The sequence below is a fragment of the Maylandia zebra genome, linkage group LG3, assembly GCF_041146795.1.
Source record: "Maylandia zebra isolate NMK-2024a linkage group LG3, Mzebra_GT3a, whole genome shotgun sequence".
Lineage (NCBI taxonomy): Eukaryota > Metazoa > Chordata > Actinopteri > Cichliformes > Cichlidae > Maylandia > Maylandia zebra.
The window spans coordinates 37,402,688-37,546,866 of record NC_135169.1 but is presented as its reverse complement, the minus strand read 5'-3'; the positions used below and the strand labels follow the sequence as shown (position 1 = coordinate 37,546,866).

The 144,179-nt window shown below is 43.6% G+C and overlaps 4 protein-coding genes, 5 long non-coding RNA genes and 1 other non-coding gene across 10 annotated transcripts; 4 read left to right on the top strand and 6 right to left on the bottom strand.

The window, feature by feature from the left end:
• Positions 1-218: 218 nt before the first annotated feature.
• On the bottom strand, positions 219-1,099 carry LOC101475033 (uncharacterized). Its single transcript, XR_191757.3, has 2 exons — positions 532-1,099; positions 219-453 (listed from the first exon to the last, which is right to left on the bottom strand). It is a non-coding gene; the product is annotated as an uncharacterized LOC101475033 (long non-coding RNA).
• Positions 1,100-61,938: 60,839 nt separating this feature from the next.
• Positions 61,939-64,674, bottom strand: LOC101474437 (placenta-specific gene 8 protein). The gene is made up of 4 exons (XM_004562746.4): positions 64,584-64,674; positions 63,018-63,125; positions 62,791-62,936; positions 61,939-62,462 (listed from the first exon to the last, which is right to left on the bottom strand). Exons 2-4 carry the CDS (start codon positions 63,121-63,123, stop codon positions 62,322-62,324), a joined length of 393 nt encoding a protein of 130 aa, XP_004562803.1. The 5' UTR covers positions 63,124-63,125; positions 64,584-64,674; the 3' UTR covers positions 61,939-62,321.
• A 3,889-nt stretch (positions 64,675-68,563) lies between these two features.
• Positions 68,564-71,793, bottom strand: LOC143417089 (placenta-specific gene 8 protein-like). Its single transcript, XM_076882724.1, has 4 exons — positions 71,751-71,793; positions 69,745-69,861; positions 69,407-69,552; positions 68,564-68,929 (listed from the first exon to the last, which is right to left on the bottom strand). Exons 2-4 carry the CDS (start codon positions 69,857-69,859, stop codon positions 68,789-68,791), a joined length of 402 nt encoding a protein of 133 aa, XP_076738839.1. The 5' UTR covers positions 69,860-69,861; positions 71,751-71,793; the 3' UTR covers positions 68,564-68,788.
• An 11,993-nt stretch (positions 71,794-83,786) lies between these two features.
• LOC101474157 (uncharacterized) lies at positions 83,787-90,807 on the bottom strand. Its single transcript, XR_013097309.1, has 4 exons — positions 90,663-90,807; positions 87,351-87,464; positions 87,013-87,158; positions 83,787-84,360 (listed from the first exon to the last, which is right to left on the bottom strand). It is a non-coding gene; the product is annotated as an uncharacterized LOC101474157 (transcript).
• Positions 90,808-92,138: 1,331 nt separating this feature from the next.
• Positions 92,139-99,838, bottom strand: LOC101473859 (cornifelin homolog B). Its single transcript, XM_004562744.3, has 4 exons — positions 99,729-99,838; positions 95,327-95,434; positions 94,676-94,821; positions 92,139-93,129 (listed from the first exon to the last, which is right to left on the bottom strand). Exons 2-4 carry the CDS (start codon positions 95,430-95,432, stop codon positions 92,992-92,994), a joined length of 390 nt encoding a protein of 129 aa, XP_004562801.1. The 5' UTR covers positions 95,433-95,434; positions 99,729-99,838; the 3' UTR covers positions 92,139-92,991.
• Positions 96,012-97,880, top strand: LOC143417088 (uncharacterized). The gene is made up of 2 exons (XR_013097308.1): positions 96,012-96,060; positions 96,232-97,880. It is a non-coding gene; the product is annotated as an uncharacterized LOC143417088 (long non-coding RNA).
• Positions 99,839-102,150: 2,312 nt separating the features above from the next.
• On the top strand, positions 102,151-106,558 carry LOC111500486 (placenta-specific gene 8 protein-like). The gene is made up of 4 exons (XM_023152448.2): positions 102,151-102,154; positions 103,292-103,351; positions 103,471-103,616; positions 106,118-106,558. The coding sequence occupies exons 1-4, from the start codon at positions 102,151-102,153 to the stop codon at positions 106,256-106,258; spliced, it is 351 nt and encodes a 116-aa protein (XP_023008216.1). The 3' UTR covers positions 106,259-106,558.
• Positions 106,559-107,752: 1,194 nt separating this feature from the next.
• LOC101479275 (uncharacterized) lies at positions 107,753-111,207 on the bottom strand. The gene is made up of 4 exons (XR_013097307.1): positions 110,953-111,207; positions 108,779-108,892; positions 108,475-108,620; positions 107,753-108,254 (listed from the first exon to the last, which is right to left on the bottom strand). It is a non-coding gene; the product is annotated as an uncharacterized LOC101479275 (long non-coding RNA).
• A 5,692-nt stretch (positions 111,208-116,899) lies between these two features.
• On the top strand, positions 116,900-120,365 carry LOC143416523 (uncharacterized). The gene is made up of 2 exons (XR_013096909.1): positions 116,900-117,874; positions 117,979-120,365. It is a non-coding gene; the product is annotated as an uncharacterized LOC143416523 (long non-coding RNA).
• Positions 120,366-122,605: 2,240 nt separating this feature from the next.
• Positions 122,606-124,400, top strand: LOC143416522 (uncharacterized). Its single transcript, XR_013096908.1, has 2 exons — positions 122,606-123,863; positions 124,223-124,400. It is a non-coding gene; the product is annotated as an uncharacterized LOC143416522 (long non-coding RNA).
• Positions 124,401-144,179: the final 19,779 nt, after the last annotated feature.

Below are 144,179 nucleotides of genomic sequence, written 5' to 3'. Positions count from 1 at the left end.
GACAAAACAAATTTCCCACGTGTGGGACTAATAAAGGTTATTTTATCTTAAGATCACTTGGTGCCAAGCTCGCCTTACACTGAAAATACCACTCATGCTGATATAAAGGTCTCCAGCCATCACACTACAGATGAGTCACGGGTGTAAGCTTAGAAAGGAACCCCTACTATAACGGGGAGAGCAGCAAGGGGTGATCACGGAAACAGAAGACGTACCGGTTAAAATAGTCAATAAAAATTAAATACGCTTTATTTACAACACTAAAAATACCCTGATCAGGGGAGAGAGAAAAAACATAAAACTCAGCACAATAAAAAAATAATGGTGCTCAGTCCCAAAGTTCCGAGTCAGGCTCCGCCACACTTCAGCCATGAAGAATCCGCCGATTCCACCAGTGGGAACCAGGCCAACCGCGTCCTCTGTTGTCGCCTCGCTGCTCCGCTTGAGGTTCCACTAGGCACAGGGAAGCAGCGAAAGTCACTCTTCTTAATTCCCCAGGGTATTATATACATCTTAGAAGTCGGTACTCACCCGGGAGGGCAGAGCTCTGAACTCCGCCCGCCGCTGTTCCGTGCCTTAACCATTCACTGACGTCTCGCTGCCACCGTGGAAGGGGCTGCCGTCCACTGACTGAAGGCCCGCTCTCCTTCTACTGCTGCCGCGCCTTGCCGCCAGTTGCCGCTCCGTTGCTCGCGCTACCTTTGGCGGCGTCCTCCCGCACAGCCACGCTACTCCGGCTCTCCTGCTGCCCTGCGTACACACGTCCTTCTCTCACCTGCCAGAGGCTCTTATTGCCCGCTGCCAACAAGGGAGGCCCGATTGATTCCTGTCCCCTGTGCCCTCCAGGTGTATCTCATTGGGGAAGCAGAGGGGGGGGGGGAGTCTCTCCGGGAGAAGTCCAAATAAATACAATAAAAGCATGCAACACTAAAATACACTCAACATTAAAACACAAGCATGCAACCACTCGATTATAAAAATCCTTCTTCCCTGGATGATAGATGCAAGTAGATGAGGCAATGAAGACATAAAAATACAAAGCAGCTGAGTGAACATGCATTTCCAAAATGAGACATGTTCACTTCAAAGCTGCAACTTTTTGGCATAGCATATCAATCTGTTCATTATACTATTGCTGCTGTTACTGCAACTGTATTGTATGGCTGCAGATGTCAAAGGACCATAAGACCATAATCTAATCAAGTCCATAATGCTGATTGTTACAAATTGATAGTTTTTGAATGCTATACCCAGTAGCCACCTTTTCTCACATTTATAAGAATAAACTGCTCAAGGGCTCCTACAGCCCAACACTGCCCTCTACAGTAAAACTGATGTTAGCACAGCCTCAAATTCTTTACTTCTTCATGATTAGTGGCTCATGTTTAAACTTTAGTAGTTGTTCAGAAATATTTTGCTTAATTTCCAATTTCATTATGTTCTCTGAGGTTGAGGTGATGAACGTTTAGCACAGAGGACCTCAGATATTTCCTTCTGCATTTTGTGGTTAAAGTCTACAACAGTAACACTGTTGCAGAACACACTGGACACGCACACAAACTGTCAACAGATAATGCATACACTTGACACTGGTTTATATTTCTAATACTTTGTTTCATAAATTGTGTTACCACCTATGATGACTAGAGCAAAGGTCTTAGACCTGCAGCTCGAGAGCTCCTTTGCCCATTTCCAGTGGTTTTCCAAAGTTTTGATGAATGTTTAAAGAGCGATAAACATGTTTTAAAATTTTATTTCAACATTTCCTTTTTTATTTACTGACGTGCATCGTCACTTGGTACCTTACTCCTTACATTTTGCTAATTGTCAATTATAAGAAAAGACAAATTGATAGTTGTGATGGATCCCATATCCAAGGCAGTAAAAGTTGGTAGTAAAAAGAGAGATTTTAAAAATGCAAGAATAGATTTCTTTCCTTTCACTGCTGCTGTGGGCTTACTGGTGTGTTTGGTCTGCAGCAGGATTTCTTGCTGTCCTTAGAGGTATAAGAATTACAACACAAGTGAAAACTCTCTAAGGCTGTTTTTAGCAATCAACGTCCACTCCATGAATTAGTGTCAAACACCAGCAACCACGTCAAGAGCAGTTGTGGAATACAGCACAAGTGTCATGGTCTGGGTGAGTGCTGGGGTCTTCATCTGAGTTGCTGTCTCCACCTGTGGGCGGAGTGGCTGCACTCTGGCGCGTCTCCACAACTGCAAGCAATTATGCTGCCGGCTTTTAAGACTCACCACCGCTCACGTCACCACTAGTCCTTGCCAAGTGTTCTGCTAGCCACAGTTAGTGCTGACCACCACACTTTTGTTGAGAAGAGTTTCCCACAGAAAGCAACTGACCTTTTGTTTGTTTCTACAGCCTTTCAGCTAACTCCAACCGTGACAATACTCACCTTCATCTTGTTGCTTCATAGGCTCCAGTTCACTCTACTCACCCACCTGCCCTCCGGCCACAGTCATGGCAGTCCACCGATTCCCTGCTCTGGAGTCTGGCTGCCTCACCTGGACTGCTCGACCTCCCTCAAACACCAGTACTCTACCTGCAAAGTGTAAGCCTGAAAGACTCTGCTTTGATTTTTCTTCTCTGGATAGCATGAAGCATGGGCTTCCTCCCACGGTCCAAAGACATGCAGTTTGTGGGGATAGGTTAATTGGATAATCCAAATTGCCACTAGGTGTGAATGTGAGTGTGAATGGTTGTCTGTCCCTATGTGTTTAGCCCTGCGACAGACTGGCGACCTGTCCAGGGTGTACCCCGCCTTTCGCCCTATGACAGCTGGGATAGGCTCCAGCGCCCCCCGCGACCCTGAAAAGGATAAGCGGAAGCGAATGGATGGATGGATGGATAGCATGTCTTTAACCACTGAATCTATTCTCCTCTCTTTGCAGTGTACTGAGACTCCCGGTTGCATCTCCTGATGCCCATGCCCTTCCTCCTTGCCCTGAACCAAAGCTTACAAAATGAATTTAGTTTTCTCTCATGTTCTATGTTCTTGTACCAGGTTCTATATCACAGATTATATAACAGATCTGGGGAGTCATAGTTCATGGTCTTGCCTTTGCAATTTCATGTTTTTGTGCAATAAAATCTGGTAATCAACACCTACCAGTGCCTTTGAGGTCTGCTACTGAGTCTGTTTTGTGGAGCCTTGACCGTGAGACCAAGTCCCCTACTCGTGGGTCTTCTGCGTCACACACCCATGGGGAGACACTTTTAACAGATTTCTGAACACATATAGTTAAAGTTTCTTTTAATCCCAATCGTGAAGGGTAATGGGGTTTATATTTGTCAAGCACGGTCCCAAGTCACCCAGATGGTTCTGTTTCCTCCTCATTCTCAAAATCCAATGGCTGAAATGTCATGGACAAGTGAACTTGTTGAATTTGAGGAAATTGGTAAAGATTTGCACCACCGACTTTTACGTCCAAACTGCCTGCATTTGCCATGAGCTCCTGGACAGTGTGTGGGTTTAAGATCATCACACAATGGACTGTGGATTGCCGTCTACTTTGATTGCTGTACACACACACACACATACAGAGAGTTGCAGTTTATCCTTTGATGCGTGGGGCTTTAACACTCGCTCCGCCACTGCTCGCGCTGAGACCTTCCAGCCTTGTGTCCCTTTAGTCCGCATCTGGATTACACAGTTGTGCACTAAAGGGAACACACATGTTCGTGTTCCTGGCTACTCGCTCGTTTGTATTTTCACACGCGGGTTTTGAAGCCGGCCGTGCACGCTGTTCTCTGATGTGCTGGCGCCCACTCTCTCAGTGCTCTCGTAGCTCCATAGTTTCCCAATGAATTCGGCAAAAGTCATTGCAAATTCACTTTGTGTGACATGATCCTGGCACTTCTTGCGAACCAGTGCTACACATTGCCCCTCGCTCAATGGCTCACCAGCATTTCTCAGGGCAGCGGTGGCGCCCTAGGTGGCAAAACACTTCACTTTCTCTAGGCAGTCTTAGCTACTCTGCGCCCATAACCTGTTAGCAGAGGTGAAAATACGCAGGAATTCTGGCGCGAATATCTAGACTGCTCCGAGGACAACTGTGGAGGAAATAAACACACAATAGCCACAATCCATTTTCTCACTTGAACTCATTCGCAAGAGAGAGAAGCTTTATTGACGATCACCAGCATATACATGAGCATCACATGTCAATCACAATTCATCTTATCCGCTATTTCCACCTCGCGTTATATACTCTCTGCAATAACGCACACGTTTTCTGCGTGTGTGCTATAATAAATAAAGATGTCCTTCTTACAGTTGAGAGTATATTTTTAATCTGTGTCATCACTTTATGAAAACTCTGAAACTTAACAGACAAATTCTCGTGGGTAACTCTTCTTTTAAACCGAGCACACGGATAATGCTTGGACGTCCAACTCCATGCGTCTTTGCGTTCATCCTTCACACAGGGGGCAGGTCGACGGTGATCCTTCGAACTTGGCCATCTCTCTGTAACGTGAAAGTGATCCCAGGCAGCTGAATGGTCAGAGTCAGAGGTGGAAGCCTGGTCGTGACCGCATACAGAATTTGCCCGCAGGTGCAGAAAACTCTGCTGCTCAGCCAGTGGAGGAAATTCTTCATGTCAATGAGAGCGCGCACCGCGCTGTCACTGAATCGATTCAGCCACGCGTTTGGGTATGACATCGTGGTTTCACACCAGTGAGGCTGTGCTGCCAGCAGTTTGTCCGATGGTGTAATGCTTGCAGGAGCTGAGTGGATTTGTTTTCAAGCCGGCTCTGACACTTCTTCCTCACAGGACTTCTGTCTAGTGAATAATGAAGGATGTTAATACGCTCTTTAGTTGAAGTACAGTACTGGGTTGCTGTGAGCTTTAAGACTTTCTCCTCGCAGGTCTTCTATCTCGTGGAGTTTGTCCGAGGGTGTAATGCTTGTAGCAGCCGAGTAGGTCTGAGACTTCCTCCTTGCACGTCTTCTATCTGATGAAGTTTGAAGTATGTTAATATTGGGCTTTTGTCGAGCGCCGTCCAGGCTGGCCTGTTTCCACCTCGTTCTATGGCTCCACACTGCTATTCCTGTGCGTTATGTGTCGTTTTGTGCTTTGAGCCTCACTCTTTACGGGTATGTTAATACTGTCTTTTCATGAAGTGAAGTGAAGTTCCCCGCTGCTAAGCACGACCGAGTTGAGAGGCTGTTACGGCCGTGTCTTCGTTGTATGTTCGGCGAGCAGGGTCGCTTTTTGCTGCATTTCCTCCGACTTGCTGTAATGCAAGTCAAATACATGATGATTTGTCCATTTGTCTTTTCATGAAGTGAAGTGAAGTTCCCCGCTGCTGAGCGCTCCAGTACGATGGAGTTGAGAGGCTGTTGCGGCTGTGTCTTCGTTGTATGTTCGGCGAGCAGGGTCGCTTTTTGCTGTATTTCCTCCGACTTGCTGAAATGCAAGTCAAATACACGAGGATTTGTCCATTTGCTCCACACGCAGCAACAAGTCAAGCAGTCAAAACTTTGTTGTGGGAAGGCGAGGCCTCGAACTCGCGACGTTCACCTCGATGCACTACTTGCCAGCGTACTATCGCAGTGAGCTAAACTGGCAGAGGTGAGTGTAGCTCGCTGTGTGTGTTTAAGAACCTCTGAGCGGAGCGTGATTTGGCGTATACTTTGATTCCTCTATACACACGGATGCGCACGGACACTTTTAAAACATTCTTCCTCAACACACACCTTAAAAATACATTCACATTTCTTTCCTGTCTTCCTGCGCTCACACATAGCCACAAAGTATCAGCGCCAGCAGTGGCTTTAACACTCGCTCCGCCACCTTCTAGCCTTGTGTCCCTTTAGTCCGCATCTGGATTACACAGTTGTGCACTAAAGGGAACACACATGTTCGTGTTCCTGGATACTCGCTCGTTTGTATTTTCACACGCGGGTTTTGAAGCCGGTCGTGCACGCTGTTCTCTGATGTGCTGGCGCCCACTCTCTCAGTGCTCTCGTAGCTCCATAGTTTCCCAATGAATTCGGCAAAAGTCATTGCAAATTCACTTTGTGTGACATGATCCTGGCACTTCTTGCGAACCAGTGCTACACATTGCCCCTCGCTCAATGGCTCACCAGCATTTCTCAGGGCAGCGGTGGCGCCCTAGGTGGCAAAACACTTCACTTTCTCTAGGCAGTCTTAGCTACTCTGCGCCCATAACCTGTTAGCAGAGGTGAAAATACGCAGGAATTCTGGCGCGAATATCTAGACTGCTCCGAGGACAACTGTGGAGGAAATAAACACACAATAGCCACAATCCATTTTCTCACTTGAACTCATTCGCAAGAGAGAGAAGCTTTATTGACGATCACCAGCATATACATGAGCATCACATGTCAATCACAATGCATCTTATCTGCTATTTCCACCTCGCGTTATATACTCTCTGCAATAACGCACACGTTTTCTGCGTGTGTGCTATAATAAATAAAGATGTCCTTCTTACAGTTGAGAGTATATTTTTAATCTGTGTCATCACTTTATGAAAACTCTGAAACTTAACAGACAAATTCTCGTGGGTAACTCTTCTTTTAAACCGAGCACACGGATAATGCTTGGACGTCCAACTCCATGCGTCTTTGCGTTCATCCTTCACACAGGGGGCAGGTCGACGGTGATCCTTCGAACTTGGCCATCTCTCTGTAACGTGAAAGTGATCCCAGGCAGCTGAATGGTCAGAGTCAGAGGTGGAAGCCTGGTCGTGACCGCATACAGAATTTGCCCGCAGGTGCAGAAAACTCTGCTGCTCAGCCAGTGGAGGAAATTCTTCATGTCAATGAGAGCGCGCACCGCGCTGTCACTGAATCGATTCAGCCACGCGTTTGGGTATGACATCGTGGTTTCACACCAGTGAGGCTGTGCTGCCAGCAGTTTGTCCGAGGGTGTAATGCTTGCAGGAGCTGAGTGGATTTGTTTTCAAGCCGGCTCTGACACTTCTTCCTCACGGGACTTCTGTCTAGTGAATAATGAAGGATGTTAATACGCTCTTTAGTTGAAGTACAGTACTGGGTTGCTGTGAGCTTTAAGACTTTCTCCTCGCAGGTCTTCTATCTCGTGGAGTTTGTCCGAGGGTGTAATGCTTGTAGCAGCCGAGTAGGTCTGAGACTTCCTCCTTGCACGTCTTCTATCTGGTGAAGTTTGAAGTATGTTAATATTGGGCTTTTGTCGAGCGCCGTCCAGGCTGGCCTGTTTCCACCTCGTTCTATGGCTCCACACTGCTGTTCCTCTGCGTTATGTGTCGTTTTGTGCTTTGAGCCTCACTCTTTACGGGTATGTTAATACTGTCTTTTCATGAAGTGAAGTGAAGTTCCCCGCTGCTAAGCACGACCGAGTTGAGAGGCTGTTACGGCCGTGTCTTCGTTGTATGTTCGGCGAGCAGGGTCGCTTTTTGCTGCATTTCCTCCGACTTGCTGTAATGCAAGTCAAATACATGATGATTTGTCCATTTGTCTTTTCATGAAGTGAAGTGAAGTTCCCCGCTGCTGAGCGCTCCAGTACGATGGAGTTGAGAGGCTGTTGCGGCTGTGTCTTCGTTGTATGTTCGGCGAGCAGGGTCGCTTTTTGCTGTATTTCCTCCGAGGACTTGTCCATTTGCTCCACACGCAGCAACAAGTCAAGCAGTCAAAACTTTGTTGGGGGAAGGCGAGGCCTCGAACTCGCGACGTTCACTTCGATGCACTACTTGCCAGCGTACTATCGCAGTGAGCTAAACTGGCAGAGGTGAGTGTGGCTCGCTGTGTGTGTTTAAGAACCTCTGAGCGGAGCGTGATTTGGCGTATACTTTGATTCCTCTATACACACGGATGCGCACGGACACTTTTAAAACATTCTTCCTCAACACACACCTTAAAAATACATTCACATTTCTTTCCTGTCTTCCTGCGCTCACACATAGCCACAAAGTATCAGCGCCAGCAGTGGCTTTAACACTCGCTCCGCCACCTTCTAGCCTTGTGTCCCTTTAGTCCGCATCTGGATTACACAGTTGTGCACTAAAGGGAACACACATGTTCGTGTTCCTGGCTACTCGCTCGTTTGTATTTTCACACGCGGGTTTTGAAGCCGGCCGTGCACGCTGTTCTCTGATGTGCTGGCGCCCACTCTCTCAGTGCTCTCGTAGCTCCATAGTTTCCCAATGAATTCGGCAAAAGTCATTGCAAATTCACTTTGTGTGACATGATCCTGGCACTTCTTGCGAACCAGTGCTACACATTGCCCCTCGCTCAATGGCTCACCAGCATTTCTCAGGGCAGCGGTGGCGCCCTAGGTGGCAAAACACTTCACTTTCTCTAGGCAGTCTTAGCTACTCTGCGCCCATAACCTGTTAGCAGAGGTGAAAATACGCAGGAATTCTGGCGCGAATATCTAGACTGCTCCGAGGACAACTGTGGAGGAAATAAACACACAATAGCCACAATCCATTTTCTCACTTGAACTCATTCGCAAGAGAGAGAAGCTTTATTGACGATCACCAGCATATACATGAGCATCACATGTCAATCACAATTCATCTTATCCGCTATTTCCACCTCGCGTTATATACTCTCTGCAATAACGCACACGTTTTCTGCGTGTGTGCTATAATAAATAAAGATGTCCTTCTTACAGTTGAGAGTATATTTTTAATCTGTGTCATCACTTTATGAAAACTCTGAAACTTAACAGACAAATTCTCGTGGGTAACTCTTCTTTTAAACCGAGCACACGGATAATGCTTGGACGTCCAACTCCATGCGTCTTTGCGTTCATCCTTCACACAGGGGGCAGGTCGACGGTGATCCTTCGAACTTGGCCATCTCTCTGTAACGTGAAAGTGATCCCAGGCAGCTGAATGGTCAGAGTCAGAGGTGGAAGCCTGGTCGTGACCGCATACAGAATTTGCCCGCAGGTGCAGAAAACTCTGCTGCTCAGCCAGTGGAGGAAATTCTTCATGTCAATGAGAGCGCGCACCGCGCTGTCACTGAATCGATTCAGCCACGCGTTTGGGTATGACATCGTGGTTTCACACCAGTGAGGCTGTGCTGCCAGCAGTTTGTCCGATGGTGTAATGCTTGCAGGAGCTGAGTGGATTTGTTTTCAAGCCGGCTCTGACACTTCTTCCTCACAGGACTTCTGTCTAGTGAATAATGAAGGATGTTAATACGCTCTTTAGTTGAAGTACAGTACTGGGTTGCTGTGAGCTTTAAGACTTTCTCCTCGCAGGTCTTCTATCTCGTGGAGTTTGTCCGAGGGTGTAATGCTTGTAGCAGCCGAGTAGGTCTGAGACTTCCTCCTTGCACGTCTTCTATCTGATGAAGTTTGAAGTATGTTAATATTGGGCTTTTGTCGAGCGCCGTCCAGGCTGGCCTGTTTCCACCTCGTTCTATGGCTCCACACTGCTATTCCTGTGCGTTATGTGTCGTTTTGTGCTTTGAGCCTCACTCTTTACGGGTATGTTAATACTGTCTTTTCATGAAGTGAAGTGAAGTTCCCCGCTGCTAAGCACGACCGAGTTGAGAGGCTGTTACGGCCGTGTCTTCGTTGTATGTTCGGCGAGCAGGGTCGCTTTTTGCTGCATTTCCTCCGACTTGCTGTAATGCAAGTCAAATACATGATGATTTGTCCATTTGTCTTTTCATGAAGTGAAGTGAAGTTCCCCGCTGCTGAGCGCTCCAGTACGATGGAGTTGAGAGGCTGTTGCGGCTGTGTCTTCGTTGTATGTTCGGCGAGCAGGGTCGCTTTTTGCTGTATTTCCTCCGACTTGCTGAAATGCAAGTCAAATACACGAGGATTTGTCCATTTGCTCCACACGCAGCAACAAGTCAAGCAGTCAAAACTTTGTTGTGGGAAGGCGAGGCCTCGAACTCGCGACGTTCACCTCGATGCACTACTTGCCAGCGTACTATCGCAGTGAGCTAAACTGGCAGAGGTGAGTGTAGCTCGCTGTGTGTGTTTAAGAACCTCTGAGCGGAGCGTGATTTGGCGTATACTTTGATTCCTCTATACACACGGATGCGCACGGACACTTTTAAAACATTCTTCCTCAACACACACCTTAAAAATACATTCACATTTCTTTCCTGTCTTCCTGCGCTCACACATAGCCACAAAGTATCAGCGCCAGCAGTGGCTTTAACACTCGCTCCGCCACCTTCTAGCCTTGTGTCCCTTTAGTCCGCATCTGGATTACACAGTTGTGCACTAAAGGGAACACACATGTTCGTGTTCCTGGCTACTCGCTCGTTTGTATTTTCACACGCGGGTTTTGAAGCCGGTCGTGCACGCTGTTCTCTGATGTGCTGGCGCCCACTCTCTCAGTGCTCTCGTAGCTCCATAGTTTCCCAATGAATTCGGCAAAAGTCATTGCAAATTCACTTTGTGTGACATGATCCTGGCACTTCTTGCGAACCAGTGCTACACATTGCCCCTCGCTCAATGGCTCACCAGCATTTCTCAGGGCAGCGGTGGCGCCCTAGGTGGCAAAACACTTCACTTTCTCTAGGCAGTCTTAGCTACTCTGCGCCCATAACCTGTTAGCAGAGGTGAAAATACGCAGGAATTCTGGCGCGAATATCTAGACTGCTCCGAGGACAACTGTGGAGGAAATAAACACACAATAGCCACAATCCATTTTCTCACTTGAACTCATTCGCAAGAGAGAGAAGCTTTATTGACGATCACCAGCATATACATGAGCATCACATGTCAATCACAATGCATCTTATCTGCTATTTCCACCTCGCGTTATATACTCTCTGCAATAACGCACACGTTTTCTGCGTGTGTGCTATAATAAATAAAGATGTCCTTCTTACAGTTGAGAGTATATTTTTAATCTGTGTCATCACTTTATGAAAACTCTGAAACTTAACAGACAAATTCTCGTGGGTAACTCTTCTTTTAAACCGAGCACACGGATAATGCTTGGACGTCCAACTCCATGCGTCTTTGCGTTCATCCTTCACACAGGGGGCAGGTCGACGGTGATCCTTCGAACTTGGCCATCTCTCTGTAACGTGAAAGTGATCCCAGGCAGCTGAATGGTCAGAGTCAGAGGTGGAAGCCTGGTCGTGACCGCATACAGAATTTGCCCGCAGGTGCAGAAAACTCTGCTGCTCAGCCAGTGGAGGAAATTCTTCATGTCAATGAGAGCGCGCACCGCGCTGTCACTGAATCGATTCAGCCACGCGTTTGGGTATGACATCGTGGTTTCACACCAGTGAGGCTGTGCTGCCAGCAGTTTGTCCGAGGGTGTAATGCTTGCAGGAGCTGAGTGGATTTGTTTTCAAGCCGGCTCTGACACTTCTTCCTCACGGGACTTCTGTCTAGTGAATAATGAAGGATGTTAATACGCTCTTTAGTTGAAGTACAGTACTGGGTTGCTGTGAGCTTTAAGACTTTCTCCTCGCAGGTCTTCTATCTCGTGGAGTTTGTCCGAGGGTGTAATGCTTGTAGCAGCCGAGTAGGTCTGAGACTTCCTCCTTGCACGTCTTCTATCTGGTGAAGTTTGAAGTATGTTAATATTGGGCTTTTGTCGAGCGCCGTCCAGGCTGGCCTGTTTCCACCTCGTTCTATGGCTCCACACTGCTGTTCCTCTGCGTTATGTGTCGTTTTGTGCTTTGAGCCTCACTCTTTACGGGTATGTTAATACTGTCTTTTCATGAAGTGAAGTGAAGTTCCCCGCTGCTAAGCACGACCGAGTTGAGAGGCTGTTACGGCCGTGTCTTCGTTGTATGTTCGGCGAGCAGGGTCGCTTTTTGCTGCATTTCCTCCGACTTGCTGTAATGCAAGTCAAATACATGATGATTTGTCCATTTGTCTTTTCATGAAGTGAAGTGAAGTTCCCCGCTGCTGAGCGCTCCAGTACGATGGAGTTGAGAGGCTGTTGCGGCTGTGTCTTCGTTGTATGTTCGGCGAGCAGGGTCGCTTTTTGCTGTATTTCCTCCGAGGACTTGTCCATTTGCTCCACACGCAGCAACAAGTCAAGCAGTCAAAACTTTGTTGTGGGAAGGCGAGGCCTCGAACTCGCGACGTTCACCTCGATGCACTACTTGCCAGCGTACTATCGCAGTGAGCTAAACTGGCAGAGGTGAGTGTGGCTCGCTGTGTGTGTTTAAGAACCTCTGAGCGGAGCGTGATTTGGCGTATACTTTGATTCCTCTATACACACGGATGCGCACGGACACTTTTAAAACATTCTTCCTCAACACACACCTTAAAAATACATTCACATTTCTTTCCTGTCTTCCTGCGCTCACACATAGCCACAAAGTATCAGCGCCAGCAGTGGCTTTAACACTCGCTCCGCCACCTTCTAGCCTTGTGTCCCTTTAGTCCGCATCTGGATTACACAGTTGTGCACTAAAGGGAACACACATGTTCGTGTTCCTGGATACTCGCTCGTTTGTATTTTCACACGCGGGTTTTGAAGCCGGCCGTGCACGCTGTTCTCTGATGTGCTGGCGCCCACTCTCTCAGTGCTCTCGTAGCTCCATAGTTTCCCAATGAATTCGGCAAAAGTCATTGCAAATTCACTTTGTGTGACATGATCCTGGCACTTCTTGCGAACCAGTGCTACACATTGCCCCTCGCTCAATGGCTCACCAGCATTTCTCAGGGCAGCGGTGGCGCCCTAGGTGGCAAAACACTTCACTTTCTCTAGGCAGTCTTAGCTACTCTGCGCCCATAACCTGTTAGCAGAGGTGAAAATACGCAGGAATTCTGGCGCGAATATCTAGACTGCTCCGAGGACAACTGTGGAGGAAATAAACACACAATAGCCACAATCCATTTTCTCACTTGAACTCATTCGCAAGAGAGAGAAGCTTTATTGACGATCACCAGCATATACATGAGCATCACATGTCAATCACAATTCATCTTATCCGCTATTTCCACCTCGCGTTATATACTCTCTGCAATAACGCACACGTTTTCTGCGTGTGTGCTATAATAAATAAAGATGTCCTTCTTACAGTTGAGAGTATATTTTTAATCTGTGTCATCACTTTATGAAAACTCTGAAACTTAACAGACAAATTCTCGTGGGTAACTCTTCTTTTAAACCGAGCACACGGATAATGCTTGGACGTCCAACTCCATGCGTCTTTGCGTTCATCCTTCACACAGGGGGCAGGTCGACGGTGATCCTTCGAACTTGGCCATCTCTCTGTAACGTGAAAGTGATCCCAGGCAGCTGAATGGTCAGAGTCAGAGGTGGAAGCCTGGTCGTGACCGAATACAGAATTTGCCCGCAGGTGCAGAAAACTCTGCTGCTCAGCCAGTGGAGGAAATTCTTCATGTCAATGAGAGCGCGCACCGCGCTGTCACTGAATCGATTCAGCCACGCGTTTGGGTATGACATCGTGGTTTCACACCAGTGAGGCTGTGCTGCCAGCAGTTTGTCCGAGGGTGTAATGCTTGCAGGAGCTGAGTGGATTTGTTTTCAAGCCGGCTCTGACACTTCTTCCTCACAGGACTTCTGTCTAGTGAATAATGAAGGATGTTAATACGCTCTTTAGTTGAAGTACAGTACTGGGTTGCTGTGAGCTTTAAGACTTTCTCCTCGCAGGTCTTCTATCTCGTGGAGTTTGTCCGAGGGTGTAATGCTTGTAGCAGCCGAGTAGGTCTGAGACTTCCTCCTTGCACGTCTTCTATCTGGTGAAGTTTGAAGTATGTTAATATTGGGCTTCTGTCGAGCGCCGTCCAGGCTGGCCTGTTTCCACCTCGTTCTATGGCTCCACACTGCTGTTCCTCTGCGTTATGTGTCGTTTTGTGCTTTGAGCCTCACTCTTTACGGGTATGTTAATACTGTCTTTTCATGAAGTGAAGTGAAGTTCCCCGCTGCTAAGCACGACCGAGTTGAGAGGCTGTTACGGCCGTGTCTTCGTTGTATGTTCGGCGAGCAGGGTCGCTTTTTGCTGCATTTCCTCCGACTTGCTGTAATGCAAGTCAAATACATGATGATTTGTCCATTTGTCTTTTCATGAAGTGAAGTGAAGTTCCCCGCTGCTGAGCGCTCCAGTACGATGGAGTTGAGAGGCTGTTGCGGCTGTGTCTTCGTTGTATGTTCGGCGAGCAGGGTCGCTTTTTGCTGTATTTCCTCCGAGGACTTGTCCATTTGCTCCACACGCAGCAACAAGTCAAGCAGTCAAAACTTTGTTGTGGGAAGGCGAGGCCTCGAACTCGCGACGTTCACCTCCATGCACTACTTGCCAGCGTACTATCGCAGTGAGCTAAACTGGCAGAGGTGAGTGTGGCTCGCTGTGTGTGTTTAAGAACCTCTGAGCGGAGCGTGATTTGGCGTATACTTTGATTCCTCTATACACACGGATGCGCACGGACACTTTTAAAACATTCTTCCTCAACACACACCTTAAAAATACATTCACATTTCTTTCCTGTCTTCCTGCGCTCACACATAGCCACAAAGTATCAGCGCCAGCAGTGGCTTTAACACTCGCTCCGCCACCTTCTAGCCTTGTGTCCCTTTAGTCCGCATCTGGATTACACAGTTGTGCACTAAAGGGAACACACATGTTCGTGTTCCTGGATACTCGCTCGTTTGTATTTTCACACGCGGGTTTTGAAGCCGGCCGTGCACGCTGTTCTCTGATGTGCTGGCGCCCACTCTCTCAGTGCTCTCGTAGCTCCATAGTTTCCCAATGAATTCGGCAAAAGTCATTGCAAATTCACTTTGTGTGACATGATCCTGGCACTTCTTGCGAACCAGTGCTACACATTGCCCCTCGCTCAATGGCTCACCAGCATTTCTCAGGGCAGCGGTGGCGCCCTAGGTGGCAAAACACTTCACTTTCTCTAGGCAGTCTTAGCTACTCTGCGCCCATAACCTGTTAGCAGAGGTGAAAATACGCAGGAATTCTGGCGCGAATATCTAGACTGCTCCGAGGACAACTGTGGAGGAAATAAACACACAATAGCCACAATCCATTTTCTCACTTGAACTCATTCGCAAGAGAGAGAAGCTTTATTGACGATCACCAGCATATACATGAGCATCACATGTCAATCACAATTCATCTTATCCGCTATTTCCACCTCGCGTTATATACTCTCTGCAATAACGCACACGTTTTCTGCGTGTGTGCTATAATAAATAAAGATGTCCTTCTTACAGTTGAGAGTATATTTTTAATCTGTGTCATCACTTTATGAAAACTCTGAAACTTAACAGACAAATTCTCGTGGGTAACTCTTCTTTTAAACCGAGCACACGGATAATGCTTGGACGTCCAACTCCATGCGTCTTTGCGTTCATCCTTCACACAGGGGGCAGGTCGACGGTGATCCTTCGAACTTGGCCATCTCTCTGTAACGTGAAAGTGATCCCAGGCAGCTGAATGGTCAGAGTCAGAGGTGGAAGCCTGGTCGTGACCGAATACAGAATTTGCCCGCAGGTGCAGAAAACTCTGCTGCTCAGCCAGTGGAGGAAATTCTTCATGTCAATGAGAGCGCGCACCGCGCTGTCACTGAATCGATTCAGCCACGCGTTTGGGTATGACATCGTGGTTTCACACCAGTGAGGCTGTGCTGCCAGCAGTTTGTCCGAGGGTGTAATGCTTGCAGGAGCTGAGTGGATTTGTTTTCAAGCCGGCTCTGACACTTCTTCCTCACAGGACTTCTGTCTAGTGAATAATGAAGGATGTTAATACGCTCTTTAGTTGAAGTACAGTACTGGGTTGCTGTGAGCTTTAAGACTTTCTCCTCGCAGGTCTTCTATCTCGTGGAGTTTGTCCGAGGGTGTAATGCTTGTAGCAGCCGAGTAGGTCTGAGACTTCCTCCTTGCACGTCTTCTATCTGGTGAAGTTTGAAGTATGTTAATATTGGGCTTCTGTCGAGCGCCGTCCAGGCTGGCCTGTTTCCACCTCGTTCTATGGCTCCACACTGCTGTTCCTCTGCGTTATGTGTCGTTTTGTGCTTTGAGCCTCACTCTTTACGGGTATGTTAATACTGTCTTTTCATGAAGTGAAGTGAAGTTCCCCGCTGCTAAGCACGACCGAGTTGAGAGGCTGTTACGGCCGTGTCTTCGTTGTATGTTCGGCGAGCAGGGTCGCTTTTTGCTGCATTTCCTCCGACTTGCTGTAATGCAAGTCAAATACATGATGATTTGTCCATTTGTCTTTTCATGAAGTGAAGTGAAGTTCCCCGCTGCTGAGCGCTCCAGTACGATGGAGTTGAGAGGCTGTTGTGGCTGTGTCTTCGTTGTATGTTCGGCGAGCAGGGTCGCTTTTTGCTGTATTTCCTCCGAGGATTTGTCCATTTGCTCCACACGCAGCAACAAGTCAAGCAGTCAAAACTTTGTTGTGGGAAGGCGAGGCCTCGAACTCGCGACGTTCACCTCCATGCACTACTTGCCAGCGTACTATCGCAGTGAGCTAAACTGGCAGAGGTGAGTGTAGCTCGCTGTGTGTGTTTAAGAACCTCTGAGCGGAGCGTGATTTGGCGTATACTTTGATTCCTCTATACACACGGATGCGCACGGACACTTTTAAAACATTCTTCCTCAACACACACCTTAAAAATACATTCACATTTCTTTCCTGTCTTCCTGCGCTCACACATAGCCACAAAGTATCAGCGCCAGCAGTGGCTTTAACACTCGCTCCGCCACCTTCTAGCCTTGTGTCCCTTTAGTCCGCATCTGGATTACACAGTTGTGCACTAAAGGGAACACACATGTTCGTGTTCCTGGCTACTCGCTCGTTTGTATTTTCACACGCGGGTTTTGAAGCCGGCCGTGCACGCTGTTCTCTGATGTGCTGGCGCCCACTCTCTCAGTGCTCTCGTAGCTCCATAGTTTCCCAATGAATTCGGCAAAAGTCATTGCAAATTCACTTTGTGTGACATGATCCTGGCACTTCTTGCGAACCAGTGCTACACATTGCCCCTCGCTCAATGGCTCACCAGCATTTCTCAGGGCAGCGGTGGCGCCCTAGGTGGCAAAACACTTCACTTTCTCTAGGCAGTCTTAGCTACTCTGCGCCCATAACCTGTTAGCAGAGGTGAAAATACGCAGGAATTCTGGCGCGAATATCTAGACTGCTCCGAGGACAACTGTGGAGGAAATAAACACACAATAGCCACAATCCATTTTCTCACTTGAACTCATTCGCAAGAGAGAGAAGCTTTATTGACGATCACCAGCATATACATGAGCATCACATGTCAATCACAATGCATCTTATCCGCTATTTCCACCTCGCGTTATATACTCTCTGCAATAACGCACACGTTTTCTGCGTGTGTGCTATAATAAATAAAGATGTCCTTCTTACAGTTGAGAGTATATTTTTAATCTGTGTCATCACTTTATGAAAACTCTGAAACTTAACAGACAAATTCTCGTGGGTAACTCTTCTTTTAAACCGAGCACACGGATAATGCTTGGACGTCCAACTCCATGCGTCTTTGCGTTCATCCTTCACACAGGGGGCAGGTCGACGGTGATCCTTCGAACTTGGCCATCTCTCTGTAACGTGAAAGTGATCCCAGGCAACTGAATGGTCAGAGTCAGAGGTGGAAGCCTGGTCGTGACCGCATACAGAATTTGCCCGCAGGTGCAGAAAACTCTGCTGCTCAGCCAGTGGAGGAAATTCTTCATGTCAATGAGAGCGCGCACCGCGCTGTCACTGAATCGATTCAGCCACGCGTTTGGGTATGACATCGTGGTTTCACACCAGTGAGGCTGTGCTGCCAGCAGTTTGTCCGATGGTGTAATGCTTGCAGGAGCTGAGTGGATTTGTTTTCAAGCCGGCTCTGACACTTCTTCCTCACAGGACTTCTGTCTAGTGAATAATGAAGGATGTTAATACGCTCTTTAGTTGAAGTACAGTACTGGGTTGCTGTGAGCTTTAAGACTTTCTCCTCGCAGGTCTTCTATCTCGTGGAGTTTGTCCGAGGGTGTAATGCTTGTAGCAGCCGAGTAGGTCTGAGACTTCCTCCTTGCACGTCTTCTATCTGGTGAAGTTTGAAGTATGTTAATATTGGGCTTTTGTCGAGCGCTGTCCAGGCTGGCCTGTTTCCACCTCGTTCTATGGCTCCACACTGCTATTCCTGTGCGTTATGTGTCGTTTTGTGCTTTGAGCCTCACTCTTTACGGGTATGTTAATACTGTCTTTTCATGAAGTGAAGTGAAGTTCCCCGCTGCTAAGCACGACCGAGTTGAGAGGCTGTTACGGCCGTGTCTTCGTTGTATGTTCGGCGAGCAGGGTCGCTTTTTGCTGCATTTCCTCCGACTTGCTGTAATGCAAGTCAAATACATGATGATTTGTCCATTTGTCTTTTCATGAAGTGAAGTGAAGTTCCCCGCTGCTGAGCGCTCCAGTACGATGGAGTTGAGAGGCTGTTGCGGCTGTGTCTTCGTTGTATGTTCGGCGAGCAGGGTCGCTTTTTGCTGTATTTCCTCCGAGGACTTGTCCATTTGCTCCACACGCAGCAACAAGTCAAGCAGTCAAAACTTTGTTGGGGGAAGGCGAGGCCTCGAACTCGCGACGTTCACTTCGATGCACTACTTGCCAGCGTACTATCGCAGTGAGCTAAACTGGCAGAGGTGAGTGTGGCTCGCTGTGTGTGTTTAAGAACCTCTGAGCGGAGCGTGATTTGGCGTATACTTTGATTCCTCTATACACACGGATGCGCACGGACACTTTTAAAACATTCTTCCTCAACACACACCTTAAAAATACATTCACATTTCTTTCCTGTCTTCCTGCGCTCACACATAGCCACAAAGTATCAGCGCCAGCAGTGGCTTTAACACTCGCTCCGCCACCTTCTAGCCTTGTGTCCCTTTAGTCCGCATCTGGATTACACAGTTGTGCACTAAAGGGAACACACATGTTCGTGTTCCTGGCTACTCGCTCGTTTGTATTTTCACACGCGGGTTTTGAAGCCGGCCGTGCACGCTGTTCTCTGATGTGCTGGCGCCCACTCTCTCAGTGCTCTCGTAGCTCCATAGTTTCCCAATGAATTCGGCAAAAGTCATTGCAAATTCACTTTGTGTGACATGATCCTGGCACTTCTTGCGAACCAGTGCTACACATTGCCCCTCGCTCAATGGCTCACCAGCATTTCTCAGGGCAGCGGTGGCGCCCTAGGTGGCAAAACACTTCACTTTCTCTAGGCAGTCTTAGCTACTCTGCGCCCATAACCTGTTAGCAGAGGTGAAAATACGCAGGAATTCTGGCGCGAATATCTAGACTGCTCCGAGGACAACTGTGGAGGAAATAAACACACAATAGCCACAATCCATTTTCTCACTTGAACTCATTCGCAAGAGAGAGAAGCTTTATTGACGATCACCAGCATATACATGAGCATCACATGTCAATCACAATTCATCTTATCCGCTATTTCCACCTCGCGTTATATACTCTCTGCAATAACGCACACGTTTTCTGCGTGTGTGCTATAATAAATAAAGATGTCCTTCTTACAGTTGAGAGTATATTTTTAATCTGTGTCATCACTTTATGAAAACTCTGAAACTTAACAGACAAATTCTCGTGGGTAACTCTTCTTTTAAACCGAGCACACGGATAATGCTTGGACGTCCAACTCCATGCGTCTTTGCGTTCATCCTTCACACAGGGGGCAGGTCGACGGTGATCCTTCGAACTTGGCCATCTCTCTGTAACGTGAAAGTGATCCCAGGCAGCTGAATGGTCAGAGTCAGAGGTGGAAGCCTGGTCGTGACCGAATACAGAATTTGCCCGCAGGTGCAGAAAACTCTGCTGCTCAGCCAGTGGAGGAAATTCTTCATGTCAATGAGAGCGCGCACCGCGCTGTCACTGAATCGATTCAGCCACGCGTTTGGGTATGACATCGTGGTTTCACACCAGTGAGGCTGTGCTGCCAGCAGTTTGTCCGATGGTGTAATGCTTGCAGGAGCTGAGTGGATTTGTTTTCAAGCCGGCTCTGACACTTCTTCCTCACAGGACTTCTGTCTAGTGAATAATGAAGGATGTTAATACGCTCTTTAGTTGAAGTACAGTACTGGGTTGCTGTGAGCTTTAAGACTTTCTCCTCGCAGGTCTTCTATCTCGTGGAGTTTGTCCGAGGGTGTAATGCTTGTAGCAGCCGAGTAGGTCTGAGACTTCCTCCTTGCACGTCTTCTATCTGGTGAAGTTTGAAGTATGTTAATATTGGGCTTTTGTCGAGCGCTGTCCAGGCTGGCCTGTTTCCACCTCGTTCTATGGCTCCACACTGCTATTCCTGTGCGTTATGTGTCGTTTTGTGCTTTGAGCCTCACTCTTTACGGGTATGTTAATACTGTCTTTTCATGAAGTGAAGTGAAGTTCCCCGCTGCTAAGCACGACCGAGTTGAGAGGCTGTTACGGCCGTGTCTTCGTTGTATGTTCGGCGAGCAGGGTCGCTTTTTGCTGCATTTCCTCCGACTTGCTGTAATGCAAGTCAAATACATGATGATTTGTCCATTTGTCTTTTCATGAAGTGAAGTGAAGTTCCCCGCTGCTGAGCGCTCCAGTACGATGGAGTTGAGAGGCTGTTGCGGCTGTGTCTTCGTTGTATGTTCGGCGAGCAGGGTCGCTTTTTGCTGTATTTCCTCCGAGGATTTGTCCATTTGCTCCACACGCAGCAACAAGTCAAGCAGTCAAAACTTTGTTGTGGGAAGGCGAGGCCTCGAACTCGCGACATTCACCTCGATGCACTACTTGCCAGCGTACTATCGCAGTGAGCTAAACTGGCAGAGATGAGTGCAGCTCGCTGTGTGTGTTTAAGAACCTCTGAGCGGAGCGTGATTTGGCGTATACTTTGATTCCTCTATACACACGGATGCGCACGGACACTTTTAAAACATTCTTCCTCAACACACACCTTAAAAATACATTCACATTTCTTTCCTGTCTTCCTGCGCTCACACATAGCCACAAAGTATCAGCGCCAGCAGTGGCTTTAACACTCGCTCCGCCACCTTCTAGCCTTGTGTCCCTTTAGTCCGCATCTGGATTACACAGTTGTGCACTAAAGGGAACACACATGTTCGTGTTCCTGGCTACTCGCTCGTTTGTATTTTCACACGCGGGTTTTGAAGCCGGTCGTGCACGCTGTTCTCTGATGTGCTGGCGCCCACTCTCTCAGTGCTCTCGTAGCTCCATAGTTTCCCAATGAATTCGGCAAAAGTCATTGCAAATTCACTTTGTGTGACATGATCCTGGCACTTCTTGCGAACCAGTGCTACACATTGCCCCTCGCTCAATGGCTCACCAGCATTTCTCAGGGCAGCGGTGGCGCCCTAGGTGGCAAAACACTTCACTTTCTCTAGGCAGTCTTAGCTACTCTGCGCCCATAACCTGTTAGCAGAGGTGAAAATACGCAGGAATTCTGGCGCGAATATCTAGACTGCTCCGAGGACAACTGTGGAGGAAATAAACACACAATAGCCACAATCCATTTTCTCACTTGAACTCATTCGCAAGAGAGAGAAGCTTTATTGACGATCACCAGCATATACATGAGCATCACATGTCAATCACAATGCATCTTATCTGCTATTTCCACCTCGCGTTATATACTCTGCAATAACGCACACGTTTTCTGCGTGTGTGCTATAATAAATAAAGATGTCCTTCTTACAGTTGAGAGTATATTTTTAATCTGTGTCATCACTTTATGAAAACTCTGAAACTTAACAGACAAATTCTCGTGGGTAACTCTTCTTTTAAACCGAGCACACGGATAATGCTTGGACGTCCAACTCCATGCGTCTTTGCGTTCATCCTTCACACAGGGGGCAGGTCGACGGTGATCCTTCGAACTTGGCCATCTCTCTGTAACGTGAAAGTGATCCCAGGCAGCTGAATGGTCAGAGTCAGAGGTGGAAGCCTGGTCGTGACCGCATACAGAATTTGCCCGCAGGTGCAGAAAACTCTGCTGCTCAGCCAGTGGAGGAAATTCTTCATGTCAATGAGAGCGCGCACCGCGCTGTCACTGAATCGATTCAGCCACGCGTTTGGGTATGACATCGTGGTTTCACACCAGTGAGGCTGTGCTGCCAGCAGTTTGTCCGAGGGTGTAATGCTTGCAGGAGCTGAGTGGATTTGTTTTCAAGCCGGCTCTGACACTTCTTCCTCACAGGACTTCTGTCTAGTGAATAATGAAGGATGTTAATACGCTCTTTAGTTGAAGTACAGTACTGGGTTGCTGTGAGCTTTAAGACTTTCTCCTCGCAGGTCTTCTATCTCGTGGAGTTTGTCCGAGGGTGTAATGCTTGTAGCAGCCGAGTAGGTCTGAGACTTCCTCCTTGCACGTCTTCTATCTGGTGAAGTTTGAAGTATGTTAATATTGGGCTTTTGTCGAGCGCCGTCCAGGCTGGCCTGTTTCCACCTCGTTCTATGGCTCCACACTGCTATTCCTCTGCGTTATGTGTCGTTTTGTGCTTTGAGCCTCACTCTTTACGGGTATGTTAATACTGTCTTTTCATGAAGTGAAGTGAAGTTCCCCGCTGCTAAGCACGACCGAGTTGAGAGGCTGTTACGGCCGTGTCTTCGTTGTATGTTCGGCGAGCAGGGTCGCTTTTTGCTGCATTTCCTCCGACTTGCTGTAATGCAAGTCAAATACATGATGATTTGTCCATTTGTCTTTTCATGAAGTGAAGTGAAGTGCCCCGCTGCTGAGCGCTCCAGTACGACGGAGTTGAGAGGCTGTTACGGCTGTGTCTTCGTTGTATGTTCGGCGAGCAGGGTCGCTTTTTGCTGCATTTCCTCCGAGGACTTGTCCATTTGCTCCACACGCAGCAACAAGTCAAGCAGTCAAAACTTTGTTGTGGGAAGGCGAGGCCTCGAACTCGCGACGTTCACCTCCATGCACTACTTGCCAGCGTACTATCGCAGTGAGCTAAACTGGCAGAGGTGAGTGCAGCTCGCTGTGTGTGTTTAAGAACCTCTGAGCGGAGCGTGATTTGGCGTATACTTTGATTCCTCTATACACACGGATGCGCACGGACACTTTTAAAACATTCTTCCTCAACACACACCTTAAAAATACATTCACATTTCTTTCCTGTCTTCCTGCGCTCACACATAGCCACAAAGTATCAGCGCCAGCAGTGGCTTTAACACTCGCTCCGCCACCTTCTAGCCTTGTGTCCCTTTAGTCCGCATCTGGATTACACAGTTGTGCACTAAAGGGAACACACATGTTCGTGTTCCTGGATACTCGCTCGTTTGTATTTTCACACGCGGGTTTTGAAGCCGGCCGTGCACGCTGTTCTCTGATGTGCTGGCGCCCACTCTCTCAGTGCTCTCGTAGCTCCATAGTTTCCCAATGAATTCGGCAAAAGTCATTGCAAATTCACTTTGTGTGACATGATCCTGGCACTTCTTGCGAACCAGTGCTACACATTGCCCCTCGCTCAATGGCTCACCAGCATTTCTCAGGGCAGCGGTGGCGCCCTAGGTGGCAAAACACTTCACTTTCTCTAGGCAGTCTTAGCTACTCTGCGCCCATAACCTGTTAGCAGAGGTGAAAATACGCAGGAATTCTGGCGCGAATATCTAGACTGCTCCGAGGACAACTGTGGAGGAAATAAACACACAATAGCCACAATCCATTTTCTCACTTGAACTCATTCGCAAGAGAGAGAAGCTTTATTGACGATCACCAGCATATACATGAGCATCACATGTCAATCACAATGCATCTTATCCGCTATTTCCACCTCGCGTTATATACTCTCTGCAATAACGCACACGTTTTCTGCGTGTGTGCTATAATAAATAAAGATGTCCTTCTTACAGTTGAGAGTATATTTTTAATCTGTGTCATCACTTTATGAAAACTCTGAAACTTAACAGACAAATTCTCGTGGGTAACTCTTCTTTTAAACCGAGCACACGGATAATGCTTGGACGTCCAACTCCATGCGTCTTTGCGTTCATCCTTCACACAGGGGGCAGGTCGACGGTGATCCTTCGAACTTGGCCATCTCTCTGTAACGTGAAAGTGATCCCAGGCAGCTGAATGGTCAGAGTCAGAGGTGGAAGCCTGGTCGTGACCGCATACAGAATTTGCCCGCAGGTGCAGAAAACTCTGCTGCTCAGCCAGTGGAGGAAATTCTTCATGTCAATGAGAGCGCGCAGCGCGCTGTCACTGAATCGATTCAGCCACGCGTTTGGGTATGACATCGTGGTTTCACACCAGTGAGGCTGTGCTGCCAGCAGTTTGTCCGAGGGTGTAATGCTTGCAGGAGCTGAGTGGATTTGTTTTCAAGCCGGCTCTGACACTTCTTCCTCACAGGACTTCTGTCTAGTGAATAATGAAGGATGTTAATACGCTCTTTAGTTGAAGTACAGTACTGGGTTGCTGTGAGCTTTAAGACTTTCTCCTCGCAGGTCTTCTATCTCGTGGAGTTTGTCCGAGGGTGTAATGCTTGTAGCAGCCGAGTAGGTCTGAGACTTCCTCCTTGCACGTCTTCTATCTGGTGAAGTTTGAAGTATGTTAATATTGGGCTTTTGTCGAGCGCTGTCCAGGCTGGCCTGTTTCCACCTCGTTCTATGGCTCCACACTGCTATTCCTGTGCGTTATGTGTCGTTTTGTGCTTTGAGCCTCACTCTTTACGGGTATGTTAATACTGTCTTTTCATGAAGTGAAGTGAAGTTCCCCGCTGCTAAGCACGACCGAGTTGAGAGGCTGTTACGGCCGTGTCTTCGTTGTATGTTCGGCGAGCAGGGTCGCTTTTTGCTGCATTTCCTCCGACTTGCTGTAATGCAAGTCAAATACATGATGATTTGTCCATTTGTCTTTTCATGAAGTGAAGTGAAGTTCCCCGCTGCTGAGCGCTCCAGTACGATGGAGTTGAGAGGCTGTTGCGGCTGTGTCTTCGTTGTATGTTCGGCGAGCAGGGTCGCTTTTTGCTGTATTTCCTCCGAGGACTTGTCCATTTGCTCCACACGCAGCAACAAGTCAAGCAGTCAAAACTTTGTTGGGGGAAGGCGAGGCCTCGAACTCGCGACGTTCACTTCGATGCACTACTTGCCAGCGTACTATCGCAGTGAGCTAAACTGGCAGAGGTGAGTGTGGCTCGCTGTGTGTGTTTAAGAACCTCTGAGCGGAGCGTGATTTGGCGTATACTTTGATTCCTCTATACACACGGATGCGCACGGACACTTTTAAAACATTCTTCCTCAACACACACCTTAAAAATACATTCACATTTCTTTCCTGTCTTCCTGCGCTCACACATAGCCACAAAGTATCAGCGCCAGCAGTGGCTTTAACACTCGCTCCGCCACCTTCTAGCCTTGTGTCCCTTTAGTCCGCATCTGGATTACACAGTTGTGCACTAAAGGGAACACACATGTTCGTGTTCCTGGCTACTCGCTCGTTTGTATTTTCACACGCGGGTTTTGAAGCCGGCCGTGCACGCTGTTCTCTGATGTGCTGGCGCCCACTCTCTCAGTGCTCTCGTAGCTCCATAGTTTCCCAATGAATTCGGCAAAAGTCATTGCAAATTCACTTTGTGTGACATGATCCTGGCACTTCTTGCGAACCAGTGCTACACATTGCCCCTCGCTCAATGGCTCACCAGCATTTCTCAGGGCAGCGGTGGCGCCCTAGGTGGCAAAACACTTCACTTTCTCTAGGCAGTCTTAGCTACTCTGCGCCCATAACCTGTTAGCAGAGGTGAAAATACGCAGGAATTCTGGCGCGAATATCTAGACTGCTCCGAGGACAACTGTGGAGGAAATAAACACACAATAGCCACAATCCATTTTCTCACTTGAACTCATTCGCAAGAGAGAGAAGCTTTATTGACGATCACCAGCATATACATGAGCATCACATGTCAATCACAATTCATCTTATCCGCTATTTCCACCTCGCGTTATATACTCTCTGCAATAACGCACACGTTTTCTGCGTGTGTGCTATAATAAATAAAGATGTCCTTCTTACAGTTGAGAGTATATTTTTAATCTGTGTCATCACTTTATGAAAACTCTGAAACTTAACAGACAAATTCTCGTGGGTAACTCTTCTTTTAAACCGAGCACACGGATAATGCTTGGACGTCCAACTCCATGCGTCTTTGCGTTCATCCTTCACACAGGGGGCAGGTCGACGGTGATCCTTCGAACTTGGCCATCTCTCTGTAACGTGAAAGTGATCCCAGGCAGCTGAATGGTCAGAGTCAGAGGTGGAAGCCTGGTCGTGACCGAATACAGAATTTGCCCGCAGGTGCAGAAAACTCTGCTGCTCAGCCAGTGGAGGAAATTCTTCATGTCAATGAGAGCGCGCACCGCGCTGTCACTGAATCGATTCAGCCACGCGTTTGGGTATGACATCGTGGTTTCACACCAGTGAGGCTGTGCTGCCAGCAGTTTGTCCGATGGTGTAATGCTTGCAGGAGCTGAGTGGATTTGTTTTCAAGCCGGCTCTGACACTTCTTCCTCACAGGACTTCTGTCTAGTGAATAATGAAGGATGTTAATACGCTCTTTAGTTGAAGTACAGTACTGGGTTGCTGTGAGCTTTAAGACTTTCTCCTCGCAGGTCTTCTATCTCGTGGAGTTTGTCCGAGGGTGTAATGCTTGTAGCAGCCGAGTAGGTCTGAGACTTCCTCCTTGCACGTCTTCTATCTGGTGAAGTTTGAAGTATGTTAATATTGGGCTTTTGTCGAGCGCTGTCCAGGCTGGCCTGTTTCCACCTCGTTCTATGGCTCCACACTGCTATTCCTGTGCGTTATGTGTCGTTTTGTGCTTTGAGCCTCACTCTTTACGGGTATGTTAATACTGTCTTTTCATGAAGTGAAGTGAAGTTCCCCGCTGCTAAGCACGACCGAGTTGAGAGGCTGTTACGGCCGTGTCTTCGTTGTATGTTCGGCGAGCAGGGTCGCTTTTTGCTGCATTTCCTCCGACTTGCTGTAATGCAAGTCAAATACATGATGATTTGTCCATTTGTCTTTTCATGAAGTGAAGTGAAGTTCCCCGCTGCTGAGCGCTCCAGTACGATGGAGTTGAGAGGCTGTTGCGGCTGTGTCTTCGTTGTATGTTCGGCGAGCAGGGTCGCTTTTTGCTGTATTTCCTCCGAGGATTTGTCCATTTGCTCCACACGCAGCAACAAGTCAAGCAGTCAAAACTTTGTTGTGGGAAGGCGAGGCCTCGAACTCGCGACATTCACCTCGATGCACTACTTGCCAGCGTACTATCGCAGTGAGCTAAACTGGCAGAGATGAGTGCAGCTCGCTGTGTGTGTTTAAGAACCTCTGAGCGGAGCGTGATTTGGCGTATACTTTGATTCCTCTATACACACGGATGCGCACGGACACTTTTAAAACATTCTTCCTCAACACACACCTTAAAAATACATTCACATTTCTTTCCTGTCTTCCTGCGCTCACACATAGCCACAAAGTATCAGCGCCAGCAGTGGCTTTAACACTCGCTCCGCCACCTTCTAGCCTTGTGTCCCTTTAGTCCGCATCTGGATTACACAGTTGTGCACTAAAGGGAACACACATGTTCGTGTTCCTGGCTACTCGCTCGTTTGTATTTTCACACGCGGGTTTTGAAGCCGGTCGTGCACGCTGTTCTCTGATGTGCTGGCGCCCACTCTCTCAGTGCTCTCGTAGCTCCATAGTTTCCCAATGAATTCGGCAAAAGTCATTGCAAATTCACTTTGTGTGACATGATCCTGGCACTTCTTGCGAACCAGTGCTACACATTGCCCCTCGCTCAATGGCTCACCAGCATTTCTCAGGGCAGCGGTGGCGCCCTAGGTGGCAAAACACTTCACTTTCTCTAGGCAGTCTTAGCTACTCTGCGCCCATAACCTGTTAGCAGAGGTGAAAATACGCAGGAATTCTGGCGCGAATATCTAGACTGCTCCGAGGACAACTGTGGAGGAAATAAACACACAATAGCCACAATCCATTTTCTCACTTGAACTCATTCGCAAGAGAGAGAAGCTTTATTGACGATCACCAGCATATACATGAGCATCACATGTCAATCACAATGCATCTTATCTGCTATTTCCACCTCGCGTTATATACTCTGCAATAACGCACACGTTTTCTGCGTGTGTGCTATAATAAATAAAGATGTCCTTCTTACAGTTGAGAGTATATTTTTAATCTGTGTCATCACTTTATGAAAACTCTGAAACTTAACAGACAAATTCTCGTGGGTAACTCTTCTTTTAAACCGAGCACACGGATAATGCTTGGACGTCCAACTCCATGCGTCTTTGCGTTCATCCTTCACACAGGGGGCAGGTCGACGGTGATCCTTCGAACTTGGCCATCTCTCTGTAACGTGAAAGTGATCCCAGGCAGCTGAATGGTCAGAGTCAGAGGTGGAAGCCTGGTCGTGACCGCATACAGAATTTGCCCGCAGGTGCAGAAAACTCTGCTGCTCAGCCAGTGGAGGAAATTCTTCATGTCAATGAGAGCGCGCACCGCGCTGTCACTGAATCGATTCAGCCACGCGTTTGGGTATGACATCGTGGTTTCACACCAGTGAGGCTGTGCTGCCAGCAGTTTGTCCGAGGGTGTAATGCTTGCAGGAGCTGAGTGGATTTGTTTTCAAGCCGGCTCTGACACTTCTTCCTCACAGGACTTCTGTCTAGTGAATAATGAAGGATGTTAATACGCTCTTTAGTTGAAGTACAGTACTGGGTTGCTGTGAGCTTTAAGACTTTCTCCTCGCAGGTCTTCTATCTCGTGGAGTTTGTCCGAGGGTGTAATGCTTGTAGCAGCCGAGTAGGTCTGAGACTTCCTCCTTGCACGTCTTCTATCTGGTGAAGTTTGAAGTATGTTAATATTGGGCTTTTGTCGAGCGCCGTCCAGGCTGGCCTGTTTCCACCTCGTTCTATGGCTCCACACTGCTATTCCTCTGCGTTATGTGTCGTTTTGTGCTTTGAGCCTCACTCTTTACGGGTATGTTAATACTGTCTTTTCATGAAGTGAAGTGAAGTTCCCCGCTGCTAAGCACGACCGAGTTGAGAGGCTGTTACGGCCGTGTCTTCGTTGTATGTTCGGCGAGCAGGGTCGCTTTTTGCTGCATTTCCTCCGACTTGCTGTAATGCAAGTCAAATACATGATGATTTGTCCATTTGTCTTTTCATGAAGTGAAGTGAAGTGCCCCGCTGCTGAGCGCTCCAGTACGACGGAGTTGAGAGGCTGTTACGGCTGTGTCTTCGTTGTATGTTCGGCGAGCAGGGTCGCTTTTTGCTGCATTTCCTCCGAGGACTTGTCCATTTGCTCCACACGCAGCAACAAGTCAAGCAGTCAAAACTTTGTTGTGGGAAGGCGAGGCCTCGAACTCGCGACGTTCACCTCCATGCACTACTTGCCAGCGTACTATCGCAGTGAGCTAAACTGGCAGAGGTGAGTGCAGCTCGCTGTGTGTGTTTAAGAACCTCTGAGCGGAGCGTGATTTGGCGTATACTTTGATTCCTCTATACACACGGATGCGCACGGACACTTTTAAAACATTCTTCCTCAACACACACCTTAAAAATACATTCACATTTCTTTCCTGTCTTCCTGCGCTCACACATAGCCACAAAGTATCAGCGCCAGCAGTGGCTTTAACACTCGCTCCGCCACCTTCTAGCCTTGTGTCCCTTTAGTCCGCATCTGGATTACACAGTTGTGCACTAAAGGGAACACACATGTTCGTGTTCCTGGCTACTCGCTCGTTTGTATTTTCACACGCGGGTTTTGAAGCCGGCCGTGCACGCTGTTCTCTGATGTGCTGGCGCCCACTCTCTCAGTGCTCTCGTAGCTCCATAGTTTCCCAATGAATTCGGCAAAAGTCATTGCAAATTCACTTTGTGTGACATGATCCTGGCACTTCTTGCGAACCAGTGCTACACATTGCCCCTCGCTCAATGGCTCACCAGCATTTCTCAGGGCAGCGGTGGCGCCCTAGGTGGCAAAACACTTCACTTTCTCTAGGCAGTCTTAGCTACTCTGCGCCCATAACCTGTTAGCAGAGGTGAAAATACGCAGGAATTCTGGCGCGAATATCTAGACTGCTCCGAGGACAACTGTGGAGGAAATAAACACACAATAGCCACAATCCATTTTCTCACTTGAACTCATTCGCAAGAGAGAGAAGCTTTATTGACGATCACCAGCATATACATGAGCATCACATGTCAATCACAATGCATCTTATCCGCTATTTCCACCTCGCGTTATATACTCTCTGCAATAACGCACACGTTTTCTGCGTGTGTGCTATAATAAATAAAGATGTCCTTCTTACAGTTGAGAGTATATTTTTAATCTGTGTCATCACTTTATGAAAACTCTGAAACTTAACAGACAAATTCTCGTGGGTAACTCTTCTTTTAAACCGAGCACACGGATAATGCTTGGACGTCCAACTCCATGCGTCTTTGCGTTCATCCTTCACACAGGGGGCAGGTCGACGGTGATCCTTCGAACTTGGCCATCTCTCTGTAACGTGAAAGTGATCCCAGGCAGCTGAATGGTCAGAGTCAGAGGTGGAAGCCTGGTCGTGACCGCATACAGAATTTGCCCGCAGGTGCAGAAAACTCTGCTGCTCAGCCAGTGGAGGAAATTCTTCATGTCAATGAGAGCGCGCAGCGCGCTGTCACTGAATCGATTCAGCCACGCGTTTGGGTATGACATCGTGGTTTCACACCAGTGAGGCTGTGCTGCCAGCAGTTTGTCCGAGGGTGTAATGCTTGCAGGAGCTGAGTGGATTTGTTTTCAAGCCGGCTCTGACACTTCTTCCTCACAGGACTTCTGTCTAGTGAATAATGAAGGATGTTAATACGCTCTTTAGTTGAAGTACAGTACTGGGTTGCTGTGAGCTTTAAGACTTTCTCCTCGCAGGTCTTCTATCTCGTGGAGTTTGTCCGAGGGTGTAATGCTTGTAGCAGCCGAGTAGGTCTGAGACTTCCTCCTTGCACGTCTTCTATCTGGTGAAGTTTGAAGTATGTTAATATTGGGCTTTTGTCGAGCGCCGTCCAGGCTGGCCTGTTTCCACCTCGTTCTATGGCTCCACACTGCTATTCCTGTGCGTTATGTGTCGTTTTGTGCTTTGAGCCTCACTCTTTACGGGTATGTTAATACTGTCTTTTCATGAAGTGAAGTGAAGTTCCCCGCTGCTAAGCACGACGGAGTTGAGAGGCTGTTACGGCCGTGTCTTCGTTGTATGTTCGGCGAGCAGGGTCGCTTTTTGCTGCATTTCCTCCGACTTGCTGTAATGCAAGTCAAATACATGATGATTTGTCCATTTGTCTTTTCATGAAGTGAAGTTCCCCGCTGCTGAGCGCTCCAGTACGATGGAGTTGAGAGGCTGTTACGGCTGTGTCTTCGTTGTATGTTCGGCGAGCAGGGTCGCTTTTTGCTGTATTTCCTCCGAGGACTTGTCCATTTGCTCCACACGCAGCAACAAGTCAAGCAGTCAAAACTTTGCTGTGGGAAGGCGAGGCCTCGAACTCGCGACGTTCACCTCCATGCACTACTTGCCAGCGTACTATCGCAGTGAGCTAAACTGGCAGAGGTGAGTGTAGCTCGCTGTGTGTGTTTAAGAACCTCTGAGCGGAGCGTGATTTGGCGTATACTTTGATTCCTCTATACACACGGATGCGCACGGACACTTTTAAAACATTCTTCCTCAACACACACCTTAAAAATACATTCACATTTCTTTCCTGTCTTCCTGCGCTCACACATAGCCACAAAGTATCAGCGCCAGCAGTGGCTTTAACACTCGCTCCGCCACCTTCTAGCCTTGTGTCCCTTTAGTCCGCATCTGGATTACACAGTTGTGCACTAAAGGGAACACACATGTTCGTGTTCCTGGATACTCGCTCGTTTGTATTTTCACACGCGGGTTTTGAAGCCGGCCGTGCACGCTGTTCTCTGATGTGCTGGCGCCCACTCTCTCAGTGCTCTCGTAGCTCCATAGTTTCCCAATGAATTCGGCAAAAGTCATTGCAAATTCACTTTGTGTGACATGATCCTGGCACTTCTTGCGAACCAGTGCTACACATTGCCCCTCGCTCAATGGCTCACCAGCATTTCTCAGGGCAGCGGTGGCGCCCTAGGTGGCAAAACACTTCACTTTCTCTAGGCAGTCTTAGCTACTCTGCGCCCATAACCTGTTAGCAGAGGTGAAAATACGCAGGAATTCTGGCGCGAATATCTAGACTGCTCCGAGGACAACTGTGGAGGAAATAAACACACAATAGCCACAATCCATTTTCTCACTTGAACTCATTCGCAAGAGAGAGAAGCTTTATTGACGATCACCAGCATATACATGAGCATCACATGTCAATCACAATGCATCTTATCCGCTATTTCCACCTCGCGTTATATACTCTCTGCAATAACGCACACGTTTTCTGCGTGTGTGCTATAATAAATAAAGATGTCCTTCTTACAGTTGAGAGTATATTTTTAATCTGTGTCATCACTTTATGAAAACTCTGAAACTTAACAGACAAATTCTCGTGGGTAACTCTTCTTTTAAACCGAGCACACGGATAATGCTTGGACGTCCAACTCCATGCGTCTTTGCGTTCATCCTTCACACAGGGGGCAGGTCGACGGTGATCCTTCGAACTTGGCCATCTCTCTGTAACGTGAAAGTGATCCCAGGCAGCTGAATGGTCAGAGTCAGAGGTGGAAGCCTGGTCGTGACCGCATACAGAATTTGCCCGCAGGTGCAGAAAACTCTGCTGCTCAGCCAGTGGAGGAAATTCTTCATGTCAATGAGAGCGCGCAGCGCGCTGTCACTGAATCGATTCAGCCACGCGTTTGGGTATGACATCGTGGTTTCACACCAGTGAGGCTGTGCTGCCAGCAGTTTGTCCGAGGGTGTAATGCTTGCAGGAGCTGAGTGGATTTGTTTTCAAGCCGGCTCTGACACTTCTTCCTCACAGGACTTCTGTCTAGTGAATAATGAAGGATGTTAATACGCTCTTTAGTTGAAGTACAGTACTGGGTTGCTGTGAGCTTTAAGACTTTCTCCTCGCAGGTCTTCTATCTCGTGGAGTTTGTCCGAGGGTGTAATGCTTGTAGCAGCCGAGTAGGTCTGAGACTTCCTCCTTGCACGTCTTCTATCTGGTGAAGTTTGAAGTATGTTAATATTGGGCTTTTGTCGAGCGCCGTCCAGGCTGGCCTGTTTCCACCTCGTTCTATGGCTCCACACTGCTATTCCTGTGCGTTATGTGTCGTTTTGTGCTTTGAGCCTCACTCTTTACGGGTATGTTAATACTGTCTTTTCATGAAGTGAAGTGAAGTTCCCCGCTGCTAAGCACGACCGAGTTGAGAGGCTGTTACGGCCGTGTCTTCGTTGTATGTTCGGCGAGCAGGGTCGCTTTTTGCTGCATTTCCTCCGACTTGCTGTAATGCAAGTCAAATACATGATGATTTGTCCATTTGTCTTTTCATGAAGTGAAGTGCCCCGCTGCTGAGCGCTCCAGTACGACGGAGTTGAGAGGCTGTTACGGCCGTGTCTTCGTTGTATGTTCGGCGAGCAGGGTCGCTTTTTGCTGTATTTCCTCCGACTTGCTGTAATGCAAGTCAAATACATGATGATTTGTCCATTTGTCTTTTCATGAAGTGAAGTGAAGTGCCCCGCTGCTGAGCGCTCCAGTACGACGGAGTTGAGAGGCTGTTACGGCTGTGTCTTCGTTGTATGTTCGGCGAGCAGGGTCGCTTTTTGCTGCATTTCCTCCGAGGACTTGTCCATTTGCTCCACACGCAGCAACAAGTCAAGCAGTCAAAACTTTGTTGTGGGAAGGCGAGGCCTCGAACTCGCGACGTTCACCTCCATGCACTACTTGCCAGCGTACTATCGCAGTGAGCTAAACTGGCAGAGGTGAGTGTAGCTCGCTGTGTGTGTTTAAGAACCTCTGAGCGGAGCGTGATTTGGCGTATACTTTGATTCCTCTATACACACGGATGCGCACGGACACTTTTAAAACATTCTTCCTCAACACACACCTTAAAAATACATTCACATTTCTTTCCTGTCTTCCTGCGCTCACACATAGCCACAAAGTATCAGCGCCAGCAGTGGCTTTAACACTCGCTCCGCCACCTTCTAGCCTTGTGTCCCTTTAGTCCGCATCTGGATTACACAGTTGTGCACTAAAGGGAACACACATGTTCGTGTTCCTGGATACTCGCTCGTTTGTATTTTCACACGCGGGTTTTGAAGCCGGCCGTGCACGCTGTTCTCTGATGTGCTGGCGCCCACTCTCTCAGTGCTCTCGTAGCTCCATAGTTTCCCAATGAATTCGGCAAAAGTCATTGCAAATTCACTTTGTGTGACATGATCCTGGCACTTCTTGCGAACCAGTGCTACACATTGCCCCTCGCTCAATGGCTCACCAGCATTTCTCAGGGCAGCGGTGGCGCCCTAGGTGGCAAAACACTTCACTTTCTCTAGGCAGTCTTAGCTACTCTGCGCCCATAACCTGTTAGCAGAGGTGAAAATACGCAGGAATTCTGGCGCGAATATCTAGACTGCTCCGAGGACAACTGTGGAGGAAATAAACACACAATAGCCACAATCCATTTTCTCACTTGAACTCATTCGCAAGAGAGAGAAGCTTTATTGACGATCACCAGCATATACATGAGCATCACATGTCAATCACAATGCATCTTATCCGCTATTTCCACCTCGCGTTATATACTCTCTGCAATAACGCACACGTTTTCTGCGTGTGTGCTATAATAAATAAAGATGTCCTTCTTACAGTTGAGAGTATATTTTTAATCTGTGTCATCACTTTATGAAAACTCTGAAACTTAACAGACAAATTCTCGTGGGTAACTCTTCTTTTAAACCGAGCACACGGATAATGCTTGGACGTCCAACTCCATGCGTCTTTGCGTTCATCCTTCACACAGGGGGCAGGTCGACGGTGATCCTTCGAACTTGGCCATCTCTCTGTAACGTGAAAGTGATCCCAGGCAGCTGAATGGTCAGAGTCAGAGGTGGAAGCCTGGTCGTGACCGCATACAGAATTTGCCCGCAGGTGCAGAAAACTCTGCTGCTCAGCCAGTGGAGGAAATTCTTCATGTCAATGAGAGCGCGCAGCGCGCTGTCACTGAATCGATTCAGCCACGCGTTTGGGTATGACATCGTGGTTTCACACCAGTGAGGCTGTGCTGCCAGCAGTTTGTCCGAGGGTGTAATGCTTGCAGGAGCTGAGTGGATTTGTTTTCAAGCCGGCTCTGACACTTCTTCCTCACAGGACTTCTGTCTAGTGAATAATGAAGGATGTTAATACGCTCTTTAGTTGAAGTACAGTACTGGGTTGCTGTGAGCTTTAAGACTTTCTCCTCGCAGGTCTTCTATCTCGTGGAGTTTGTCCGAGGGTGTAATGCTTGTAGCAGCCGAGTAGGTCTGAGACTTCCTCCTTGCACGTCTTCTATCTGGTGAAGTTTGAAGTATGTTAATATTGGGCTTTTGTCGAGCGCCGTCCAGGCTGGCCTGTTTCCACCTCGTTCTATGGCTCCACACTGCTATTCCTGTGCGTTATGTGTCGTTTTGTGCTTTGAGCCTCACTCTTTACGGGTATGTTAATACTGTCTTTTCATGAAGTGAAGTGAAGTTCCCCGCTGCTAAGCACGACGGAGTTGAGAGGCTGTTACGGCCGTGTCTTCGTTGTATGTTCGGCGAGCAGGGTCGCTTTTTGCTGCATTTCCTCCGACTTGCTGTAATGCAAGTCAAATACATGATGATTTGTCCATTTGTCTTTTCATGAAGTGAAGTGAAGTGCCCCGCTGCTGAGCGCTCCAGTACGACGGAGTTGAGAGGCTGTTACGGCTGTGTCTTCGTTGTATGTTCGGCGAGCAGGGTCGCTTTTTGCTGCATTTCCTCCGAGGACTTGTCCATTTGCTCCACACGCAGCAACAAGTCAAGCAGTCAAAACTTTGTTGTGGGAAGGCGAGGCCTCGAACTCGCGACGTTCACCTCCATGCACTACTTGCCAGCGTACTATCGCAGTGAGCTAAACTGGCAGAGGTGAGTGTAGCTCGCTGTGTGTGTTTAAGAACCTCTGAGCGGAGCGTGATTTGGCGTATACTTTGATTCCTCTATACACACGGATGCGCACGGACACTTTTAAAACATTCTTCCTCAACACACACCTTAAAAATACATTCACATTTCTTTCCTGTCTTCCTGCGCTCACACATAGCCACAAAGTATCAGCGCCAGCAGTGGCTTTAACACTCGCTCCGCCACCTTCTAGCCTTGTGTCCCTTTAGTCCGCATCTGGATTACACAGTTGTGCACTAAAGGGAACACACATGTTCGTGTTCCTGGATACTCGCTCGTTTGTATTTTCACACGCGGGTTTTGAAGCCGGCCGTGCACGCTGTTCTCTGATGTGCTGGCGCCCACTCTCTCAGTGCTCTCGTAGCTCCATAGTTTCCCAATGAATTCGGCAAAAGTCATTGCAAATTCACTTTGTGTGACATGATCCTGGCACTTCTTGCGAACCAGTGCTACACATTGCCCCTCGCTCAATGGCTCACCAGCATTTCTCAGGGCAGCGGTGGCGCCCTAGGTGGCAAAACACTTCACTTTCTCTAGGCAGTCTTAGCTACTCTGCGCCCATAACCTGTTAGCAGAGGTGAAAATACGCAGGAATTCTGGCGCGAATATCTAGACTGCTCCGAGGACAACTGTGGAGGAAATAAACACACAATAGCCACAATCCATTTTCTCACTTGAACTCATTCGCAAGAGAGAGAAGCTTTATTGACGATCACCAGCATATACATGAGCATCACATGTCAATCACAATGCATCTTATCCACTATTTCCACCTCGCGTTATATACTCTCTGCAATAACGCACACGTTTTCTGCGTGTGTGCTATAATAAATAAAGATGTCCTTCTTACAGTTGAGAGTATATTTTTAATCTGTGTCATCACTTTATGAAAACTCTGAAACTTAACAGACAAATTCTCGTGGGTAACTCTTCTTTTAAACCGAGCACACGGATAATGCTTGGACGTCCAACTCCATGCGTCTTTGCGTTCATCCTTCACACAGGGGGCAGGTCGACGGTGATCCTTCGAACTTGGCCATCTCTCTGTAACGTGAAAGTGATCCCAGGCAGCTGAATGGTCAGAGTCAGAGGTGGAAGCCTGGTCGTGACCGCATACAGAATTTGCCCGCAGGTGCAGAAAACTCTGCTGCTCAGCCAGTGGAGGAAATTCTTCATGTCAATGAGAGCGCGCAGCGCGCTGTCACTGAATCGATTCAGCCACGCGTTTGGGTATGACATCGTGGTTTCACACCAGTGAGGCTGTGCTGCCAGCAGTTTGTCCGAGGGTGTAATGCTTGCAGGAGCTGAGTGGATTTGTTTTCAAGCCGGCTCTGACACTTCTTCCTCACAGGACTTCTGTCTAGTGAATAATGAAGGATGTTAATACGCTCTTTAGTTGAAGTACAGTACTGGGTTGCTGTGAGCTTTAAGACTTTCTCCTCGCAGGTCTTCTATCTCGTGGAGTTTGTCCGAGGGTGTAATGCTTGTAGCAGCCGAGTAGGTCTGAGACTTCCTCCTTGCACGTCTTCTATCTGGTGAAGTTTGAAGTATGTTAATATTGGGCTTTTGTCGAGCGCCGTCCAGGCTGGCCTGTTTCCACCTCGTTCTATGGCTCCACACTGCTATTCCTGTGCGTTATGTGTCGTTTTGTGCTTTGAGCCTCACTCTTTACGGGTATGTTAATACTGTCTTTTCATGAAGTGAAGTGAAGTTCCCCGCTGCTAAGCACGACCGAGTTGAGAGGCTGTTACGGCCGTGTCTTCGTTGTATGTTCGGCGAGCAGGGTCGCTTTTTGCTGCATTTCCTCCGACTTGCTGTAATGCAAGTCAAATACATGATGATTTGTCCATTTGTCTTTTCATGAAGTGAAGTGAAGTGCCCCGCTGCTGAGCGCTCCAGTACGACGGAGTTGAGAGGCTGTTACGGCCGTGTCTTCGTTGTATGTTCGGCGAGCAGGGTCGCTTTTTGCTGCATTTCCTCCGACTTGCTGTAATGCAAGTCAAATACATGATGATTTGTCCATTTGTCTTTTCATGAAGTGAAGTGAAGTGCCCCGCTGCTGAGCGCTCCAGTACGACGGAGTTGAGAGGCTGTTACGGCTGTGTCTTCGTTGTATGTTCGGCGAGCAGGGTCGCTTTTTGCTGCATTTCCTCCGAGGACTTGTCCATTTGCTCCACACGCAGCAACAAGTCAAGCAGTCAAAACTTTGTTGTGGGAAGGCGAGGCCTCGAACTCGCGACGTTCACCTCCATGCACTACTTGCCAGCGTACTATCGCAGTGAGCTAAACTGGCAGAGGTGAGTGTAGCTCGCTGTGTGTGTTTAAGAACCTCTGAGCGGAGCGTGATTTGGCGTATACTTTGATTCCTCTATACACACGGATGCGCACGGACACTTTTAAAACATTCTTCCTCAACACACACCTTAAAAATACATTCACATTTCTTTCCTGTCTTCCTGCGCTCACACATAGCCACAAAGTATCAGCGCCAGCAGTGGCTTTAACACTCGCTCCGCCACCTTCTAGCCTTGTGTCCCTTTAGTCCGCATCTGGATTACACAGTTGTGCACTAAAGGGAACACACATGTTCGTGTTCCTGGATACTCGCTCGTTTGTATTTTCACACGCGGGTTTTGAAGCCGGCCGTGCACGCTGTTCTCTGATGTGCTGGCGCCCACTCTCTCAGTGCTCTCGTAGCTCCATAGTTTCCCAATGAATTCGGCAAAAGTCATTGCAAATTCACTTTGTGTGACATGATCCTGGCACTTCTTGCGAACCAGTGCTACACATTGCCCCTCGCTCAATGGCTCACCAGCATTTCTCAGGGCAGCGGTGGCGCCCTAGGTGGCAAAACACTTCACTTTCTCTAGGCAGTCTTAGCTACTCTGCGCCCATAACCTGTTAGCAGAGGTGAAAATACGCAGGAATTCTGGCGCGAATATCTAGACTGCTCCGAGGACAACTGTGGAGGAAATAAACACACAATAGCCACAATCCATTTTCTCACTTGAACTCATTCGCAAGAGAGAGAAGCTTTATTGACGATCACCAGCATATACATGAGCATCACATGTCAATCACAATGCATCTTATCCGCTATTTCCACCTCGCGTTATATACTCTCTGCAATAACGCACACGTTTTCTGCGTGTGTGCTATAATAAATAAAGATGTCCTTCTTACAGTTGAGAGTATATTTTTAATCTGTGTCATCACTTTATGAAAACTCTGAAACTTAACAGACAAATTCTCGTGGGTAACTCTTCTTTTAAACCGAGCACACGGATAATGCTTGGACGTCCAACTCCATGCGTCTTTGCGTTCATCCTTCACACAGGGGGCAGGTCGACGGTGATCCTTCGAACTTGGCCATCTCTCTGTAACGTGAAAGTGATCCCAGGCAGCTGAATGGTCAGAGTCAGAGGTGGAAGCCTGGTCGTGACCGCATACAGAATTTGCCCGCAGGTGCAGAAAACTCTGCTGCTCAGCCAGTGGAGGAAATTCTTCATGTCAATGAGAGCGCGCAGCGCGCTGTCACTGAATCGATTCAGCCACGCGTTTGGGTATGACATCGTGGTTTCACACCAGTGAGGCTGTGCTGCCAGCAGTTTGTCCGAGGGTGTAATGCTTGCAGGAGCTGAGTGGATTTGTTTTCAAGCCGGCTCTGACACTTCTTCCTCACAGGACTTCTGTCTAGTGAATAATGAAGGATGTTAATACGCTCTTTAGTTGAAGTACAGTACTGGGTTGCTGTGAGCTTTAAGACTTTCTCCTCGCAGGTCTTCTATCTCGTGGAGTTTGTCCGAGGGTGTAATGCTTGTAGCAGCCGAGTAGGTCTGAGACTTCCTCCTTGCACGTCTTCTATCTGGTGAAGTTTGAAGTATGTTAATATTGGGCTTTTGTCGAGCGCCGTCCAGGCTGGCCTGTTTCCACCTCGTTCTATGGCTCCACACTGCTATTCCTGTGCGTTATGTGTCGTTTTGTGCTTTGAGCCTCACTCTTTACGGGTATGTTAATACTGTCTTTTCATGAAGTGAAGTGAAGTTCCCCGCTGCTAAGCACGACGGAGTTGAGAGGCTGTTACGGCCGTGTCTTCGTTGTATGTTCGGCGAGCAGGGTCGCTTTTTGCTGCATTTCCTCCGACTTGCTGTAATGCAAGTCAAATACATGATGATTTGTCCATTTGTCTTTTCATGAAGTGAAGTGAAGTGCCCCGCTGCTGAGCGCTCCAGTACGACGGAGTTGAGAGGCTGTTACGGCTGTGTCTTCGTTGTATGTTCGGCGAGCAGGGTCGCTTTTTGCTGCATTTCCTCCGAGGACTTGTCCATTTGCTCCACACGCAGCAACAAGTCAAGCAGTCAAAACTTTGTTGTGGGAAGGCGAGGCCTCGAACTCGCGACGTTCACCTCCATGCACTACTTGCCAGCGTACTATCGCAGTGAGCTAAACTGGCAGAGGTGAGTGTAGCTCGCTGTGTGTGTTTAAGAACCTCTGAGCGGAGCGTGATTTGGCGTATACTTTGATTCCTCTATACACACGGATGCGCACGGACACTTTTAAAACATTATTCCTCAACACACACCTTAAAAATACATTCACATTTCTTTCCTGTCTTCCTGCGCTCACACATAGCCACAAAGTATCAGCGCCAGCAGTGGCTTTAACACTCGCTCCGCCACCTTCTAGCCTTGTGTCCCTTTAGTCCGCATCTGGATTACACAGTTGTGCACTAAAGGGAACACACATGTTCGTGTTCCTGGATACTCGCTCGTTTGTATTTTCACACGCGGGTTTTGAAGCCGGCCGTGCACGCTGTTCTCTGATGTGCTGGCGCCCACTCTCTCAGTGCTCTCGTAGCTCCATAGTTTCCCAATGAATTCGGCAAAAGTCATTGCAAATTCACTTTGTGTGACATGATCCTGGCACTTCTTGCGAACCAGTGCTACACATTGCCCCTCGCTCAATGGCTCACCAGCATTTCTCAGGGCAGCGGTGGCGCCCTAGGTGGCAAAACACTTCACTTTCTCTAGGCAGTCTTAGCTACTCTGCGCCCATAACCTGTTAGCAGAGGTGAAAATACGCAGGAATTCTGGCGCGAATATCTAGACTGCTCCGAGGACAACTGTGGAGGAAATAAACACACAATAGCCACAATCCATTTTCTCACTTGAACTCATTCGCAAGAGAGAGAAGCTTTATTGACGATCACCAGCATATACATGAGCATCACATGTCAATCACAATGCATCTTATCCACTATTTCCACCTCGCGTTATATACTCTCTGCAATAACGCACACGTTTTCTGCGTGTGTGCTATAATAAATAAAGATGTCCTTCTTACAGTTGAGAGTATATTTTTAATCTGTGTCATCACTTTATGAAAACTCTGAAACTTAACAGACAAATTCTCGTGGGTAACTCTTCTTTTAAACCGAGCACACGGATAATGCTTGGACGTCCAACTCCATGCGTCTTTGCGTTCATCCTTCACACAGGGGGCAGGTCGACGGTGATCCTTCGAACTTGGCCATCTCTCTGTAACGTGAAAGTGATCCCAGGCAGCTGAATGGTCAGAGTCAGAGGTGGAAGCCTGGTCGTGACCGCATACAGAATTTGCCCGCAGGTGCAGAAAACTCTGCTGCTCAGCCAGTGGAGGAAATTCTTCATGTCAATGAGAGCGCGCAGCGCGCTGTCACTGAATCGATTCAGCCACGCGTTTGGGTATGACATCGTGGTTTCACACCAGTGAGGCTGTGCTGCCAGCAGTTTGTCCGAGGGTGTAATGCTTGCAGGAGCTGAGTGGATTTGTTTTCAAGCCGGCTCTGACACTTCTTCCTCACAGGACTTCTGTCTAGTGAATAATGAAGGATGTTAATACGCTCTTTAGTTGAAGTACAGTACTGGGTTGCTGTGAGCTTTAAGACTTTCTCCTCGCAGGTCTTCTATCTCGTGGAGTTTGTCCGAGGGTGTAATGCTTGTAGCAGCCGAGTAGGTCTGAGACTTCCTCCTTGCACGTCTTCTATCTGGTGAAGTTTGAAGTATGTTAATATTGGGCTTTTGTCGAGCGCCGTCCAGGCTGGCCTGTTTCCACCTCGTTCTATGGCTCCACACTGCTATTCCTGTGCGTTATGTGTCGTTTTGTGCTTTGAGCCTCACTCTTTACGGGTATGTTAATACTGTCTTTTCATGAAGTGAAGTGAAGTTCCCCGCTGCTAAGCACGACCGAGTTGAGAGGCTGTTACGGCCGTGTCTTCGTTGTATGTTCGGCGAGCAGGGTCGCTTTTTGCTGCATTTCCTCCGACTTGCTGTAATGCAAGTCAAATACATGATGATTTGTCCATTTGTCTTTTCATGAAGTGAAGTGAAGTGCCCCGCTGCTGAGCGCTCCAGTACGACGGAGTTGAGAGGCTGTTACGGCTGTGTCTTCGTTGTATGTTCGGCGAGCAGGGTCGCTTTTTGCTGCATTTCCTCCGAGGACTTGTCCATTTGCTCCACACGCAGCAACAAGTCAAGCAGTCAAAACTTTGTTGTGGGAAGGCGAGGCCTCGAACTCGCGACGTTCACCTCCATGCACTACTTGCCAGCGTACTATCGCAGTGAGCTAAACTGGCAGAGGTGAGTGTAGCTCGCTGTGTGTGTTTAAGAACCTCTGAGCGGAGCGTGATTTGGCGTATACTTTGATTCCTCTATACACACGGATGCGCACGGACACTTTTAAAACATTCTTCCTCAACACACACCTTAAAAATACATTCACATTTCTTTCCTGTCTTCCTGCGCTCACACATAGCCACAAAGTATCAGCGCCAGCAGTGGCTTTAACACTCGCTCCGCCACCTTCTAGCCTTGTGTCCCTTTAGTCCGCATCTGGATTACACAGTTGTGCACTAAAGGGAACACACATGTTCGTGTTCCTGGATACTCGCTCGTTTGTATTTTCACACGCGGGTTTTGAAGCCGGCCGTGCACGCTGTTCTCTGATGTGCTGGCGCCCACTCTCTCAGTGCTCTCGTAGCTCCATAGTTTCCCAATGAATTCGGCAAAAGTCATTGCAAATTCACTTTGTGTGACATGATCCTGGCACTTCTTGCGAACCAGTGCTACACATTGCCCCTCGCTCAATGGCTCACCAGCATTTCTCAGGGCAGCGGTGGCGCCCTAGGTGGCAAAACACTTCACTTTCTCTAGGCAGTCTTAGCTACTCTGCGCCCATAACCTGTTAGCAGAGGTGAAAATACGCAGGAATTCTGGCGCGAATATCTAGACTGCTCCGAGGACAACTGTGGAGGAAATAAACACACAATAGCCACAATCCATTTTCTCACTTGAACTCATTCGCAAGAGAGAGAAGCTTTATTGACGATCACCAGCATATACATGAGCATCACATGTCAATCACAATGCATCTTATCCGCTATTTCCACCTCGCGTTATATACTCTCTGCAATAACGCACACGTTTTCTGCGTGTGTGCTATAATAAATAAAGATGTCCTTCTTACAGTTGAGAGTATATTTTTAATCTGTGTCATCACTTTATGAAAACTCTGAAACTTAACAGACAAATTCTCGTGGGTAACTCTTCTTTTAAACCGAGCACACGGATAATGCTTGGACGTCCAACTCCATGCGTCTTTGCGTTCATCCTTCACACAGGGGGCAGGTCGACGGTGATCCTTCGAACTTGGCCATCTCTCTGTAACGTGAAAGTGATCCCAGGCAGCTGAATGGTCAGAGTCAGAGGTGGAAGCCTGGTCGTGACCGCATACAGAATTTGCCCGCAGGTGCAGAAAACTCTGCTGCTCAGCCAGTGGAGGAAATTCTTCATGTCAATGAGAGCGCGCAGCGCGCTGTCACTGAATCGATTCAGCCACGCGTTTGGGTATGACATCGTGGTTTCACACCAGTGAGGCTGTGCTGCCAGCAGTTTGTCCGAGGGTGTAATGCTTGCAGGAGCTGAGTGGATTTGTTTTCAAGCCGGCTCTGACACTTCTTCCTCACAGGACTTCTGTCTAGTGAATAATGAAGGATGTTAATACGCTCTTTAGTTGAAGTACAGTACTGGGTTGCTGTGAGCTTTAAGACTTTCTCCTCGCAGGTCTTCTATCTCGTGGAGTTTGTCCGAGGGTGTAATGCTTGTAGCAGCCGAGTAGGTCTGAGACTTCCTCCTTGCACGTCTTCTATCTGGTGAAGTTTGAAGTATGTTAATATTGGGCTTTTGTCGAGCGCCGTCCAGGCTGGCCTGTTTCCACCTCGTTCTATGGCTCCACACTGCTATTCCTGTGCGTTATGTGTCGTTTTGTGCTTTGAGCCTCACTCTTTACGGGTATGTTAATACTGTCTTTTCATGAAGTGAAGTGAAGTTCCCCGCTGCTAAGCACGACGGAGTTGAGAGGCTGTTACGGCCGTGTCTTCGTTGTATGTTCGGCGAGCAGGGTCGCTTTTTGCTGCATTTCCTCCGACTTGCTGTAATGCAAGTCAAATACATGATGATTTGTCCATTTGTCTTTTCATGAAGTGAAGTGAAGTGCCCCGCTGCTGAGCGCTCCAGTACGACGGAGTTGAGAGGCTGTTACGGCTGTGTCTTCGTTGTATGTTCGGCGAGCAGGGTCGCTTTTTGCTGCATTTCCTCCGAGGACTTGTCCATTTGCTCCACACGCAGCAACAAGTCAAGCAGTCAAAACTTTGTTGTGGGAAGGCGAGGCCTCGAACTCGCGACGTTCACCTCCATGCACTACTTGCCAGCGTACTATCGCAGTGAGCTAAACTGGCAGAGGTGAGTGTAGCTCGCTGTGTGTGTTTAAGAACCTCTGAGCGGAGCGTGATTTGGCGTATACTTTGATTCCTCTATACACACGGATGCGCACGGACACTTTTAAAACATTCTTCCTCAACACACACCTTAAAAATACATTCACATTTCTTTCCTGTCTTCCTGCGCTCACACATAGCCACAAAGTATCAGCGCCAGCAGTGGCTTTAACACTCGCTCCGCCACCTTCTAGCCTTGTGTCCCTTTAGTCCGCATCTGGATTACACAGTTGTGCACTAAAGGGAACACACATGTTCGTGTTCCTGGATACTCGCTCGTTTGTATTTTCACACGCGGGTTTTGAAGCCGGCCGTGCACGCTGTTCTCTGATGTGCTGGCGCCCACTCTCTCAGTGCTCTCGTAGCTCCATAGTTTCCCAATGAATTCGGCAAAAGTCATTGCAAATTCACTTTGTGTGACATGATCCTGGCACTTCTTGCGAACCAGTGCTACACATTGCCCCTCGCTCAATGGCTCACCAGCATTTCTCAGGGCAGCGGTGGCGCCCTAGGTGGCAAAACACTTCACTTTCTCTAGGCAGTCTTAGCTACTCTGCGCCCATAACCTGTTAGCAGAGGTGAAAATACGCAGGAATTCTGGCGCGAATATCTAGACTGCTCCGAGGACAACTGTGGAGGAAATAAACACACAATAGCCACAATCCATTTTCTCACTTGAACTCATTCGCAAGAGAGAGAAGCTTTATTGACGATCACCAGCATATACATGAGCATCACATGTCAATCACAATGCATCTTATCCACTATTTCCACCTCGCGTTATATACTCTCTGCAATAACGCACACGTTTTCTGCGTGTGTGCTATAATAAATAAAGATGTCCTTCTTACAGTTGAGAGTATATTTTTAATCTGTGTCATCACTTTATGAAAACTCTGAAACTTAACAGACAAATTCTCGTGGGTAACTCTTCTTTTAAACCGAGCACACGGATAATGCTTGGACGTCCAACTCCATGCGTCTTTGCGTTCATCCTTCACACAGGGGGCAGGTCGACGGTGATCCTTCGAACTTGGCCATCTCTCTGTAACGTGAAAGTGATCCCAGGCAGCTGAATGGTCAGAGTCAGAGGTGGAAGCCTGGTCGTGACCGCATACAGAATTTGCCCGCAGGTGCAGAAAACTCTGCTGCTCAGCCAGTGGAGGAAATTCTTCATGTCAATGAGAGCGCGCAGCGCGCTGTCACTGAATCGATTCAGCCACGCGTTTGGGTATGACATCGTGGTTTCACACCAGTGAGGCTGTGCTGCCAGCAGTTTGTCCGAGGGTGTAATGCTTGCAGGAGCTGAGTGGATTTGTTTTCAAGCCGGCTCTGACACTTCTTCCTCACAGGACTTCTGTCTAGTGAATAATGAAGGATGTTAATACGCTCTTTAGTTGAAGTACAGTACTGGGTTGCTGTGAGCTTTAAGACTTTCTCCTCGCAGGTCTTCTATCTCGTGGAGTTTGTCCGAGGGTGTAATGCTTGTAGCAGCCGAGTAGGTCTGAGACTTCCTCCTTGCACGTCTTCTATCTGGTGAAGTTTGAAGTATGTTAATATTGGGCTTTTGTCGAGCGCCGTCCAGGCTGGCCTGTTTCCACCTCGTTCTATGGCTCCACACTGCTATTCCTGTGCGTTATGTGTCGTTTTGTGCTTTGAGCCTCACTCTTTACGGGTATGTTAATACTGTCTTTTCATGAAGTGAAGTGAAGTTCCCCGCTGCTAAGCACGACCGAGTTGAGAGGCTGTTACGGCCGTGTCTTCGTTGTATGTTCGGCGAGCAGGGTCGCTTTTTGCTGCATTTCCTCCGACTTGCTGTAATGCAAGTCAAATACATGATGATTTGTCCATTTGTCTTTTCATGAAGTGAAGTGAAGTGCCCCGCTGCTGAGCGCTCCAGTACGACGGAGTTGAGAGGCTGTTACGGCCGTGTCTTCGTTGTATGTTCGGCGAGCAGGGTCGCTTTTTGCTGCATTTCCTCCGACTTGCTGTAATGCAAGTCAAATACATGATGATTTGTCCATTTGTCTTTTCATGAAGTGAAGTGAAGTGCCCCGCTGCTGAGCGCTCCAGTACGACGGAGTTGAGAGGCTGTTACGGCTGTGTCTTCGTTGTATGTTCGGCGAGCAGGGTCGCTTTTTGCTGCATTTCCTCCGAGGACTTGTCCATTTGCTCCACACGCAGCAACAAGTCAAGCAGTCAAAACTTTGTTGTGGGAAGGCGAGGCCTCGAACTCGCGACGTTCACCTCCATGCACTACTTGCCAGCGTACTATCGCAGTGAGCTAAACTGGCAGAGGTGAGTGTAGCTCGCTGTGTGTGTTTAAGAACCTCTGAGCGGAGCGTGATTTGGCGTATACTTTGATTCCTCTATACACACGGATGCGCACGGACACTTTTAAAACATTCTTCCTCAACACACACCTTAAAAATACATTCACATTTCTTTCCTGTCTTCCTGCGCTCACACATAGCCACAAAGTATCAGCGCCAGCAGTGGCTTTAACACTCGCTCCGCCACCTTCTAGCCTTGTGTCCCTTTAGTCCGCATCTGGATTACACAGTTGTGCACTAAAGGGAACACACATGTTCGTGTTCCTGGATACTCGCTCGTTTGTATTTTCACACGCGGGTTTTGAAGCCGGCCGTGCACGCTGTTCTCTGATGTGCTGGCGCCCACTCTCTCAGTGCTCTCGTAGCTCCATAGTTTCCCAATGAATTCGGCAAAAGTCATTGCAAATTCACTTTGTGTGACATGATCCTGGCACTTCTTGCGAACCAGTGCTACACATTGCCCCTCGCTCAATGGCTCACCAGCATTTCTCAGGGCAGCGGTGGCGCCCTAGGTGGCAAAACACTTCACTTTCTCTAGGCAGTCTTAGCTACTCTGCGCCCATAACCTGTTAGCAGAGGTGAAAATACGCAGGAATTCTGGCGCGAATATCTAGACTGCTCCGAGGACAACTGTGGAGGAAATAAACACACAATAGCCACAATCCATTTTCTCACTTGAACTCATTCGCAAGAGAGAGAAGCTTTATTGACGATCACCAGCATATACATGAGCATCACATGTCAATCACAATGCATCTTATCCGCTATTTCCACCTCGCGTTATATACTCTCTGCAATAACGCACACGTTTTCTGCGTGTGTGCTATAATAAATAAAGATGTCCTTCTTACAGTTGAGAGTATATTTTTAATCTGTGTCATCACTTTATGAAAACTCTGAAACTTAACAGACAAATTCTCGTGGGTAACTCTTCTTTTAAACCGAGCACACGGATAATGCTTGGACGTCCAACTCCATGCGTCTTTGCGTTCATCCTTCACACAGGGGGCAGGTCGACGGTGATCCTTCGAACTTGGCCATCTCTCTGTAACGTGAAAGTGATCCCAGGCAGCTGAATGGTCAGAGTCAGAGGTGGAAGCCTGGTCGTGACCGCATACAGAATTTGCCCGCAGGTGCAGAAAACTCTGCTGCTCAGCCAGTGGAGGAAATTCTTCATGTCAATGAGAGCGCGCAGCGCGCTGTCACTGAATCGATTCAGCCACGCGTTTGGGTATGACATCGTGGTTTCACACCAGTGAGGCTGTGCTGCCAGCAGTTTGTCCGAGGGTGTAATGCTTGCAGGAGCTGAGTGGATTTGTTTTCAAGCCGGCTCTGACACTTCTTCCTCACAGGACTTCTGTCTAGTGAATAATGAAGGATGTTAATACGCTCTTTAGTTGAAGTACAGTACTGGGTTGCTGTGAGCTTTAAGACTTTCTCCTCGCAGGTCTTCTATCTCGTGGAGTTTGTCCGAGGGTGTAATGCTTGTAGCAGCCGAGTAGGTCTGAGACTTCCTCCTTGCACGTCTTCTATCTGGTGAAGTTTGAAGTATGTTAATATTGGGCTTTTGTCGAGCGCCGTCCAGGCTGGCCTGTTTCCACCTCGTTCTATGGCTCCACACTGCTATTCCTGTGCGTTATGTGTCGTTTTGTGCTTTGAGCCTCACTCTTTACGGGTATGTTAATACTGTCTTTTCATGAAGTGAAGTGAAGTTCCCCGCTGCTAAGCACGACCGAGTTGAGAGGCTGTTACGGCCGTGTCTTCGTTGTATGTTCGGCGAGCAGGGTCGCTTTTTGCTGCATTTCCTCCGACTTGCTGTAATGCAAGTCAAATACATGATGATTTGTCCATTTGTCTTTTCATGAAGTGAAGTGAAGTGCCCCGCTGCTGAGCGCTCCAGTACGACGGAGTTGAGAGGCTGTTACGGCCGTGTCTTCGTTGTATGTTCGGCGAGCAGGGTCGCTTTTTGCTGCATTTCCTCCGACTTGCTGTAATGCAAGTCAAATACATGATGATTTGTCCATTTGTCTTTTCATGAAGTGAAGTGAAGTGCCCCGCTGCTGAGCGCTCCAGTACGACGGAGTTGAGAGGCTGTTACGGCTGTGTCTTCGTTGTATGTTCGGCGAGCAGGGTCGCTTTTTGCTGCATTTCCTCCGAGGACTTGTCCATTTGCTCCACACGCAGCAACAAGTCAAGCAGTCAAAACTTTGTTGTGGGAAGGCGAGGCCTCGAACTCGCGACGTTCACCTCCATGCACTACTTGCCAGCGTACTATCGCAGTGAGCTAAACTGGCAGAGGTGAGTGTAGCTCGCTGTGTGTGTTTAAGAACCTCTGAGCGGAGCGTGATTTGGCGTATACTTTGATTCCTCTATACACACGGATGCGCACGGACACTTTTAAAACATTCTTCCTCAACACACACCTTAAAAATACATTCACATTTCTTTCCTGTCTTCCTGCGCTCACACATAGCCACAAAGTATCAGCGCCAGCAGTGGCTTTAACACTCGCTCCGCCACCTTCTAGCCTTGTGTCCCTTTAGTCCGCATCTGGATTACACAGTTGTGCACTAAAGGGAACACACATGTTCGTGTTCCTGGATACTCGCTCGTTTGTATTTTCACACGCGGGTTTTGAAGCCGGCCGTGCACGCTGTTCTCTGATGTGCTGGCGCCCACTCTCTCAGTGCTCTCGTAGCTCCATAGTTTCCCAATGAATTCGGCAAAAGTCATTGCAAATTCACTTTGTGTGACATGATCCTGGCACTTCTTGCGAACCAGTGCTACACATTGCCCCTCGCTCAATGGCTCACCAGCATTTCTCAGGGCAGCGGTGGCGCCCTAGGTGGCAAAACACTTCACTTTCTCTAGGCAGTCTTAGCTACTCTGCGCCCATAACCTGTTAGCAGAGGTGAAAATACGCAGGAATTCTGGCGCGAATATCTAGACTGCTCCGAGGACAACTGTGGAGGAAATAAACACACAATAGCCACAATCCATTTTCTCACTTGAACTCATTCGCAAGAGAGAGAAGCTTTATTGACGATCACCAGCATATACATGAGCATCACATGTCAATCACAATGCATCTTATCCACTATTTCCACCTCGCGTTATATACTCTCTGCAATAACGCACACGTTTTCTGCGTGTGTGCTATAATAAATAAAGATGTCCTTCTTACAGTTGAGAGTATATTTTTAATCTGTGTCATCACTTTATGAAAACTCTGAAACTTAACAGACAAATTCTCGTGGGTAACTCTTCTTTTAAACCGAGCACACGGATAATGCTTGGACGTCCAACTCCATGCGTCTTTGCGTTCATCCTTCACACAGGGGGCAGGTCGACGGTGATCCTTCGAACTTGGCCATCTCTCTGTAACGTGAAAGTGATCCCAGGCAGCTGAATGGTCAGAGTCAGAGGTGGAAGCCTGGTCGTGACCGCATACAGAATTTGCCCGCAGGTGCAGAAAACTCTGCTGCTCAGCCAGTGGAGGAAATTCTTCATGTCAATGAGAGCGTGCACCGCGCTGTCACTGAATCGATTCAGCCACGCGTTTGGGTATGACATCGTGGTTTCACACCAGTGAGGCTGTGCTGCCAGCAGTTTGTCCGATGGTGTAATGCTTGCAGGAGCTGAGTGGATTTGTTTTCAAGCCGGCTCTGACACTTCTTCCTCACAGGACTTCTGTCTAGTGAATAATGAAGGATGTTAATACGCTCTTTAGTTGAAGTACAGTACTGGGTTGCTGTGAGCTTTAAGACTTTCTCCTCGCAGGTCTTCTATCTCGTGGAGTTTGTCCGAGGGTGTAATGCTTGTAGCAGCCGAGTAGGTCTGAGACTTCCTCCTTGCACGTCTTCTATCTGGTGAAGTTTGAAGTATGTTAATATTGGGCTTTTGTCGAGCGCCGTCCAGGCTGGCCTGTTTCCACCTCGTTCTATGGCTCCACACTGCTATTCCTGTGCGTTATGTGTCGTTTTGTGCTTTGAGCCTCACTCTTTACGGGTATGTTAATACTGTCTTTTCATGAAGTGAAGTGAAGTTCCCCGCTGCTAAGCACGACCGAGTTGAGAGGCTGTTACGGCCGTGTCTTCGTTGTATGTTCGGCGAGCAGGGTCGCTTTTTGCTGCATTTCCTCCGACTTGCTGTAATGCAAGTCAAATACATGATGATTTGTCCATTTGTCTTTTCATGAAGTGAAGTGAAGTGCCCCGCTGCTGAGCGCTCCAGTACGACGGAGTTGAGAGGCTGTTGCGGCCGTGTCTTCGTTGTATGTTCGGCGAGCAGGGTCGCTTTTTGCTGCATTTCCTCCGACTTGCTGAAATGCAAGTCAAATACACGAGGATTTGTCCATTTGCTCCACACGCAGCAACAAGTCAAGCAGTCAAAACTTTGTTGTGGGAAGGCGAGGCCTCGAACTCGCGACGTTCACCTCCATGCACTACTTGCCAGCGTACTATCGCAGTGAGCTAAACTGGCAGAGGTGAGTGTAGCTCGCTGTGTGTGTTTAAGAACCTCTGAGCGGAGCGTGATTTGGCGTATACTTTGATTCCTCTATACACACGGATGCGCACGGACACTTTTAAAACATTCTTCCTCAACACACACCTTAAAAATACATTCACATTTCTTTCCTGTCTTCCTGCGCTCACACATAGCCACAAAGTATCAGCGCCAGCAGTGGCTTTAACACTCGCTCCGCCACTGCTCGCGCCAAATGTAAATGTTATCAGGAAATGATCAGACAGGAGAGGGTTTTCAGGAAACACCGTTAAATATTCAGTTTCTATGCCATATGTTAAAACAAGATCTACGCGGAGTGTGATTAAAGTGGTGGGTGGGTTCTTTTACATTTTGAGAGAAGCCAATTGAGTCTAATAACAGATTAAATGCCTTGTTAAAACTGTCATTTTTAGCATCTACATGGATGCTAAAATCACCCACAATAATTATTTTATCTGAGCTGAGCACACCGCCCCCCTCCGCCTGTGCTTTGAGATTTCTGGTAGTTAGAATGACTCGGGGGTGTTGATTCATTTAAAGTAACATAATCATGCGGATTCAACCAGGTTTCTGTAAGGCAGAGTAAATCGATTTGTTGATCAATTATTAAGTCATGTACTAACAGAGACTTGGAGGAGAGAGACCTAATATTTAATGATCCACATTTCACTGTTTTACTCTTTGGTTCAGATGTGGATACTGTATTGTTCTTTCTTTGTGATTTTTTATGTTTAACCCTTGTGTGGTGTTCGTATTTTTGTCACTCAGCCAGTGTTCATGGGTCTGGTGGACCCGCTAGAGTTTTGGCTTTCCAAATTAACACTATCAAACAATTTTATGTTAAATTACTCAACAGATGTTTACTTCATCCCAATTACAAGACATATGAACAGCAAACATGGTTAATTTTTTCCCTTTACCTTTGTTAGATCACATTTATGAATTAATGTGCTTCTCGTTTTTCTTTTATATAAAATGTTATAAATAAATCAGTTATAATCAAGTGGAGTGAGTGGAAAGACACAACACATTTACACGTGAAAAAATAATTAATTGTTTAATTTTTCTTTTGAAAAAAACTGAACACGGGTCTCACAGACCCGAACACCATACAAGGGTTAAGTTTTTTGTTGCTGGTTTTTAGTTTGTTCTTTGTCTGTTTGGGAGATGACACAGTCTCTATGGAGACGGGTTTTTCGGGCGGGGGTAGGAGGAGGAGAGAAGCTGCAGAGAGGCGTGTAAGACTGCAACTCTGCTTCTTGGTCCCAACTCTGGATAGTCATATTTTGGGGGGTTTACAGTTTTTTCTGATTGCTTAAGCACATTTTTTGTAACTATTGGCTAATTTTGCAAAACTCTTCACACAAATAAGAAAACCTGTCACCCAATAATCAAAACATTGTAGTTCTCTTGCAAAAGCAAACACAGCTAGATTAACTCTTCACACCTTCGTAAAAATGGTGTTTCCGTATCAAACAGTACACACAAGCCATCATCTACTAAGCACACAATGCGCCAACTGCACACTGATGGTATGAATACAAAACACATCTGGCTTTTGCTTTCTCTGTGCACAAGGTAGGCTATGTCAGTTTGAGCTCATACTTCTGTCATAGATCCATAAGCATAGAGGGATCCAAACTTCAAGCACTGGTGTTTATTCAAACACATCAAAACAAACACAAGTGTTTATTTCCAAGTATAGGATTATTTGCAATCGCCATAATGACTATATGGGTTACTTGGTCTGCAGTGAACATGCTTCCTCTGCCCCCAGCATCTGGTCATCTAGCAATTCTGTAAAGTAACAATTTCAGTATTTTTACATCAATGGTATTGGTGTGTTTCTCATTGGCATATGGCAGTGCTACAAATCTTTGTGCGGAGTGACTGTACTCACCGATTCTCATTTCAAGATGTCCTTATGATGCTTGCTACAGTGTAGCGGCTCGAGTTAGGCTGGACCCGTTGGCCAGCTACCCTCAGGGTCATTCCACGGTTGATTACATGGTCCACTATTGTAGCTCTGATGTCATCAGCAATTCTATTTCTTACTCTTCCTACCCTTCCTCTCCCCCCTCCTCATCTTCCTCTCCCCCCTCCTCGTCTTCCTCTTGCTCCTCCTTGTCCTTGTCATCCTCTTCATCCTACTTCTTCACCTCCACGTCCTCTTCCTCGGCCTCCTCTACTTCTCACTCTTTCTGCTCCCTCCATTGTACTCCGCACACACAGCTCACCTGTATTGTAGTGCTTAGGCTGATTGCAAAGTGAACTAATTATCTAAAAAAGTTTTCACATGTGAAAGTGTGCCAGACAGTTGGCAAATTAGTGTTAATGATAGCCATACATGTGTATACTTTTGCTAGGAGTGTGTTGGAAATTTGGTAATTGAGTGTTGTGCAGTGAATTGTGCCTACAGTTTTGCAAAGTGTGTGTTGCAAAATTGCAAACTGAGTGCAAAGCAGTTTTTGTGCTTTTAGTTTTGCAAACTCAGTGAGTGGTTTTGCTATAAGTCTGAATAGTTTTAGAGATTGTGCTACAGGAATCACAGTTAGGGTTTAAGCATTCAGAAAAAACTGTAAAGAAAAGAGCAGTGACATGGGTGCAGGTCTCCACGACTCCGGCATTACAGGTGCAGTGGGCGGCTTCAACCTTCCCTGTGACGCTCACAAGACACATGGCTGCAATGCTGGTTCATTCTGTCTTTGAGAGTGTGTTGTGTCCTGTAATGATCGTACCATATTGCACCACTAGAGGGTGGTGTCGTGAAATGAGAGTAAAGTGGAGTTGGTAAAGTTTTAGAGTTAGTGTCACGGCGGGGTGCGCCGATGTGTGTGGAAACAGGACCCAGAAGCAGATGATGACGAGGAATTGTAATGATTAACAGAAAGGTGAACCTTTAATGCGATGACGGCAGGGAAATGAACCAAGAGACCAAAAACAAACAGGCAAAACACTAAGAAACAAAATACTAAATGGTACTGAGACCAAAACCTAAACTATGACTGTGGTGGAAAAATAATAAACAAAGACCATGACTAAGACTGTGACCCTGGTGCGATAAACAGACGAACCGACAATGGCATGAAGAAAACAAAAGGCTTAAATACAGACATGAGGTGATCAGGGAAGTGGGGACACATGGGGGAACAGCTGACAGACATAAACCTAATGACAGGACCAGGAGAGAAAGCTAAATACAATGAACAAAGAACACATGACATTGTCAAAATAAAACAGGAAATACTAAAACATGACAACACAACTTAACAGACCTAATACGTGATGAATAATTACAAAACCCCAAAACATAGAAAACCAAGAACAATAACTGCCTAAACTAAAGAAAAATAGGAAATAACACAAAACTGATCACATAACAAAATGAGACAAATACAAAGAAAACTCAGAATGCTGGGTCGGAGACCCAGCCTGTGACAGTTAGAGTATGGTTAGATGGCTAACTGATAACTTGTTGTGTCTCCCTGTTACTTCTACGATGTAAAGTCTGTGCTGAATTCATTAAAGAGCACTGTTCCTTTATGAGGACTGGTTTATTACCAGACAAAGTTAATTTAAAGACAAGGTTTTTAATGAGCCAAGGCCGACATAAATGTGTTTTATCTACTTTTTAATCCATTTATCATAAATGTAACAAAGTGTTTAGAAAGTTAGCACATACATGTAATTTTTCATTTTTTTTATGTATCCAACTATCGAACGCTGCATGTTATATTCCAAATCTGCCTGTTCTCTTTCAGAAACCTGCCTGCAGAGAATGAACCTAAAGTATGTAATGCAAGGATGCCATCACTTTCAAGATGGAGAAAGCATAAAGTTTGACTTTACAGTTTTTTCTGAATGCTTAAACCCTAACTGTGATTCCTGTAGCACAATCTCTAAAACTATTCAGACTTATAGCAAAACCACTCACTGAGTTTGCAAAACTAAAAGCACAAAAACTGCTTTGCACTCAGTTTGCAATTTTGTAACACACACTTTGCAAAACTGTAGGCACAATTCACTGCACAACACTCAATTACCAAATTTCCAACACACTCCTAGCAAAAGTATACACATGTATGGCTATCATTAACACTAACTTGCCAACTGTCTGGCACACTTTCACATGTGAAAACTTTTTTAGATAATTAGTTCACTTTGCAATCAGCCTAAGCACTATAATACAGGTAAGCTGTGTGTGCGGAGTACAATGGAGGGAGCAGAAAGAGTGAGAAGTAGAGGAGGCCGAGGAAGAGGACGTGGAGGTGAAGAAGTAGGATGAAGAGGACGACAAGGACAAGGAGGAGCAAGAGGAAGACGAGGAGGAGGGAGAGGAAGATGAGGAGGGGGGAGAGGAAGGTTAGGAAGAGTAAGAAATAGAATTGCTGATGACATCAGAGCTACAATAGTGGACCATGTAATCAACCGTGGAATGACCCTGAGGGTAGCTGGCCAACGGGTCCAGCCTAACTCGAGCCGCTACACTGTAGCAAGTACCATAGGGACATCTTGAAATGAGAATCGGTTAGTACAGTCACTTCGCACAAAGATTTGTAGCACTGCCATATGCCAATGAGAAACACACCAATACCATTGATGTAAAAATACTGAAATTGTTACTTTACAGAATTGCTAGATGACCAGATGCTGGGGCAGAGGAAGCATGTTCACTGCAGACCAAGTAACCCATATAGTCATTATGGCGATTGCAAATAATCCTATACTTGGAAATAAACACTTGTGTTTGTTTTGATGTACTTGAAGTTTGGATCCCTCTATGCTTATGGATCTATGACAGAAGTATGAGCTCAAACTGACATAGCCTACCTTGTGCACAGAGAAAGCAAAAGCCAGATGTGTTTTGTATTCATACCATCAGTGTGCAGTTGGCGCATTGTGTGCTTAGTAGATGATGGCTTGTGTGTACTGTTTGATACGGAAACACCATTTTTACGAAGGTGTGAAGAGTTAATCTAGCTGTGTTTGCTTTTGCAAGAGAACTACAATGTTTTGATTATTGGGTGACAGGTTTTCTTATTTGTGTGAAGAGTTTTACAAAATTAGCCAATAGTTACAAAAAATGTGCTTAAGCAATCAGAAAAAACTGTAATCAATGTATAAAAATAAAATAAAATGTATTTTTAGTGACACAGGACACAAACACGGAAACAAGATATATAATTAGGATTGTTTATAATAAACAATAAATCATTGCAATTTCTTTAACCATATAGAATAACTAAATCCTTCAGGACAATATAACATCAATGCACTGAACTCACTATGTTATCCCTCTAACAGAGCCTCCACGTGTTCTCACTGTAATTTCCCCCTCATGAATGAATATATGCTTGCACTAATTTGAATGTTCGGGGGGAAAATCAAACGCATTTTACTCGCAGTACTCAAGCTGACTTACCTCATTACCTCACACTTAGCTGACTCACAAATTATGTACCCAATATTTAGTGAATTGGATGTGTCCCTCCAGAAATGTATAATTGTAAAACTGGTTCACCTTCTACGCACTGACTCCACTGACAAGGTATGAAAATATATCAGGCTACGTCAATATCGGTAGGTCTTCAGGGTTTCTACTCCACGGCCGTATTTCATACAGTCCACATTTCCAATGCATGCTATTTGCTGCAAGTAACGTCTCTTTGCATCCGGACGCAATCTTTCTCTGTACTGTACTGAGAGTTGTGCTCCAATTCAAGAGAATTGTGTTCTAGGTTGGAAAAATTGTGCTTATAGGTTGGGAGAATTGTGCTCTAGGTATGGAAAATTGTGCTCCAGGTTGGGGGAACTTGTGTTTTAGGTTGGGCCAATTGTGCTCTGGGTTGGGAGAATTATGCTCCAGGTCGGGGGAATTGTCTCCTAGGTTGGGAGAATTGTGTTTTAGGTTGGGCCAATTGTGCTCTGGGTTGGGAGAATTATGCTCCAGGTCGGGGGAATTGTCTCCTAGGTTGGGAGAATTGTGTTCTAGGTCGGGAAAACTTGTGCTCTGGGTTGGGAGAATTATGCTCCAGGTCGGGGGAATTGTCTCCTAGGTTGGGAGAATTGTGTTCTAGGTCGGGACAACTTGTGCTCTAGGGTTGGGAGAATTATGCTCCAGGTCGGGGGAATTGTCTCCTAGGTTGGGAGAATTGTGTTCTAGGTCGGGACAACTTGTGCTCTGGGTTGGGAGAATTATGCTCCAGGTCGGGGGATTTGTCTCCTAGGTTGGGAGAATTGTGTTCTAGGTCGGGACAACTTGTGCTCTGGGCTGGGAGAATTATGCTTCTAGGTTGGGAGAATTATGGTTCTTGGTTGGGAGAATTTTGCTCCAGGTCGGGGGATTTGTCTCCTAGGTTGGGAGAATTGTGTTCTAGGTCGGGATAACTTGTGCTCTAGGGTTGGGAGAATTATGCTTCTAGGTTGGGAGAATTATGGTTCTTGGTTGGGAGAATTTTGCTCCAGGTCGGAGCACTCATAGTAGAGCCGCTGCTCCTCCACATCGAAAGGAGCCAGCTGAGGTGGTTCGGGCATCTGTCAAGGATGCCTCCTGGGCGCCTCCTGGGTGAGGTGTTCCGGGCATGTCCCACCGGGAGGAGGCCCTGGGGCGGACCCAGGACACGCTGGAGAGATTATATCTCTCGGCTGGCCTGGGAACGCCTTGGAGGAGGTGGCTGGGGAGAGGGAGGTCTGGGCTTCTCTGCTTAGGCTGCTGCCCCCGCGACCCGGCCCCAGATAAAGCGGATGAAGATGGATGGATGGAAAAAGTATTTGCAGCTCCCAGTTTTTTCTTTTGCGTGGAAACCGGGTCCAAATGGCTCTTTGGGTGTTAAAGGTTGCTGACCCCTGCCCTAACCCAAAGCCCACCAAAACAGCCCTAAACGAAACGAGGGAAACATGCTCACATCTGCTTTCCACCGCCAAGCCTAGGGAAGCCGAGCCCCTCGACCCAAACGAAACCACCGAAGCGTGCTCACATCTGCTTTCCACCGCAAAGCCTAGGGAAGCGGAAATTCTCGACCCAAACGAAACGAACGAAGCGAGCTCACAGCTACCTTTTAACTCTGAGCCCTGGCCTAATGTGTCTGTGAACATACACTACATGAGAAAGATGTGTGCCATTACTATAAAGGACACAGGTGATCAGCCCGCAGAACAACCTCGAGATGAGGTACCCGAATACCAAAGCCACAGCTGTTCGCCGCGCCATAGTCCTTACGACGAACCAAAAATGGCAAGGAAACAAATGAAAATGTCATGTTACGTTCTTAGTGTAGGCGTGCATTGAACGCAACAAGAAATTGCCCCCATTCACACACTACCCAAGAAAGAACACGAACAGTTGTTTCTTTTAAAGTGCTAAGCATCCATTTATTTGCTTCAGCAGTGAGCAGTGCCAAAAATAACAAACAAAACTCCCTAATGGTCCCTATGCTTTCCTACACAAATAAAAACCAACCAAAAGAAAATTCACTTACCTAACTTTCTAAACGAAAAACAGGAGAAAACTGGATCAACAAAAATGGCTTCTCACACCTACTAGGCTGCTGCAGTGAACAATATATACACAAGGTGAACAAAATACACAATTGCTACTTTACAAATCAATTTATAGCCATTTACAAGATTAAGGTCCAGTCCTCTGGAGAACATCAAGACATGTTGAGGAGGTAATTTAGCCATTTAAATCAGCTGTGTTGGATCAAAAACACATCTAAAGCCTCCAGGACACCGGCCCTTGAGGCCTGGAGTTCGACACCTGTGCTCTAAAGGATTCAAAGTATTCATCCAGGTAGTCCGGTAGCTTGTTTGACTTGTTTTCCTCAACATATATGATGACGTTGGTCGCTAGATGGATCACGGGTCCATCTCCCGTAAGACGCTCTTCAGTTCACTCAACACAGTGCCATTGCCGGCCCTATGGCCGTCATCACCATCACAATGAGATCCACAGCCACCGCCTATCAGCGTAATCTTAAATTCGTCGGTGACGTACAGACACTGCAATACACTGTTTACACCACAGTGAGTCCCAACAACGTTGATCAGTCCTCTCATGCTGTTATCCTGTGATACTGTGTATGTGGCTAAAACTGTTCAGTAGTCCGTTGTGTAGGGCTGCTCAATTAATCGAATTTTAATCACGATTACGATCTGGGCTTTCAACGATCATTAAAAATGACTGAGCCGATTATTAGCCCCTCCCTCATTTATCCGCGACACCTTAAAGGCCGGTCCGTGAAAATATTGTCGGGCATAAACCGGTCTGTGGCGCAAAAAAGGTTGGAGACCGCTGATTAAGAGGACCCGAGGGAAGCTGGGAAAGCTAAGCAGAAATTATTTGGAGAGTGACTGCCGTTGGTTGAAAAGAGAGTTTAAAAAAAAAAAAAACTTCAGTGGTGTTGCGCACCATTTTATATTATTTTTTTAAAGTCATTGTTAACCCTTTAAAGCCGGTCAGAGCAGCAAGCTCCGTTTTGCGTAACTATTTTTAAATACCTGTAGAACCTGAACCGTGTAAGCTAGCGCAATAATTTTTTTTGCATATGAAACCGGAGGAGTTGTACTTACATCTTATGCCATCAGCTTGTCCTCGGTCACGGTTTCCTTCCACATATAGCTTTGCAAAAATTGCATAAAAAGCGCTTGCAGGAACAAAAACATAATATTCCAGAAACACGCTTTGCCGTTCCTATCAGCTGTTCGTAACACTTCCCACAGTGAAATGATGCACATGCTGTTTTCTTTGCAAATTTGCATCATAGGATTGTTTTTTGTTTTTCCTGCAGTATATAAAAATTGCTGTATCTCCAAAATAAAACTATGAAGACACTCAAAATAAATTTCCTGTTGTTGTAAACTATTTTTTGCAACTTTATTGTATTTAAAGTTTTGAGGGATAAACCTCTTAAATTTCTCCAAGTAGAAATATATGTAAACAAAACAAAAGCGATTTTCAATTTTTTTTGTAGTTTATTGCACTTTTTTGCAATTTATGTAATTACTATGGACTTAATGCATACATATTATTAAAATATGGGCTATAACAGTTGTATTGATGTATAGCAACTTGAAATGCTCCCACAAATGGCACTACAGCATGTAAAAAAAATAAAATAATATAAGCTCTGGTGGACTTGGTTCTATAGTAGGTCTTAAAGGGTTAAATAAATATCGTCAAATAATCGTGATCTCAATTTCAGTGAAAATAATCGTGATTATCATTTTTGCCATAATCGAGCAGCCCTACCGTTGTGTACAGGCGTAGTTGGTCGAGGGGCTTGAACACATGTCACTTTAGCTCATCCACACTTGGAATTCCTAAAAGCGCGCTAGCTTTTAGTGTGATCCTAGTCAGACCCAGAGTGCAGTCTAGAGTGGTAACCACAACCGCCGAACCCCATAACACCTTCGCCTTGCACGACAATATTTCGCACAAGATCTTTGATGAGTCCGCTGTGGTTGGGTGTCACATCAGCTGTATTTTTTTTCTTGTCTTTTTTTGCTGGTAGTTGGTAACCCTATTAGTTAGGTATATGTAATTATAAATTATGTTGATTTATATTTTTGCTAAGTACTGTTTATAATACTAGAATATCGAAGATGGTGTAGGTTTAAATTTCTAATAAGGCTTTATGACTTTTCCTATAATACCATGGTGGGCCGGTCACTAGTCAAAATGCACTGTCAAAGAAGACAGTACAGAAATATGAATGTATTTTAAACGTATGTGTTCAAGAACAATCTTTGGGCTAAAAACCCAAGTGAGAAAATACAATTGATTCAGGAGCAGGGAACACAGACATGTGTATTCCCCTTAGTCCACATGTGTGCACTGCAGATGTGGACAAAAGGGACACAAAGCCAGAACGTGTCCGTTCAAGCAGTGGTGGAGTGAGTGTTAAATCCCCAAACATCGAAACGTTAACTGCAGACTGAAACAACAACGGGACAATGCGTGAAACATTTACTAGTCAAGTGTCAAGGAGTACGCATTCCGGATGAGCCACAAGGACACAGAGATCCAATCAGGTGTAAAAAAGAAATGCCTGATGATGGTGGACTTGGGAGCAATGTCGCGTATGATTACCAATATAACAAATTTCAAGAATTTCGACGACAGTTTCCAGGAGTGTGGGCTATTTTATTTGAAATTTGTTAAATGAGTTTTGTCTTTGAAGTGTTCAGAAATGGTGGAAGATTTCAAGGAATGTAGTACAACAATCCTTCATATAGTGGGTGGATATGAATAGTCTTTATTTTAGCACAAGTTAAACTCAACTTAGACACAATTGGTATAAGAGTAAGCATGTTAAATGATATCGTTTGTATTGGACAAGGTTAAAAAAAATACATATATATTTCCTGATGATATACATCAGTATGCTAACAAAACTCAAAACATCTGATGTTAAAAATGTAATCTAAAGTTTAAAAAAAAAAACAGACTTTATTCTATAAATCAATTACATATTGCAGAGCATGAACCGCACAAGACAAAATTTTCTATTTTCACCTCGTGCTGCAGAAACAGAAGTAATATTTTCCTATGCGTTTCATCATTGTAAAATTGTAATTAATAACTTTGTCATATTCACAGCTCAAATGGCTGCATCTTATTCACGGAACACCTGCGTGGTGACCACCGTCGAGGTGGCAGGGTGCTGGTTTTCCCTGATCTTCAGCTCACGATTCATCTGGCACCAAACACACGGGTAACACCAAAGTATCTTGCAGCAGTCATCACAGCACGAGCCCTGCAGGACAGAGAACAGGAAGAGGAAGAAGAGGAGAGAGTAACGGGATCGATCAGCAGAGTTAATGTTGTAACTCGTGTAATTAAATGGAATTTAGATTGTTTTTATTTATATGACACTGTAATTATATTTACATACAAATACTTAAAGTATAGGTGCACTAGAGAAAGAAGAGGGTAACAAGTTGGGTTTTTACAGGAATACAAAAAAATATGATACTAAGTAATTTACTGAAGTCAAATAAAATAGTTTTCACTCTTCATTTTAGTTTTTAGTTTAATTTTAGCTAGCTACAATAACTTTATCCATCCTCCACTCTCACACTTACAGGAATGTTGTAGCGCGCTCTGACGGACTTGCGAAGTAAGCAGGACACCACGCAGAAAACGTCCAGCAGTGGCATGCCACAGCACCATCCATGTTTACTGGCTGTCTGACACTGCATGCAGGGGAAACACCAATATGCACAGCAACCTCGAAGAAAAATATATACAAGTGAAATATCTGTGTTCATATACATCACTGCTGTTCATAGAGTTTGCTGGGTTAACTTACAGGTGCCCACATCAGCACAGCAATCACAGAGGCCGGTGCTCCAGTTCCCCAGGTGTTGATTACCGCCCATGACTGTCATCACCTGTGTGGGCTGCTGGTAGGCCATTCCTGAAGAAAATAGACAGAAAAAACAAGAGCCACGTAGAGAAAGGTTAAAGGGGTCATAGCTCATCTGTAAGGAGAAACCCAATCCAGACTATGAACTAATTTGAAGATAATCAGCTGCAAACACCCTTCTGTTGCAGACATCTATACATCCCGATCACAAGAGACTCCCCCCATCCTGCATCTCACCTTTTCGACCTGCTTCAGAGAAAGACTGGTTTGAACATAACTATCTGCAGTGTTGCTTCTGTAACATGTTCAGCGGAGTATTACTCCTGCGTTTAAGGCCCTACAGCGGTCTTTTTGGCACAGAAATTGCACGTGACCGTTTAAAAACCACAGAACTGTTTTTTCAAACTGCATTTCCAAAACATCTTAAACGTTTTTTCCTTTCTTGAAAAAACACACAGTTTGCTTTTGTAGTGGAAAATTTGTGTTTCCACTCATTTAACCTCTGTGTACTATTGGTATGTAGTTGTTTCTTTCCTATAGAAAGACTCAGTGGGCATAGATGGGAAAACAGCCACTTTTGAGTCCCTACTGTCAGCCTGGTGCCTACGTAGCTGTGGGAAGAAAACCAGCGGAAGAAAACTACCAAGCAAAGATTGTATTCATGCAGCAGGTATAAAGGAGCTGTAATTGTTTGTTTCATCATTAACACTGGTCTAAAAAAAACCCAAGTTCAGTCTACGTTTACCAGGGCAAAAAAAAATCAAGCTTTAACATGAACCTACCTATCCCGGCTGAAACGAGAGTTCCAGAGAAGCTGATTTTTTTTTTTTTACTTAATTTGGTTTTCCCAAAACATTTGTCGCACTGAAGTTGGGATTCCCCCCCACACCATTTTCATGCTTATACAAAAAAAACCTGCAGGTTTTCTTGTGTTCGAGCAAATGACTGAAAAGAGTGTCCAACATATGAGAGCAGTCATCGCTGAAAGCTCAGCTGATAAAGAACCCCAAGTAAAAGGTTTTGTTTTGTTTTTTTAAACAGAGAATGAAGATGGGGGTAGACTGATCACAAAGACAGAAAGTATGCGCTGGTTAATGCAGAAGGAAAAAGTGGCAGGAGGACATCATAATCCACAGAATCCTCATAACCTCATGAGGCAGTTCCTGTTTTGATCCCTCACTGGTACCTCGGACACCAGTATCACGATTAAAACAGTCCACAACACAACACTCAACTGGGCCAAGTTACACAAGGTGTACTAAGTAAATACCGCCAGACAGAAATACGAAGCACGGTTAAAAAGCACACAAAAGCACTTCAAAGAGCAGAGTTACAGATTAACTCGTGTTACAGATTAACTCACCGACAACTTGCTATTCAGGAGCCGCCACAGACAAACTGGAAATAAACGAGTGAATATTTGGTCTTTAGAGATGTATTTCTTTTGCGTTTTATGTGTCTGCTGACACTTTGTTTTAGACAAAAAAAAAAAAAAGACCTGAAGTTTACCTGGTGACGGTACGACGCAGAGGAACGATCCAGGTGTCTGCGCTGATCCGTGTTCGTAATTCCGCAGACGTTGAACTGTTGGGTGGTGAGGGCCGGCTTGAAACACGTGATCAATGACGCTTGATTCAACACGTTACTGCTCCATGCCTGATTCAAGGGTTTCTAAGGGATTGAGTTTTGGTGGGATTTGTGCTTTTGGTGGGGATTTTGTGCGAGAGATGAGTCTCAGTATTTGCGACTTAATGAGAGACATGGAGAGTTGTGCTCCAATTCGAGAGAATTGTGTTCTAGGTTGGAAAAATTGTGCTTATAGGTTGGGAGAATTGTGCTCTAGGTTGGGAGAATTATGCTCCAGGTCGGGGGAATTGTCTCCTAGGTTGGGAGAATTGTGCTCTAGGTCGGGACAACTTGTGCTCTGGGTTGGGAGAATTATGCTCCAGGTCGGGGGATTTGTCTCCTCAGTGAATGGTTTTGCTATAAGTCTGAATAGTTTTAGAGATTGTGCTACAGGAATCACAGTTAGGGTTTAAGCATTCAGAAAAAACTGTAACATCCTTCATTATTCACTAGACAGAAGTCCTGTGAGGAAGAAGTGTCAGAGCCGGCTTGAAAACAAATCCACTCAGCTCCTGCAAGCATTACACCCTCGGACAAACTGCTGGCAGCACAGCCTCACTGGTGTGAAACCACGATGTCATACCCAAACGCGTGGCTGAATCGATTCAGTGACAGCGCGGTGCGCGCTCTCATTGACATGAAGAATTTCCTCCACTGGCTGAGCAGCAGAGTTTTCTGCACCTGCGGGCAAATTCTGTATGCGGTCACGACCAGGCTTCCACCTCTGACTCTGACCATTCAGCTGCCTGGGATCACTTTCACGTTACAGAGAGATGGCCAAGTTCGAAGGATCACCGTTGACCTGCCCCCTGTGTGAAGGATGAACGCAAAGATGCATGGAGTTGGACGTCCAAGCATTATCCGTGTGCTCGGTTTAAAAGAAGAGTTACCCACGAGAATTTGTCTGTTAAGTTTCAGAGTTTTCATAAAGTGATGACACAGATTAAAAATATACTCTCAACTGTAAGAAGGACATCTTTATTTATTATAGCACACACGCAGAAAACGTGTGCGTTATTGCAGAGTATATAACGCGAGGTGGAAATAGCGGATAAGATGCATTGTGATTGACATGTGATGCTCATGTATATGCTGGTGATCGTCAATAAAGCTTCTCTCTCTTGCGAATGAGTTCAAGTGAGAAAATGGATTGTGGCTATTGTGTGTTTATTTCCTCCACAGTTGTCCTCGGAGCAGTCTAGATATTCGCGCCAGAATTCCTGCGTATTTTCACCTCTGCTAACAGGTTATGGGCGCAGAGTAGCTAAGACTGCCTAGAGAAAGTGAAGTGTTTTGCCACCTAGGGCGCCACCGCTGCCCTGAGAAATGCTGGTGAGCCATTGAGCGAGGGGCAATGTGTAGCACTGGTTCGCAAGAAGTGCCAGGATCATGTCACACAAAGTGAATTTGCAATGACTTTTGCCGAATTCATTGGGAAACTATGGAGCTACGAGAGCACTGAGAGAGTGGGCGCCAGCACATCAGAGAACAGCGTGCACGGCCGGCTTCAAAACCCGCGTGTGAAAATACAAACGAGCGAGTAGCCAGGAACACGAACATGTGTGTTCCCTTTAGTGCACAACTGTGTAGTCCAGATGCGGACTAAAGGGACACAAGGCTAGAAGGTGTCAGCGCGAGCAGTGGCGGAGCGAGTGTTAAAGCCACTGCTGGCGCTGATACTTTGTGGCTATGTGTGAGCGCACGAAGGTCTCCTAGGTTGGGAGAATTGTGTTCTAGGTCGGGACAACTTGTGCTCTAGGGTTGGGAGAATTATGCTCAGTATTTGCGACTTAATGAGAGGCATGGAGCCAAAGAGGAAGAGAGGACGTGCTAATGTTCCTAAATAAACACCAGGTCATCAGCGATTCTTCCTCCGGGTCTAAAATGTGCATAAGAAATACACTGTTCATATAGTTACAGTTGTAATTGTGTAAGTTGCAGTGTATTATATATAAACGTACCTGTCCACTGGTTAAATACACAATTACTAGGAGGCAGGGACCTCTCAGCACAAGCATACTCCCAGCCAGACATGGGCAGCAACGCGTTACTTGTAACCCGTTACTTGTAACGCGTTACTATATTCTGATTATTTTTTTCAAGTAAGGAGTAAAGTAAGGGATTACTATTGCAAAATCGGTAATTAGATTGCCATTACTTTCCTGTAGTAACCCTGCGTTACTGCGTTACTAAAACCGTGATTTTTTTGCAAGAATGTCTCATGACAGTGACGTAAGCGAGTGCGCCGTTGGTGACAACAGCTGTGTGCAGATCAACAATGGATCACAGATCGATTGTGGGAGAGAGTATGAGCGTGCAGCGTTTAAAGCGTGGAAGTACTGACCTTACTTTGAGTTTGATTCCATAAAAAGTGACAAAAACATTAGCGTCCATTGTGTGTGGGAAGAAAACTTCTTTTTACAGCGAAAAAAACCCCTAAACTTCCAAGCAAGCACCGAGTGCACAATGACGTAACGGGAAACTCACAGAGAAACTCGCGGATTCTTCAACTGACCGCGGCACACCTGCACCAGGGTAAACCTCCGCCTACCGCAGTCCTGCTTTACAGGTGAAAATAGAGCAACAGGACCGCTGAGTCTTTGACTTTATTTATTTTCTGCTGTGTTTTACTGGCATCTATTTGAAAGAGTGAGTGTAAACACAAAAAATATTTTATTTTATGTGCTGGAATGTGCAGAAAATAGGTTTAAATGTTAAACTAATTTATTCAAGTCAGAGAATGTTGCATATAATTAAATTTTTGCTTGATGTATAAAGTTAAAAGATTAAAACTGATAAAACAAGTTTAAAAAAAGAGACTTTTCCATTTGATTACATTTTGTATTATGGATTATGCAGAAAAAGTCGAATTGGGCTGAAAGATCTATCGCTTTATCACCTCTTCAGGTTGTAAATCGTGTTTTTTAAAAGTAACTAAGTAACTAAGTAATTAATTACTTTTGAAAATAAGTAATCAGTAAAGTAACGGGATTACTTTTTTGGGGAAGTAATCAGTAATTAGTTACTGATTACTTTTTTCAAGTAACTTGACCAACACTGCTCCCAGCGCATTATAAGATTGTATTGTACATTATTATTTAGAGTGTTTTTTTGATTTTTTTTAGTTATTAATAAAAAAAAACATCAAGTAACAAGCAAACTGAGAACACGCCATGGTGCAGGTTTAAATATTAATCAGACATAACATAATTTCTTCAACCCCCGAAAAAAAAATACATGTTCAAAACTCAGACAGAAGCTGTCACATGATAGCAAACAAAAACTGTCAATTCAATTCAGTTCGAAAACTATTATATCAATGGAGTCTTAGTTTCGGGGGATGATTTGTAGCGAGGAGTACAGTTACTCGGACGGTTGTCAAGCAGCACATATATGTCACAGCGATCCCAACACCCATCCTGTTTCTGTGAAAAACTGTAAGTATGATTCAATCAGCTCTGCTCTGTGTTACAAGTCAGGTTCGAGCAGAAAACAAATAATCCAGTTCATTGCAAATAAAGATGCTGTTAATAATAAAACTGATAGTGTGATAACCATCATTTGTCATGTAGCCTTGACATGTAGCCGGAAAGTAAAACAGTACTCACTGACGAGCAGGTTAATTATTAATTTGTAGCACGTCACTTATGTATCATTTGTAGGGAGTGGAGCCTGCTGGGGCCAAACATTGCCCAAGTGCTGCTTCTGTGCATGATCTGACACGACTCTGTGTTTTAAGGATCTGTGAATGTGAATCAGTTGGTTTTTGCATATGCACCAAGTCTTTATATAATTTATTTTCATACAGGTTAAATTGAACTTGAAAAGTTTAGAATAACAACAAGCATGTTAAATGACACAGATTTTATTGGACAGAGTTAAAAGGTTTTCCAGATGATAAATAACCAGTATGCTAACGGAACTCAGATTTTCTCATTTTGAAATATAATCTAGAACTATAAAATCCAAGCTTAAATTAAAATAAAAGACAAATTGCTGAGGACAAAACTGTGTGGTGCTGAAAAATTAATACTGTTTGAAAAGGTAACTGTCATATTCACTCAACACACAACAAAAACGGTTGCATCTTATCCACGGACGACCTGCGTGGTGACCACCGTCGAGGCAGCAGGGTGCTGGTTTTCCCTGATCTTCAGCTCACGATTCATCTGGCACCAGACACAGTGATAACACCAAAATATTTTGCAGCAGTCATCACAGCACGAGCCCTGCAGGACAGGAAAATTGAAGGGGGGGAAGAGAGGTTCTCATGTATTTAGAATTTTTAACAGCAGTCTTCTAGACGCACAGCTGAATGGTGAAGGTCAAGCAGCTTGATAAAGTCTGCTTCCTATTCAGTTGTCACCTTGTCTCTAAATCAAGATCAGAGCCGTAATGGAAATTTTACATCGACCATAGAGATCCTAAATGAGGAGGAGGAAAGGAGTTGCACTCAGCAGGACAATATAAGAATATAGGATTTAATTCATGTTATGTGGCTAAAAAATGCATAAAACAGAAGTTTAAAAACATGTTGGGGTGAAGTAATAATGAATTGCACTCCATAGATTGTATGACAATACAACCAACTGACCTGTCCCTCTCTGTCATGTTTGCACCTTTTGTTTTTGTTGGCTTTGTACATACAGGTAGTCAGCTTAATTTAAGCTAAATACAATAACCTTATCCTCCACTCGCATACTTACAGGGATGTTGTAGTGCTCTCTGACAGACTTGCGAAGTAAGCAGGACACCACACAGCAACAGTCCAGGAGTGGCATACCGCAGCACCATCCATGTTTACTGGCTGTCTGACACTGCATGCAGGGGAAACACCAATATCCAAAGCAACCTTGAAGAAAATGTGCCATATCTGTATGAATTTACCCCAGTTTTTAATAAATTCTACTTTAACAATCTCTTGCATAACCTCTGTTTTATATCCTGGCTTCAGACACTCTGATACCTAACTGCAACCAAAGTCTGAGGAGGTGGTTGATGCAGAAATCCCTGCTGTTTGTAGCTGTTTGCTGGGTTCACTTACAGGTGTTCATATCAGAGCAGCAGTCACAGATGCCCGTGCTCCACTCCCCAGCCTTTTGACTCATTGCAGTGGTGGTGACCACCACCTGGGGGTTGGACTGGTTGTAGAAATTCATGCCTGAAGAAACAAGTGAAAAAAGGACATATAAGCCAAAGACACAACATGAAAAAAATTGACAGCACTGGGTTAGATTAAATGATAATGGGTTTAAGTGTTAGGATCTTTGACACAACACTTGTGTGTACACTTTTCGAAAGTTATATATTTTATATTTTTTAAGAAGACATTTCTTAAAAATGTTTTATGTAATGAAACTGTTTCCATACATAAAACAGTTTTATCATAGCATGTTTTCAGATCGCACACACAGCCTGTAAATATAAAATTACTGAGTATTGATGATTCAATATGTATTTATTATATTAATGTGTATACATAAAAAATGAAAAACAACATTTACAGCATGAAGGTCAAAGAAATTCTGTTTAGTCCGTGCCCATCTTGCAATTATACATAAATGACAAATATATGTATCATAGATTAAGTATTTTATCTTTACTCATGAAAACTCGTGACACATTTTCCATTTTTCTTTTTGAAAAATGCAGAACAGAAACACAACATAAACACTGTCCACTGGCTGGAGGCTTGAGTACTACATTTGAGTCAGACTCCTGCCTGTCACACAGCCAAACCAGACAGCCTGTAATCTAGAACATTTATAAGCACCTCTATAAAAGCAAAGGTTCTTAGTTTGTTGTCTGGAGTATCTGGGTGTGCACGTGTGTGTTACAGGTTTTATCTTTCACTTTTGATCCAGTTCTCACGTCAGGAACATCACTGTCAGCACTCTTAAAGCAGTTTTATAAACAGATAAAGCATTTCTCATAACACAGGCTCATCTGGGTCAAAGCTATTTTCCCCCACCTTTTCTTTTCCTTCCTGAATTTTCTATGTGTGACTGACCAAAGTGCTTCGACCACATATACAGTGCTTTTAATGCTACAGTCCTGAAAACACTATATCTTTCTGGGACTATTGTGCAGAGTTGTGTTTGTACCGATACTCAGACCACTGCTTCATCTATAATCTGTGTTTTGCTTTCAGCCTGTATTTTCATATTTTCTAAAGTCATAGTTTCCTTTTTTGTCTGTAAATAGATCGCAAGTAGATCCATCCATGTTTGGGGTCAGCCATATGCTTCCAATGCCAATTCTTTCATGTGAACGTGCTTGTTCCTGGATGGATAAACCGTAAATTAATTTATTGAGTTGATAACCTACTTTGTCTGTCTATCTTAGCCTAATTGCACATGTTGTGAGAACTGAAGCTGTAAATAAAGGATATTCCGGTCGACCTTTGTCCATAGTAAACAGTCTTGGCAAGATGGCTTTATTGCACCTATATAATGCAGTACAGCGACATTACGGGAGCTCTTGCAATAAAATAAAATGTAAAAAAAAGCAAACAAAAACACATTACATACACTCAAACACACAATCAATTTTACCTATATTTTACCCGAATTACACTATAATATTTAGCTACACATACTTAGCAGTACATATACTTTTATTTCAGATAAAATGTATGGAAATTTCATCTATTTCTAAAGATATTACACTCTTAATTGTGGGCCATATTATAAAATTATAAAAGACTTCTGTTTTAAATATATTAGCAATAATAATTCCATAACATATTAAACCTAAACTTCCCTAGCTAACATTAATCTACTTGCAGTCTAATGCAAGTCTAATCGAGTCTAACAGTCCTTAAAATTCATTAATTTCAAAGAATAACCTGCTAAACTCCCGTCTTATAACCTCCCTGTGCTGACAGTGATTATAATAATTAGATATCCAGATTTTTGTGCTATTTTTCTTAAGGCAGTATGAAGTACACGTAGACCCCATGTGCTGCAAATATTCCTTTGACTAGCTTACATGTCACAAAGACTGCTTAAATGCTTTAAGATGTTCATTAGTATCGAAAGTTTTCCTTACCTTTTCTCTGTTTCTGTGAGCTCTGAATAAAGTAGGAGCAAGTCCGACCTATTAATGTACATTGCAATGGGAGTGGTCAAGTGTGGGTTGAATGCTCTTCACAGTTCTGCAGTTCCGGTTTTCAAGGAATGAAAACCATTCCTGCAGAGGGTGACACATGTTTACTGCCCACATGCTTCCAGTCCAGTGTAAATGTACACTAATAAAACACTCATGGCCAAAGACGTTCACTTCCAATAAAACGAGAGTTAGAAGTTAGAGATATGAGCCATGCCAAGTTTAATGCAGTTCATAGTGTATGCTTATTATTACTTTATGAAAATCTTCTTGTTTTAAATTATTTGACTTGTACGCCAAATAGTTTGTGGTCTTCTAGTTCAAGTTCAAGTTTATTTATATATAATACTTTTAAAACAACAACTGTTGACCAAAGTACTGTACAATAAAAATAGTCAAGGCAGAAGACATAAAAAATAGGATAAAGTTAGAAGGGAATAGAATCATAGAATGATAAGATAGTAAAAACTATAGTAACAGACTCATAGTGATATAAAAGCCAAAGAATAAAAATGGGTCTTTAGACAGGTTTTAAAAGTATCCAGTGTTGGGGAGGCCCTGATATGGAGAGGCAAAGTGTTCCACAATTTAGGAGCAGTCACCGCAACTGCCCGGTCTTCTCTGTGTTTTAATCTGGACCTTGGGACAACTAGGAGCATTTTGTCCGCAGACCTCAAAGATCTTGCAGGAGTATACCAGGTTAGGAGATCAGAAAGATGTGCAGGAGCTGGTCCATGCTGCGTCTTAAAAACAAGTATTAAAATCTTAAAATCAATTCGAAAACTGACTGGCAGCCAATGTAATGATGCAAATATGGCAGATATTTGATCTCGCTTGCATGTGTCAGTTAGGTTGAACATTATTCTTGTAAAACAAAGGGGGGGCCCAGCAAAAGAAGTTTGGGAACCGCTGCCCTGGGCCATTTCACCTCAGTGAATCACATGATAATTTGGGGCTAGGCTTCACAATGGGTTCACCCAAAACCCTGGCTGATTGTGACCCACACCCATTTTCACACTTTGTGATTAGGGTCAATAGGGGGTCTTGGAGACACTTAATATCTGGGCTTAATATCTGGAACTCTTCAATGGAGATTGACAGACCACGTGACTTGCGCGCGTTGCATTGTGGGCACGAATGGCAGCAAAATCAAAACACTGCATGAAGCGCTAGCATTTCCAGCACCTGTAACCATCAATTCTGCAATTTTAATCCCTACTTGCATTTTATTTGCCCCAAAAACAGTTATGTACAAAACCCTGGTATATAAATGGAGCCCAGTCTCTATCGCATTGCAAATATTAGCCCACAAAGCCACACTAAACAAAGCAGCATAGTGCAACGATTTCAATTCAAATCAATATAGGACTTATTTGTAACCTACATCAACAATTATGATATGATAAATTACTTATTAACTACAACAAAAAATCTACCTTTGTGGAAATGCTTGGAGCAGACTAATATGTGAGCTGGAGTGTTCTGGAACATTATATTTAGTCTTCGAATAGCTGCAATCCAGGCCACCGTCACCTCTTTGCAACTTCAGAAACATGACTTGAACAATTTTTCTTCCACGAAGGAATCTGATAAAAAAAAACTATTTCTTTACCCGTCGGCTTCCCGTGGCTGTCATGCTACTCGCTATGGCAGTTAATAATACAACAGCCTTGCCATTGCCATTCTTTATGTCTCTGTTTATCTCTGTGTGACTGTTGTCTTTTAATAGCCCATGTGGGCTAGTACCACTTGCCACTTATACATACAATCGTTTGCGGTTTTACCCCGGAAATGACGTCACATTTTCAAACTCTATTGTTTTTAGAACTGAAGAAGCTTCACAGATTACAGATGAAAGGTCTCCAAGTTTCCTTGAAGACCTTTCATCTTTTCCAACAATTCTCAGATTAATTTGTGTTCTACAAATTAATCTGAGAATTGTTACAATGTTCCATTCTAAATCTGTTGTGTTCTACAACAGATTTAGAACTAGAGATGGACCGATCCGATATTACGTATCGGTATCAGTCCGATACTGACCTAAATTACTGGATCGGATATCGGAGAAAAATAAAAAATGTAATCCGATCCATTAAATATCACGAAAGCACCTCACAAAACTTGCAACACTCCGTAACTCGCCTCAGAACGTTAGCACGTTGGAGCAGTATGCATCACGTGATAGAGCGGCTGTGGCATGCGGGACCTGTCGGTGGTCTGGATAGCATGTGGAGCTTCGCTAGCAACCCGGCATTTCATCTCCGACAAAGTTATCCCCGAGAGAAGTAAAGCAAGTGTGTAAGTCCATCTCTGAATGTTTGTAAAGCATTCCTGCGTTAAGCTTAACAAACGATATATGGAGCAACTGCCTCTTCTTGCTGCTACTTCAATCATGAAACTGCTTAATGATCAGCTGATCGGCTTTTCTGTCGCGAGTCCTTCTCTCTTGTTTGTTTTTGGCCCACTTTGCACCAGAAAGAGGAAACCAGCGGCTGAACAACAGCAGCACGTTTAAGCTTGATAAGCTGTTGTTAGAATTTATTTAATATTACTTTCTACTCCAGGATCTTTTTTCTACGTAGCTGACGCTGGTAACTGTGCAGGGGCGGATCTAGCAAAGTTTAGCCAGGGGGGCCGATAGGGCATGAACAGGGAAAAGGGGGCACAAAGACATACTTTTCTTTCTTATTCTCATTTAAAATGTCTAGCTTTTAATAAATAATTATCTGACACCCAAAGTTTTAATCTGATGTAAAATGAATAGAAGTCAATTACTGTATATAGTAACTATTAAGTCTAATATATATACCCTAGTAAGCTATAATACTTTTTCCTTTGGGAAGGTACCATCTGTGCAGTCTGCAATTTTGTTGAAGAAAGATGTTGAATCTATTTAATATTTCTTGAAAAATAATTGATTTCTGTGCATTTTTTTTCACACTGCATCAAATTAAGGTTGATTACGTTGATTAAGCATCATGAGGTGGAGCGTGAGGGGTGGTTCCCTATTTTTTATTTATTTATTTTTGTTGTTGCTGGGAGTTGGAACCCTATTAGTTAGGCTGCTTAATATTTATGCTAAGTACTCTTTAAAATACCAGAATAGGGAGGATGGTGTAGGTTTAAGTTTATTAGATTGATCAGTATTGCTGAACTATGAAATATTTTTTTTTGCATACAGGTATAACAGAATAGCTTTAGTGTAGTTGTTGTTTTAAACTTGAGTATGAACTTATACAAAATGCCGCAAGATATTAAAAAAAAACAGTTTTGTTGATTAAAAAACACTATATCGGATTCATATCGGTATCGGCAGATATCCAAATTTATGATATCGGTATCGGTATCGGACATAAAAAAGTGGTATCGTGCCATCTCTATTTAGAATGGAACATTGTAACTTTTTTCTTCTTTTTTTGTCTTGTTTTAAGCTTGTTTGTTTTGTTAGGAACTGAACTCTCTGAACTACCTCCACTCCCGTTTCTCCTCAATCCACTCCTTTTTCCCTTTCCAAGAAGTCCATAACAGATTAATTCACATTATCTGTTCTCCTTCTCATGGGCCAAGATAACTTTCTTTTGCAAAAGATAATGAGAAATAAGAGATAACTCTTTATTTTCATTGCACAGTCACACCTAGTACAATAGTACAACGAAATTGGAAACTGTCCTGCGTCAGCACTATGCACAACACAACACAGTAATTTATCTTAATAAATAAAAATAATTAGTGTATGTTTATATTGCACATTATTATTAGAACTATACACAGATGCACTCAGCACACTTTCAAAAACGCAACGTCTCGTCTCCCCCAGAGATAAGCCCCACCACGGTGGTATCATCTGCTCACAGAAGTAAACGTGTCTCTACCAGACTGAAAGGGTGAGAAGATTGATGGACTAGTCCTCCAGTGACTGTACAAATATAGATGTATTTTTTAGTTGTTGATCATTTCATGATTTTGACGACAGAGATTTGCTGCTTCATTTTCCTCTGCCCTATCTACCGAGAAACCTGACGCCAAGTTATTTGCATACTAACTGTGATTGGATGTTTAGCTGGGGGGGGTTTCTCTGCCAAGTGCTTTTGTTAAATCTTGTCCATATTCCGTTTGTGGGTAATGTATTATTTTCTTTCACAACTTCTAAAAGTTTGACTTAATGGGGCAGGATGTTTGTTTAAGTGGGCATTGGCCACTCTTGCCCCAGAGGGGGCAGGACTAAAATGGAGCTTTAAGAAAGTAAAGTTTTAAAAATAAAAACAAACATACTTAAAACAACAAATAATGACTGAAGGGCTCATTTGAACAGTCCAATACTGCTCACTATAGTAAAACAGCTGTTAGAGCAATCTCACATCTTAACTTCGTGATCATTTTACAGCTGTCTTCTAATACTGTCTTGACAGTATACAGTATATGCTATTTGTGCTATAAAGTTGATATGAAGTTGGATTTCAGTGAATGAATCTAAGCATCATCAACTAAACGATTAATCTCTGCTACGCTTTAAGTAACATAACTCTGACCATGAGCACCACAGCCACTGTGCATGAGTTACGCACTGTTTACTCAGCAGTGTTTACTGTTACTGTTTACTTTATATCCTTTACAGTACTGGAAAGTGCGTTCATGCAACCTTTACATAACACAATGTTTGCTTACCAAGTTTGTTTTGCAGGACGTTTTACATATACAGAGCCAATATCCTTACCTTCCTCTCCTGTCTTTCTTATCTTTCTCTGTCTCTGAGTGAAGTTAGCTCTCTTTCCTTTTTTTTCACCATAACAACACCAGCTCACCAATAATAAATTATATGGTTTTGCCTTTTTCATCATTTTGTATACACAATTAGGACTGTCTTCCATGTGTTACAGTTTAGGCTCAAATCGGTTTGACGTTTGATGCCGTGCAATAACTCTCCTCAAATGACTTAAAATTTTTATACATTTAGAAGCATGAAACCGTCATTAATGGGCATAGTTGCTTCATCCAGTCTTCTTTAATTGAAAGACTCCTTTGTGCAGCCAAACACTGCCCTCTACAGTTAAACACATGTCAGCACAGCCTCACATTCTTTATTTTACAATCAGAATACTTTATTAGTCCCTAAGAAAAGTATGTAATGTGTTCTAATCAATTATTTCTTGATTATTGGTAACTTGTTTTTAACCTCCAGGAGCTGTTCAGAAAATAGGTGGTTAATATCAAATCTTCTTATGTTCTCTGAGCAGGCTGGGGGGTGAATATCGGCTGCTGCTCAAGAGTTGCATGCTGGGGTTTTTTCTCCATCTCCTGTCTCTTTGACAAAAAAGAAAAAAAGAAAATGGAAATTAGCATCTGTATTTTTCTTTATTGACATGTCTCTTTTAATCCTTTAATTGATGCTTGCATCTTGCACGAGACTTATAAGTACAGTGTATGTAAAATGAAATGAAATGAAATTTAAAATAAAAAAAGCAGTTACATTTCTGATCATTCTGAAAATGTCCTCACTATAGGACATCTTATTGGGTATTTTGTTATTCAAATATATGTCATTGTGAGCTGCATGTCTTGTGTCTTTAATTTTTAGTCAAAGAACAGAGAGATAACTCCCAGGCCTGAAAACATGATTTAAGATCCAATAAACTCAGAGAAAACTTGAACACAGCAGTAACTTTGTCAGACTGGTGATCCTCCACTGCCAGGAAACAAATGACAACTATTTAATACAGCTTCTGTAGCACAATATGTGTTCATCATAGGATTTCTAAAGGAAAGGTACTTATCAGTCTGGCATTGGTATTTTATATGAGATGTTAGTCTCATAAGACATACAGCATATCCTTGATATACCATGATTAATGAATGAGAATTCAGTAAACTCAGTAAACAGATCTTGCCACTTTCACTGTATGCCATACTGCCTATGAATCCTAATAAAATGGTCATGCATATTTTATTGTCTAGTGTCTCATTAAAAAAAGAAAACAGCCCTCATCTCAGTTTTGTACAATTGAACAGCAAATGTAATGTGTAATTATAATGGATGATGATGCTTTTAGTTTTTGTGTATATGAGCAGAAGCATGATTGCATTATTAAAGTTCAGGGGATTGTGAATAAACTCAAAAACAGGTGATCCTAGCTGTTGTGTACAACAGTCACGCTGTCAGATTTTCATTACAACTTAGTCAGTTGTCACAACCAAAATAATTGTTATTCGCTGCGATATCTGTAGCGCTTGTGAGGGGCGAAAAGAAAGAAAAAGGTGAAATCTTATTAGTAATTACATTATAATAAATGGTCACCATCTCATCCTGCTCAGAGAACATGACAAGATTTAACATTAACTATGAACTGCATTAACTACTACAGGTTACACACCTAAAATCATCAAGAAAAAGAACATGGGGCTGTAATAACATCTGCTTTGCTGCAGAGGGCAGTTTTGGTCTGTAAAATAGAGTCCTTCAAAGATTTATATGCCATATACATGTTTTCTCTTTAATTGGAAAAATATACATTATATAATTTTCCCAATATTCCAGTGTAATTTTATTCATCTACCTTCATTAACCTGGAAAACACCAAGTTGACGAAGGGGAGGGTGCTGCTGTAGGTGTTCCACATACATTTCCAGTTCTGACAGGAGCAATATATCAATAAAATGTGGGGGGGAAAAAAAACGCGTCAGGGAAATTTTCCATCATTTCATCACAGGATGACAGCAAAGGGAATGTGTAATCAAAGCTGTATCAGCTGCTCTGGCATTGACGTAACACCTAATAAACTAGTTGGTATCTGTTTCCACGCAAATGAACAAATTCAGAAAATGTGTAGTAACGGTCAGAGATGGCAACATAAAACATCTGTGACTGTGACATCAAGACTTCTGGAAAAATGTAGCTCAAACCTGTGGTGTTTTGTATGGTTGAGTGCAGTCAAAACTGTTGTGTCGCAGTTGTTGCTGTTGTCAGTGTAACACTGAAATTACCTGAAATAAATTTTGTTGTTATTTGGAATGGAAGGTGGAAAGAAGTCCCAGTTTAGGGGGATGATCTGTGGAGTAAATTAATACAGCAGAAAATATAGATATAATTCCCAAATGTAGACGTTCAAAACTCAGATAACTGTCAAACAACACATTATATGTCACATTGACCTTACCACCCATCCTGCTTGAACGAGTACTGCAGCATTCAAAACTTTAATTTGCGTAAAATGTTTCAAGCACTTCAAGATCTGATATCCTTAGCCCTGCGAAAGACTGGCGATCCCCGCCTCTCGCCCTTTGGTAGCTGGGATATGCTCCAGCTCACCCACAACCCTGATAAAGATGGGTGGATGTAGATCTGTTATCTCCGTGTTGGTGTAGTTTCTACATCATCATAACAGTGTTGGTCCAAGATCAACATTGCAGCTGACCAATCTCGTTGTCTAAGCATTCACTTAGCATTAAGTAACTAAGTAAATTTTTATTTATATAGCACATTTCTAGATAAAAGATCACAAAGTGCTTCACAAGGTATAAAACAAAAACAGACAAAGGTTAACAAAATGCAATTCTAAAAAGATGTGTTTTTAGTTGTTTTTTAAAAGTGATCACTGAGTCCACAGATCTTAAGTTCTGAGGAAGAGAGTTCCACAGTCTGGCAGTGGCAAAAGCTCTGTCTCCCTTGGTTTTGAGCCGTATGCTGAATAACAAGAAGGCCCTGATCACATGACCTCAGGGACCTATTAGGGACATAGGGCTGTAAAAGTTCAATGATGTAGGCTGGTGCTTGTCCTTGAAGAGCTTTAAATGTAAGAACCAGTAGCTTAAAATGGTCTCTGAATTCAACGGGGAGCCAGTGCAGCTGTATAAGCAACAGTGTTACATGAGAGTACTTAGGTGTTTTTGTCAGAAGCCTTGCTGCAGCATTTTGGACAATCTGCAGACGCTCCAGGGAGTTTTTGTTTAGACATGTAAACAGTGAATTACAGCGGTCCAATCGCATGAATAACAATCTCCAGTTCAGTATGAGATACTAAAGGGCTCAATTTATAAATGTTTCTTAAATGATAGAAGCAGGATCGAACCAGAGATTTGATGTGGACATCCAGGGTAAGAGCAGAATCAAAGGTTACCCCGAGGTTCCTGATAGACGATTTCACAAATGTTGAAAGAGGACCAAGAGCATTCATTATGTTAGGTACATGTCTGTCTGGAGCACATACAAGGACTTCAGTCTTTTCTTCATTAAGTTGGAGGAAGTTGTCAGCCATCCAACCTTTGATGGATTCTAAGCACTCGTTTAGAATCTGCAGCTTAGAAACATCTTCAGGTTTAAAAGAAATATATAGCTGGATGTCGTCTGCATAGCAGTGGTAGCAAATGTCCTCAAAGGGGCTCAAAATATGCTGGAGAGGAAGTAGATATATTAAAAACAATAAGGGCCCCAGCACAGAACCTCGTGGCACACCATAGGACAGGGACGTGGAAGATGACCTGTACTTAGAGACCGCCACAGAAAAGTATCGTTCATAGAGATACGAGGAAAACCACTCTAAGGCAGACCCAGATACACCAACCCAGTATTTCAGCCTTTCAAGAAAAATGTAATGGTCAATGGTGTCAAAGGCTGACGTGAGGTCCAACATTAGGAGTACAGAACATTTTCCTGCATAGTTTTGCATCAGAATGTCACTGGAAACTCTAAGAAGGGCTGTCTCAGTAGAATGAGCTCTACGAAAGCCAGACTGAAATTTGTCAAATATATTATGTTTGTCTAAAACTGCTGTAAGCTGCTTGGCCACAACCTTCTCTAATATCTTAGCAATTAACGGTATTTTTGAGATTGGTCTCTAATTGCTAGTGAGAGATTGGTCCAGCGTGGGGTTTTTTAACAGGGGGTGTATAGCAGCAGTTTTAAAATAAGCAGGGACTTTACCAGACCCCAGTAAGGTGTTAACTATGGTGAGCACACAGGGACCAGGGACTTACATTACTAATTTTTTCTAGAAAGAAAGAAAGAAATGTTTCACAGTCTTCATTAGAAGAAATAATGGCAGCAGGTGGAGCAGGAGTAATAATATCAGTAATAGTGTCAAATAACACCTTAGGATTACCTCTGCTCTTTGAAACCAGATGAGAAAAATAAGCAGCCCTCGCATCTCTAATTGCATTGCTAAAAGAGGCTAAAAGATCCTTTAAGTAAAGGAGATGTACACATTTAAATGAGTTTTCCTCCACAAGCGCTCAGCTTTACGACAATCACGTTTTATGGAGCGGATATTGTCATTTAGCCAAAAAACAATGGTTATTAAATAGATCTGTTAAAAAATCAACGCCGTTTTGCGGGGATAGAGTTAAATTAAAAGCATCCGAGAAATTCTCCGCTGTGGAGGAAATTATGATGCGCGAGATAATTGTCCGGTGAACAGGAGACAAAGGCTCGTGAAAAGACATGTTAAAAAGAATAAACCAACATGACTAACTCAATTTGTCCATGTGCAAAAGTAACTTGAATAATATATCTATTATATTGATTAAATTAACAAAGAAAGCACTTGAAATGATTACTATTTGTCCCAGAGCTGAGTTTTATAATAACAAAGGTTTTTTTTTTTTCTTTCTTATTTCTCCACATTCCAAAGCCATGACAGCACAACAACATGATTGATCAGTTGCAATTTTGACCCTAGAACAGCACAGTTATACTGCTGCTGGACATCAGATACACCGTGTTTCAGTGAAACATGTTACTGCTGTGTTACTGCTCTCATTAAGCCAGGTTTCAGCAGAAAGCAAAGAATCCATTTTATTGCAGGTAATTGTGTTGTTAAAATAAAGCTGATGACGTGGTAAGCATCATTTGTCATGTAGCTTTTTCCGGAAAGTAAAACAGTATTTACTGACTGCATAAAAATCATAAAAGAAGGAAGAAAGATGACGAGCCTGTTAATTATTCACTCGTAGCACGTCACTCATGTGTCCTTTGTAGGGAGTGGGGCCTGTTTGGGTCAAACATTATCAAAGTCACCGGTGCTGCTTGTGCGCGTGATCTGAGACGACTGCATGGTTTAAGGATCTGTGACTGTAGCCCAGTAGGTTTTTGTGTTTAGACTTTTGAGAAAAGGGCGAAGGTTTAAGAGACATGTTGATGGGTTTAGATTTTATTATTGTCATTTGTATTGGGAAATATTTAACCATATATGCTTAGAGGTGTATAATCGAGTGTGTAGTGATAGGATGTGTGATCTTTAGTAGTCTGCAAAGACTGTGTGTGCATTCCAGAGTGCTCTGGCATTCACACCCACACCCTGGGAGCATGGGAGAGGTCGTACCTTATTTTATTGTTTTATGGTAGGATAAACGTAGCTATGTCAGTTTTAGTCTAAGTGCCTTTTGTTTAGATGAACTGCTGGACTTCCAGACCAGCAGGTTTAGGGAAGTCATTTATGGGGTCACACTCTGACCCCACACACACACACAGACAAGGTATTCTTTGTCCACATGTATAGAGATTGACAGACCACGTGACTTTTGCGCATTGCATGCCGGGAACTCGTGGCAAAACAATCCAAGTACCTGCATCAAATGCAAGCATTCATTCTCCGGTTCCAATACCTTCTTGCTTTTTCTTTGCCCCCCCAAAAAGGTATGTACAAAACGAAGGAGAACAATGCCGGTCCGTACAAAGACAGACTTGATGAAAAGTCAAAGAAAGGATACGAGGAAAAAATCAAAGGAGTGAAAGGGTCAGACCCTTACGAGCACACAGAGTGGACAAAAGACGTTAGCGTATTGCCCAACTTTCACCACGCTCATATTTATAATTATACGGTTCTTGGAGTGAGTGCATACACTCATGAAGTTTAGTAACTTCAGGTCACTGCAACAAGCCCAGGTACAGTTTACCAACGGATGGGTGCAGGACCTTGAAATGCACCGTGAACAAAGGTAAGTTTACCAGTCTCACAAATCGTCTTCATAAATACACATTCGTTAACCGTTTATTAATATAACCTTTGAGCTCAATGGTAATTAATTAGTAGTGGAAATAATTTCTGGTAGCATCACAGAAATGTAGCAGTGACAATAATACTGTAATCGCACTGGGCAATTAGTGATACAAAAAACCTGTTTTATCCTGTGAATAAAAGTATATGTTTTTGTCAATGTACCATAATAACAGAAGCGAAACACAATATTGTGTCAGGACAATTCACTATTTATGCACAATAAACAAAGGAGCATAGCGCGACAATTTCTGTTCAGCGCCAGACTTGCGTGTAACCTATATCACCAATTATGTTATGAAAATGACGCATTAACTACAACAGAAGACTTGCCTTTGTGTAAATGCTTGGAGCAGACTAACCTGTGAGCTGGAGTGTTCTGGGACGTTATATTTGGTCTTTGAATGGCTGCAATCCAGGCCATCCGTTGCCTCTTTGTTACTTCGGAAACATGGCTCGAACAATTTCTCTTCAATGACGTAATCCGATAACAACCGATCTCTTTACCCGTCGGCTTCCCGTGGCTGTCATGCGACCGGCTATTGCAGTTAATAATACAACAGCTTCTTGCCATTTTTTGTGTTTCTTTTTATCGCTGTGTGACTGATTTCAATTGAAAGCCTGCGTGCGCTAGTACCTCTTGCCACGAGTTCCCAGAATCCTTTGCGGTTTTACCCCTGAGTGACGTCACATTTTCAATCTCTATACCTATATGAAACATCATATGTTAATGAACCTATGCATATTCATATAACCACAATAAAAGGAGTGCTATGGGGAACCTGGCTGAGAGTCTGACGGAGGTCAAGTGGGTGGAACGACACTTGGCTCCAGGCAGGTCTCCCTCATGCAGGAGTAACACAAAGAACTTCGCCTACTTGTGTCTTGCTTTCTGCTGTGTAGTAAATTGTCTTGAACGTTCCAGCGAATAGGTTTATGCTACAAACTTATCACGTCTCCACAGTTGAAAAAAGTACAACAGTGCCTTGTGTAGTAGGTGAATGTGAATACTTTTTATTTTAGCACAGGTGAAACTCAACTTGGACAAAGTTATTATAAGTGTGAGTATGTTAAATGATACAGATTTTATCGACCTGGGTAAAATCTTTCCTGATGATATATGCAGTATGCTGACAAAACTCAAAACATCTGATTTAAACATATAATCTAAAGCTATAAAAACTTGCTTAGATTATATGAAACAACTATCTATTGCAGAGCAGTGAACCAAACGAGCATCAGCACTGAGCTATGAAATGCTATAAAAAAGAATGCAGATCACATGCCAGGCTACATTTTCAGATTTCACTTCATGCTGCAGAAACAGAAGTAATATTTTCATATGTGTTTCATCGCTGTAAAACATATACATTTTTTTAAATTATCTTTGTCAGTTTCACTCAACCCACATCAAAAATGGTTGCATCTTATCCACGGATGACCTGGGTTGTGACCACCGTCGAGGCAGCAGGGTATTGGTTTTCCCTGATCTTCAGCTCACGATGCATCTGGCACCAGACACAGTGATAACACCAAAATATTTTGCAGCAGTCATCACAGCACGAGCCCTGCAGGACAGGAAAATAGAAGAGGAAGACGAGAACTTTGTGATATATTTTGAATTTCTAACAATATCCTGTTTAGTCAGCTGACGTCTGAATGTCATGCTTAGGAATGAGAATTGAGAAATGGTGTTCAGTCATTTCAGCATACAAATCAGAGTAACATACAGCATATAGTTCAGTATACAGATGAAATTAAATGATGTTTATTTTCCATCTCTCCATTTTCTTATCCAGGGCTAAGTTGTGGGGGAGCAGCCTAACAAGAGAAGCCCAGACCTCCCTCCCCCCAGCCACTTCTTCAAGCTTGTCTGGGGGAACGCCAAGGCGTTCCCAAGCCAGCCGAAAGATATTATCTCCCCAGCATGTCCTGAGTCTGCCCTCGGTCCTCCTCCCTGTGGGATGTACCCGGAACACCTCACCCAGGAGACGCCCAGGAGGCACCCTTGTGCGATGCCTGAACCACCTCAAATGCTCCTTTCAGTGTGGAGGAGCAGCAATTCTACTTTGAGCTCTTCCCAGATGACCGAACTCCTCAACCTATCTCAAAAGGAGAGGCCAGTCACCCTCCAAAGAAAATTCTTTTGCTCACTACCCACAGCTCGAAAATAACAGGCAGGTTTACAGCATGAATTTGGACATTACTTTTATTTTTATTGCATAAAAAGACGAGAGCATGATGGTAAAGTGGCATCCAGGACAGAAATAACTGTATTATGCTGCTAATACAACTTCAGCTCTTTGCAAGCACCTGCACAGACAGCATGCTAACGCTAAGCTAGCCAAGAACCCAGAGTGATGCTGAAGCTGAATGAATGCTGAGCACAGTCCAGCACCGTGGTCAAGTGAGTTGTCTTTTGTGAGCTGTGGTGAAGCAAGCTGCTGCTGAACTTCATCAGGTAACAAACAGATGAGCGGTCGGGCTGCACCCCAAGTTTCTATTTAGATTGGCTTTTAATTAGATTCATGCTGTATGTTTGATTTTTGATGTATTTTATGTATTTCTGTCTTTATATTACTGTGAAGCACTTTGTGGTTTTTATCCTGTGAAGAGTGCTAGATAAATAAATTGAATTGAAATTGAATTCTATCTGGGGGGGGGGGGGGTTCTTTGTTGTTTTTTTGCTATATCACAACAACAGTTGCCTCAAAGGCACTTGTAATGTAAAGACCCTACAACAATACAATCCTGTTCGTGTTTCTAATGTGGAATCACCATGGTGATCGCTTTAAAGTCTCTTTGTGCTGATTTTCATTTTTGATTTGTGTTGTCGGCTTTGTGTTCATACTTAAATACTAAGAGTAAGATCAGGGAATAAGTGAAGGAAGAAGGAATGAGGACATTTTACATCGAATAGAAATCCTAAACTATGAGGAGGAAACGTATTAGACTTAGTAGGAAAATCTTATAAAATAGGATTTAATTCATCTTATAAGTGAATTAAATTAAAGATCTGATGGAGGAGTGAATACTGTCATAATCAAAATAATACAATGTAAGCAAAGGGTTTTTTGATATCAAGGATAGCTCCTCTGATAGAAATTGCAGGGACTGTTTGAGGTCCTGAGGACTGAGACTTAGGTGGAGTGCAGGAATTATCCAGAGGAGAGCTTGTTTGATGTTGTTGTTGTTGTTTTAATGGCAGCTTTTTAATGAGGTGATTTTTTTCATTGGTTGTTCTCATTGTTGAGCTGCACTGAAGCAATATTGCATTGCACTCCATCTTTAAGACAATGTAGTTCAAACCTGGCAGACATCCACCAAAAAGTGGTGGATGTCAGTATGTCTTTGGCAAAAAAAAAAAAAAAATGCTATTCCTCAAATCACCACTCGAGAATGACTCTAAAAGTGAATCAGTCACTGCAGACCTTCGTGTTAAAAAAAACCCAACCACTTTACAGCAGGTTTAGTGCCTTTGGCTCATCTCCCCTTTTGCAATAGGAGTGGGTTTTTTGTTTGCTGTCTCATTTTATGACTTGTTAATGTCAGGGGTGTGCCGGGCTCGTTCTGCCATTTTGCACCATTTGTACTTTCTGGAGAATTCAATAAACAGTACAATAATATGACAAACGATGAGGCTTGTTATACTTTCTAACAGCCCACCCAAGAAGTCTGTGCAGTAGTTAGGGTGAGTGAAGGTGTAGTATTTTGTTCATGTGTTACTTCAGTTGCACTAATTTACAAATATAACCATGTGTGCTTTGCGCCAATTAAAAGCTGCACTCAGCACTCCCTATTTTCATTTATGTGGTTACTTGTGGTTTGATGTTTCATCCACTTATGTTAACTTTATTTTTATTGATTTTGAGGTTAATGCAACTACAGTCATCCTGAGTATCAATAAAATATTCATCAGTCATCCTGAGTATCAATAAAATATTCATCAAACCTCATCAGCAAGTGTTGACTAATACTGAAGACATTTCTTCTGTATTTTTTTAAGCTTTGTACATACATAGTATTGCTTGAAGTTTGCATTTTTTTCTCTCTTAAAGTTTAGGGATGGGGGCATTGTTCATTGTTCAGGGGGCAGTTTAGTTAGCTTAATGTAAGCTAACTACTAAGCTAACTGCTAATTACTACTAAGCTTAATACAATACAACGGTAGCATAATTTAAGCTAAATACAATAACCTTATCCTCCACTCTCACACTTACAGGGATGTTGTAGCGCTCTCTGACAGAATTGCGAAGTAAGCAGGACACCACACAGCAAAAGTCCAGGAGTGGCATTGCGCAGCACCATCCATGTTTACTGGCTGTGTCACACTGCATGCAGGGGAAACACCAATATCCGAAGCAACCTTGAAGAAAAATGTGCAGAGATGCCATATCTGTATGAATTTACCCCAGTTTTTAATCAATTCTACAAACTCTTGCGTAACCTCTGCATTATCCTGACTTCAGATACTCTGCAAAACGACTGCAAACAAAGTCTGAGGAGGTGGTTGATGCAGAAATCCCTGCTGTTTGTAGGGTTTGCTGGGTTCACTTACAGGAGTTCATATCAGAGCAGCAGTCACAGATGCCAGTGCTCCATTGCCCAGACTGCTGACTCATTGCAGTGGTGGTGACTACCACCTGGGTGGTTGAATGCTGGAAGGCCATTCCTGGAGCAAACGAAGTAGAAAATTAGACACAGATTGAAGAGAGTTTTTGTTGTCATTGTTGTTGCTTTTTCTTATGCCTTATTTCATTGTATTTATTCTTCTATGGTTTTCTCTTGTTCATTCACTAACTTAAGAGTTTTGGTCAGCTGTTGCTTTTAAATGAGATGTAGAGATGAAACCGACGTTAACGGGCTATAGTGGTTATAAACATGTAACATGCACAGCAGGGTGTTTTCTAGTGCATGTAAACCCCTAACAGGATCTTTGGCACTTGTCTGCCAATGGATCAATATAATTATACAGGCTATGGCTGGCTTGTAGGGCTGCCACACAGCCACACACTAAAAGCACTGAAAGCAGCCCGTGTTTCACTACCAACACTGGAGTCAAATCTCGTAATGTATCCGAGCCCTCCCATACCTTCCCTGTGCACTCGGGCACCTTGCAGAACAGAGTTTAGTGTGGTTGATATAGATGGACCAAAAAGAGCAAAAAGAAATTAATCGACATTTTAGCTGTCGGGACTGCTGCTGCAGCTGCACTGCAGCAACAACAACTAGTATTACAGTTTTTTACAGTCGCTAACAAGCGCCTACCCATACTTCAGATACCTTTTCTAAACTCTTAACACAGACCCACACCTACAAAACACAATTGGCCAAATGGATAATATCCTTCCCAAAAATACACTTTGTTAAATATATACTAACTCCTCATTTCAAAATTAGAACACATCTTTCTCTGCACACACTAACTGTACAAAAACACTATAAATCTGACTCAAAATGAAATTATTCTGTCAAAGAATAACACTTGTTTTCACTTCACAAGGTACATGCAGTCAATCAAAGTACACCAGGTTTCAAAATACTGGCTATTATTGACATTACAAAAACTGCATAGACATTTATGTTTCAGTTTCACAGGTATTTGCATGCGAAACATGCAATCCACCATATTGACACCAGAAATGTCTTGGTTGGTAACTGTATGTCCACATGTACAGTAATGTTCACATTCAAAAGCATTCCAGTAAAAAGCAAACAAGTTTTTGTTTCTTTACTGTTTACCACAGGAGGTACAGTAGAAACACGGTATGATAGGACAGAGAAAGTTTTACAGTATTGCTTACAGTGAACAAAATATCCATGAAACACACAAGAGCATTCTGAACAAAAAAACAACAGCAAAAAGCCAAGATAAAAAGGGGGGGAGGGGGAGGGGGGCTATAAAAAGGCAAAAGATTTGCATCTAATCTCTGCGATCTTCAGGGTTAGGCCACATGTTTTCATCAACATCACATCTGATGTTATCCAAGTCGATGCACCTGGGATAAAACCGCCTGGTATGTCGGATCCACCGACATATCATTGCAGAAGCAGAGGTTTTTATACTGTATCTAAGGTTTGGGATATTGTTTTTGCTATTGTGGGATGTTGTGTGTTAACATTCGTAGATACTACAAAAACAGTTCATGATTTTGCTGGGAGGTATAGCTTGTCTGTTAAGAAAATGTAAGCATTGTGGAAATGTGTTCACTGACTGCATATTGGGTGAACACGACATGAAATGTGTGAATGGTATGGCCACAACAGACCGATGCTGTGCTAATTGTGTTTAGAGTTTTGCAAATGTGACAACTGTTTGGACAAACGCTTGTTAGCGACTGTAAAAAACTGTAAGTCCTCACAGTCCAGATGCTGAGACTGCTAGCACCAGCTGTGGAGAAGTGCAGGAGAAAGGACAGCAGTCGTCACTCTGTTTCCCATTCCCTTGTTAGCCTGTGTTTGTATATATTATCTCAGTCTTCCCTTGCTCTTTGTTATGTTCTCCCTCGTGCTGTGTTTTCTTCTTTCTCTGCTCTCCAGTAAGATTCCTTTTCATGAGATTATTTTTCCCTAACCTGCATTATGTTTACAAGCCTTTTCCAATCTTACTGATCAAAGGTCTTCAACTGCACACACAGTGATTTTAATGGTACTGTCCAGAAAATACTACGTCTAGATGAGCAGATTCAACTCTCTAGGGCTATTATGCAGAGCTTTGTTGCAATAGATGCTCAGGCAGTTGCTTTATATATGACAGGTGTGTAGTTTTCTGCCTGTATTTTATATTGAACCTTTTTGTGCTTTTCAAATGTCATAGTTTCCTTGTGTTTGTAAAATCCACTGATAGATCCTGTTGAGCTGTCCATGTTTGGGACAGCTCAACTGTCACATGTTTCCAATACCATCTTGTTCACGTTAGCACCCTTTGCTACAAGACTGATAAACTGCATATGAATTTATCAAGTTGATAACCAGCTTTGTGTGCTCACATAGCCTGACTGGAGATGTTGTGAGAAGTGAAGCTGTACATGAAAGATATTTCAGTTGCCCTTGCTTCATGGCACACAGCCTTCGCAAGATAAGATAAGTTACCGTGGAGGTAATAATTTCCATTTCCACGTGTTTTACCAAAAGTTGCACTGTAGTTGTATCATAATAACTTAAAACAGGGACTTTAGAGATTAATGGAGGTGCCTGGGGGATAACAAATTTATCTACACCAGTTCTGCAATGTAAGATGCACACTACACTGTACAGAGATCCATAAACTACAATTTGCTGTAATACACACACAGTGAAGTGACTCTTTTAAATTAACTGGTTGAGGTCAAACCCAACACACTTGTCCCAATCAGGATATCAGTCAACCACCTCCCTGAGCTCCACCTTCACCCCTATACTGAAACATAACACACCAAAAATAGAATAAAGAAATGTTGAACTTGTGTGAACACAAGACAATACATGGAAATTCCATGTACCTGATACCAGGCCGATTACACCCTTGGTCATGGGGCATATTATAAACTTACTTCAGATATCTTAGAAATAATATCTTAATTAATATACTAAAAAATTCCTAGCTAACATTAATCTACTTATAGTCTATTGGCAACTAGTCTAACAGTCCTATAAGATTCATTAATTTATGAGTATAAAATGCAAAACTATGCTTATAATAATTAGATGTCCAGTTTTTTGTGCTATTTTTCTTGAGGCAGTATGAAGTGCGTGTAAACCCGTGTGCTGCAAGTATTCCTCTGACTGGCTCACAACACCACACTGGGAAAATGATAGCAAACTGTACTATTAGGTCGCAAAGACTGCTAACTGCTTTAAGATGTTTGCCAGTATAGAAAGTTGTCCTTACCTTTTCTCTGCTTCTCTGAGTTATGAGTAAAATGAGAGCAAGTCCAACCTATGACTGTAAATTGTGACGGGAGTGGTCAAGTGTGGGTTGAAGGCTCTGCTCACTTTCAATTTTCAAAGAAACCACCTCTCTGACAGAGAAAGACGAACAGTTACACACGCTTTCATTCCAGGATAGATAAGAATAGATGAAACACTCAAGGCCAAAAAAGTTCAGTTCCAATAAAACGAGAGTTAAGCGTGAGAGTTACTGACCGTGTCGAGTTTTATGCAGTTTATAGTGCATCATTTATTATTACTTTATGAAAATCACCTTGCTGTGAACTTTTTGACTTGTGCTCTAGTGGTGCCTGTCTGTATTTCTGACTTCATAACATGACACTACAAAGAAAAGATCAGGCAAAAGTGCTATGGACTGTAACAGAGGGTTTATGGTCATGCACCTCTATAAAAGCAGTAGCGGAGCATTCAGATGTCTGTTAACAAAACAATTCACCCCAAGGACAGACTGTGCAATGCTCAGAGAAACACAAGAGATAAAAGTTGCAAAGTTCCATGTAAACAAACCACAAGCAAAATGTCCTTTCGACATGAAGCTTTGCTGTAGATTAAAGAATTAAAATGTTTTAAAACAGCTCAGCCAGAAAGTTCAGCAACATTTTGATTTACTCAAATCCCTCAGTCGTCATTGGTCTCTTCGGGCCCATGGCTTGTTTGGTCGGTAAACACTGCAAACCAAGCTGAGTAAGCTGTGTGGTGTCAAGTGCTGAAGTAAAATCCCCTCATTCAAATTTATTTTACTAACACGTTAAATGTAAATGAATGACTGCAGTAGAGCAGAATTTAGGGATGTCTCAATGAAACCAGGTCTGAATACAACAGCTGGATATAGTTTGATTTAGATCATCTAAGTGGGTGCCAAATATTTCTTCTTTGGTCTTGATCCTGAAGACAATGGATTCATCAGAACCAGAATATAAAAGACATTTGAGCCCTTTTAGGAGCGTTTAGGAGTTATTGTTATGCTTAAAATATTAATGAAGGGTCTGTGTAATGTCTGTACGACGGCCTGTCGGCTCAGTAGATCGAAAAGCATAATACGATTAGCTATGAAAGGTGGTCACGGTGTGTACTAGCATTGTTAATTGATGAGCGGTTTCCAACACAGAGGTGAGAGGAGTAAGGAGTTTGTGTAAGTGGGTGTCTCACGTTGCTTATAAACTCTTCCCTCATTTCACTGCCAATGAAGTTCCTTCAAAATTATTGGCTGGTGTAAAAAGTTGAATTTAATGGTATCTGGTCAAATGAAATTTATTTGATTGCTATACATTCAGCTATAACTAAGCACAGTTTCCATAAGTTTAAGCATGTGAATGAATAAACCTTTAATTTGGCATTTTTCAGTTGCATTTGTGTCATCATGTTTACAGAGGGTGAAAAATCTGTTCTTGTAAAAGTGTAAAGGGACAGACTCACGTTTGCCAAAAGACTTTTTATTTATTTTAAAGAGTACAAGAGAGCCATTAAATGAATACTAATATTTGGGTGCTGGGTGTTTAAATAAGATGTTTCTTTTTCTTATACACCAAATCCTGTCTTAGTATAAGAAAAAGGGTCAGTTTAAACACTAACTCTCAGTTCAACATATGCGCATAAAGGTTTACATACTACAAGGATTTATAGATTGTTTCCACTGTCTCCATAATTAAAAGTAAAATAACAGGTTTAATGCAGCCTGGACAGTGAACATAACAAGAGTTGCATAAATGTGGAGGCTGTGCTAACATCTGTACTGATGCAGAGGGCAGTGTTGGGCTGTATGTTTTTTAAATGTGAACCATTATAAATGAAGGATATAACTCACATCTATTAAACTATTAAACACAGGAAAAGGTTCCCCTTGTTTTGGTCACAGTAGTGGTTTTCAGGTCATCGAGGTGAGGTTATACAGGTCCCTGGGTGTGTTTCGGAGATTCCCAGGATGAGATGTAAAGTGATAAATGTGGTGATGTCTGGTGAGATTAGGTCAAACTCGTCACTTCAAAATAAGCTTCTCACAAAAATACAGTGAGCTAGCACTGTTATTTGGATCCCTGCATAACCATTCTTATTACTTGTTACATGAAATTAGCTCTGCAAACAATGAATGACAGTGAGCTAGGCTAATAACACACTACAGGTTAATTTACATTAAAGGTTAGTTTACAGCTCTCAAAATTCAACTGAGGTCAAAATGCTTTGAGATGACTGTTACATGCAGATAAAACAGAAGTGGATTGAAACATGTGGCTTTGAATGGGACACATGCCTTTGATCCAGAGCAAAACTGTTTACAGCATGGCTTGTGTGGTGATCACAGTCGAGGTGGCGGGCTGCTGGCTTTCTCTGATCTTCAGCTCGCGATGCATCTGGCACCAGACGCACGAGTAACACCAACATATCTTGCAGCAGTCATCGATGAACGAGCCCTACAGGATGGAGGAGAGGAAGCAGCAAGAGTTATCGGGATTGAATTTGTAGCTGTCGTGATTGTATCTGTTTAAATGTCCCTGTTCACGCTGCTTTGTACTGAACTGAACTGAAACTAACACGACTAGAAAGAGAAACAGGGAGGAGCGATTTTTTTCAAATCTTTATGCAACTCAAAACAACCTCTCTATTTCCTCAAAACTTTATCTGTCTGTAGCCAGTTTCCTTGCTGTTAACTGTCAGGATGTCAGTGAAGGACCACACACAAGCAGGATTTAGAGAGGTTTCCTTTCCTTCAGTGAGACAGAGGAAAATAACAGATGGAGTCTGATTTGCAGTAATTTCAATGAGCTCTGCATTGGTCTTTTTCTACCTGCTCAAAGATCCTCTATATTCACTTACTGTCAACTGTTAAATATTGGCAAACAGGGCTAATAAAAGCAGTGAGAGTAACATGAACAGTAAAAAATACTGAGTGGCAAAACATCTATGAGAGTTAGAGATTAGAATAGCTTTCCATTTCCTCTTCCTCTAATTTGGTCAGCAGGCACTTCTCTATGCTTCTCTCTCTCTCTGTGTGTTTATGAATAAAAATTAGTTTATGCCAGATGCCCTTCCTGATGCAACTCTAATGGGACTTTTGTCTCCTTCCAGGATTGAGCTAGTGCTTGTTAGCTGAATGTGTTACCCACAACCAGAGATGGGCAGTAACGCGTTACGCGTTACTTGTAAAGATTAAAACTGATAAAACAAGTTTAAAAAAAGAGACTTTTCCATTTGATTACATTTTGTATGATGGATTATGCAGAAAAAGTAGAATTGGGCTGAAAGATCTATCGCTTTATCACCTATTCAGGTTGTAAATCGTGTTTTTAAAAAGTAACTAAGTAACTAAGTAATTAATTACTTTTGAAAATAAGTAATCAGTAAAGTAATGGGATTACTTTTTTTTCAAGTAACTTGACCAACACTGCCCACAACTATAGTTTGTTAATGTTAGCTTTTATCTCTACTCTACCCTATCATCAACATACTGTCATTTCGGACTCCAAATAGCCAACATGGTGAGGAACCTAAAGTTAAAGCTTTCCTCAAACCAATGAGTGACATCATAGTGATGTCACAGTGGCCACAGCCACAGGGTGAGTCATTAACCCTGGTTCCAGAAACAGAAAACATAAATCAACAGGAAGTCATGTGACTGTGAAGCCAGTCTATAGTTAATCATTTGCTTTTTATCCAGTGTGATGTTTGTTGAATAGTCGGTTGAGTAAGTTGAGAAATAACACGTATTAAAGATCTAATAATCACATCAAAAATGAGAGAGCTGGATGGAGGGCAGCCAACAGATGAGACACCAAAAGACGATGAAAGGTGAGGAAGAGGTGATATGGCACAATAAAAGAAAAAGTTATGAGAATTCAGCCATTAGGTACTGCACAATGTTTGACATTTTATATTAATTTCACTATAAAACATATGCCCTCAAATGTTTCAAAATCCTAGCAACACGCCTGCTGCCCTTCATCTCTAACCCAGCCTTACAGGGATGTTGTGGCGCTCTCTGATGGACTGACGGAGTAAGCAGGAAACCACCCCGCAAACATCCAGGAGTGGCATTGCACAGCACCATCCATGTTTACTGGCTGTCTGACACTGCATGCAGGGGAAACACCAGAAGCCGCAGCAACCTTGAAACAAAACAGAAAAAGAGAAAATGGGGAAAAAAAGAAGGGAATAGGGAATAATCTTGCCAGTATGTAATCCTCATTTCACTAGGTTTCAGGTAGTTTTCTGGGTTTTTAAACACTTCCCCTTCTGCTCATTGTCACTTCTGTCTTCTTGTTTCCTGAGCGTGTGCCTCTGTTCTTCTTCTTATGATCTGGTGATGTTTGGTTTGGTCATTTCATTGCAAGGGTCATTCGTTACCCTGGAATATTCAGCTGCCGTTGGTTCAAATAATAACTTGCCAGTGGATTTCTGGGAGGAAGCCAGAGTAACAACAGGAAACCAGGCAGGAGAACATGCAACAGTGCTAAGCACTCCAACAGAGTGCTGCATTTAAGTTCCTGTGCCAATTAGAGAATCTCAGATTTCTGGAGAAGAGCATAATATAATCAAAAGCTCCATAATGCAACTGATTGGACAATCTGAGGAGATGGTTGATGCAGAAATGACTGCTGAGTGTTCACTTACAGCTGTTCATATCAACACAGCATTCACAGAGGTCGGTGCTCCACTGCCCAGGGTTCTGATTGGTGGTGATTGTCACCACCTGGTTGGTCTGCTGGTGGCCAGCCATGCCTGGAGGAGACAGCGTGAAGTGTGACAGAAGTTATTGCTGCTACGCATGGAGAAATCCAAGGGTAGAATTTGAGAAAGGTAACAGGCTGGTTTGTTACATATATAACAGGATGTTTCCTGATTCATTTAAATCACTACAAATAGCTGGAGTGAGATGTGCAAAGAATTTGCGTGCAGTGCACTCTTCTGTCCTCTGGACCCCATGCCACCAACCATCCTCAAATCATGCCTGTGCACTTTGTGTACCATCATGGTGGACATCATCTGAAACCAGCGGAGCCCTGTACTATGAAGTACAGTTCGGTATATCCAGAGTATCTTTCTGTTATCTGCATCAGTGGCGGAGCCGGGGGGTGGCTTACTGGGCTTAAGCCCGGGTTGTTTTGTCAGAAGCCCGGGGTCTTTTGGAGTGTAATTTTTTCATAGTTAGATGTCTGGCTGACACTGTATAAAACAAAAACTACACACAATATTCGAAGCACATAGTGCACACTGTAGGAATTTACGACTGTGCGTAAATCCCCCCTAATATTGGTATGATCCGAGCTCAGACACTAAGCGGGGCAGCTGCTGCGCTGTTAGAGAAACGCAGCCAGGCAGACAGAGGAGAACTGAAGTTCGACCAGGTACCAAAGCAAATCATTCGTACTGTAAAAATAATGTAAATATGACGGTGTATCACGAAAGATTGATATCAAACAGTGAATCAGCAAACGGCGAAATGAAAAGCCGAACAACAACAATAATGTTTCTTTAGAGAGTCTTAGCTTACATGTGTGTTTATTTCATATTTTCAGTTGTTACCCTCCACGGCTAAATAAATCGGTTTCAGTAATGCACTGATATACAAGAATGGACATAAGGGGCTTCTTTCAAAGAAAAAACTCTGGTAGTATTTTATATATTATGCTTTGTATGTTGTTCAGTATATTTCTATGCAAAACAAGAGGAATTTCAATACACAGCAGTATATTCACAGTTTAAACCAGATATTTACATACACTTTATGGAAAACACAAGAACATTTTTTTACTGTACAACATCAATTTAGAGTAAACTTGTTTTGTTTTGGATAAATAAATATTGAAATATATTTTGAATTAGCTAAATGTCAGAATAAAGAGAGACAGAGCTGTCTATTTATTATCACTTTCATCATATTAAGGAGTACATGTACACTAAGTTTATTGTTAATTAATAAGAAACTCCAGACGATTCCATTCTGAGCTGAAGAAGCTTCTGATAGGTTAGTAGAGTCCATGTGAGTAAATTGGTGGCACACCTGTGGATGCATATAAGGCAAAACACAGAGCCTGTTTCTGTGACATGGGAAAACCAAGAGATGTCAACCAAAACACCAGGAAAAGAATTGTGGAGCTCCATAAGTGTGGCTCAAGTTTGAATACAATTTGGTGCCATTTACAATTAAGAAATACAGATAGTTTCTCTCTTTACTCTTAAAGTTAACAAATATGTTTTTGGACATTTGAGCTTAATACAACATATGTTAAAACTTCACTTGTTTTGTTTTGTTGTGGGTTTTTTTTTTTTTTTTAGTTATGTCACACAGTGGAAATTTGTATTTATCTTGTATATTGTTTTTATTCTGATTTTTAGTGTTTATTTATGAGTGTTTTATTTGCATGGTTTTATTCTGTTTCTATTGCATGGTTTTTAGTGTTTTATGTGACATGGTTTTTATCCACTGTGGACTGGCTGCACATGGGACAAATTAGCTGATAGGGACCACCTGCTGAGGCAGGGGTGTGTCCAGAGGTGGCCTATCAGCTGTGTAAAGACCTTTTAAAAACAGGCTAGCTGCGCACTGAAAGAGAGAGGCCCCAGACTGGAAGGTTAATGCGAGATGGCAAGTGTGATGCGGCGACCAAGTCCTGACCTCATGGAACGGCAACAGTAAGAGACAACGCGTGTGATTGGCAGCAGGGCAGAGGTTTACCTCTGCCTGCATTTGTGAGTAGGGTCTCTACTGTTGTTTACTGGGTGCAGCTGGATTGGGAGAGGGTCACCATGGCCATGAGCCAGGGCCGCTTCTGGGACCATTGTTCTGGCCCCTATTTGTTATGTTGCAGGACACCGACGCAAGGGGAGCTGTGGCGGTGGTCACATCATGGATTCGGGTGCAGAACGCAAGCCGGGCTGGGAAGCGATGGGCCAGCGGAAGGACAAGAAGATGGGTGGCTCTTTCTTGTCTGCTGAAGACGGGGCTGGCGTGGACTCTGCTCTAAAGGAGGAATTCCTGGCCTGCTGATGGACCCATAATGAACATGTGGCCTAATTATAGCAGGGGGGTTTTTAGTGAATGTAGAAAATGGTAGTTTTACGGGTTTTAGAATTGTTTTTAGTAGAGGGCAAACATTTTATTACATACATTTTAAGGGTGTTTTTATTTGTGCTCCCTGGCCTAGTAATAAACTGTTTCTGATCAGACCTGCTTCCTCTCTGTGCCCGTGGTATCTGACTCGCTTGCTCCCCCTTGTATTTTAAAGAATCTTTCTTTTTAGCGTGGCATTCTGGCGCGACCGCTTTAGTGTCCGCCGCGCGCTACAGTTATTTATTTTGTTTGTTTTTGTTTGTTTGCTTCTTGCTTTTGGTTGTTGCATCTCCGTATTTGCTGTTATAAAATGCAAAATCTAATAAATACTTGAATTATAAAAAAAACAAATATGTTTTTTATATTTATCAATCTAAAAATAATTAACATTTAGTCTGATTTGATGTTACAATTAAAAAAGTGTTTTTATCTGAAGAGTATGTAAATATCTGGTTTCACCGTATCATAGGTACTCATGTATCTCATACCTAGTGTTTCTTTTTAGGTTTGTTATTTTTCAAATTCTATATTAAGTTTTGCAGGCTTGTTTGCACAACAAGGCTAAATAATTATATAAACTTTTCTCAATTGAAATATTGTACTTTGGTAGAATTAAAAAAACAAGTGTAGTGGAGGTCTATGGTGATTTTAGTGCTACTATCATCTAGTTTTGATTGTGGTTCTGTTTTGGTTAAGTCCTCAGTAGTCCTGATTTTGAACTGTTGTAGTCCTGTTTTAATTCTAGATCAGTTCTGGGTCTGGTTGAATTGGGGTTTAGTCCTCGTGTCTTGATACAGCCCCGACTTTGTTCTGCCTCGCTGCTTAATTAAAAAACTAGTTTAAGGTGTCCTGCATATGTGATATATTTTATTTCCTATATGAAGTCATTCTTTTTTGAACAAAACTCAAAACAGAGCCTATTAATCTTTCAGTCATTTCTACCCCCCCCCCCCCCCAAAAAAAAAAAAAATCCCACATGCACACTACCCTTTTGGGCTAAGCCCCGGGTGTTTCAAATGTCTGGCTCCGCCTCTGATCTGCATTCCTTTACCCTGAAACAGGCGATTAGGATCAGGTGAGCTGGTTATCAACTTGCTATCCAACTGACGCAAGTGAGAAACTTTACACCATCCCAGGCTCCCAACAGAGGTCCATGGGATTTTTCAGGAAAGGTGACACCATTTTCTGGAGAATTCATTGGCCGGTAGGCAGTGATGTCATACCTGCTCATCTCTATATTACAATGGCAAATTGAGCTTCAACACCTGACAGGTTAAAAGCAGTATGGGGCAGGAGGTAGGCTAACAGGCTACTATCAGTCCTACAGTATGTCCTCCACTCTTGTGGAGGCCTGTCTGTGAGGTAAATGGCAAGAATATGTGAACTAAAAATCACAGTGTGACCAGAAATGAGGGTTGAAATGAGAGGAGATTTCAGACTGTCCAGATTTATGTGCATTTCACATTTATTTGCATATTAAATGTGAACAGTTCATTAGTGGCCAAGCTTATGACCACTAAGGACTGTTTCGTACATTGATGATTTATTCAAACAATCAAAACATGCGTGAGAGATACGCATTAACAAATAAAGGCGGGGGCAGAATTCTGTTTGGTGTCCTTGATTAAGATAAGAAAGGCATTTCTGGTCGCTCCCTTATTTCCTACAAGAACAGAGTTTACATCAGCTGACCCTTCCCTCAACCCAGACTTGGAACTAGCATTATGTGTACACTAGCTTCTGACCCAGCTTGGACAGGAATCCCCAAAAACCAAACATCAATAATTAGTGTCAAGCAAGACAAATTACTAGATTTGACAGAATAGATAGACTATATGGCAAACTATGGTTAAACCAGGCTGGAAAAAAAAACATTGAATGTCTTGTCCCCCCACAAGCTTTACATGTTAATCACTACACAGAAATACTAAGCTGTTCATCAATATGAAAAGTTAGTCTTACCGTTTCTCTGATTCTCTGAGCGTTGAAAAAAAATTAGATGAAGTTGAGAAATCCCAGCACTAAACTGGAAATGAGAGAGGGGGGTGTGGACACACTAGCTTCTAGGGGTGGGGCCAGAAGCAGGACGTGGAGATGGGGGGGTGAGGGTACTAGCTCCTGCCATGAAATATGATTATCCTCCTATTGTCCCCTGACTGAAGCCATTGGACTGTCCATTCATTTTCTTCCACTTATCTATTTTGCAGCCATGACTGGAGTGTATCTCAGCTGCTATAGCACCAGAGGCAGGGTACAGCCCATGGACAGGCTAACACAGAGAGCCCTGTGATAGACTGTGATACAGTACACAGAGAACCCCCTCCACAGTCATGAGGAAAGATGTAAACTGCACTCAGAAAGGCCCCAAAGGGCCAGAGTAATTGAAACCAGGACCTTCTTGCTTTGAGTTAATGGTACTAACCACACAGCACTGTGCATGAGTACTATTAGTCTCACGGTCCCTAACGCCATTAGATGAGCGCATAGACAGGAGCAGCATGGATCTGAGTACATTTCCTCAAGCACTTTACTTTGTTGTAATGTACTATTTAAGTTTGTCCATGTTATGTTGCTTTCTACTTTTACTGCGCTGTATTCTGGATGCAATTACTGTACTACTACACCATGCTATTTCTTTTAAAGCTTTAGTTTGCTGACTAGTGGGGTTTACACATTATGGAGTCACCAGCTTAGCAAGTGCAACACACTATCCATACTATCCATATCCAGGTATGTGTGTATGTATGTTTATGCGTATGTGTATGTGTGGGGTCAAGATGTGACCCTGTGAAGACTCCCCAAAGCTGTTGCCAGGAGTCTAGTGGTCCATCTAAACAAAGGGGTAGATATACGTGTGTTTGCTATACCATATATCAGCAAGAGAAGATACGACCTCTCCTAGGAGGTGTGTGATCCATGCCAGAACATTCTGAAGAGGAGTGAACGCACTCCCCTCTTCATGCTACACAGAGTTGTTACAGACCTCCTAGGATGAGACATTCTTCCAATATGCAATCAACTATATACTTCTAAGAATATATAAATATATATTTCTAAGCATAAATGTCAATCCAACAAAACAAACCTGACATATTTTATCATATAAACCATCCCACAGAGCAACCAAGCAGCAAGCCGCTCCCACTTGAGCTCAACCAGACTAAAAGTTAAGCGCCATCTGATGATGCTACTGACGAGTTTTTGCTTTCTCCTTTCAGAAGCTATCTCATATCATCCAACTCTCTGGTCGTATTAAAGGTCAATTTTCTTCAATAAGATTTGATAAGAATAATTCATTACATAGATCGAGTCACTAGTTCTACCAATGTGAAAATGAAGGTGCTCTATTTTTCCCAAATTTCCATATGTTTTTGCAAAAGAAATAATAAAAACTAATAATCCTCCTCCTTGTAAATGAAAATTTTTACAGTCTTTGTTGCACACTCTATGTCATGACCTGGGTGTCACGGGCCACTGAACCCTGACAGTCTATCCCTTTTAATAAAATTAATAAAATTAAGCATTTATGTTTCTTAACATCTCCACCTGTTCATCTTAAGGATGGTTTATTTTATTTTTTTACCAGATTTTGTTAGCTTGTCATTTGATGACTCACCTAATAGCTTTAAGTGAGTATTTGAACTAAAGTGACATTAACACACCTGAGCTAAAGGTTTAATCGGTAACATCACATGACCTAATTGAACAAGTGAGAGCGAACATGTTAATGAATGTGAAAATGCTAATGTGCTGATAGATGGTTCAGTGGCTGTTCACGACCATTTAATGACCAAAATAGTGTCAGTCAAATATTTTGTTTGTTTTTTTAAAACAACAACAACAGTCACTGGGTTTTTCCTTCCTCTGTAAGAGACGGTCTGACCAAGTATCTAGTCACTGTGGTGTTTTTTGCCTGGGGACATTTACCCGGGGACAAATTTATCTTTTTCATCCATATTTCAAATACTTTTGCTACAATGTTTCTGTGTTACCACATGCAAACTAGTTATTTTACATTTACACTAGCTGAATGACTGTGTATCGTGAATTCTGTGTTTCCCTGTGTGAACAGGTGGGGTGTGTCTATGTGTGTGTGTATTAGTTAAATGTTGGGTTTTCTACCCTTCATCTCATTTTTCTTCAAAGTTCACCAAACCAGAAACCAGGTAAGAAAGACTTTCTATAAAAATGAACAGCTTGAAACATTCAACAATGTTTCTGAAGCTTACTGCACTGTTGTATCGTTTTTCTCAGTCATTTTCACGTGAGCTGATGAACCAGTGTACTCAAGTGATGCTGAGTAAAACAAGGGGGATTTTTAAAGGTTTTCATATCTTCACAGAATTAGAAAGAAAATTCTGGAGTCTACTTATCATAATTACTCATGGGTCAGTAAAAGAGAGGATGAACATTAAGTAACAAATGTTGTTATAACCATCCTTCAATTTTATCGCAAGATATTTAAAAGAATGAGACTGATGACAGGTTGTACTGAAAGATATGCAAACAAGTTCAAATAGCTTCTGAAGTCACTCCAATCCAATATCTGATAAAGAAACCCTAAAATGAAGATGTAAAACTGACCTCTTCAGTCTATAAAGTTTCTCTTTGAAAATAATGATTTATCTTCTTCTCCTGTCCTCTCTTTGTTACACCTTTATTTTTCTGTGTGCCACATTAGTGGGTTTTATTTATACAGCAGCTGTTCATTTAGCTCACAGACACATTTTGTGACACACTACACAGAGACCTTTTGGGAGTCGGGTGATATTAAAGTAGAGTGAGTTTCCAGTTTAAGAAGGTTCATGCTGCGTCCTATTGTGTAGCTGTCTAGCCAGACGCCGAAGTACTGAAACTAGTACTGAAAACTTCAACTATACAGCTGCACCATGGACACGTCACAGGAATGACAAGAAAAGGTGTGAGCAGGCTGTGGAATATTTTCTTATTACTGAACATGAATCTCCACGATGTCACTGAAAGCAGGGCTGCAGCACATGGTTCGGTCTAGCAACGTGCATTAACCTGCCTGTTAGATATAAGAGTGCAGCTGAACAGCAGATACTGCACCTGCAGTTATAGTACAACAACACATTTTTCAGGTTATTGCAAAACTTTGTTTTTAATCATTTCATTTGCTTGTTTTTTTTAAGTTATTCAAAAAGGGTTTGAAGACACAGCCACACAACATCCATTAAAGCACACAGACTATTACCAGACAATTACATTAAAAGATATATATGAACAATAATGTTTGCCATGTACATGTGTGTACGTACATCTGTGTGTAAATTCCTTGCCACTTGTTGGCAAACTTTTTTGTCTGTATTGCACGCAGATCATTTCTACATCTGCTTCCAGGTTTTTGTAGTGATTTACGTGGACCAGTTCCAGCTGTAACACAAGCAGCATGTTGAGAGCAATAGTTTTAACCAGTCTGTACCTTTCTCATATTCTAGAAGTGATAATCTTTATGACGGCATTAACCCTTCACTCTGTGTCTGTTTCTGCCTTGTTTCTTCCAGGGATGAGTGCAATGAATTGGAGCACCGGCATCTGTGACTGTTGCTCTGATATGAGCTCCTGTAAGTTAATCATTCAAATCCTACAAACAGCAGTTTCTCTGACTGTTTTTGCAATAAGGTAGCAGAGTGCAATGTAATAACTAGTAATGAAACACAAATGTCTCTGTGTATTTTTCTAGGTTGCTACGGATATTGGTGTTTCCCCTGCATGCAGTGTCAGACAGCCAGTAAAAATGGATGGTGTTGCGCAATGCCACTCCTGGACATTTGCTGTGTGGTGTCCTGCTTACTCCGTCAGTCCATCAGAAAGCGCTACAACATTGTTGTAAGTCTGGGTTAGGGATGGAGGGGCGTATGTTAAACAGTGTGTAACAGATTGATGACCCCACTGGGACGTCTAGCCTTAGTTTGTGAACCATTTTAAAGTTTTCACTATTGTTTGTTTTGCTTTGTGGATCCAGAAATGCCTGTTTTTGGGGTGGAGAAACAGTTCGATGTTAAAACTTCACATTAGCAAAACTGCATCCCTTAATGCAGCCGTCCCCAACCCTCGGACCATGGACCGGTACCGGTCCGTGAGTCGTTTGGTACCGAGCCGCGAGAGTTGATGCTCAGGTGTGAAATTTATGGTTTTCATGGTTTTTATCATTTTTATCGTTAACTCTGTTTCCCTGAGTCTTTTCCCGTGTGTTATAAATAAATGTTCTTTTTTGGTACCGGTGCTGGTTTTATTTTGTTGTATTTATCTGTGACACCTTAAAGGCCATAAAAATATTGTCGGACATAAACTGGTCCATTGCGCAACAAAGGTTGGAGACCGCTGCCTTAATTTATAGGGATTTCTGTAGGGTTTAATTAGTAAAATGTGCACATTTGCATATTCAAGTTACTGAATCAAGAGACGATGAAGGATGATGAATGTAGGGTAGTAGGGTATTATACTTTATATTTGTATTCTTTCATGTCCTCTTTAAGTACTCAACCATCCAAAGCAACAGACACAGGTGAAAACAAGAGTGCAGCCAGGGTGGGGTGGGTGGAGATGAGTGTTGACAGAAGGATTTCTGCAAGAGTGAAAATGAAGATTTACAAGATGATGGTTAGGCCTGCTGTGGTGGATGGGTTGCAAAACTACTGACAGAAAAACAGAAGGCCGAGCTGAAGATAAGTTAGGTTAAGTCACCTTATCATTCAGTGGCATCAGTAAACTGAGTGGGATGACATTTTTTAGGGACTAGCTTGCATCCAAATTAGAAAAAGAGGAAATGGAAAGTTATCCAAATTTGAACTCTCTTATTTGTCTGCATACGGAAGAAATCTGCACCTGTGGCTGCTTGTTTTAAAAAACTCTCAGATATTTGGTTATCCAGGTGGGGACAATGCAAAGCAAACATGGCCTACCTTTTACTTGATGGTGTACACTGTTGCTGTTGAGGGGTGGCTGCTGCTTCTGCTGCTGATAACAAGTGTTATCAGATAAAAATAAAATGCAAAGATTGGTGACAGCAATGGAATCATAAGACAACAGATGAAAATAAACTAGGCTTTGTCTGTGAATCACTCTTTGCCTCTCTCCCTCCTTCCATCTCCTCATCTGAGCTATCGAGCTCCACTCGCTGTCCATCTGAGAACAAGGCACAATTTGCTATTGCTTTAAACTATTATTTAATTATCCAAACTGAATAACTTTTGCACCTAATCCGTAATAAAGTAATAATAGAAAAATGTTATTGAACCAAATCATTGCAGCTGTGTTTGTACCAGCAATGCAACAACTGGTACGTGTGTTATTGTTACCTACTCTTTTTAATCCAGCTGGTGAAGGATCCACTGCCTTTAGCAGCCTCACACATCTCCTTTTGACACTGTTTTCTCCTCATATCCTTACAGGGCATGTCTGGACAATGTTATAACATGAATAATAATTTTAAAAAATCTATACACATAAAACATGCACACGTAGACACACACACATACAGTGACATTTTATACCTTCTCCAGTCCAATATGGCCACAAGTTTTCTTCCAGAATCCTTCTCCTATTATTTATTCCTAGTGCTCTGATATTAAAGTAATAAAAATAAAATAATGTATTTATGATGATTCAGTGATTGTTTAACTGTCCACTCTGTGCAGGCAGAAAGCTTATTAAATGTTTAAACTGTAGAGATACAATAATTTTGCTGCTGTAAATTCAGCATTTTGTCATATTTGAAATATAAATCTAATATCATCTGTTTCTTAATGTATTTTTGAAAATACAGTGGGGGGGGTTTCATAATATTGTAATTATAATAATCCATGATTATATGGATATGTATATTAGTTAGTTTTTATTGAAATATAAGCCCTGTAGAAATGCTCATTTATTTCAATTCATCAGTTGCCACAGAAGAACAACTGACCACTACATAATAAGCTAATATGCTATAGACTATAGTGTGAGCTGTACACCTAGTTTCCTTTGCATCAATCTGCGTCTGCATCTCCCAATTAAGTTGTGTTTCTCCTACAACTCCACAACGCTCAGGAGGCTAAAGCAATCCACGTTTTCTTTGTGAGTTGATTCCCGGCTCATAACCAGCGCGTTCTACCTTCAAGGGCAATCATTGGTTAAATGGTAGTGATGTGACTGATGCAAGCCAGATCCTTTTATTTAGCAAAATTGTGATTAATAGTTAAATATTATTGTTGAGGGGCCCAGGCAGGACTCCACACCGCACATGCCTGCATGACAGCTTCATTAAATTAAATTACAGTAACTCCTTCTGCTTCATTGCTTCATCCTCTCCCTCACTCTCTTCTTCCTTTTTCTCCATCCTGCAGGGCTCGTTCGTTGATGATGCCAGCAATGTGATTTTCTGTCACCCATGCGCCTGGTGCCAGATGTATCGTGAGCTGAACATCAGGGAAAACCAGCAGCCTGCTAACTCATCAGTGGTCACCACTCAGGTGGTCCGTGGATAAGATACAACCACTTTTGATGTTCAGGACCTGTTGTGGTTTTGGGGTTTGTTTAGTTTTTTGCACGTAAGAAGGGATTAGTTCAGTTTGCCAAAGAGAATCAAGTAGCATAGCGTCCTATCTGCTTTCATTTTCAGAGCCCTGCACAGCTCATTACTACAGTGTAGTCATTAGCTCCGACCATCAAGTGTGGTTCCATGTTCCATGTTAGTTTTCTTTCATACAGTTTTAAACACTTGAGCTTTAAAATTAGATTTTTTTTAAAGGTTTCATTGACATATCAGGTGGTGGTTGTTATCTCAGGGAAGGTTTTAATCTGACTAATAAAATCTCTGTGCTTAATAAAACTTGATTGCTCTTGGTGTAATTTTTCTTGAGTTTAACCTGTGTTCATATAAAATCTCTTCAATTAAATGAAGGATCGGTTTCTGCTGAAACTTCAGCTTGGACTACATGAAACTGAAAAACTTAAGAATGAATGTGTTAACCAAGGCACGAATACTAAAATGAATAAAATAAACACACTATTAAGTAATTAATTAAATATCAGTTCATTTCATTGAAAACATCTGATACGTTATTAATTTATTTAGTTCCCATTTTAATTAATTAATTTGATTGATGTGGTTTATTCATTTTGACACTTGTAGGCCTCCATACTCAGAAAGCTGTTGTGAAATGCTCAACATAAATCTATTAAAAATGAAGAATTGCAGCTGGCTAGTTCTACAAAGCCTTTGATTTGATGGAGAAACACAAATAAAAACTGGTTTAATGAAACAGCTCGTACAAAGATTGTCAGCCTGTTGATATGACTATAAACACTTTAACCCATAAAATACTGCAGGAAATATTTATCTATCTATCACCTCATGGGGAGATATATTAACCATTCATTTTACCCCAAGCTACTGAATGTTAGAAACAAAATAATGGCGAAAGAAAGAAGGTGAGGCTGTGCTAACATCAATGTTACTGTAGAGGGCACTGTTGGGCTGCCCAAAGAAGGTCTTCAGTTATTTGTTTATCTTTTAATGCCACTAGTATATATGTTTTTATGTTGTTATACTTCTAAATGAAAAGGGTTGAGACAAACATATCTGATGCAGCATATTTAAACAGGCGATCCAGAAACAGATGCTGGATACAAACATCCACACATACATCAAGAAACTACAGTAACAGCAGACAATATGCTGAACAAGAACACACCAAGAACCATAAGAAAGAGAAGGAAGGCAATACGTGGGTGACTGTAAAAATTATTGCAGCACAGACAGAGTCTGTTTAATTATAAATGAGCTAAACGTTGCTAAGGCGACCATGATCTAAAACTACTGTGTGGTTTTGGCCACAGACAAACAGTTTTGATGCAGGTCATTTTGGCTTTTGTATTTAGGGTTTGAGAAAAGGGTGAAAGGTTTGAAGACATGTTTTCATACATTTGTGTAAAAAAGGTGAAAGAATGCATTAGACAGGTGTCTATGAATGCTTTATTTTAGCATAGCTTAAACCCAGTTGGGGAACGATTGGAAGAAAGTGATGATATTATACGCTATGTCATGATATATCCTCAATTTTAATGCACTAACAAAGCATTTATGAAAAGTTCAAACATCTTCGTAATAAAAATGTTCTAAAAGTAAAGCAACTAATGTGGCTGTCACGTATCACCTACACCATGCTAGCACTCGCAATGACCTCTGCAATGCTATGAAAAAGCAGATACAAAGGGGCTACATTTCTTTGCTTTCATTTCAAGCTGTACAAACAACTAAATGTTTTTTAATTGCAATATTATGACAAATAAGTTTAATTAAGAAAAAGTGACATGCACTTGACACACGAGGTTGATATTCTATCCATGGATGACCTGCGTGGTGACCACCGTCAAGATGGCAGGTGCCTGCCTGGCCCTGATTTTCAGCTCACGATGCATCTGGCACCAAGCACACTCGTAACACCAAAATATTTGACAGCAGTCGGCACAGGATGAACCCTGCAAATGAGGAGAGAAGAAGGAGAGAGGATCACGCAGCAGGAGTTAATGTAGTCTCTCTGAAGCTGTCGTGGTTGCAACAGTTTAAAATGTTGTTGTATACAACATTAAAAACAGGGCTGCGATATTATCTCACTTTGGGCTTGTTAAGTTTAACTTTAATTCTTATTTCCAATAAAAATAGGTTTCACTTTCAATTTTACTGGTCATCCAGCCTTACAGGGATGTTGTAGCGCTCCCTGATGGACTTGCGGAATAAGTAGGACACCACACAGCAACCGTCCAGGAGAGGCAAGACACAGCACCATCCATGTCTACTGACTGTCTCACACTGCATGCAGGGGAAACACCAAAGACCATAGCAACCTTGAGGGAAGAAAAACTCACAGAGATGTAAGACATCCTTGAGTTTGTAACAGTTTTCATTAACGTCTCCTTTCATGACCTGCATCTTGTGTTTTCAAAATAGCACAGAGTTGATGCAGAAATCACTGCTGTTTGTAAAATTTGCTGGCTTCACTTACAGGTGTGCATATCAGAGCAGCAATTACAGAGGTTGGTGCTCCATCGTCCGGAGTTTTTATTAGTGGTGGCGACCGTCACTACCTGGATGGGTTGCTGGTAGACAGCAGCCATGGCTGGAAGATAGAAATGCCAAAGCTAGAATCTGAAAAAGTCAATAGACTGGTGTAAAACATTACTGTCTACAGCGCTGTTTCTGTAACGTGCACAGCACAGTGTTTCCTGGTGCAAGCAACCCTCTACAAGGATCTTTGCACGCTTTAGACGGCCATTGACTATCTAAAGTCTAGAACCTATGGATATCACCAAATACTGTTCAGAGTCCAGACCTCAACATAAGATCCACTATTTTGGAGTAATTTCTCCATCACACCTGTTTCCACTGATTTTCAGTGCAATTCTTGTGTAACTTGAAAGATCTCAGTCTTTTCTGTCTGTTTTGTTTCCTTAAGAACAGCTTCTTAACAGCCTCACTTCCACTCAGACCATTTCTGATGAGGCTTCAGTGAACCGTAGATGGATCAACTGAAGGGCCAGAGGTATCTCTGCATACTTGGGTTTGGATCTGACATGTTTTATTAGGCTGTGTAGACATAACACTGGTTCATCCTTTGGGTTAGGTGTATTTTTTATGCTTAAATGATTCATAGGTCAGTGTGAAGTGGCTTACAAACAAAAAGCATTCCTTTGAAAATGGTCAGGTACAAGAGATAGACTAAAGATGAGTGGAAAAGCAGACAAAGAGGACTTTACTCATATTTCCTCCATAATAAAACATCCTTTGTCTATGTAGTAACTCCAAAACACTATGTGATGCAGAACTTGGCCTTTTTAGTCTTAATGGGCTCACTGTGCCTGCTCAGCTTTCCTCTCAGAGTCCAAAGACACAGATTTGAGGTTCACTGTTGATTTTAAATTGACGGTATACAGCCAATAGCACACCTGCAGGTGTGCTTGCAAAGCAGACAAAGCTCCGTGTGATCGTGTTTGAAAGGTGAAGGTGGCCTTCGGTCCAGTTCCTTTGTTATACAGCACATTGTTCACAGTTTGAGAGTTTAGCTAACTTTGAGTTAATATTAGCATCGGCCCAAACATCAGCAAGAACAGGAGTAGCTTTGTATTTGTATCGAGCCTTAAATTTGACATGTTATTATTTTCTGACTTCCTAATTTAAATTACTTAATTAACCACATAAAACACAAACTTTCACTAGCTCGTGGAATAACTAAGATGCTGGCATGTAAAGGTAATTTCAGTGTTATTGCTCTTTGGTCAAGAAGCTGTTTGAATTTTAAAGCTTTTTTGTTTGCATGTCTTTCATTACATACTTCTGCTTTTAAATATCCTAATACAAAATTTAGGGATTTGCATAAAATTGAAGTCATTAAAATACATTAGTTATATCCTAAATGCTTATAACCTTCCTGTGGTCACAGTAAAGATTGTTTCTTTTAATGTCTACTTTGTTCCTGTTTCGCTGAGGGAATAAAATGCTGTTGTTGCACATGTAAGCTCACAGCATCTTTATGTTTTGAGTTTCATTAACAGAAGTTCTACATGTCACCAGCTGAGAAAAATGACACCAAACAGCATCACAAATTCAGAAAGAATGCTGACTGCTTCAAGATGTTTTTCTTACCTGTTCTCTGGTTCTTTGAGCTTTGATAAAAATCAGAGGAAGTGCTACTTAAAACTAAAACTTGTGAGGGGAGGGGTGTTGTGAGGGAACAAGGCTCTGCACTCTTTCAGTCCTGCAAAGGGTCACACACTTTTTAATTTAACGACAGAGAAGATACAAAGTCACAGAATAAACAAGGAGAAATGTCACGGTTCTGGGTCATTTTGACCCAGCATTTTGAGTTTCTTATGTTTTGGTTTATTTTTGAATGATGGATTGTTTTCTGTTTCTCTGGTGCTTTATTGATTATTATGATAAATCTATGTTTCAGTTATTCTGGTATATGTATTATGATTGATGTTCTGGTTGTATTTTGTTATTATTGCAGGTTTAGTTCAGTGTCTAGTCTGTCTCTCCCTTTCTAGTCTGTGTCTTAGTAAAGTGTGTCTTGTTTCCTGTTTTACTTTGAGGGTTCATGTTCATGTGTGATGTCAGCGTGTTCAGTTTTACTTCTCCCCCTGTCTCGTTAGCCCTATTACTTCCAGCTGTGTTCCCCACCTGTTTGTAATCTCCCCGTGTTCTTCTGTGTGTGTTTAAGTTGTGTCTTCTTATGTTGTAGTCGCTGGTCCGTCTGTGTATCCACCGTGCTTCATCCGTGTGTTCTCCCTGTTGTCCGTCATCTGCCTCTGCTCACCCGCCCTCATATTCGTGTTCTTGTTCATGTTTAGTTGTTCTCAGTTTAGATTATCTTCAGTCCCGTTTGCTGTTTTCTACTTGTATTTTATTTTTACAATAAACCTCCTTCGCACCTCCATGAGTGCCTGCAATTGGATCTTCCGTGATTTTTCTCCACACAGCTCATCCCACTCGCCGTAACAGGAAAGAAGTCAACTTCCTGAAGAGCAAGGCTTAAAATGGACCTCATCAAGTTTCATGCACATTACATGCACATTATTATTATTATTACATGCACATTATTATTATCATTACATGCACATTATTACATTACTCTTTCTCTTATGAAAATCTGACTGGTGCTCTGAGCGGTGTGCTAAGACGAGGTGTACATTCCTGTGAAAACCTAAGTGCACCCTTGCTGCTTCAACAGGAACCATGAGGGTGAGCAGCAGCCAGGTGCTATTAATCAGATGCACTCTGTAACTGACCTGTCGAAAAACTGACCTGTCGAAAAAAGCAAAAGTACAAAAACAGCTGCAGATTTTAAATCCTGCAGTGTTTGCTGTCTTCATCCTTCCAGAAGTCATCATGAAGCTGTAACAAATGACTGGTCTTCATTTTAGTCTAGACCATTTTTTTTTTATTATGCTTAATTTTGTCAGAGATCACTATCTCACCCAAGACCCACTTAATATTTTTAGCTGCCCACCCAAACACAGCAGGCAACAAGCGAACCTGGCGTATGAGAAAATTGTCAGAGGTGACTGTTGTCTACTCGCCCTCGCTTGCTGTGCACTCTGAACTGGCTTACATCAGTTTCATTAAGTGTGAACAGTTCTGAGTTGTGTTTAGGAAATAATAATAATAATAATGGATTGGATTTATACAGCGCTTTTCAAGGCACCCAAAGCGCTTTACAATGCCACTATTTATTCACACGCACTGGTGGAGGCAAGCTACGGTTGTAGCCACAGCTGCCCTGGGACAGACTGACAGACTGACTTTTTTTTTACATGCTTGTATTTATTAGCCTCTTTAGTTGACACAGAGACATATGCAGTTTTCACCTTCACTTTTTCCATCCAAACTTCAGCTGAAAACGTGCTGTAATTGGTTTGCCTCAATGCTATGTTGTTCACTTGCACACAGATTTTCCATACGCATGCCTAGTTATTTGTGAATATCTGACCTATAACAAACAGCTGTTGGCTGGCTGCTTAGTTCTGCCTCAGATGAGAGCAACCTCTTTGCCACAGTCGACATACAAATAAATAAACCGTTTATTTATCAGGCTTTTAAACAACATCGAGCTCGTTATACAGTCGTTAGGATGACTTGTGTCATGCATCAGTTTGAAATGTCATCTTGTGACCTTATTATCCCCCGTTGTTGTGATTAAACCTGTATTTGTGACTCTCTTTTTTTTTTTTTTTTTTTGGAAGTGACATCAGAAACAGCAGCATGTGACATCACGTGATGGCGGAGCTTCAGTTCATCCTTTGTCATCCTTTTTTTTTTTTTTTTTTTTTTAATAGGACAGGGGGAAAGAATGAAAGAAAGAGGGGGAGAGGAAGAAAGAAAACCAAAGGGGAGAAGAGACGGTGAGAAGGGGGGGAAGAGAGAAAAAAAAAAAAAAAAAACTCCTGGGTCACCTGTATGGAGAGAAAGAAAAACAAAAAAAACAGGGGAGACAGCAAACAACAAAGAGCAACATAATAATAATTTTAAAAAAAAAGCACCATCACAATAAACTAGCTAGTCATAGATATCAATAGTTACTAAATAATAAACGATATTGTGCAGCACGCAAGATAGACAGCGCACAGTGTGCTTTGAGGCAGCAGCCAAGAAAGCTGTAGTCCGCATCTGTGAATACCCATGTGTACACCTGTGTGCATACCTGTGTGGATCAGCATGCTTGCATTCCAAAGGTTTCTCCATGTAATGATCTGCTAGAGAGTGTGGGGAGCCACAGCCCTGTCCTCTATGGTATCAAGCAGGTATGGAGGAGATCAAAACTCCAGACATCCAGAGGCACCCAGAACACAAGAGACCAAGGAAGACCCACAGAGGGGCAGCCGCGCCACTGTCCCAGTAAGAGCTAAGGAGAGTCCCAGATGAGAGCTCATTCAGCAGCCGCGGAGCAGAAGCCAGGGGGAGTTGCAGTGACGCGCCCGTGAGCTCCGCCGGCAGCCAGCTGTGCCTGAGTGACCGAGCCCCAGGCCGAGAGGCCGGGGGCACCCCACCTCCAAAGTGGCCCGAGCGAGCCCCAATAAGCGGCCGCCAAGGAGTGAGCCGGTGTGTACCCGGACACCCACCCCCAGATACAAAGAACCACCAACGCACCGATACCTGAGGGAGTCCGCCACCGGCAGGGGAAGTGGTGGTGGGTGGAGATAGGCCTCCAAACCTTGGAGGGCCTGAGGTGTCCCCAGAGAGGTGGCGTCTGATACCCAACCTGACATATAGACACAGACATACAGGCACACACAGACACAAACATCCATTCCCACCCTCATGCTCTCATATGTACTTCACACTCAACCGACGTGGAGACAGACATAAAGGGACGCTGTATACACGATCACACTCCCCAAGCGTACTCTACTAACCGGGTCTAGGTACCCCTGCCCCTGGAGGGGGGAACTGCACCGAGACTCTCAAAAAAAAAAAAAAAAAAAAAAAAAAAAAAAAAAAAAAAAAGGTCAACAAGTACCATTGTTGCTTAGCCAACTTTGGTACGCATTTTCCCCAAGACTTAGTATGTTTTTCTTTCCTCAAGTCTCAGCATGTTTTTGTGAGGACTACCACGAAAAGTTTAATGTTATTAAAATATTTTCTCATACATCTCCGGATAGAAGCAGTGGTGAAAAGTGACTTATTATCGGGGCGACCATGGTTCAGGAGGTTGGGAGGCTTATCTGTAACCGGAAGTGTCGAGAAAAACCTGTTATTTTACTGTCACTTTGTTATCATTTACATGCACTGTCATTATTTTATCATTATTTCATTAGTCTGCATCACTGATCATCAGTTTATCATCAGCATTATCATTGATCACTTAGTAGATCTGCTATTCCAGAATAAAACACATTCTAGATATAATACTATACTCTGTCATGCAAATAGCACCAGAGGAGCTGGAGGTCCAGGCGCTCCACAGCGAGTCAGATAAGGACAGTGGACTTTTGTTGGCCTGAACCCACAATTGCACAACATATCACACACTTGTTTGTCTCTAAAGTAGCAGCTGATGTCTATATAAGGAGAACTTTTTGAGTGTAGGGAACTGTGATCATTTCCAGTAAGATCTAACTGTGATGTCATCAGGGTTATATAAGGATGGGGAGTGGTCTGCTCGAAGAAGTCCGGCTCTTCCCACACTGTACTGTGTGTTATAATAAAAATAATCTGTGTTGACCCACTACTACCAGTCGTATGTCTCTTCCTCAAAATCCGAACCGCGACAGAAGGTTGCCAGTTTGATCCCTAGCTCTCTCTGTCCTGGTCGTTGTGTCCTTGGGCAAGACACTTTACCCTACCGCCTACTGGTGTTGGCCAGAAGCGCGATATTGGCAGCCTCGCTTCTCTCACTCTGCCCCAGGGCAGCTGTGGCTACAACTGTGGTTTGCCTGCACCACTGTGTGAATGTGAGAGTGAATGAATAGCAGAACTGTAAAGCACTTTGGGTGCCTAGAAAAGCGCTATATAAATGCAATCCATTATTATCTGTAGTATCGTGTAACAGGAAGCTTAGAATATTTCCGAGTACCTTTGCATCACGCTCTAAACTAGAGAATGGTGTTATTCACACCTTTATTATATCACATCTCGATTACTAGATTTTTGACTTTCTTTTTTGATTTCCTTAAAACATCTGTGGGTTGTTCTGATCGACGCTGCAAGGCTGCTGACTAATTCTCCTGGGAATTCAACTGTCATTGTTCCAGTTGCTACTTGCTCTTACTTTTTCAGTTCACATCACACCCTGTCAAACACAGAGGTATCTGTATGAATCCACACCTTCTTTGGCTTGAAAACCTTTTTTTTCTTCAAAACCTGTGTGACCCAAAGACAACAGAGAGTTACTATGAAAAAACACTGGAAATGACAAGATGTAAGATGTGTTAGTGAGTTTAATATGAAGCGAATGGAAAGCATATGTAAACTCCCTCAACACATCATCTTTTAGGCTGATATTATAAACATATTTGTGAAAGATGGCTTTATTTAAACACCCAACAAACATTATCATTCACTCAGTATCTCTTTTGGCAGTAACAAGACTAACATAAAGTTTTAATGGCAATATGTTCAGCATTTTAATTCAATAAGTCTTTGGATAAGATGAGTTTGTGCATTTCCTGTGTCATGTTTCCACGTGTCAAACTTTAAGAGCTCTTCTGCTGAGTGCATCACTTTATTGAAACGGGATGGGAGGAGAGCATTGATTAGTTAATTCATTCTGATAGGTTCTCTCTGTCATGTTGGCCAAGTAGAGTTTCTGCATAAAAAGAGTTGCAATCTCTTAATGCCTAACTGTTTTGTTTGGTGTGATGAAGGGCAGGATTTACTGAAAGGAGACTTTCCACTCGTTAAAACATGCCCACCTCATTTCTCCAGTTCTGCAGAAATTACTTTGTGAGCCTCTCACTACCCACACCTACGGAAGCGTAGAGCTGCCACCCAGGCAAAAGAAAAATACAAGTGTATCACGGTATAACGTGAAAGGTTTATTGTTCTAACAAGATACTTTTCCTGTTTGTACAATATACTTTTCACGTTTGAACAACATAATATCACGTTATTACAATATACATAATTATCACGTTCGTACAATATAGGATCACGTTCGTACAATATAATATATTGTACGAACGTGATAATTATGTATATTGTAATAACGTGATATTATGTTGTTCAAACGTGAAAAGTATATTGTACAAACATGATAGTATATTGTACAAACAGGAAAAGTATCTTGTTAGAACAATAAACCTTTCACGTTATAACGTGATACACTTGTATTTTTCTTTTGCCTGGGTGGCAGCTCTACGCTTCCGTACACACCAGACAGTAAAACTGCCTGCACAGTCTCATCAACCACTACACATTTATAACCTTCTGAGATCCAGAAAAAACAAGGCTTTTATGTTTAGATGGTTTTTTTTAGATAATTTAAGGACTGTGGATGAAAGAAACGTGTAACATCATTTTGTTAATAGTTATTTATTTTTTGAATTTGGCCAAAATGAAAACTTCAAAAAATACAAACTTCTTATAGATTATGTTTTTGATCGAAAACGAAGGGGAAAGGTCAGAGGAGGACATCCCAGGTTTCGAGAAGCTGTAAGCTGGGATAAAATGACAGGAGGTGAAGTTCCTTATAAGTGTTCATGATAAGTGTTGTGTGAGCTACCTGTCTGGTCATCTACGCGGGCCTGGTCTCTGCATGCTGATGCAGCCTTGTTACACTTTTTTTTTTAACTCATTGAACTGTCTGTAACTAGGATCTAGTATACGTGGTTGCCTGTTATACTCAAATGTTTGGGCTGCTTTAACAGATTCAACTCAATTCAGTTTTATTTATATAGCGCCAAATCATATCCACAGTTGCCTCGAGACACTTAGCAGGGAGGAAGGATTCAGGGTCACCTGATTCAGCCCTAACTATGAGCTTTATCAAAAGGAAAAGTTTTAAGCATAATCTTAAAAGTAGAGAGTGTCTGTCTCCTGAATCCAAACTGGGAGCTGGCTCCACAGAAGAGAGACCTGTCAGCTGAAGGCTCTAGCTGGTTTAATTGATTGTTTCAGTATCAGTGCTCACAGTGCTCCTCCCCTTTTGTGAGTGTGGACGCTTCATCTCTTTGCTCTTAAATGCTTTGCTTCTTTTATTGATTTTTATTGATTTTTATGCTGATTTTTTCCCTTTTTTCCGTATGAGCTTACCTGCGATAGCTTCTGGACACTTATAGATCATTAGGACTAAAGTGTTCTTAACAGAAACAGCAACATTTTTATAGTTACCTTATCCTCAGCGCTCTGTGTGTCTGTGGCCTAGACACAGCTGAAGCCTGATTACAGCGTCTGGGCACCGAACAGCCTCAATAGCCTGGAAAGGTGCTAACCGCTAGGCTAACTAGCAACAAGATGCCTTCCCTCTCCACAGATGACTACCACAGCCTCCTGCAGAAGATTGTAGTACTGGAGACAAAAATTCATCGCTTAGAAGTAAACGTGGAGGTAAATGGACTGTGTGGAAATGAAACAACCTTGCCTTTGATTCAAAACAATGGCGATGAGCAAGCTAGTACACAGCTAAGGAGCACAGATAACATGACCAAGAAAGTAGACTCTGTGCATTATTATAAATCCTCAAGTGATAATCCCCCCTTGGACTGTCTTGGTGCAAAACCAAGACATAAATCATGTCTCCTGGAAGGGGGAGGACGTATCACGGGCAGAGCACAGCGAGCTGAAATCTCTGAAACCGACTGGCCTTCACTTCCTACGAGACAGAGAAGCTCTTCTACCCCTGTATACAAGAGGAAACAGGACTGGACAACCGCGAATAGGAAGGTTAGCAACAAACCTCCAAAACAACTGAATGTGAAACTGCAGAACAGATTTGCTCCACTATCAAAGGACCCTGGATCTATATCGGACAACCATCCATCTAAAAGCAGCGAAGTAAGGTCTGAAAATCTGTTGAAAAGTAAAAGACCACTGGGAAAGCTAAAGGCTCTGCCTGAAACTCTGATTGTGGGTGACTCTGCCGTAAAGGATGTACAAAGGATGTGCGGTAAGAACACTAAAGTCCTCTGCTTTCCTAAGGATATGGTCAACAACCTGACCTTCAAATGGCAGATGAATATCCAACTGTGACAAACATTGTTCTGCATACAGGGTCAAACGATGTGTCCAAACAACAGTCTGAGGTTCTGAAACGGGACTTTACTGGATTACTAAATACTGTAAACTCTCTGAATGCAACTGTATTCATCAGTGGACCTGTACCGCCCGTCAGAGGAGGAGACGAGAGATTCAGCAGGTTGTTTGCACTGAATAAATGCCTTATATCAGCATGTGCTGACCACTCAGTGCATTTTATCAACAACTTTAATATTTTTTGGGAACGCAGGCATCTGTTCAAAGCAAATGGATTTAATTTTAACAAGTCAGGGGTGAAACTGTTCACCTCCAACTTGTTTTATTCCATACGTCATCCATCTGTGCTTGGTGCCAAGGCTGAGATAAACGAGGAGTTATCTCATAAAGAGGAACAAACAGTACTCCAAGAACAGACAAAGCCCAGCAGAAACCTTGAGGAGGAGCTCCATCTGCCCCCACCTGGGAAGAGCCTCAGAAAGGAGAGACATCTGAGGCAAGAAGAGGCAAGAAGAGGGGTCCCTATTTGCCTCCAACTCTCTCAACAACACCAACGACCAGGACCAGGACCAGGGACCACGATCTTCCCCAGTCCCCCAAACCCCTGACAGGCCATCACCCCCATCACCCTCCTCCCCCTCCCTTTCTCCCTCCTCCCCACACCTGAAATTCACTGAGGAGATGATGGAGCGGGTCAATGCTGGGCTCAGATCTACCCCCCGTCCCAATCCCTTTTTGTCCCCCATAAACCCCCCACCAGAGCGGCCAAAGGTTCGCCATCGAGCCCCACCCTCAACAGAGCAATCGAAGTCACATTGCCCAGCCTCGCCCCCCTTAGTTCCTCCTTACCACCTTCATGCTCTGTCTCCGCAGTCTGATGTGTGATGTGTGGAGGGTCCGGGCTGCGAGGATTATGGCAGTGGTGACTTTTCCCAGGAGAAGCTGGGACCCTGTTTACTAGAAATGAATGAAATTCCTGTACTTTTAGGTGACAGAAGGAGACATGTGGCCTGGTCAAAACACAGAGAGCTGCACTCTAAACGATCTTTAAACATAGTAAACATACCTTGTGTGCCACAGACTGCTCCCAAACACGAGGGGACAAATAATACCTCTAAAACACTTAAGTTGGCTTTATTAAACGTTAGATCTTTAGCTGGGAAAACATTTTTAATTAATGATTTAATCACTGAGCACAGCCTTGATTTTATGTTTTTAACTGAAACTTGGTTGGACCAAAGTAACAGTGGAGCTGTTCTCATCGAGACGACCCCTCCTAACTACAGTTTTATCAGTGAGGCCAGGGTGAGCAGGAGAGGAGGAGGGGTTGCTGTCTTATTTAATGAATCATTTCAATGTAAGCAGCTATCTCCTGGAAGTTTTCAGTCTTTTGAATATGTGGCTTTACAGCTGAAGGCCCCATCCAAAGTTGTGTTTCTTAATGTTTACAGGCCTCCCAAACACTGCACAGACTTTTTTTAATGATCAGTAATCAGTAATCAAGCCTACTAAAGATGAATGCATGGACTAGTTTTTCCAGGTCCTGTTGAGACATCAGATCTTTTATCCTTGATATATTCTTGAGGTGATAGTAAGCTGACTTTGTTATTGTCTTAATGTGTTTTTCTAAGTTTAGGTCTGCATAAAAGATCTGATGTCTCAACAGGACCTGGAAAAACTAGTCCATGCATTCATCTTTAGTAGGCTTGATTACTGTAACAGCATCTTTACAGGTCTACCTAAAAAATCAGTCAGACAACTACAGCTCATTCAGAACTCTGCTGCTCGAGTCCTCACTAAGACCAAAAAATGGACCACATCAGTCCAGCTCTGAGGTCCTTACACTGGCTGCCTGTCCGTCAGAGGATAGACTTTAAAGTTCTGATGCTGGTCTATAAAGCTCTGAATGGTTTAGGACCAAAATACATCAGTGACCTCCTGACCCAGTATGAACCATCCAGATCCCTCAGGTCATCTGGATCCGGTCTTTTATCAGTTCCCAGAGTCAGAACCAGACACGGAGAAGCAGCATTCAGCTTTTATGCTCCTTATATCTGGAACAAACTCCCAGAAAGCCTCAGATCAGCTGAAACACTCAGTTTATTTAAATCCAGGTTGAAGACTCACCTATTCTCAGCTGCATTTGAATAAAGCACCAAATCCACACTTTTAAGCTTAAATTTCAAAACTTACATTTAACTACTGATTTTATCTATTGTTCTGATTTTATCTGTTTTGATTTTATATACTGTTTTGTTTGTTTGTTAATTAGTTTGTTTGTTTGCTTGTTTTAATCTATTTTAAATCATGCTTTTTATTTGTTTTTGTTTCTAATGTCTCTGTAAAGCACTTTGAATCACCTTGTTGTTGAATTGTGCTATACAAATAAACTTGCCTTGTCTATCCATTTAACATCAAATTTAACTGTTAAACTAAAAGGGCTGTGACACTGCTGAGCTAGGAGGTGTGTTTGTGTATGTGTCCCCTCCCCTCCCTTAGTTGGAGTTAAATTCTGGGTTTCAGCCCTTTTTTTTCCCATTTTCTCTTCAAAGCTCAGAGAACCAGAGAAGAGGTAAGAGAAACTTTTTATACTGATGAGCTAAATACAGCAATCTATGTGAATCGATTTTACTATTTCAGTATAACCTGTAGTAATGAAACAGTTTATGCATGAGATGCTGGAACTAAAGGAAATGTTAAAGCCTTCCAGACCCACATGCACAAAAAAAGACAAAATTAGGAAGAAAAAAATATAAATCATGTAATTCGTTGCATATTGAACTGTTTTGTACTGCACACAAATTATTTGTACATGTCACTCCAGGTATTTGTAATGATTTGCATGAAATAGAAAACATCTTGTTACACGTGTAATAATGGCCACACTGTAGACAATAATGCTTTAAACCAGTCTGTTATCTCTATTGTATTCTAGCGCCAGTTTGTAACTGCTATAAAGTTTCACTCTGTGTCTCCATTCCTGGCTTGTTTCCTCCAGTTATGGCTGTCCGCCAGCAGCCCACCCAGGGGATGTTATCCCCCCGCTCTGGAGCATGGAGCACCGAGCTCTTAGATTGCACCTCTGATATGAAAACCTGTAAGTCTTCCCAGCAAACCAAAGCAAACAAACAGCAGTAATTTATGAATCTACCATGTCCTCAGGCTTTGTTTCAGACAATTCAAGAATGTTGACAAAATATCTAAATTTATCTAAATTATAAAACTGTCCACTTATACATACAGAAGATTAAGTTTCCCTGTTGCTATGGGAATTTAAAAGCATAGGCAGCACAGCTGTGGAGCGGTTACCACTGTTGTCTCATAGCGAGTAGTTTTTGGCCTCTGATGGCCTCATTTCGTGACTGCATGGGTTTCTGAAAAGGAGTCTGGCTGCCTGAGGACCAACAGAATGATTTCCAGGCATTGCATTACATTAAATTGGCCTTTTAGAATTGCAACACAGCAGCTACACTGCAGCATTTAGGCCACAAAAACACGACTATCAGAGTGCAATTTGGCAAAGTCTTACTGATGATAAGTTAATCGAGCACATCTGACTAACAACACCTGGCTGCTTCTCACCCTATTGAAGGTTTTCACAGGAATGTGTACCTCGTCTTGGTACACCGCTCAGAGCACCAGTCAGATTTTCATATGAGAGCAAGAAATGTAATAATGTGCATGAAACACTTTGCATTAACACTGCATCAAACTCAACGAGGTCCAAACTACAACTTTTTTATTTTCATTGGTGGCATCAGAAAACTAAAATTCCTGGAAAAACAAAAATAAAGAAGCCAAAGAAAGTTCTAAAACAAATGACCTCTTTAGAAAACAATCCTTGCTCACGCTGACATTTGATATATAGTGATTATAAACTACAGTAAACACTGATACTCTAATGCTGTATTTCTGCACATTTTCCTCCCTCAAGGTTGCTACGGCCTTTGGTGTTTCCCCTGTATGCAGTGTCAGACAGCCAGTAAGCATGGATGGTGCTGCGCAATGCCACTGCTGGATGTTTGTGGTGTGGTGTCCTGCTTACTCCGACAGTCCATCAGAGAGCGCCACAACATCGAAGTAAGGCTGGGTTTGAGATGGAGCGGGACTATGCACTGCATAAAAGAGATGTATTTGGCCACTCTGCATTTTAAAGCTTTTCTTTTGAGCATTATAGCCAGAAATAACCATATTTGAAGGGTGACCAAGAGGGTGGAGTTAAAAATCACATTAGTCAGTTGCATCCACACACACCCCAAAAAATCCCCAAATTTATATTATTTACTACTGAAGACTGCCTTATTCACCTTTTGGTTGTAAAATGTAATGCCCAGCATCATGGAGCTCTTAGCAGAGCTCAAAGAAGAAATATCTAGTTCACAGTGAATGTGAGAGTGAATGAATAGTGGCATTGTGGCATTGTAAAGCGCTTTGGGTGCCTTGAAAAGCACTATATAAATCCAATACATTATTATTATTCACAGAGCAGATACTCCAAACTAATTAAAAATCTGTCTGAACAGCCCTCTCTTTTTCCTCTTCTCCATCCTGTAGGGCTCTGCCACTGATGATGTCATCAATGTACTTTGCTGTTATTCGTGTGCCTGGTGCCAGATGTATCGTGAGGTGGTGATCAGGGAACGCCACTAGCCCTCAAACTTGATGCTGATCACGGTGCACGTTACCTGTGGATTAAGCTCATGGTTCAGGGCCCATGTCATGTAGTAATGTAGTAATAATAAAAGCTATAAGAAAATGTAAGCTCATTTTAAAATAGCGTTATAGAGGTTTTAATCTGACCAATAAAATCTTTCTATTTCATGTAACAGGATTCCCGTTGTTGTAATCTTTTGAGTTTAAAAATAAAAAGTAAAAAGAAAACTATTCTTATTCACTCATTAGGATGCATTGTCTTAAATAAATAAGATGTATTCAGAACTGATACAATTTAGTTATTTACTGGCACAAAACAACATCACAACAAATCACCCAGCACCATGGTGTGAAGGGTGGGGTGCCTCAGGGACACGTAGCAGGCACACTGCACATTTCTGTAACTTTTCAAACACACCTACAAATTAAAGTGAAAGGATTGTGTGTGATGGTGTAACCCACAAACATTATTTTGCTTAACACAGAAGAAACAAACGACAGACAGACTCAGGTTTGAGGGGATTGAGGAGCTGTTAACACGCCTCTTTATCAATGAGGAGTGTTCAGCATATCTTCATCCTACAGATGGGGGTGAGAGAGATATGTGAGGATTGGACACAGTTTAAACTATAATTGGATTACAGTACATCTATTTGAGCAAAAAGATCCTTAATAATCTTCAAGTGTTTTGAGAGAAAACCAAATGACAGCACCTCCTCCACTTGATGGGAAACTTTGGATAATCGCAGGTCTTATTATTTTATTCAGATGTAATTTCATGTGAAGCAGAGCCAGAAAAAAATGCAAGTTGAAATTTGTGTATTACACCTATTTAACACCCACTTTCGATTTTCAGTGGCAAGAGGAGAAAAAGAAAGAGAAAGAAAAGAAAACATACCTCCATAAGTTTTACATTCTGAAAAACAAAATCTAAATGTCAGTGGGGCATGTGAAGAAAAACAATACGTTTCTACAGAAGTGAGGTTGGCATGCCTCAACAAGTGAGTATCTCACATTTCCTGTAATCTGTGCCCCGTATCCCACGAATACAGAAATCCCTGAGGGTCCAGTGTTCCTTTCATGGAGAATCTTCTGCTTCAATGCTGCAATGAACGTGTCAGCGAGCACTCAGCTCTCATCACATGACAACAAAGTGCCAGAATCCACAGCTCAGCATACGAGTCCTGGTGTATGAAGACTATCTGAAGTTCTGCTGTGTGTAGATCTTCAGCAGGAAACAGTTAGAAAATGTAAATGCACAGAGAACATACAGAATACACAAAAAATAATAAGATACACAGATTTCTGACTTGAATCTTTCTGAATGGTCATTATGTCATGGTCCCCGTGACTGCCCGGCCGGCCCCGCAAGGCTACATGTGTTTTTGTTTACTCTTTCTCTCGCCTCTTTACCTGGGCGGAGCTCACTGCGGGCTCCCGCCCTTGGCCCACACACCTGTTGCCCATTATGTGTTTGCCATTTAAGGCCGGGGCGCAGACAGTCTCATCGCTGTATGATTGTGCGAGACACGTTAGTGAGCTTCTAGCCTCAGTAAAGTTTTCGTGTGTAAATCTGTGATTGAGCTGAACCGATCTTTCTTGTGAATAGTTTTCCCGGACCCGTAACCTACCCGCTGTGTGGACGCGTACAGAGAAGAGAGCGTGTGTGAGAGAGCTTCTCCTTTTCAGATTTCCCCCCCCTGGACCCCAGGAACCCCCAAATTACCCCACTGTATATGTTCTGCACCTGGTGATTGTGTAAATAAAACTCTGTTTTTGGAACTGAATTCTGCTCTGCGCTTGATTCCCCGCCATCGCTTGCGACACATTAAATATTTACAGCTCATGTTTTGATCTTGACATAAATTTGGTGCCACGCTGTATTGCACAAACTTGTTTTGTGGAACATTGCTCATCTTAAACTTACTGTTTCTCTTTGTGAAGCGAACATGATCGCACATGCTTTTATCTTTTCACATTATTGTGACTTGTTACTGGTCTCCCTCAATTGCTAGCAACTAAAGTAAAAGTACTTGTTATACAGAACCCAATGCATTATATACTGGATCGTCAATGTGTGCACCACTTCAAATCATTAACTGATTTTAATTATATACTGCTGGGTAGCTTAAACTATAATAAGAAAATATTAGTAACTTTATATTTATAAATAATGAAATCCTAGTAGTGGGAATAATGTGGTTTACTTACGTTTACTGTCCTGTGAACAACACCGGCGTGGTGTTAATTGTTTGCTTCTTTTACGCCCTTGGATCACGAGGATGACTTTTAGAAAACTCTATAGCACTGCAAATAACTTTTCAAAAACCTTTGTTTGTTAGTTACTTTTTGGCATAATGAGCCTTTTATTTTGGTGCACTTCCTGCTGATTATGGATGTTGTACAGGGATCCAAGTGTTTGTTTGCTAACTGACTTTCTCTTGAAGCAAAGTTACCTACAATTTTACCCTGCAACTTAAAGCTTTGTGTTTTAAAAATCTGAAATGGGAACAAGGTGCTGTGTGTTTTGATTCTATCTGGGGGTGTATTATGAAGTAGTTCAAGTAGTTCCAGTACAAATTATTTTTAGTGTGCACTATGGATTTTTGACTGTACTATGATAGTGCATATAGAAATAAAATATAATGCTGTAGTAAGTATATCTGGATTAAACATAATAGCACAAAGAATATAAAAACGGTAAAAAGAGGGCAGATTTATCACCCTGTCCATTAAACATAAATTATTGAAGGGCTCCTTTATTCAGCCTAGCACTGCCCTCTACAGGAAAACCGAAGCTTGTGTCAATTGTGATACAATTTTGCTGTTAACACTCCGAGGTGATAAACACCACAGAGGCTCAAATTTCTTACTTATTAACTGGCCATCTAGAAATTATGAGAAAGTTTCATAGTGTGCTGAAATTTCAAGATACTAACCTGAAATTTTGATTTACGCACCGGATGGGTACACTTATTAAATATTATAGAGCTCACTAAAAATTAAATACAGGCTATTACTTTTGCATCGTTTATTGCATTGATGGAGGCAGTGGTCGTGTCCAAATTCATGGGCTGCATTCTCCTGAGGACCCGGCCTTCGCGGTCTACGTGGGCCGGGTCCTCAGAAGATCGGGTAGGCCGGAAGTAAACGGCCGTGAAATTGGACGGTCTAGCCTTCTGATTAGCGTCACCGCTGTCTCGGTGGAGTTTAATAAACTCAGCCGTCTGCTCCTTGCTGTCTAAAATATAACAGGACACTGGAGTAAACTCTCGGCCATCTCACACTTCTGTTTAATCAGTTTTCTGTTTGACGTTTAGTCAGCTGTGTAAAAACCAAGGAGGAACCCACCCGGGGGATTAATAAAGTTTTATTTTATCTAATCTAATAACTTTAATCTCAGCCAAACCGATTTACTCACGAACAAACAAAACACTGAAAAAAGCCCAACAATAACATTTTTAGGTTGTCTAAGTGACTTATATATTACGTTTGTCACGGCCGGGCGGGTTACACACAGTAATTCGGCGTGCCCGTGTGGCGTGCTGGCTAGACCCAAGCGCGGCGAAGGCTAGCGGTGGGTTTGGAGCAGGCACGCAGTTATTCTAGTAACGATCAGTGCACGAAGCGTGGCTTCGGAACGGTCGTTACCGACAGAGAGCGAGCGGAGCCGGGAAGAGAAAAAGGATTGAAGGGATAATCACTCACGGTTGCTGAATCAGGCGGAGACTGACGTCGGCAGAGTTTCGGAGCTCCTGACACGAAGAGAATGATGTCTGAGCGGCGAACAGGTGGGTGGCGTCTCTCTTTTAACCCCGGCCCCGTGATCAGCTGATCACCGGCTGACAACGTTTAACCCGAGCAGCGAAAGTCCGCGGTGATCTGAAAATGATGTGCCGGGAGTTGTGCCATTCTCGGCCGCATCAGTAACCCTCGAGCTCCCGGCTAGCTATCGAGCTGGTGGGTAGCAGACGTCTCCGAAAACGTCGAAGCACTTTAGCAAAGATGCGATATCTTGATAAACCGAGCAGATATTTGATGTTTACACAGCTACTTTCTCGCCTGAAAATATGTTAAAAGTTTATTTCGTGACCCAGAAAGATTAATAAGAGTAATTTTTAAAACTTAGTAGCGGCCGCCATTAGCCGGAAACTGGAGCTTGGCTGGGCCGCGCTATGAATTCTGGGATATGGTGGGCCACGAAGGACACACCCGACCCATCCTTCAAATTCGGAAAAAGGAGCACGCATTTGTCGGCTGCATTCGGAGGGGTCTACGAATTTGGACAGCCTTCGGCGCGTCGCTGTGACGTAATCGGTCTACAAATGCGGCCTCAGGAGAATGCAGCCCATGAATTTGGACACGACAAGTGATGTATGCAGCTGGGTAATGGCACAGCTAGCAACCGGGTGACTTTATTCACCCGCTTTGGACGTTATCAGTCGATACATTGGCCTTTATTAGCAGACGTCAGTACCATAGAAATGGGCCAGCATGGCCCATCTCCACCTGCTAGTTTGTTCAGAAGGTGGTTATCATCCATCCAGATGGAGGATCATTAGGAGCGTGGGAAGACTCCAGAAGCCACTCTGGCTGGAATCAGTTGATTACAGCAGTGTTACCATTTGAACGGACAGCATTTATAGAATAACTATTAAAAGTCAGCGAGTGTCAATAATGTTAATGTGGTTATGTTAGTAATACAACGAGTGATAATATAACAGCTTTAAGATGCATTTGTAGATATTATTACGTGTTTTACCGTCTTTATGGTGCTAGCTTAAAGTTACGGTTTAAACGTTAGCTTATATTGTAGTAAAGCTGTTACTGTTTAAACGATGATAGGACAGAAATATTAGCTTCTGTTATGGACTAATGAAGTTACTAGTTAATAAAGTTTCCAGTAAAGTGATTACCGTATTTTCACAACCATAAGGCGCACTTAAAAGTCTTAGATTTTCTTCAAAAAGTACGGCGCGCCCTATAGCGCAGTGCGCCCTGTGTGTTGTAAGGAGGACGTAGTAGAGAACACCATGAGAACGCTAAAGGGTGAAGTGTGTGCGTTGACTTTATCGCACATACCTGTATAAAAGAACAGGTATGTGCGTTATGCAGGACATCGTTGTTTTAACAACCCTGAAAGTGGCAAAGAGACACGCTTACGAAGCACAGTTTAAACTGAAGGCCATCAGCTACGCGGAGGAACATGGAAATCGAGCAGCGGCGAGAGAATTTAAGATTAACGAATCGATGGTTCGCAAATGGAGGAAACTAGAAAACAAGCTCCGGCAGGTCAAGAAAACGCAGTTGAGTTTCCGCGGACATAAGGCGAGGTGGCCCGAGTTGGAGGAAAGACTCGAGCGGTGGATCATCGAGCAAAGAACGAGCGGGAGAAGCGTTTCGACGGTCACCATTCGGCTAAAAGCAGTTTCACTTTCACTTTTTATGAAACGGTGCCATTTTTCCATCCGGACCAGGACTACGGTAGCGCAGCAACTTCCAGCGGATTATAAGGAAAAGCTGGCCATCTTCCGCTCCTACTGCAGCAAACACATCGGCGACAAACACATCCAGCGATGGATGACGGATGGAGACCACAGTTTCACCAAGAGTGGAAGGCAGCGCCCGGCGAGTTACGCCACAATTTGCCAATGGATTGTAGATGCTTGGGCTAACATGTCTGCTGGCACTGTTGTTCGAGCTTTCGCAAAAGCCGGCATCATTTCCGAGGAGCCGCACGGCACGGAAAGTGACTCTGACAGTGAAGAAAGTGAACTTGGCATGTTTGATGGAGATTTAGCGCAGCTGTTCAATTCAGACCCAGAGGATGAGGACTTCGATGGGTTTGATTGATGATAAAAATGTGAGTACCAAACTTTGTTTTGCTCCTGCTTTATTTTTAAATACGCACACTTGTATGCTTGTGTGTTGTTGATGATGAAGATTACTGGTAATAAAAATGTGAGTAAGGTACCGAACTCAGGTTTGCTCCCGCTTTATTTTTAAATACGCATACGGTACTTGTATGCGCCCTATGATCCAGTGCGCCTTATGTGTGTGTTAAATACAGTAATGGCACACATAACTGAGACTGCGCCTTTTAGCACAGTGCGTCTTATGGTCGTGAAAATACGGTAATCGCAGCCAGAGATTGACAGTAAATATCCCCTTTAGCTTCAATGCACCTGTAATAAATATGTGCAAGTAGGGATGGGTATTGATAAGATTTTCACGATTCCGATTCCATTTTCGATTCTGTTTAACGATTCAATTCTTTATCGATTCTCTTATCAATTTTTTTTTCAAAAAGGAGAACACTAAGGTCGATTATCTTAGAACTTTGTTTTATATCTTCTCTTTGAACAAGATAGAAACTTAGGAGTAACATGGCCTTACAAACCCAACAGTGAGATCTTAAGAGATACACAGCCTACGGCTCTTCAATGGGGTGTCACAGGGTCCCCAGGAAAAAAAATTGTAAATGTAAAATAATAACATAAATATTCTTCTGTAGCAATAATTACAATTACACAAGAATATCCAGTAATGTCCCTGCCTACAATTAAACACATCTGCTGTGGCAAATGGGTGTAAGCCTTTGACCACAAACTTAGTCACTGCTCGGTGACATTCATCTATCCTGGCCTGAAAGGAGACGCTACCGGTAGACTGCAGCGAGAACTGCCAGCATCTGAGCCAGACTCTGTCTGTCTGTCTCATCATGGTCACCTAAATGCACAGTAATGGCAGGTTTTGTAAGAAGGCAGATCGCGTTAACATAATATGCACTGTTAGTTGATTATTTACCTGCTGCATTAACGGGAGAGGACGTACAAACGTTACCGCTGCTGCTGGGTTGAGATTAACGAGTCCGGAGCGGAATTAAAAACACGACATTCATTTAAGGTTATCGTGTGTTTTGTGAGCAAATGCTTTTGCATATTCGTAGTGTTTCCTCCCTGAAATGAAATATCTACTTTTCAAGTATTGCAAGTTACCCTGTTGTCATCCGTTCTCGTAAAGTATAACCAAACTTTTGAGCGTTTGAGCCGCCATGTTTCCTGCCAGGTACATGACGCTCCGCAACGTGGTGACGTAATTCGTGGCGACGGGAATCGATAAGGGAATCGTTTGCAAAAATGGCAAACAATTCCAAGGAATTGAAACATATATATATATATATATATATATATATATATATATATATATATATATATATATATATATATATATATATATATTTAAATAAACAACCTATAAAAACACAAATAAACCAAAATAAACAAATAATCAAAAATAAACAAATGGGTGTACCATCTAGTGTGTATACACACACACACACACACACACACACACACACACACACACACACACACAAACATTTTTAATACATTATTCCTGAACACATACGTCTAAAAATCATTCATATTTCTCTACCGTCTGCTTTTACAATATATTTTCCACCTGTCTTTTTTCACGTCTGCTTTGGGACTGACCGGACACTGGAAACACTCATATCATCTTTTATCCTCATAAGTTCAACATTTCTGCCAACATTTAAACATTCATACAAAGGATAGCGTTTAGTTTAAGTCTTGTTTGGGAACATGAGTCGATGCCAAGCTTTTGTGTTGCTTCTTCTTCTTCTTCTGTTATTTAACCTGATGATTCCTTTTAGAAATAAATGACTCTGTAGCTGCTGAATATTGTGCTTTGTTGACCGGCTTCCTGATCACATCTGGTCAAAACTAAAATTAAAAAGAAACACAATCAACTACAACGCTTTGTATATCAAACGAAATCTTTATTGATGCAGTGTGCGTTAGGCATTCATTGTAATAATGTCCTGGTAAAACCCAAAACACTTTTGCAAATATACCAACTTCCTTTTAAACTGCACTGGGTTTAAAAGGAACGTGACCCCGCCCTGGTCCCCAAAGTCATACCCAGAAGCCAGTTTACAAGTTAAGGAGATTTTATTGCTACCAAACTGAAAGCGTGAACTCCAGGGTGAACAAAGGCCAAAATAACAGACAAAACAAGTTTCTTTCAAAAGGGGAAGTACTACCTAACCCCTGGGTGAGACAAAAACCCAAAAAAGACAAGTTCTGCCCCTAACTCCCTAACTGAATAAACAAGAGAAAAAAGTACAGGAAAAGTACAGAAAATAATAAGGCCGTTCACCGCTTCTCCGGACTATTTACTATTGTGAATAACTTTTCTTTTAAACACAAAACATGAGTGATGCATTGATGTCCAACTCTGCGCATCTTTCCGTTCAGCCATCAAACAGGAGGCAGGTCATTGACGATTCTCTGAACCTGGCCATCTCTCTGTAACACGACGGCGAACCAAGGCAGCTGAATGGTCAGAGTCCAAACTTGTCCTTCTCTCAGTAACGCCACGGTGAACCAGGGAAGCTGAATGGTCAGAGTCCAAACTTGTCCTTCTCTCAGTAACGCCACGGTGAACCAGGGCAGCTGAATGGTCAGAGTCCAAACTTGTCCTTCTCTCAGTAACGCCACGGTGAACCAGGGAAGCTGAATGGTCAGAGTCAGAGGTGGAAGCCTATGTATGACTGAATGGAGAATTTGCCCACAGATGCAGAAGACTAAGCTGCTCAGCCTCAAGATGGATCTCATCATGTGTAAGAGAGCTGTTCTCCCCCAGTCACCGACTCGATTCAGCCACAGGTTCGGGTAAGGCATTGTTGGTTGAAGCCAATGAGTCTCTTCTGCCAGGAGTCTCTCTGAGGGTGTAATGCTTGTAAAAGGTGAGTAGACCTTTTCCAGATGGGTTAGAGACTTCGGCTGCACAGGTCTGCCACCTTGCGTAGCACGGAGGATGTTAATATGCCGGTCGGGAGGAACTATACGCCGGTCGGGAGAGTCATACGCCGGTCGGGAGGAACTATACGCCGGTCAGGAGGAACTATACGCTGGTCGGGAGGAATTATACGCCGGTCAGGAGGAACTATACGCTGGTCGGGAGGAATTATACGCCGGTCAGGAGGAACTATACGCTGGTCGGGAGGAATTATACGCCGGTCGGGAAAGTTATACGCCGGTCGGGAGGAACTATACGCCGGTCGGAAGAGTCATACGCCGGTCGGGAGGAACTATACGCCGGTCGGGAGAGTCATAAGCCAGTCGGAAGAGTCATACACCGGTCGGGAGAGTCATACGACGGTCGGGAGGAACTATAAGCTGGTCGAGAGAGTCATACGCCGGTCGGGAAGAACTATACACCAGTCGGGAGAGTCATACGCCGGTCTGGAGGAACTATACGCCGGTCGGGAGAGTCATACCCCGGTCAGGAGGAACTATACGCAGGTTGGGAGGAACTATATGCCGGTCGGGAGAGTCATACGCCGGTCGGGAGGAACTATACACCAGTCGGGAGGAACTATACGCCAGTCGGAAGAGTCATACTCCGGTCGGGAGGAACTATACGCAGGTCGGGAGGAACTATACGCAGGTCGGGAGAGTCATACGCCGGTCGGGAGGAACTATAAGCCAGTCGAGAGAGTCATACGCAGGTCGGGAGAGTCATACGCCGGTCAGAAGGAACTATAAGCCAGTCGAGAGAGTCATACGCCGGATGGGAGGAACTATACACATGTCGGAAGGAACTATACGCCGGTTGGGAGGAATTATACGCCGGTTGGGAGAGTCATACGCCGAGCGGGAGGAAGTATATGCCGGTCGGGAGAAATTATACGCCAGTTGGGAGAGTCATATGCCGGTCGGAAGAGTCATACACCGGTCGGGAGAGTCAAACGCCGGTAGGGAGGAACTATACGCAGGTCAGGAGGAACTACAGGCCGGTTGGGAGGAACTATACGCCGGTCGGGAGAGTCATACGCCGAGCGGGAGGAAGTATATGCCGGTCGGGAGAAATTATACGCCAGTCGGGAGAGTCATACGCCGGTCGGGAGAGTCATACGCCGGTCGGGAGAGTCATACGCCGGTTGGGAGGAACTATACGCAGGTCGGGAGAGTCATACGCTGGTAGGGAGGAACTATACGTCGGTCGGGAGAGTCATACGCCGGTCAGGAGGAACTATACGCCGGTCGGGAGAGTCATACGCCGGTCAGGAGGAACTATACGCCGGTCGGGAGAGTCATACGCCAGTCGGGAGGAACTATACACCGGTCAGGAGAGTCATACGCTGGTCGGGAGGAATTATACGCGGGTCGGGAGAGTCATACGCTGGTTGGGAGGAACTATATGCCGGTCGGGAGAGTCATACGCCGGTTGGAAGGATCTATACGCCGGTCGGGAGGAACTATACGCCGGTCGGGAGAGTCATACGCCGGTCGGGAGAGTCATACGCCGGTCGGGAGAGTCATACGCCGGTCGGGAGGAACTATACGCCGGTCGGGAGAGTCATACGCCGGTCGGGAGGAACTATACAACGGTCGGGAGGAACTATACGCCGGTCGGGAGAGTCATACGCCGGTCGGGAGAGTCATACGCCGGTCGGGAGGAACTATACAACGGTCGGGAGGAACTATACGCCGGTCGGGAGAGTCATACGCCGGTCGGGAGAGTCATACGCCGGTCGGGAGGAACTATACGCCGGTCGGGAGAGTCATACGCCGGTCGGCAGAGTCATACGCCGGTCGGGAGGAACTATACAACGGTCGGGAGGAACTATACGCCGGTCGGGAGAGTCATACGCCGGTCGAGAGAGTCATACGCCGGTCGGGAGGAACTATACGCCGGTCGGGAGAGTCATACGCCGGTCGGGAGAGTCATACGCCGGTCGGGAGGAACTATACAACGTTCGGGAGGAACTATACGCCGGTCGGGAGGAACTATACGCCGGTCGGGAGAGTCATACGTCGGTCGGGAGAGTAATACACCGGTCGGGAGAGTCATACGCCGGTCGGAAGAGTAATACACCGGTCGGGAGAGTCATACGCCGGTCGGAAGAGTAATACACCGGTCGGGAGAGTCATACGCCGTTAGGGAGGAACTATACGCCGGTTGGGAGGAGCTATACGCCGGTCGGGAGAGTCATACGCCGGTCGGGAGGAACTATACGCCGGTCGGGAGAGTCATACGCCGGTCGGGAGGAAGTATAAGCCGGTCGAGAGAGTCATACGCCGGACGGGAGAGTCATACGCTGGTCGGGAGAGTCATACGCCGGTCGGGAGGAACTATACGCTGGTCGGGAGAGTCATACGCCGGTCGGGAGGAACTATATGCCGGTCGGGAGAGTCATACGCCGGTCGGGAGGAACTATATGCCGGTCGGGAGAGTCATACGCCGGTCGGGAGGAACTATACACCGGTCGGGAGGAACTATACGCCGGTTGGGAGGAACTATACGCCGGTCGGGAGAGTCATACGTCGGTCGGGAGAGTCATACGGCGGTCGGAAGAGTAATACACCGGTCGGGAGAGTCATACGCCGTTCGGGAGGAACTATACGCCGGTTGGGAGAGTCATACACCGGTCGAGAGGAAGTATATGCCGATCGGGAGAGTCATACGCCGGTCAGGAGGAACTATGCGCCGGTTGGGAGGAGCTATACGCAGGTTAGGAGGAATTATACGCCGGTCGGGAGAGTCATACGCCGGTCGGGAGGAACTATACGCCGGTCGGGAGCAACTATGCGGCGGTCGGGAGGAACTATACGCCAGTCGAGAGAGTCATGCGCCGGTCGGAAGGAACTATACGCAGGTTGGGAGGAACTATATGCCAGTCGGGAGGAATTATACGCCGGTCAGGACAGTCATACGCCGGTCGGGAGGAACTATAGGCCGGTCGGGATAGTCAAACGCCGGTCAGGAGGAACTATACGCAGGTCGGGAGAGTCATGCGCCGGTCGGGAGGAACTATACGCAGGTCGGGAGAGTCATGCGCCGGTCGGGAGGAACTATACACATGTCGGGAGGAATTATACGCCGGTCGGGAGAGTCATACGCCGGTCGGGAGGAACTATACACCGGTCGGGAGGAACTATACGCCGGTCGGGAGGAACTATACGCCGGTCGGGAGAGTCATACGTCGGTCGGGAGAGTCATACGGCGGGTCGCGGAGGGTGGGAGTGCCTACTGGGGTCAGCGGGGGAGCTGGCCCCAGGGAGGGGTTACCTGCCCCTCCCTTCCTTCCCTCCCCATCTCCAGCTGCCTCCCTCTTCCCGCTCCTCCACAACCACCCACACATGCAGGGCCTTGGAGTGGGGGTATGTCACCAGGGTGCAGAGGAGGCTACCCCCCGTCCCCTTCTGGCTGCCTCTGCCTCAATTTTATCCCACAACTTAGACATTCACATTATTCACACTCTCATTACACATACATATAGGATCTTGGGGGTGGGCACAATCACGGAGTCCAAATCACCATCAGGGTGTATACCTCACCCCTGACGTCGTTGCCCACCTCTCAATTTTAAATACACTTAGTCATTGAGGGTTAGCAGGAGGGACTATGCGCTTACCTGCTGCTCCTTGGCAGGTAGCTCCATGCCCTCCTGGGTTTTAATTGCACCTTAGAACACATATGCATCAACACTACAATGAGCGGGTGGAGGGAGGTTTGGAGTCTTCTCCCACCCCCATTCTCTGCGGCCTGCTGGAGCGGGAGGGCTAGTAGGAGGAGTTGGCCGTCCGACTGCGGTCTGGGGTGTGGGGCCTCCCTGCTGCTGCGGAGTCGGGGTGGTCTGCCTCTCCCCACCGCAGGGAAAAGGGTAACACCACCTGGGTCTGGGTGCAGTTCCCCCCTCCAGGGGCAAGGGTACCTAGACCCGGTTTGTAGAGTACGCTTGGGGAGTGTGATTGTGTGTACAGCGTCTCTTTATGTCTGTCTCCACGTTGGTTGAGTGTGGAGTGAGTGCATATGAGAGCATGAGGGTGGGAATGGATGTTTGTGTCTGTGTGTGCCTGTATGTCTGTGTCTATATGTCAGGTTGGGTATCAGACGCCACCTCTCTGGGGACACCTCAGGCCCTCCAAGGTTTGGAGGCCTATCTCCACCCACCACCACTTCCCCTGCCGGTGGCGGACTCCCTCAGGTGTCGGTGTGTTGGTGGTTCTTTGTGTCTGGGGGTGGGCGTCCGGGTACACACCGGCTCACTCCTTGGCGGCCGCTTGTCGGGGCCTGGGGCCTGGGGCTCGCTCGGGCCCCTTTGGAGGTGGGGTGCCCCCGGCCTCTCGGCCTAGGGCTCGGTCACTCAGGCGCAGCTGGGGGCCGGCGGAGCTCACGGGCGCGTCACTGCAACTCCCCCTGACTTCTGCTCCGCGGCTGCTGGGCGAGCCCTCATCTGGGACTCTCCTCAGCTCTTACTGGGACAGTGGCGCGGCTGCCCCTCTGTTGGTCTTCCATGGTCTCTTGTGTTCTGGGGGCCTCTGGATGTCTGGAGTTTTGATCTCCTCCATACCCGCTTCACACCCTGGAGGACGGGGCTGTGGCCCCCCCACACTCCCTAGCAGATCATTACATGGAGAAACCTTTGGAATGCAAGCATGCTGATCCACACAGGTATGCACACATGGGTATTCACAGACGCGGACTAAAGCTTTCTTGGCTGCTGCCTCAAAGCACACTGTGCGCTGTCTATCTTGCGTGCTGCACAATATCGTTTATTACTTAGTAAATACTGATATCTATGACTAGCTAGTTTATTGTGATGGTATGGTGCTTTGTTTTCTCTATTATTATGTTGCTCTTTGTTGTTTGCTGTCTCCTCTGTTTGTTTTTGTTTGTTTGTTTGTTTGTTTGTTTGTTTGTTTTCTCCATACAGGTGACCCAGGAGTTTTTTTTTTTTTTTTTTTTTTTTTTTTTTTTTTTTCTCTCTTCCCCCCCCTTCTCACCGTCTCTTCTCCCCTTTGGTTTTCTTTCTTTCTCTCCCCCTCTCTCTCTCATTCATTCCCCCTGTCCTATTTATTAAAAAAAAAAAAAATGACAAAGGATGAACTGAAGCTCTGCCATCACGTAATGTCGCATACTGCTGTTTCTGATGTCATTTAGAAAAAAAAAAAAAAAAAAAAAAAAAAAAGGAAGAGTAATACACCGGTCGGGAGAGTCATACGCCGTTCGGGAGGAACTATACGCCGGTTGGGAGAGTCATACACCGGTCGAGAGGAAGTATATGCCGATCGGGAGAGTCATACGCCGGTCAGGAGGAACTATGCGCCGGTTGGGAGGAGCTATACGCAGGTTAGGAGGAATTATACGCCGGTCGGGAGAGTCATATGCCGGTCGGGAGGAACTATACGCCGGTCGGGAGCAACTATGCGGCGGTCGGGAGGAACTATACGCCAGTCGAGAGAGTCATGCGCCGGTCAGAAGGAACTATACGCAGGTTGGGAGGAACTATATGCCAGTCGGGAGGAATTATACGCCGGTCAGGACAGTCATACGCCGGTCGGGAGGAACTATAGGCCGGTCGGGATAGTCAAACGCCGGTCAGGAGGAACTATACGCAGGTCGGGAGAGTCATGCGCCGGTCGGGAGGAACTATACGCAGGTCGGGAGAGTCATGCGCCGGTCGGGAGGAACTATACACATGTCGGGAGGAATTATACGCCGGTCGGGAGAGTCATACGCCGGTCGGAAGGAACTATAAGCCAGTCGAGAGAGTCATACGCCGGACGGGAGGAACTATACACATGTCGGGAGGAATTATACGCCGGTCGGGAGGAAGTATTCGCCTGTCGGTAGAGTCATACGCCGGTCGGGAGAGTCATACGCCGAGCGGGAGGAAGTATATGCCGGTCGGGAGAAATTATACGCCGGTCGGGAGAGTCATATGCCGGTCAGAGACTCATACGCCGGTCGGGAGAGTGATACGCCGAGCGGGAGGAAGTATATGCCGGTCGGGAGAAATTATATGCCGGTCGGGAGAGTCATATGCCGGTCAGAGACTCATACGCCGGTCGGGAGAGTCATACGCCAGTCGGGAGGAACTATAAGCCGGTCGAGAGAGTCATACGCCGGTCGGGAGGAATTATACGCAGGTCTGAACTGCACTGGGTTTAAAAGGAACGTGACCCCGCCCTGGTCCCCAAAGTCATACCCAGAAGCCAGTTTACAAGTTAAGGTGATTTTATTGCTACCAAATTGAAAGCGTTAACCCCAGTATTAACAAAGACCAAAATGACAAATAACACAAGTTTCTTTCAAAAAGGGAAGTGCTACCTAACCCCTGGTTGAGACAAAAACCAAAAATAGACAAGTGCTGCCCCTAACTCCCTAACTGAATAAACAAGAGAAAAAAGTACAGAAACTAATAAGGCCGTTCACCGCTTCTCCTTCAGTGTCTACTTACTATTGTGAATAACTTTTCTTTTAAACCCAAAACATGAATTATGCATTGATGTCCAACTCTCCGCATCTTTCCGTTCAGCCATCACACAGGGGCCAGGTCATTGCTGATCCTTTGTCCTGAGTCTTGTCTCTCACACCCTTTCTGATTCACTGCCTCTTTACAAGTGAAAGCCTATCCCACAGGAATCAGTACTACCCCACAAAACCAATCCACCGCTCATCCCTCACTACTGCCCACCCAGGGGCTGTCCATCCCTCTTTGGTGCACTAGGCGAACACTCCCTTATGTTACACCCTTTTTACACATGTTCTTTTCTACTCTGTAATATTCTTGTCAATTTTCTTGATATTTATTATCACCTCTGTTATTCCTTGATATTTATAATTGAGTGACCTGTATATATTAGTGCTATTTCCTAAATGTGTAAACTCTAACATAATGTATTGTTTACAGTTTAGTCTGTTACTGTTACTATTTTTACCATTTCTTCTTGGGCCAACTGCAACCCACATACTATCCTTAGGGATTAATAAAGAATTCTGATTATGATTCTGATTGTTTCAGAATGATCTGCCATTTTCCAATGACACATCTGCAGTTTTCTAAACTGAGCACCTGATGGCTTTGATCTTTTCTTGTCCATCTTCCATTGGTTTTAATTTTGCACTCCAGTATGAACACAAATCCCCCAACCAGAGGATCACCACAACATAACCTAATATACCTACACCTTAGTTCACAGATATGCTTTGTCTATGATTTATTTCAAATCATGAACACATAATGGGCTTGGATTTACAACATTATGAATGAAATGTGCTCTATTTGGAAGCAGCAGCCCCCCTCCCGTGTCGGTTGTGTGTGAGACTTAAATCATCAAACTTGAAATTATACCATTTAAATTGTTATTGATCCCTTTACCCCGAGCCCTAAAGTGAATGGCCTGTATTTGTATAGCGCTTTTACTAGTCCCCAAGGACCCCAAAGCGCTTTACACATCCAGTCATCCACCCATTCACACACACAAAGTGTATAAAGTGTATATTTATTTTCTTACTCTTCTTATATTTATTGTTCGTTTACTTGCACTGCTGTAACTGGAGCCTCGTCGTCTCGTCTCTATACTGGACTGTATGTAGCGCAGTGATTCCTGAGATTAGGCACAAAACAGGTTTTAATTTTCTAAAATATATTTTTTGATTTTTCAAAAACATATTTACATATAATGTTTACACAAAGTTTTGGCTGTCTCTCCATGTTTTGGTACAATCTCCCAGGTGTAACATTTTTTAATAATTTATGTTTTTGCTGGAGTAGTGCAAGGTTTTTGTCAACACCGTCAGACACAAAGAAATGCAACAATATATATTTTAAATTAAGTTGTTTCAGCTATTTTGACTATTAGCAGTTTCTCTATTCTATTGTTTATGCACATATGTTTTCAAAGTAATTATACCACATTTAAAAGTAAGATTGTTTTGGCTTTTTATTATTAGAGTTACAGTCATACATATTTTCAGAAGCTTGTATTTAATCTGTATAAGAAACAGTCATATCAAGCAGCATGCAAATTACACATTTATTGAGAAAATTACGTATTTTTATTGGAAGATCATGAGGGAGGAAACTATATGGTTCTCCAACTAGAAAAATAAACACCTTGTCAACTAAGGTGCTGACGGTGGTGACACACTAGTAGAAAACAAGATAGTATTTCTTTCAAAATGACAATTAAACCTTAACAACCTTTGTAATATCACAAGACACATCATAACAATTCTGTTTTTGCACATGTCAAGTTCTACATCTTAATAGTTCACCAGCAAGTAGCTGCCTACTACTCCTTGATTCCTAAAGTTCTCTGTGGTTGTGTGTTTAGACCCTGCTGGACTTTCTCTCCTATTCACAACAAATTTATGCATTAAGCAATAGAAATGTTATCCAGCCATTAAGTTTGATGTTATTAGGCAGGAGGCTCCGGTCCATTCGCACCAGAACCTCTCGCCATAAGAACAGTTTCTTCCCCTCTGCTGTTGGACACATGAACAATAACCGTATGACTGTTCCCACCACTAACACATGACCCTACGCTGTGTCACTGCATCATTCCATGTTTGGCACTGATCACCACCTGCACTCATGTATATATCTTTCTACGTAGCACTCTTAATTCTTATTCTCATGTATATATCTCATGTATAGCTCATGCACATATCTTTCCACGTAGCACTTTTAATTCTTATCCCTACTTTTATTTTTTCATGTCTATTTAAGTGCTATTTATGACACTATGTTTGCACTGAAGCACCGCAGCAATTTCCTAATGTTGTAAACCTGCTCAACATTTGGCAATAAACCCCTTTCTGATTCTGATTCTGATTCTGATTCTGATTAGCCATTTCCAGGTCCAAACTCCGCTGCAGATCCCAAAGTCAAAGGAACTCTGCGGCATCACCGAGAGTTACAAACTGTCTAAATTCTTTCATCTTTAATAAAATGATCAGTGTGGCTGCTCTACCAGGTGTAACATCCAGGCATCCATGAAAACAGAATATATGAAATTTAACAGAGTTAGAAGTTAGATTGCTTGTTTCTACCTGAACATGATATACCAGCTCTGCTACCACTTCCAACATAAATGGAGACAGTAAACTAAACAGCAGTGACTATTGTCAGGTTACTGAAGTTGGGCTAGCTGGTATATAGTGATGTGCTACGTGATTGCTAGCGACACAGCTGTGTTAGCATAACATAAACACAGTGAAGCTGGAGGATGAATGCTAACTTTTTTCCACTTGATAAAAGTTAACGTGAGGGTTCTCGATGGTTAGGCTGACAGTGATCACTGACTGTTTTTAGGCAGAGCGTTTTCACTCCCGAGGCGTAACATGTCGACGTTTTGTCACGTCCCGCGGCGTTCCTGGGGAACGCGAAAGGAGACCTTCGGCGTTCTTATGGTACGCGGCGGGTTATGGCTGGAATCCAGTGAATGACACTCCCGCGGTAATAGACGTTGCAGCCCTGTATTCCAGCCCTAAACCTAACCTTATCCCTAGCCCTAACCATAACCTTATTCCTGACCTTAACCAGGTCTTTAATGATGTTAAATAGGGCTGAACGATATATCGCATTTGCGATAATATCGCGACATGATCAAGTGCAATTTTCTAACCGCAAAGGCTGCGATTATACTCTGGACATGTCCAAATTCATGGGCTGCATCCTCCTGAGGCTGCATTTGTAGACCGATTACGTCACAGCGACGCGCCGAAGGCTGTCCAAATTACTACCATATCCCAGAATTCATAGCGCGGCCCAGCCAAACTCCAGTTTCCAGCAATGGCGGCCGCTACTAAGTTTTAAAATTACTCATACTAATCTTTCTGGGTCACAAAATAAACTTTTAACATATTTTCAGGCGAGAAAGTAGTTGTGTAAACATCAAATATCTGCTCGGTTTATCAAGATATCCCATATTTGCAAAAGTGCTTCGACGTTTTCAGAGGCGTCTGCTACCCACCAGCTCGACAGCTAGCTGGGAGCTCGAGGGTTACTGATGCGGCCGAGAACGGCACAACTCCCGGCACATCATTTTCAGATCACCGCGGAGTTTCGCTGCTCGGGTTAAACGTAATATATAAGTCACTTAGACAACCTAAAAATGTTATTGTTGGGCTTTTTTCAGTGTTTTGTTTGTTCGTGAGTAAATCGGTTTGGCTGAGATTAAAGTTATTAGATTAGATAAAATAAAACTTTATTAATCCCCCGGGTGGGTTCCTCCTTGGTTTTCACACAGCTGACTAAACGTCAAACAGAAAACTTATTAAACAGAAGTATGAGACAGTCGAGAATTTACGCCAGTGTCTGGTTATATTTTAGATAGCAAGAAGCAGACGGCCGAGTTTATTAAACTCCACCGAGACAGCGGTGACGCTAATCAGAAGGCTAGACCGTCCAATTTCACGCCTTTAAATTTTAAAGGCGTGTTTGTGTGTGTGTTTATACAATTGCTATTATGTTTGCACTTTATGTGTAATGTTACTGACTGCAGAGATCAGTAAGATGTGTGTATTTTTTATTTATTAGTTTTATTTATTTAATATTATTTTTTAATTGAATGACTGTCTAGTAGTTCACAGATGTCGAAAAACTGAGTGTGGTAAAGCCACTGATTTTTTTTATGTATATTTCTGCAATCTGCACATTGTACTGACTTTCATTTTAATGTTTACACCAGGGTTCCTTGTCAGCACTTTATGCTCAGATGTTTGTAAGCTAAAAATAAACTATTGTGTATGTTCAAATATACTGTTGTGATTGAAGAAGTTAAATAAAAATGTCAGTCATCAATTCATGCATCACCTCATGTCATCATAACAGAGGTCTGTCTTCCAGGAAAGAACAGTTTAAAATTAATGTAATATAGTATTGGCCATACTATATGATGTATTGCTTGTCTTTGTTTAATAATACAGAAGACAAAGACCTTAAAAAATAATCGCATATTGCATCGCAATCGCAATATTGGGGCAAAAAATCGCAATTAGATTATTTTCCATAATCGTTCAGCCCTAATGTTAAATAGCGTGTTTCTAAGCGATTTGAAGAAAAAGAGCGAACATGTGTAGATTCAGTCCAGACGGTTCTCATATGTCCTCTTTTTTCCGAGGTCGTCATTTAGGAACGTGGTGGGTAGCCGAAAACGTAATATGGTGACGATTTGTCACCTAGCGTAAAATGTTACGCTTTGGGAGTGAGAACGGGTTGTTTTAGGGGCTTGTTCAGATGTAATAGAACAAGATAAAAAGCATTAAAACATTTTAACAGCACAACAGGCTTAATAAACACAGAGTAGTTTGGGCCCGGAAGCAAGATTCATACATCATCACTTAAAGAACAGCTCTCGGGGCACAGCTAGCTCAGTGGATATCACATGATCGAAAGGTTGGGCGCTCAAATCCAACGAACAGAGGCTATCCTGGATTGGTAGCTGCCCACTGCATGACTGAGTGAATGGGTTAAATGCAGAGGACTAAGCATTTTCCTACAGGATTAATGATGTATACATAAACAATGAGATTCAAGATAAGGCAAATTTGATAATATTTGACACATCTGTGAAGCAGAAATATCAGTAAAATACACAGGAGGTAATATATCTGAAATATTAGTAAAAAATAACTTAATATAAATGGTGAATAGCACACTTTTGTGACATTTGTCAACACCATTAGAAAAAGGGTCAACACCGTCAGACAAAAATCCTGATGGTGTTGACAAAATACCCTACTTTCTCTCATAACACGTGTTTATCTGACAGAAGCCATCTTGTTTTTCATCATTTGCTTATGGCCTCTACAATCTACCTAAATGAGGCTGTTTTTACAAGAAAAAATAATTAAATCTTGGATTACATCGACTTTGGTGTTAACGCATTATGGTTGTGACACAGAGTTTTATCAGAAAGGTGTGCAATACATGAAATAAAAACAAAAGAATTATCACAGCAGTGACCTCATGGCATGTGTATCAAACAGGAAGTGGTAAAGGGGTCCTCAGAGTGTAAGCTACCCACAATAATTCCTGATTTTTTTGTACTTTTAAAAAAATCTGACGGTGTTGACAAAAACTCTGGACACGATTTTAATCACTTAAAAAATATTTAAAAATAAATTTTCAATTGCATATTTTGATATTATATAAGGTATTGACTTAAATACTTAGTGACGAGAGCCATGATGTTTAATTTTACATTACTTTTAATTTTTTTTCTGTATTTTAATATTATCACACCTGCTTCTGGACAATGGATTTTTAAGGTACTGGTAATGTATTGTACCATTTAAAATAAATATATATTTATAAAAAATGCAAAATCATAGTTTTGTTGTATAAACATTGCCTTGGTTTGTCTTTTAGGCAGTTGGGTTAACACTTGTATGCATATTTTTAACCACAAAATTGGGTTTTATCTGCCGGACATGTTTTGTCCCTTATCTCAAGAATCACTGAACGGAGATGACAATAAAGTTTACTTTAACTTCAGCAGCAAGCAGGCGCCCCGAGGCCTCTGGCGCTAACTTTTCGCGTATAGAATTTCGGGGGGAAGCTGCAAATTATAAGTCTGTATCATAATGGTGCTTGGTGCCATGCCCTCAGGGACTTTAATGTTATATAAAAACACTGACAGCTCAATATCTACCTCAGTCACTCTTTGATCCAGCTGAGTCACCAATAGGAAAAATCTGCTTTTCACAGGAACTTGGTAACAGCAATAAGAGAATACGTA

Excerpts from the sequence above, each read along its gene's own strand:
- LOC111500486 (XM_023152448.2), top strand. Across the intron at positions 103,352-103,470 it reads TTGCTCTGATATGAGCTCCT|GTTGCTACGGATATTGGTGT; the intron begins GTAAGTTAATCA and ends GTATTTTTCTAG. Across the intron at positions 103,617-106,117 it reads GAAAGCGCTACAACATTGTT|GGCTCGTTCGTTGATGATGC; the intron begins GTAAGTCTGGGT and ends TCCATCCTGCAG.
- LOC101474437 (XM_004562746.4), bottom strand. The coding sequence starts at position 63,123 with ATGGCCTACCAGCAGCCCACACAGGTGATGACAGTCATGGGCGGTAAT. Across the intron at positions 62,937-63,017 it reads CTGTGCTGATGTGGGCACCT|GTTGCTGTGCATATTGGTGT; the intron begins GTAAGTTAACCC and ends TTTTTCTTCGAG. Across the intron at positions 62,463-62,790 it reads GAGCGCGCTACAACATTCCT|GGCTCGTGCTGTGATGACTG; the intron begins GTAAGTGTGAGA and ends TCTGTCCTGCAG.
- LOC101473859 (XM_004562744.3), bottom strand. The coding sequence starts at position 95,432 with ATGGCTGGCCACCAGCAGACCAACCAGGTGGTGACAATCACCACCAAT. Across the intron at positions 94,822-95,326 it reads CTGTGTTGATATGAACAGCT|GTTGCTGCGGCTTCTGGTGT; the intron begins GTAAGTGAACAC and ends TTTTGTTTCAAG. Across the intron at positions 93,130-94,675 it reads GAGAGCGCCACAACATCCCT|GGCTCGTTCATCGATGACTG; the intron begins GTAAGGCTGGGT and ends TCCATCCTGTAG.
- LOC143417089 (XM_076882724.1), bottom strand. The coding sequence starts at position 69,859 with ATGAATTTCTACAACCAGTCCAACCCCCAGGTGGTGGTCACCACCACT. Across the intron at positions 69,553-69,744 it reads CTGCTCTGATATGAACACCT|GTTGCTTTGGATATTGGTGT; the intron begins GTAAGTGAACCC and ends ATTTTCTTCAAG. Across the intron at positions 68,930-69,406 it reads GAGAGCACTACAACATCCCT|GGCTCGTGCTGTGATGACTG; the intron begins GTAAGTATGCGA and ends CCTGTCCTGCAG.